The following is a 141,246-nucleotide window of genomic DNA, read 5'->3' on the forward strand; positions in this document are numbered from 1 at the left end:
TTAATTTTTGCTATTCAACTTTTGCCTTTCTGTTCTTATCTACAATTTGAATATTAGAGTTCAAAACTGAAACATAAGTAAAGAGGAAATACATCTAAATATATTTTTAGATAAGATAATTTACTTTTAAAACAGTTCCAATAGTAACAATGAAGAAAACCTCTTACATTATTGAGTGAGATATTCATGGAAATTTTGTACCTTACATGAGTACATTATCTATAATCCAAAATTTGTGTCAACTGAACAATCTCGCTTAGAAAAATATAAATATTGGTCATTTAAAGATAGGGTATTACTATTAAAAATTTCGAACTGGTACCCATGAGATATTTTTCCACAATTGATTTTCGTCAATTAAAAATCTCAAACTAGTACTCTGGCACAAATTTACCATCCGTCAAAATGTTACGTATCAACTCACGTGAATTTTTCACGCCGAAGCCACCATTCATAGTGTCAGAATCACCTTGCAGTCATCTTGAATGACTGATATTTCTAGAATCGCAAATACTTCCATAAAGAGAGAGAGGAGAGAGAGAGAGAGAGAGAGAGAGAGAGAGAATAGCATTCTATTCCATTCTTCTTCTGATCCGGACAGATATTTCTTTTTTTTTCTTTTGTTTGCAATAGAAATTTGTGTATATTTCGAGGAAGAGAGTGGGTATTGGTATGTCCTAAAGTATTTTTTTTTTGTCAGACTCCAGCCCTAATGTTCACACGGCCAAAAAGGACACCGGCTTAAGTGATTCTCGTTCCAATGACCCTGGATCTCTATGTCTCCGTAATATTGCATTTGGGTTCCAAGAGGGCCAGCTCGGCCGATCTTGCGAGGTACAGCCGTTTGCGTGAGCATTTGGTCGCAACGAGACGAGAATTAGTCTGTCTGATCAATTTGGCGGGAAATTGCTAACATGGACACCGGCCGCTCTACGTGGCATGACCGACGCTAACATGAATATTTTTTACAATATTTTTAACAAATATTCAAATATTTAATATTTTATTATTATGTTTTCTCTTTTCTTTGTTTTTCTTTTTCTTCTTCCTACGCCGGTTGTCGGGCCTCAGCAATGGCCGGCGAATGGCCACATGCAAGGACAAACCTCGCCGCCTTCATTGGGATTTGGCGAGGCTCAAGTTCGTCGGGACTCGACAATGTGGAACCTTGCCAAGCTTAGCAAAGGTGAGCCTCGCCTGAGGCTAGTGAGGCACAAGCTTGCCAAGGTAGGGCAAGGTGGAGCCTCATTGGCCTCGGCGAGCTCAACCTCGCCAGGGTTTGGTGAGCTTGAGCCTTGCTCGAGGCTAGCGAGGTTAGCCCTCTCTTGTGGTCGACCGTCTTCGATGCTCGGCAACCGGTGGAGGAAGAAGGAAACAAAAGAAATAAAAAGAAAGAGATAAAAGTATTTTTAAAAAAAATGTTAAATTGTCTACGTTAGCGTCGGTCGTGATATGTAAGATGACCAACATCCATGTTAGCAATTTCCAGCCAAATTGATCGGACGGACTAAATCGATAAATTTCAAAAGGCTTGGACTCAACTGGTACAATTGAAAGGTTTAGGACCGAATTGGTACAAGTACAATAGGTTTACGAATTTTTTGATAATTCTTCTCTCATGGGCAGGATTTTCTATCATCCATCCATCGAGGAACTGATTAATCATTTTGAGGGCACCATGCATCTTATCGCACCTAATACACAAAATGGCGTACCTCGTACACGTTCGCAAATCATTAGTGAACGACGGGAGATCGATCCAATAGATTATCGGTTGGGTCCCATCGTCGGGGATTCGTACAAGTGCACTCTTAGATCGAGCTGTATCTAAGTTGGCCATACTTTGTGGGGGACCTAGCAGATCTCAACTGACATTAGGCAAGAAGATTGACTCAGCACACTCAAATTCAATCCCCGCTCCCTGCAAAATCAAGCAAAATGGCTTTGTCCTCTCGCCATCAAATCCCAGAAGTGGGCTCACTCGATATATACCGTGTCGCAAACGGAAGAAAAGTGGACGTGTCCTCTTATGGTCCCCTCAATAGCTTGCCTTTACCAATCTTTAAAAGCCTCTCACTTCATCTTTGTTGTTGTAGGAATGTTGGGTCCATATCTTCATTTGGTTTTTGGAAGAGAAATGCTGGTGTTTATTTATTTTTATTTAAGAATTCAGCTCATGGCTTTCTTCTACTCTTTTTCTCGACTGTACGTTTTTTTTTTTTTCCGGACATTGTTTCGGCAAGGGTCAATCCCGAAATGCGAGGGTACCATTTCTTGGATATTATTGGTGTCGTGCTAAGCTCGAACCACATCGATATCGATGAAATTTTAACATGTTAATGATGTCTCGTCGGTATTTTGAGTTCTCAGAGATGGGGGGCGGGGGAGGGAAGGACAAATTTGCATAATTGACTGAGCTATGTAACTTGATTGCACCACAAGATTAGACTCATAGTCAAAAGATAATAAAGCAAACTCTCGTTATACTCAGTTATCTAGAAGTTTTTCTTCGTTAATTGTTCTTACTTTTCCGCCATTGCTGGTAATGGATTATATCTTCAATTCAAAGCTAAAAAGAACTATTAATCTCTAATGTTGTGAAAGGAGTGAAAATTAACCACGTGCGTGCACGAAAACTAGTTACCGGTAAAAGAAAACAGTGTATGTTCCATACGAGCGCCCAAAAAAAAAAAAAAAACAGTGAAAAAATAGTGAATTTGCATAGAACAACAAAATATTTTATTAATTATTTTTTATTAAGGATGATTGTCATCTAATACTAAAATGTGTTGTAGTGTGAGTGATTTTTGGTGTTACACTAATTCATTTTGTCTGTTATTGCTTTTCAATTCTGATTCACCTTATTAGTAATCTCACAAACTTTGCCCCACGGTTGATTAGATCGTTTGAAAGAGGTAGTTCTGAAGCGAAAATCTATTTGATAACACAACTTCTGAAGCGAAAATTCGTTTGGTTATGTAATTTTATTTTTCTACTTTCAAAATATTTTTATGTTCCAAAAGTAATTTTGGAGCCATTTAAAAAAGTAAAAAGAAAAATTACTTCTCTGTCAATGTTTTCAAATTTTTCATTTTTTTCTGGCCACACAATGTTTTCCATTGAAAGGCGAATAATTTACTGATCATGTTTACTTGTAGCAGGAGAGCATGTGACAGCTTATGAGGCATCGATTCTGAGCAACCTCTTCCGCTTGACAGAGCACATGCACTTCTCATTTATTAACATCTTTTTGAACGTCTCGAACTCAACCCTCTCTCCCTCTCTCTGCGGCCATTGTTTCTCTCAGCAGGCGACAAGAACGAGGGGAATGTCCGGTCAGATTTGTCATCGGAGGTTCGATTTCCCTTCTCTAACCTCGCACTGCGTTTTGGGGCACTTCCGATTGGTTCCTTCAAGATGTTTTGTCGACAATCACGTTGATTTGCTCGCTCCGTTTTGTTCTCTCTTGGAAGATGTTATTGCTAGATCTCTGTGTATGGTGAGTTAGCGCAAAAAGCTTTGGTTTTGACTGATTTCGAGAGATGGGATTCTTGATCTTTGCAGGGATTGAAGCCGCTTCGCCGCGTTTCTGCGGTTGTCGTTGGGAAAGTTCGCATTTTGGCTCTCTCTCTCTCTCTCTCTCTCTCTCTCTCTCTCTCTCTGTGGTACCTTTGCCATTGCCACTCTCTTGATTCAATGTGATAGTGTAGTCTTTCGCAATCATGTCGGGGTGTTTTGCTTGAAAGTCTCTTTCTTGGGGAGTGTCCACACCTAATTTCACTGTGGCATTCAGTTCGAGTCAGTTTAGACTTTGGAGCCCATTTGAGTCGCTTAATTTCCCCCAGCAAAGAGAACAAGATGTCGTCTTTGAATCCGAATGAGCCGTTGATCCAACAGTCCTCTTCTAGGAAGCTCCCTGATTTCAAGAAATCAGTGAAACTCAAGTACGTGAAGCTCGGATATCATTATCTCGTAACCCATGGAATGTACCTCTTTTTGACCCCTCTCATTGTTGTCATTGCTGCACAACTCTCCACATTCTCGATCCGGGATCTCTATGACCTTTGGGATCATCTGCGGTTCAATCTCATCTCGGTGATCCTATGTTCGACCCTTCTTGTGTTCCTGTCTACCCTTTACTTCCTCACACGCCCTCAACCTGTTTATCTAGTCGATTTCTCTTGTTATAAGCCGGACAGGGAAAGGAAATGCTCTAGGCAGATTTTCATGGAGAGATCGCAATTGACGGGTACATTCACTGAAGAGAATCTTGAGTTTCAAAGGAAGATTCTTGAGAGGTCGGGACTAGGGGAGTCAACTTATCTCCCAGAGGCTGTTATAAGAGTACCTCCGAACCCCTGTATGGCAGAAGCAAGAAAGGAGGCCGAGATGGTAATGTTTGGCGCGCTTGATCAACTGTTTGAGAAGACATCTTTGAAACCAAAAGACATTGGGATCCTCATTGTCAATTGTAGCTTGTTCAACCCAACCCCATCTCTATCTGCAATGGTCATCAATCATTACAAGTTGAGAGGGAATATCATCAGCTATAACCTTGGTGGAATGGGATGTAGCGCTGGTTTGATCTCGATTGATCTGGCCAAGGACCTCCTCCAAGTGCATCCAAATTCTTATGCCTTGGTCATCAGCATGGAGAACATTACTCTAAACTGGTACTTTGGAAATGAGAGATCAATGCTCGTGTCGAATTGCTTATTCAGGATGGGAGGAGCTGCAATTTTGCTATCCAACAAAAGATCCGACTGCTGGCGCTCCAAGTACAAATTGGTGCATACTGTTCGGACCCACAAAGGCGCAGACGATAAGTGCTTCTCTTGTGTAACTCAAAAGGAGGATCCTACAGGAAGGATCGGAGTTGCGCTATCCAAGGATTTGATGGCAGTGGCAGGAGACGCCCTCAAGACAAACATTACAACATTGGGTCCTCTTGTGTTGCCTATGTCGGAACAGTTGCTGTTCTTTGCGACTCTGGTTGGAAAGAAGCTTTTCAAGATGAAATTGAAGCCATACATCCCAGATTTCAAACTGGCTTTCGAGCATTTCTGTATTCATGCTGGAGGAAGAGCAGTGCTCGATGAACTAGAGAAGAATCTGCAGCTTTCAGATTGGCACATGGAACCTTCGAGAATGACCCTTAACCGGTTCGGCAACACATCGAGTAGCTCTCTTTGGTATGAACTCGCTTACAGTGAAGCCAAAGGAAGGATCAAGAAAGGGGACAGGACATGGCAGATAGCTTTCGGTTCGGGATTTAAGTGCAACAGCGCTGTTTGGAAGGCCCTTCGCACCGTGAATCCCGCGAAAGAGAAGAATCCATGGATGGACGAGATCCATCAGTTTCCAGTGGAAGTCCCAAAGGTCTCAGCCATCTAGAGTTCAAAAGGTAACTTGATTTGTTTCTAGCCTAGTGTAAGTTTGCTAATTTTCAGTAGTTAACTGGGAAAGAGTTTTGAGATGCGATTCTTTTAGCTTGATATTAGAGAGATGGAAGTAGACTATTGAACCCTCTGGACATTGGATGTTATAGCTAGAGCTGGGCTCCAAGGGAAATGTATGGTGGCTTAGGAGTTTGATTCTACTATCCGTTGTTCATTCCCTTTTAGTATCTCTTACCAATATGTATTTTGAACCTTCTATGGAATCCTGAATGGTTGACTGATCTTTAGGGCGTGAAATGTTTCTTTTCCTATCTATCTGATGGTCTTAAACTGGATTGTTGCCGACACGTGTCTCAAACCTTTGATATGCATTTCTGCTTGCATCAGAAGTAGCATATAACGAAAAAGACCAGATTCAACTTCACGAACCTTGGTCACCTTTGAATGATCATCGATTAGAGGTTGACTTCTCTGGGCATTTTACTAGCTTCGTGTAGTGCGATCTCTGCGTCTCTGTGTTCAATATGATCGTAGATGCTCACAGGAAACTTTCCTTCGCACATTGATCTCATCTGTTCGGGATACATGGGTATGTGAAAGGTGGGAGCATATACTCGGGATGCCTTTCCGGATGAAGAATTCGATCCGTAGGCTGTTTTTGACCAGCGGAGAGATGTTAATTGTCAAGTGGATTTTCATGTTCTGTTCTTTTTCTTGGAGACAGAACAGAGGCAACTTAGGATTTGATATCGTGTGTTGATTCATTATGCCCAGCTTCACTATCGGGGATCCCGAATCTTCAACGTCTGTCGAATGTTGAGTCTCGGCCCTTTACGGGAGGTTTTTAAGGCTGCGTTTGGTCGTCCGGATTTCTAGTCAATATAGGACTAGATATGATAGGATAAGAAATTTAGAGATTTTGTCATATCCTATCCATTATTTGATGAATTGTGGATTTAAAGTCGAATATTCCTATATTATATCATATCTATTATTTGATAGAAATTGTATATCAATGCAAAGGACATATATATGCCCCTAAGTAGTGCCCATGTGAACATATATACTTGAAAACATGCAAAGATAATTACACTTGCAAACCTCACTGGAAAAAGCAGAATAAAACTAGACTCACAAATCAATATATTTAAACTATTCTTTGCGTTATTTAACACATATTTCCACTTGACTGAAGTTTGTAGCCAAATCTAAAAACATATTAAGCTATTTCTAAGCATTTGGAGTTGTTAAGTAGGCCCATGGCAATCCACAAATACCACACTGCAAAATTACTATAAGTCAAATGGATGATCGTAGATAGCAAGCAAGTAATCTATTCGTCGTTACGCCTTTCGTGCGGGTCGGAACTTACCCGACAAGTTCTTTTTTAAATTGATTAAATTTTGTTGTGAGATAAAATATCATGACTTTACAAAATCGAGCCTATTTGGAGGAGGTAAGTAACCTCAAGTTTAGCTAGAATTCAAACATTACATAAAGAATATGCCTCAATAATGACAAACCAACACATATTACACATGTCTAATAACAATGGGAAAAAAAATACATCGTAAAATACAAGTCCTACAATAATAGGAAACAAATTATTTTTCTAAATAATGTCAAATCATGCAACTCCTTCCTAACCTGCACTTGCATGCCACTCATTCAACATTTGTATCGACAAATTTTGCCTCATGTTGTCCAATGATCGGACGGCTTGACAACATTAATTGTTCCCACATCTTCAATGGTGTTTGCAACTTCATCTCATTGTGCCTCAATTGGATCAATAGCAATTTCTCCTCTTACCAAGTTATGTATCACGCAACAAGCTATGATCATTCGACCTTGCGTTCTAATTGGATAGAAAGACGCACTCCCAAGAATAGCCTACGGTAACTTAAGTAGGCCGAAACATCTTTCTACGACATGTCTAGCTTGCCAACAAAGGTCAAGAGAGCTCTGAAACACATCATTCGTTGTTTGACTGTTTCATTTTTGTGCATAAATGGGGATCGAGGCCTACTTCACCCACCGTTAGAACATTCGCCTTGACGGTGGCGACGAAGCACCTGTTGCTCACCGGGCGAGCCGTAATGGCAGCCCCACAAGGTGCAAGTAGGGTAAGTCCGAGGCTGGCAATACATCTCAGCCCAGACTCATCCTTCGAGGAGCGACCGAGATTTTGCTGAGATCGGGGATAAACTGGAGAATCGAACCGGTGACTTTCGGCTTGCAAACCAAGTCTTTAATGGAGAAACGGGTCATGAGCTACGTGATCCCTTGCCTACGATCAAACACGAACTAATCAACCACCAGAGCAAGATTTTGATGGAGACATCGTAATTGTAAAAGGATTTCGGAATTCTTTAAACTTAGAGTACTCGACCTATCAACAAAATTCAATTTTAGGGTATGTCTGTTTCGGGCAAAAAACTTTCACTATAAAGGAAAATGTTTTCCATAAAATCATTTTCCTAACCTTAGGCATGCATATTTTCATAGATCGTGAATGATTTTTCATTAAACGATCATTTTCAGCAAATTAGATACGTGAAAGTTCAAAAAACTAATTTGCAAAAAATTCTTCCGCTCAAACAAACACAACCTGACTGATGCTTGTCGTCCTTTCTTCCTTTAAGTTATTTTTTTCCGGACTTTTTTCATCTTCCTTGGCCAAAAGTTGTATTGACAATACGAAGGCTTTAGTTTCTATACCAACACTTGAAGTTACCAATAAACCTTCAATTAGGGGCATTGGTTCTAACACCAATGTAATAGATGATACAGCTAACAACTATGTTTTTGGCAATATTCATACATTTTAGGGTGCGTAAGTGAAAATTTCATGGCAAATGAAAATACTCTCCATGGAAATCAATTTAAAAGAAAACGGTTAGTTTTCATTTTAGGTGGTTTAGGGAAAGTGATTTTCTTCTTGTCGAAAAGGCAAGGTCATTTTTCCTAGATTTAAGCTTGTCATTTTCACTTCATCGAAAATATTTTTCGTAGATCGATTAGGTTTCCGTCATCTAAATATCAAAAAGTCGGAAAACAATATCCCAAAACAGTTTTCCTTAAAATAAACAAACCCTAATATTAATGTGAGGAACGGAGTCGATTATAATAACATCACGTACACCCCCTTCAGTTGTTGCGACTCGAGTTAAAGTTGGCGGAGTATACTATAGTGAGTTGGGAATAAATATACATAATTTCGGCTTGTATGATGATTTCTTAGCATGTATCATGGCTTGCTATCGAAGTGTACAATATATGCCGGTGTCCGATTTGCTTTGCTTCCAAAGCATCATCTTGGTCGCTTCAAACCCTGCATGTAGATCACACAGCAATCACCAAAATTTCTCAAAACTGAGATTAAATCTACAAAGACAAAAATTTGAAAGCAAAAGTTATGAACAGTAGTCCGATCAAAGAAACTGGCTACTTACTGTACGAATTCGACGTTGACGGACGATGCGGAAGGATTCGCAATGGCCTGGAACGCGGTCTTGGACAGGACGAGGGTGGCGTGGTTTGACGAGGACCGGGAGACGGCGCTGAGTGCCCGGTCCACGACCCTGACCTGGATCAGCCGGGCAGGGTTGCAGGTCTTTGGCCGGTCGGCACTTATGCAGCGGATCCAATATTGCCTCCCGCAAGAGGCGCCGTTGTCCCAAATCCCTTCCCCGGCGGCCGCGAACAGGAAGCTCGAGGGAAACTGCAAAGGGTTGTACCCGAAGCAAGCGGTCGCTGCGATCATTTTACACACGACGAATCAATACATAAACAAAGATCCAATTTTCGTAACGTGGCCCGGATATAAACCAGAAATTAAGACCTGGTGCGATAACATATGTACTTACGCGTATATGGAGGATCGTAGTGACCGGCGGTGCCGACGTCCGCATGGGTTTGGCGCAACAATAGCACGGCGAGGACGAGGATTGATGAGAGACAGCGAGGGACGGCTAGTTGCAATCGCGACATTCTTGAGAGCCGACCTGCGGAGAGTCTGGAAAGATTGGCAATTTACTAAGAGTTCTAATTCTTTATGTTCCTGGAAATCTTCAAAGGAATTCGATGCAAAGACGAATCTAGTTCTCTTCTAATTTTCTTCGACGCCTGGTCTAGTCTCGCACCTGCTTGATTGATCGGGACATATATTCTCGCTTTCTAGCAACCTCGTCGCGTTCTAGAAATCTCAGCCGAAACCCTCGACGCGAAGCAAAGCCAAAGGACAGCACACGTTTCGCTTCGGTAATTCCGAAGATAGAAATTTCTTGTTCATACTATTGGGCTATGTATACACAGCTGCAAAGTAGTTTCACTCGCGGCTTAGTAATTGTTCCAGAAGAATACTCGCATACAAATAACTATACCTCTTCAAAGATATATTTAAGGAAAATTATCAAAAAAGTCCTAAATTTATTACAATTCTGTCAATTCAGTTGTAAATCCATTTTTTTTTTATTATCAAATGAGTCATAAACCTTTTGTATTTATGTCAATTCGGTCCATCCGGCCAACTTTGGCCGTCCGATTTTGGCCTTTCAGGATCGACGTGGATGCCGACCGGCGCCGACGTGGTAGTTTATAGCAATTTTTAAATTTAAAAAAATTTCTTTTTTTTTCTTCTCTTTCTTCCTCTAGCCGCGAACCCTCGCCGGCCACCGGAGAGGCCAAGCTCGCCCGGGGACGGCGAGGTCAACCTCGCCCTGTGATCGGCTAGAGAAGGAAGGAGAAAAAAAAAAAAGAAAAGAAAAATAAATAAATAAATAAAATATTATTAAAAATTATTCAAGTCACCGTCTATCGGTTAAAGTTGGTCAAATTGACTCAAGTGGCATAAATGCAAAAAGGTTTATGACTGAATTGGCAAAAAAAAAAAAATGATCTAGAACTGAATTGACATAATTACAATAAATTTATGACTCTGTTGATAACTTTTTCGGTATAGACATGCACGGATAGGGCAACGTACTTGCGGACAAACAACAAGAAATTTCGCTGCCTTTAAAGGACGGATATGATATTCCCATCTTGGCCTATCACTTTAGTTTGCTTGGTTTTGAGGCAGCGTGTTTGACGTTGATGATCGAACGATGACGATGGGACACACCACAGGAGGAGCACGAAGAACAAGCAAAGGGGTTTCGTCCGGAGAACGGCGTCGCGTGATGGTGAAGACGAGTAACGTTTGATGCGTGGCTTGTCAGGAAACGGAAAGGTTGGAGCTGTCAACTGGCCGATCGACCCCAGTTTTTTCCTCCGTGCTTTTCACCTCATCATCTCTATATTCTCAAGCCAAACTCTCAAGAAACCACTTCCTAAGTTACCGTCTATAGTTCGCGTGCATCGGGTAAGGCTTGACCCGTGACTCGACACTTGACAAGAGTGGCCTCCAAGGTTGTTTTGACGGGGGGAGAAATGCGAATTCGAATTAAGATTCCTGACCACACGATCGGATTGAAACAATTATCCTCTTTCTAACCAATTTAGTTTCACAAGAAGAAATTGGCATTATGGGTCTATTTTCGGAGGGAGAATCGATTTTTAATCGCTGTTAACGAACAAGAAGGGTAGGCTTGGACAGTCGGTGCTAGAAACCCTCCCGAAAGTTACCATAGGGGTTTCATGCCTCCTAAGAAATGTCATAATTCCAGTTCTAACCACTCAAGGTATAGGCTGTAGGACCACGAGAGATGGAAAAATTACTCGGTATTTTGGACTTGTGGACGTGATTTCGACATGATCCAATGGTACATGTGCAGCGCGCTAACGTATGATGAGAGTACAAGAAAAGCTCGAGATGGCAATAAGCGAGTCGTTTCGTCTGTTTATGGTTCACGAGGACAACTACCACAAATGACTCATGACACGCAATCATTGAGGAAAAGAAGGAATAACGATCCCGAGACTTGTCGATTAGGCCAAACTACTAAAAGGATCCCTCAAATTGGAGGGGAAAAGAATTATGGAGTGTCATTAGATGGCTTACCTGCTTGATTTTGGGAGATCTCTTCAAGTCTCCGAACTCGATCCCTTTTCGAAACCTCTTGACATACTTTGTGCGAGACCATGACTTCACACTTATATTGGTTCCCTGTTGGAATATGTCTCCTACAATTCCCTCGGATCCATACGAATGCCGTCCTTAATTATTTTGTTAATCGCCTTGGTTTTTTGACTAAAATAGATTAACAAGACGGGAACTAGGGTTTTTGTAGCCGAATCATCTTAAAATTCGCCGCGCTGCGAGGATAAATTTATTTTTCACAAGCACACATGTAATCTATCATATCACTCGCGTAAAATAAAGTCAATCATAGCACTTTAAAAGAGCAACGTTAGGGACGTGAAGACTCGTCTACGAAATTGGTTTATTAAGTAACGCGACGCTCTCTACAAGTCATTTAAATTGGATTAGTCTACGAGTCATTTAAATTGAATTAGACCTCTTCCCCACATGCGACATTAGATTCAGCTAACTACGTAGGCCAGCAAAATCAAAGCTGTATCAGGGGACCGAATTGCTCGCTAACAGTTAGATCAGCAAGCAAAGCATATCTTAGTCTTCCATATGGACAAAATCAAGGTCTCATTCCTGGCCGTTTAGTGATGGGTACATTGCCGTCTTCCATTCGCTTCCGGATAATAGTCCAATTCACGTCGAGATCAGTCGCTACAGTAACCAGGGAACTAGTCTCGGTTGATGTCTTGTTTCCTATGTTTCTATTTAAAGAGACGGGGTCGAATCGTTAGAGCGTTCCGACACTCGGCTTTAGCGGTGAATTCTCTTGCTAGAGAAATAAGTCGATGGTCAACGGTCCTAGTGGGAGGAACCGTGTCCCGAATGGATGTGTTACGCGTGTTACATGTTACGAATGTCACTCACATGAAAATTTTATTACTATCAGTGTATAGATTCTCGAGCATAGGTTTATGTTCAAGTTTGATGTGTAAATAAGGTGGAGCATCTAATGAAGTATGTCAGGATCTTGAGAAGAGTTACTCTTTAGAGAGTACAGTACGATGAAAGTAGTAAGTTGTGTTTAAGAGAAGTTATTATCTATCATTGACCTCTACAATTGAATCGGTCAGGGGAGAGGCGGTGGTTTATCCTGTGGCGAATGTCGGGTTTGAGTCGGCTTATCTCTAACTCATCAACTTGACATTTGTCTACTTATCTATCTCTCTTGACTCGAAATGCGAGTAGGTTTGAAAAAGGATCTTAGATCATCTAGGATTGAACCGAGAAGATTTGCAAAGGACAAGGTTTGATGATACCATGTAATAGTAAACCAATTATGGTGGAGTGGTCATATTAACGTCATGCTTACTGAAGCATCAATTCGCGCCCGCGGTAATTAATATTCACAAGCCAAAGGCTGCCTTGCCTCTCGCACCAGTGAAGCAACTTTGAGGTTCTAATTAAGTTATCTTCTTTTTCTACTTTTAACTTTCGATTTTTGTAAATTTTGAGGCGCTCACGTTTTGGCTTTTATTTGACAAGTCAAAATATTTGATTAATGGCTCATCGTGCCCAACACCGAAAAAAATATATATGTCATTATAATTTATAACCTTCCTTCACGAATTTAATCTGTTATTCTTATTATCAAGCTTCTTGAATTTCTCGAGGTTTAGGCTCCGTTTTTTTCATCGGAAATATTTAGAATGTATGAATTGGAAAACATTTAAAAAAGAAAAAGGGTTGCTCGGAGCACTTATGAAAAATGGATGAGCAAGAAATATTTTTATAGGCGATGCAAGCGATCATTTTTTGGAAAATGTGAATCTAAATCATCCATTCTCCGTGAAACAAATGGAGCCTCGTATAAAAAATTGAGGACGTCTTATCCAAAATTAGTACCATCCCTTCCAAGAATTCGATCCTAGATCTGGCGCAGTCATGCTCTCATCGTGTTAGACATCCAAGGAATTGAGGATCAATCGCTGTATAGTTAGAGGGCTAGAGGCCGTTTCTTTCCCAATTTTAGGCACCAAATCTCAATGTTTATAAACGCTAATGGAAGAAGGGAGGGACCGAAACGTAATAAATCTACGTACCTGGTGAATTCACCAGAGGGAGGAACGTACCAAATACGCCCAAGTTGAAGCCCTTTCCTGCAAACTGTTGAAACCCCCTTCTGCAAACTGTTGAGGCCCTTTCCTGCAAAATTTACTCGACAGATCGACGAGATCCGATCACGCTCGAAACACAGCGCTTCAACAATTGGGTGTTTTTACATACTGACAGGAACAGAGATTCTGAATCCCTATATATATATGTGTGGACGAGCGAAGGCCGCGCATGAGTTTATCGTCAGCCCACGCACGTTACGCGTTCCGTAACGTTTGGCAAAGTGTGAATCGTCTTTGGGTACGTTTTATTTTTCCTTCTTTCCCCCCTCTTCCTTAACTCTATCAAGCAACACCCCCGTCCTAAGCAAAAGAGACGTTGATTGTCGGCAAGACAAATGAACTGTGTTGGAATGTTAGGATTCTGTTAAGATATATATTAGGATTCTGCGTGTCTCTCGGAACCGTAGTCTTTGATTGCAATTGATATTGTAATATCACGTTAATATAAATAGCTGTTTTGTGAATTCTATAAATAGGCTCATGTATTGAAACTACAATTTTTTTTTCCGCTTTATTCTTATCTTGGTATCAGAGTAAATCGTTGGCGTCTATTCCTAATAAATGAAAAGCCCATGTTTTCTTCATGATGATCGCCACGACGCCCGCCTGAAATTCTCGTCGCTGCAAATTCCCGCCTCCATTCATCAACCTCGGCAAGAGTTCACTCGCTAGCTAATGCACCAGCAGCGCTCTCAGCGATTTTCTTTGATACCAAGATAAAAATAAAATAGAAAAAATGTAGTGGTGGCATTTCTATGTGTATTTTAATGTCTACACATGAGCCTATTTACAGGCTTTACAGAATAGGTCAGAATCCTAACGTTCTAACAAATTGCAATCCCTCATGAAGCGATCTTGTCTAGACCCTTCTAACCGAACATGACATTTGGGGAGGTTTGGCATTGATTTTGGCAAGTCGAATCGATCACATTCCTCGTTCCTAAGAAAAATAATTTAACCATCGGATCTGAGATACCCGAAAGGAAATTTCCAAGTTGGATTTTAGGTAGTTCAGAAAGACTCCATGTTCTTCGTTTAATATGGTCAGCACATGTCGAGTTCTCCACTCTAGGAGGTATGCCGGTATTAGGTAGCGACATATATCATGTGATGCATATTTCTTGTTGGCCTAAAATTTCTTTTAACTTGGGGATGCCATTGTTTTTATCAGATTTGAAATGTGAAAAGATGAAGAGAGATATTCCCGCGAATATTTGTATGGTTCATGGGATAATTCATGCGCAATCCCCCTTCACAATTTTCTACACTATGTTAATTGATTTTGGCACGAAATTCAGATAAAATAAAAATTACTTTAAAATTCTAAAATGAACGGGTGGTCGAAAAATTCTTAATTCCATCGAGTTCGAATAACACGCGCTTCCTAAGCTATGATCGTTTTGAAACTTCCGAATATCACCATGGTTTTTCCTTTCTTTCACGGATAAAGAAATTTTGTCATTTTTCGGATATTATTTATTTGGTTTAATACCACGAAAAATCTTAAACTGGTACACATGTGACAAATTTATCCCAAACTATCTTTTTAGCCATAAAAATTCTCAAACCGATAAATATGTGATAAATTTACTCCAAATTAGTATCCTTGTGACAAATTTATCTCCCGTTAATTTATGTTTAAATTTTACTATTAAATTGCCGAGTTTGATAACATGTGATATTTGACGGGTATATCTATTTGAGATTTTTATCCTATGTTTGTCGTAACATAAGTGTATCAATTTGAGATTTTTCGTGGTATTATCTCAATTTAATGAAAACGAATTAATGGTAAATGTGTCACAGTAGTACCAGTTTAGGATTTTTTATAGTCGAAAAATTTTTGGGATAAATTTGTCGCAAGTTTAGTATTTTGAGATTTTCGGTAGTCAAAAAAATAATTTAAGGTAAATTTATCGCAATGATACATTTTCGATTTTTTTGTGGTCAAAAAAATAATTTGAAGTAAATTGTGTATCAATTTGGATTTTTCGTGGTATTAACCTTATTTATTTCGTGTCATATGTTATTATTATATTAAAAATAAATTATTTTTCGTTAAGTATGATTAATAAGCGACAAATAAATTATTTTTAGTTAAGTATGATTACTAAGCGACAAACGATAAAACAAAAACAAAGGGAAAAAAAAAGACAAGGGGGAACATTTTCTCTCCAACTGTCCCGAGTCCGGACTCCGGATTCCCCAGCTATGCTCCATTCGTCTCTCTCTCTCTGATTCTTCTGCTCTCAAATTCAACTTCGTCTTCAAGTCTCGGAGAGTCGTGAATCCCCGATTCCTCGCCGTCCTCGCGCTCTTCAATCGCGGCGGCGTTCTGCAATGTTCCGGCTCCCGAGCTCCGAGCCCGTGCTCCATCAATGAGGCCGACCTCGTTCGTCGGGGGGGAAGTCCTTCTAGCTGGGGACGGCCGGCGACCGTGATTTTTCTCGCGGATGGCGACTGCTTCGGCTCGCTTCTCCGCGTTCGGAGCCCGGGGCAATCGCCATGAACGGCCCGCATTCTCGGGGTTCAGCAAGTTGGAGTCTTGGAGCTTTCACTTCCCGCCGAGTGCGGAGGTTTGCAAAATCCCTTCTGCTTCCGTCGCGACTCGCTCGAAGGTAACGGCGAGGACATTCCGCTCGTTTCAGTGGTTGTTTTGTGCGCGTGAAACGTTCGTTCGCTCGCTGAAAAGGCATTGATCTTGTAGTTGTATTCTTCTGTTTTCGGAGGTCATGTTGTCATGTGGACTGTTTGCCTACCTCGTGCAGTAATTACTCACCATTGAAAGAGCAAACTAACCCGTCTGGAAAAGTTATATACGGTAGTTGCATCTCTTGCTCATTGTTGGAAGTACATGTGTTGCGTGTTTGTGAAGTGGGGCTTGATGCACTGGGTGCCTACTGATCTGCATTAGCAGATTGGGCCAGTGCTAGTAGTTAATTATGGCTGATGTTGGGAAAAAAACACCATTTGAGCGATGTTCTTGTCCATGGTTTCTAGCAATCCATGGTTTCTGGCAAACACTTTATAGATTGTACAGCACTATTGCTCCTCTGCGTTGCCGCCTGACAGTGTTCATTCTCATTTTGACTATTTGTTCTTGATCCTCATCATATTTGTGAACTATTCACTGTGGATTTTTCAAAAAATGATAGAGCGAAAACTGTTCAACACTATACGTGTCTAGAATGATCTCGACAATTGTTACTGTGGGGTTTATGATTGTTGAGCTTTCTCGATGCAGAATGTTTCTAGTCAAATCAATTCTTTGCCCGATAGTGATGATTTCTTCTATGAGAAAGTAGCAACCCCCATGCTCGATAATATTGAGAGCCCTACCAATGTGAAGAACCTGTCTACAAAGGTTTGTTCATTTCCTCTATCTGGTTTACATGTGCTCCTGCTCAAGCTAATCTCACCTCTATCAACTAATAATTAGTTTGGCAGGAGCTGCGACAGTTAGCTGATGAAATCCGTTTAGAATTATCCTCAATATTAAGAAAAGCACAAAAACCTTCGAAGGCTAGTCTGGCAGTCGTTGAGCTGACAGTGGCAATACATCACGTTTTTCATGCTCCTGCGGACAAAATTTTGTGGGATGTTGGGGAACAAGTGAGTAATGGTTAGCAATCAACACATGTTTATGTGCTGTTCTGATCCTTAACATTATTGAGAACAATTGCACGATTGCACATTCAAAGTACTTGAATTGTTTATCCTGGTTACTTGGCAGACATATGCGCATAAAATGCTTACTGGAAGGAGATCCCTCATGAACACTTTGAGACAAAAGGGCGGTTTGTCTGGTTTCACTTCTCGATCTGAAAGCGAGTATGATCCTTTTGGTGCGGGACATGGATGCAGCAGCATTTCTGCAGGTTTAGGTAATGTCTCTCACAATCAATTCTCACGTGACATGTTGGTTCTATAACCTAGCTTTTGATCACATGCATGTAGGCACTCGTGCATGCTGTTCTATGTCCACTAATGAGAAGGAAGCTTAAGTGATACATTAAATCATTTTAGGCATGGCGGTTGCACGGGATATGAAGGGAAAACGTGAACGAATTATGACAGTCATAAGCAATGTAACTACAATGGCTGGCCAGGTGTACGAGGCAATGAGCAATGCAGGCTACTTGGACTCTGATATGATAGTTATCTTGAATGATAGTCGTCATTCTTTGCACCCAAAGGTTGAAGAGGGCCCGAAGAGATCTATCAATGCTCTCTCTAGTACTCTAAGTAAGCTCCAGTCAAGCAAATCTTTCCGGAAGTTTAGAGAAGTTGCCAAGGTATGCAGTTTATGTGGATAGAACTATTTTAATGGCAGCTTTTAGGTCATGAATAGGGACTTGAAATCTTTTACAGATTGACGATGCACATGTTAAACAACAAAAACATGTTGCGGACTTTGAGAAATAGCTAGATCATGATTCAATCGCTAAAATAGCATATCCTCCTCGCTCCTGACTATCGTTTGTTTGTCCTCACTATAGCTTGTTTATTGTAACGGAAATATGACACTTAAGCTACTTTTGTTGGATTTGGGATGTTAATCATAAAGGCTTCTTCTGTAGAAGTGAGCAACCTTTAAAGTTACCACACAACCCCCTTTATTTTTGTAGGGCATGATGGTAGATGGATAATTCCAGTAGTTTGTCGTTTTAGGGTCATCTTAGTAGTGCTTTAAGTTCCAAATTTAGTACCATTTGTGCTTAGAAGAGATCAATAGATTAGTGATTTTTACGAAGGATTTTGTCCTAAACGGAGCACAATGTCTGTAAGAATCATGGAGTTAACTCCAGTTAATAGAAAATGTTTTGATTAATGTCATTGTGGTGTTTATAGAGAATATCTCTCAAAAGTGTTTGCGATTAGGTGCTCTTCATCATAGTATAAGGGAATATGCTGTCATCCTAATTTTATATTTACAATTTGAAGTTTTGAATTATCATTTTATAAGACTCAAAGTAGAGTACAAGCCAAACTATTTCCTATTGAACTAGATTCTCGAGTTGTCGTCTCTTTAGTCTCTGTGAAGTGCAATGTAACAACTATGATAGAAGTCATGTAGGAGGGAAAGGGATAATTGCACTAGACGTCCGAAAGCTTGTTGCAAAAGTGTATTTGAGTCCTAAAACTTTCAATAAATGCAATCTAGTCCTAAAACTTGTCTAGTTGATGCAATCGAGTACCACTCTTAACTCTGTCTAACTTGAATGATGGAAAATGCTAATGCAGCATCATTTTCAAGGCACACAGCACTGATATGGTGACACTTTAGAGAAAGAGCTTCAAAAATTATATAGAAAAAGGCTTATAAAGGCTTGAAAATATAAAAGACAAAATTCGTGCTAAAAACAAACTGAAGTGTTGATTCCTGGGGTGGATTAAGGGGACAGTGCCGCCACACCCCACTTTTTTGGCTATGGCCAGCAAACTGTCTTGGCAGGGGCCAACAATCCTTGCCTGGCATAGGCAGGGGCCATTCGCCCTCATTGCAAGCAGGCAAGGGCTACAAGCCTGGCTTACTGGGCGTCACCGCTCGCTGCCACCACCTGTGGGTTGGTTTACCCTTCAGGCTGACAAGAGGCAGTGAGAATGCAAACATGACCGAGAACCTTGTTGATGTTGGGACTAATTTCTGAGGCGAAGTCTGTGGCGACCACACAAACTCAAACTATGTTGCTCTGGCGAGTGGATTCTTGAGAATGAATAGAAAGGAGTGGTTAAAGAAGAACAAAGCATTGAAGTCGCAGAAGTTGAGACCTTAATTTTGGATGGGTTAGCATGAGAGCTTGCAGAAATTGCATTCTGTGCAGAAATCAAGGATGCCATAGCCACAAGTTTTAGATTGTGCATTCCAAACCAAACCTGTTTAATTAAGGAGGAGAAGAAAACTCAGGAATGCGCTCATGCTTGAAGTGAAAAAGTGTTGTAGCTTTTTTACTATTGGCAAAAAGGAAAAAAAGATAAATGTTGTAGCTGGTGGAATGTTTAAGTTCCTTCTTTTTTCATGCGAGGGTTGGCTGAACTTTGCGCAGTGGCACCAATGCTGTGTGAGGGCTGCTGGCCCTCGCTGATGAAGTTGCCCCACTCTTTGAAACAACCCTCTCTCTGTGATGTCTTTGTATCCCGGTTCTGATTTATTCTTATTTTTTCTCTTTTTTTTTTGTTTTGTTTTACCTTTGGCTCTTTTTTTTTTTTGGCCCCACATCAACACTGTGTGTCTTGGAAATATGTTAGGAAAAACCAAGTCCACATTTTTCGTTACTCTAATTGGACGAAGCTAATGGAGATACCTTATCAATTCGACAAGTTTTAGGACTTGATTACATATTTTGAAAGTTTTAGGATTCAATTGCCTTTCCATGACAAGTTTTAAGACTTCTAGTGCACTTACTCGAAAGAGAAATGAAGAGAAACCCTAAAAAAACCTTGAATATTATTATTATTTAGTTTAAAAAGGAAAAACACTAAATTGTTGGTGCTTTTCCCTCTAACCAGATTTTTACTAGCGTTAACTGAGCCGGTAGTGTACAATAGTGTCAACCGTCCATGCCCTTATTTAACATGCAGTTTTCTTCTTTTTCCAGGGTGTTACTAAAAAAATTGGCAGGGGCATGCATGAATGGGCAGCCAAAGTCGATGAATTTGCTCGTGGTATGATGGGTCCACCCGGTTCGACTCTTTTTGAAGAGCTTGGCTTGTACTATATTGGCCCTGTTGATGGCCATAACATTGAGGACTTGGTTTGTGTTCTCCAAGAAGTGGCGTCACTTAATTCAATGGGTCCTGTTCTGATTCATGTTGTAACAGATGAAAATCAAGGGATTAAACGAAGTCAGCAGAGTGAGATTGGCGAGAATGTAGGTGAAGGTATGTCAGATATCATTAGGAATTCTGTGCTTTATGTTTTTCAGTTGAAAGCTCATTGACTTGTAAAGCAGCCAAACGCATCAACTAGCTCTCTTTGGTTAATATACGGTCTTGTGCTTCATGGTATAATTTCCCACATTTGTCTTTTGTGTAGCTGCATATTTTATTTAATGATTGTCGAGTTCCATTCATTCTCATGTAGTTTCCAACTAATTACATAAGGAGAAATGAATTCTAAACCCAGGGCCAGCATGAGGATTTTGCTTGAAATTTGAAATGTTTGCTGTTTGTATAGTTAGCTTGTCATTCCCTTTCATTTGATTCAATGCATATGTTCAAAAATCAGATTTTGGGCAGTAAAATGGCTGCCTGTGATGATTATTTTCATCACTCATGAGAGACAACCATACAAATCATTATAATGCTGATGAGCTGATAGTCAAATCTGCTTCTGTTTGGCTTTGACATGTGGTCCGGATGTCCCATGATGTCTATCTGACTTTTTTAGCCTATTATTACATATTTTTTGTTTAGTCATTCTCAGATTTTGCTTCATCCGAATCTAATTCTGTCCTATAGCCCTCTTAGTTTCTTACTCTCACCTATTACATAATTACGGTATTAGAATATGCAACTAGGATGAAGATGTGTAAGTTTTCCCCAAATGCTGCTGTCTTCCAACCAAAACACCAGAGCTGACTGCACCGTATTCTAATAGAAGAAAGTTCCCGTATGCTCTAACTGTCCTAGAGTGATGCTTAACATATGTGGTTTGTGTTCGTGGTGCTCTTCAGGTTCAAGCTGTTATGATTTGGTGGAATCTAATTATCAACCCAGGACATATAGTGATTGTTTTGTGGAGGCACTGGCTAGGAAGGCAGAGAGTGATAAAGATGTTGTGATGGTTCACGGGGGAGTGGAGGTGGAACCATCGCTTCAGTTGTTTCGCGAAAAGTTTCCCGACAAGTTTTTTGATGTGGGAATGGCTGAGCAACATGCGGTTACATTTTCAGCGGGTTTATCATGTGGAGGATTAAAGCCATTTTGTGTGATCCCATCTGCATTTCTTCAGAGAGCATTTGATCAGGTTCATACCTTTTCAGCTGTATATTTAAGGTCATGATAACTTTAGACAGATTTCCTTATCGATAATTTGTGGCCTTAGGTGGTCCATGATGTTGATCGGCAAAGAATTCCTGTCCGTTTTGTCATTACGAGTGCAGGCTTAGTAGGATCTAATGGCCCTGTGCAGTGTGGGGCTTTTGATATAACGTTCATGTCATGTTTGCCCAACATGATTGTCATGGCACCATCTGATGAAGATGAGTTAGTGGACATGGTAGAAACTGCTGCCATGGTTGATGATCGTCCAATTTGCTTCCGGTATCCACGGGGTGCAATTGTTCAGACAGACAAGTGTCTCAGTCCTGGGATCCCCATTGAGGTAATGCTTCAGCAGTGTTACTCCCAGGTGATATTGTTTTGAACGGTTGTATCTCCATTCTCTGAAACTGAGGAGTTTGCTTAAATTCCGAAAAGAAAAGGAAAATGTAAATGGTTCTAATTATTGTTACTTTAATGTTCTATGATGTGTTTCATACTTTTCCTTTGCTTCATGGAATTTCCTTGACCAATTTTCTCCGAAGGTTTTCCTTTTGACAGTAGGGAGGCAGAACACCACTTGCTGCTTGTTTTTAAGGAGATATAAAGTCCATACCTTCCTTGCTCGATTATCATTGTAATCCATTCTCATTAGAATTCCATTCCAGGATTCATTTTAATTGAATATCAGTTGTAGGTCTGGATATGTAAGATCTCAAGTCTATTTTCGAAATATGCAAACAAGAATCGAACTATTTGGTAAAATGCAAGTTGATCCGTGCCAGCTTACGGTGCATTATCTACGAATGCATACTTAGCAATAAATGGAATCATTTGCTTTCATATATAGCTTGAAGTGTTGTGTTGTCAAATTGTAGGGCTTTGGTTAAATTTCTGTATTTGCAGAACAGATAGGAAGAGGGAGAATTCTTGCAGAAGGTAAAGATGTTGCTTTACTTGGTTATGGGTCAATGGTTCAGAACTGCGTCAAAGCTTGGTCCCTTCTTTCAAAGCTCGGAATTGAGGTGACAGTTGCAGATGCAAGATTCTGCAAACCGCTTGACATAGGGTTACTTAGAGGGCTGTGCGAAAATCATGCCTTTCTGGTCACTGTTGAGGAAGGGTCCATTGGAGGTTTCGGGTCCCATGTTGCGCAGTTCATTGCACTTGATGGACGGCTTGATGGGAGAATAAAGGTACAGCATCATCCTCTCTATCATTCTGTATTTGTGATTGTGCCCTTGTCATGGTTCTTTTCTCGAGGAGAGACTGGCCCACCGTTCCTGTTGGCATCATCTTATTTTGGATTTCAAAGCTAGAATAAATGAAAATAACTACAAAAAGGGTGAATCATCTCGTTTTTATGAGTTCAATACCTGGTATAGGCCATAATTTGCACAAACATTCTATAGTTTTAGTAAGAGGGGATTTAAGAGGGGATTTTCACCTCCATTAGTTTGATGACTCCTATTGACCACAATACGCAAGACCATTATAAATATTGTGCAGTACCGATGCAGAAGGAACATTTATTGAATTGTGAGGTACTATCTGTAAGCTGTACTGATCAGGTTTGGTTCCTCCAGTGGCGGCCAATTGTTTTACCCGATGCCTACATAGAGCACGCGTCGCCAAATGAACAGCTTTCCCTCGCTGGTCTCACTGGGCATCACATTGCTGCGACCGTGTTGAGTCTCCTTGGCCGGACACGCGAAGCTCTCCTACTGATGTGCTAGGTTCCGGCTATTATTTCAGCCTGAGTTCTCTCAAAATGGCCTCGCACTGATGATACTCAGACCGATAAGCCAGATCTTGTAAGGTGCTCCTTATTCGCCAACTACAATTTGTCCAGAATGCTGTATTAAGTGGTGGCAAGCAGTACGTTGTATCGCCTGCATACAGAACTCATATCTGAGAAGCGTTTCCAGAGAATGTTTCTGCTAATTTGTCTCACATGCGAGAGCCAAATGAGTAGTGAACAAACATGTGGTCCCTCCGGTCTTTGAGACACCAAAAAGTAAGAAGTTCATTGGAATCGAAAAACCTTTCTGAAGATGACGAATTCGTCAAGAGACGGTACTGAACAACATTTTAATGGAGAAAACGATAGATCCGACAACGGCGGCGATGCCTATCCCGAGCCGAAGTTCAGCGGCCGACTATGGATGGCGAGCACATAAGATACGGCAACGCATTATTTGAGAATCACATTGCTAAGAGGGTGTTAAAACCTAGCCACATTGACGACCAAGCTCTCTTCGCCGGCTCTAATTGTCTTTTTATAGTGCACGTATAGCGCAGCAACGAGCTTGCGGCCATAAGTTTTTTTTTTTTTTTGATAATCCAGGATCCGCCAGCCGTAATCGGGTCAACTCACCACCACCCGAAGGGCGGCGAAGACCCTTTCCGACGCCGACTATACCGGGAGGGAGGCTAGCCTCGCAGCCCACCAGCAATGGCCCCCCACTTAAGTCCGAGAAACGCGTTGGGAGGGTTTTGAACCTTCGACCGCCTTACGCCTTAAGGCCAAAGAGCTCAAAACTCACCAAACGCGCCATGCCCGTGGTGGGTTTGCGGCCATAGTTCTCTATCAAAAGACTACCAAAATAGGAAGCCAAAGCACTTGATAGTTCATCGAGGAAGCATGCTCCCTATTCGTGCATCGTTTGGAGCCAACCGGCATTATCGGGACAGGAGCGGCGAAATTCGAGTCTAGATTCTGGAATTCTCTCGCGCGGTCTCCCGGCGTTCCGTTAGTGAAATTTAAGGCTGCGTTTGGTCGTCAGTATAAAACTCGGGATATGATATGTTTTATCCTATCCCGTGTTTGGTAGGTGTTCCGGATAGTATAATGTCGGATATAGGGGGATATAACCCGGATAAAAAAATCCTAGGGGAGGGGGTAGGATAAGGTCGGATAGGATTTCTCTTATCCATCATATAAAAGCTAACTTTCTTGTATCAATTGTTTCTATTTTCATTTTATTTATTTTTTTTGCAAAGAGGTTTGGAAATCTAATAAAATGTGTATATTTTCAATTTTTTTTTTTGTGTATGAGAACATTATTTTTATAGTAATAAGATCGGAATATTTCATGAGCATCACATAGGGCATATATGTCCTTTATATTGATATACAATTTCTACCAAATGCAGGATAGTATAGGATATGAGAATATCCAACTTTGAATCCGTAGTTCACCAAATGATGGATAGGATATGGCCAAATCCCTAGATTTCTTATCCTATCCTATCCAATCCTATCCCGACCAGAAATCCCGACGACCAAACGCAGCCTAAGGGAATTATAATATAAGCCAGAAATAATCCGGTTTAATCATACCCAATCCGAGCAGTGCCACGTCAGCAATCGGACCGGAGCCGTATCCGGGCCAGAAAAGCCCATGTGCAGCCGTTCCGAGGCCCACGAATCAACCCCGCATATGAGACGAGCACTCCGAAGATCCTTCCAGAAATCCATCGTCTTCACAGAGGGAACAGCTTGGGGAAACCGAGCGAGCTCGAAGATGTCTTCCTTCCTTCAGTCGCTTCTGGATCCGAAGAAGAACTGGTTCGCCGCTCAGCACATGAAATCCATCTCCAAGCGCCTCCGCCACTACGGTAGATCCCTCGATCCCTCGATCGCTTCCCCTTTCGTTTCGCATTTCGGCGTAATCGGAAATTATCAGTTCTTTCGTTTGCACATGGATTGATTTCGCTTTTTTCTTCTTTGTTCATTCTTATGATCGAATGCGGTTGTAATTGTTGATTGGCGTCCACTAGTCAAGCGGTCAACTACTCTGATAGTCTCCGGTGGCCTGTTCCATGTCTGACGAATTTTGTGTGAATTAGGGGCGGTTAATGTGCCGTCAGCTCAAGCTTCTGATTTGTTTTGGTCGAGTTCCGATGTTTTGATGCATTATGTGCTGCTGATACAATAGGGCTCCGGTATGATGATCTTTACGATCCTTATTACGATCTGGACGTGAAGGAGGCGCTCAATCGGCTGCCAAGGGAGATTGTGGATGCGCGGAACCAGCGCCTCAAGCGCGCAATGGACCTCTCCATGAAGCACGAGTACCTTCCTGAGAATCTTCAGGTATTGGCATTTGCAGATGGTTTGTCGTCATCCGGTGCTCGAAGCTTGTCTAAGTTTACAACTTGCTATGATGTCTTTAATCAGGCGCATCTTGAGCAATATTTTTTTTTTTTGTCTCCCATTGTGGTAGTTTGATTCAAACATTGTTGACAGTGAATGAGAGATTAAATCAATGATGACGAAATCAGGTTAGAATATGGAAAACTTGCAGAGGTGGCGCACATGCAAGCGTTTTGCGCTTCTTGAAAGTATCCTGTGTTGTTGGGTGTTGCTTGTTCACCGGCTGAAATTTGAGCAAGAGTTTTGTGTTTTGAGCAATTGCTTCTTAAATTGTATCGTCTTTTATGAAAAGAATTATATGGAGATCTTAATGTATCTCATTCTTACCCGTGCAGGCTATGCAAACTCCTTTCAGAAGCTACCTTCAGGAAATGCTTGCTCTTGTAAGTTTCTGTTACCAATAGGACAAGTATGTGTAGATTGCTTTGAATGCTGATCTGGCTCCATGCTTCGTTTGCATTGAGAGAGAACTTTTAAGCAGCCTCAGAGTCTCACTGGGCCTTTCACGAATCCTTGTTATTACTACATTAGCCTGTGTGATTGGAGTGGGTCTTTAGTTGTGTGAATTTACTAGTTCTCGTAGATTATATATGGAAATCAGACAATTTATCCAATGTGAAAGGGTGGAAAGCTTAAAAACAAGAAGTTATTTGTGGTGACAAGTTGCGGTATGCTTTTAAGGTAATTTCAATTGAGTACCATATAAATCTCAGGAATCAAGTAAGAGGCAATCCAAAGCACTAATAGGTGGCTCAATGTTTTGAATAATGGGAAGCATCCGTTTGGTGATCCTCAATATACTTGCAACTTTTTGACCAAAAATATATATGTATACTTGCAACTAAACATTCAATTGTTTAACTTTCTGTTGTGGAGAACTTAATTATTGTTGTTTTTCTAATCTTACCCTTAACATCTGGTCCTAACCCCCACTCTTAGAGAACTCTAAAAACGAGGGAAAATAAATATTTAAGACTTGTGCTATGCTAACAATCGTTTACTCCATTAAATCTATAATTAAAAGTAAAAGGATTATTTATCTTATGAACTCTTACATATTAGGATCTATGTATCTTTCTGAAGTTAGATGGTATGCTTTTCAGTACTTCTGGCTTTTGTAATGGCTTAGACATGAGTTACATATAAAACTTTTCTTTTAATCTTGTCAGCGTGATTGTGAAGTTCGATATGTCTATGACATGAAATGATCACTATTATTGATTTGAAGAGTGAACCTATGCTGTAAAAAAAAAAAAGATATGAAAGTGGCACATCACACTGGTGTTGTACAGTTTGTCTCACTAGCTATATAATATTATCGTCGAATGGAATAACTTTGTCTTGTCTCACTAGCTATATAATATTATCGTCAGATGGAATAACTTTGTGCCAGTTTTTAGGTCCTTGAGGTTATCTTCCAGTAGAATTAGTCAGCTGAGGCCCGTCTCATGTAACTTTGAATCTTTAACTCTTGCTTTGTAACTTGCTGAGTTTGGCAGTTGGTAGAAGTTTCGCATGTTTGTATGAATTGAACTCTGTTGTGACCCTTCTGTCCTCGGGTCGTGCCCTTTTGTCTGGTTCAATGAAATTACCTGCCAAATGATCTGTTAAAGTCATAGTTGAGATGATTCTTGGGAGCTGGTTTTCTCTGATTTGCTTGGTTTTAGATGATGGCAGCTAGTTATTTCTCAGTCTATACATGCACAAATCACTAAGAATCTCTTATGTGAGATTCGGCAGGTTAAGAAGGAGAAAGAAGAACGTGAAGCTTTGGGAGCATTGCCTCTTTACCAGCGCACAATTCCTTGAGCTCCTGGCCTTTTATGACTGGTGGTTTTAATCTCACGGGCCTCTTAACATGGTAGCCTATATTCTGGTGGAAATTTTCATTGCACTCTTCTATAAGGGTTTTCTTCATCCCAATTGCTTGTGCATTGCCAGACGGCAGTCACTATCCGGTTGTCATCTAGTTGAATCTGATGACTAAGTGACATCGACTTTTGTAATAAATTTATGTCTAGAATGTTGATGAGTACTAGATTAATTCTCTTGTCGTGCTTGTCTCTTTGCTATGGAATATAAAATCTTATTTGGTCCATTTCGTCCTTCAAGTTATCCATTGCTGTGTATCTTGCTTTCTGCAAGTTCACACCTTGTTTGGTTGGTTCACGATTCCTATATAAGTTTCAACAAACTGTCCATCGACATGATATCTGCTTATTGTCGTTCTTTGTGTCTCTATGGTTGCTAATTGGGAATGAAATTTAAGTTGGCTTCCGTTGGAATTTTGATACCTGGCTGGTCAAACCACAAAATAGTGTAATATTTTCTTCACATTGTTACGCTGAACTGTTTGGTGGGTATGATCCATATGAATCTGCTTTGAGTTAGGCCAGTTGGAAATTTGCGAGGGTGCGTGTGCCATTAAGGTAGAGATGCCTAAGAGTAGTACACTGATCAGCCGCATGACCAGTTCTGACCCAGTTTTTGGTTATTGTAGTAGGTCTGCATTAGATCATTGCATAGCAAAGGAAAGAAATGAAGTTTAGCTGAGGAAACTACAGCTAGATTCATGCTCGCCGCTACTTGGCGTCGTGGTCCTAATTTGGAGCAAAGGGCAAAGTGAAGCAGAGTGTTGCAAAGTTTAGCTCATGGAGAATTCGTGTAGTGTTACGCATCTGATAAAACTCTAGCGAGAACTCATGCCTGTTTAGCATTTCTCACTGTGATTTATGGCCAAGTTCCTCACCTTGGCGATACCTAGATTGAACTTGGGAGATTCTCAGTTGATAAGTTTGAGCTCGCTTATGAGGCCAAAAAGGCTCTTTCATGGCCGGCTGACGTAGGGGCCTTATGGACACTCGAGAGTGACGTCCCTATTGATGTTTCGAATGTTTGCAGCATGGAAAAAGTAAATAATTCGGTCATGCTCGCTCCATCATGCCCCTTGCTATATGGTTGGTCAACGAGGTACCTGAAATACCTGAATCACTGGTTGTTCGACGAGGCACCTGAATCACTGCACTGTTGGCGAGTTTGTCGCTGGAAGTAGCAGAGAAATGGTAAATGAGTACGCGAATTCCAACTGAGGTGGGTTGAAACCTGGCCCTGATCTCGTTAAGCTAATGACAGATAACTATGCCAAATCTTCCTATGCTTTAGTATCTTCGCATTGCGTACAATTCTGCAAAAGTCAGTGTACGAATGTCGAAGAGCAAAATACTTTGTTCTATATCATCCACGTCCCATTAAGTTCATCACGAAAGAAGAATCGGGGTGGGGAGGAATACGGAAAGGTAAGGTTAGGTCGGTGGATGGTAGTGATCTCTTCAAGTGTGCATGGCCAAGACTTGGCCATGTGATGAAACTGTGTCCTGCGCACTATCCCCCCCTACTCTTGATCCTCCAGGAGTGAGGAGATCAGATAAAAGAAGATACATCCAGAACCTGCACGTAAAAAACTAATTGAAAAAATCACAACTTCAAGATTACTGTCGAATCGATTTTTAAGTACTACTTTAGTAAGTTTTGATTCTGTTCAGTGAAACGACAGGATCCGCTCTTTCATGAGAAATTTATGATTTAGTTGCTTTAGCGAACTTTTTTCCTAAGTTCAAAAAAAGAAAAGAAAAAAAGAGTCTAGGGCTTGTGCAAGCTGCATGGGGAATTATTGGTGGGCACTTGCTGGTGCCAATCATATAAGCCAGCTTTGAATGGTTATGGAGGTAATGGGGTTGCTGCAATTATGTGTCATCTCCTCTTTGTCTCTCTTGCCCTGACTTCCATCTTCTGTGGATAGACAAAGGTCTGAAATCTAACTTATCATGATCTCTTTGCTCGCTCTGAATCAACCAGACGATTTGCAGAGGAAAAGAAGCGAGAACAAACTAAATGCTTGATCTTAGCAAAACCATCTGACCTCTATATTGCGCTTATCGGTGGCCAACAAGCTCGATTTGCGACCCGGTTCTAGGTCATAAGTAAGACTTCACTCTTTTCTTATATGCTAGCCAAAGATGTTTGTTTTCTTATAGGCTGTTTGGTATAGTTTTCTCCCAATGGCTTCGTCCGTGTGAAAGGGATGTCGCAACTTTTGAAAGCGTTTGGCAAACCCGTTATAGGCCCACCGAAGCTAAGCAGCTTATGCCAGCTTATACCTGCTTATACCAGCTTACAACGAGCCCAAGACAATTCATCTTTGGGGATTCAAGTGCATAATAGATCTAACAATCTAGGTGTTGAATCACAATGTTAATCTAGTGGGTGCATTCTTCTTATCATTCAAAAAATTGATCTCTCATTTCTTCATTAGCACTCATCCAAATGTGTCCAAGCAGCTCCTCTGGTGGGTTGAGATTTGTCTGTCGGGTAGGATGTCACTTTGCACGAGCAGCCTTGATGGTGACTTAGGCTTGCATTGAAACTGAAATTGTCACTTTTTCCAATCCAAATGAAAGAGCCCCTTCATAGGGACGAGTTAATGCAATGAAAGTTCTAAATCTCGTCAAAAAAAATTTAATCTAGAGTGCCTAAAATATTCTAAGGGTTAGTCACAAAACATGGGATCCATCAACTGCAGTTTGCACATAAGTTTTAGGGCTAATTGTTTTTTCAGTAAAAGTTTAGGTGTTAATTAAATCAATTGAAATGTTTAAGACTTGATTACAAGTTTAGAACAAGAATGAACCAAACTTTTTTTTGGCAATCCGTACGTGAGTTTGGAAATTGTGGTGCAATTTTTCCATTATTTCAAAGTCAGGGCATGCATCAATCATCTTCGACTCAATACGTGTGCGTTCATCCCATTCGTCAAATTCGACGTGTTATTCTTAATTAGACTTGCACGTTATAGGGTGTATTGAAATATCCCATGTCGCTTGACTATGGGACTTAAACTTTTGAGTTAGACTTTTTAACAGTGCCTAAAATGTACATGTACACGGAATTGGATCCAACATTTGAAGACAAGGGTTTGAGTCACCCTCAATCTCATAAGACAAGTTCATCAATGCAGTGGCAGTGTGTGCATGCATGCATGTGCATGGTCTCATTTTGATGGTCAATTCCGCTGTTCTTAAAAGATTTTGTCCCCGAGAAAAGAAGATATCAGCACCGATTGATTTGTCTCTTTTCAAGCTTGGAATTCCTCAAAATGCAATAAATAAATAAATAAATAAAACTCTGTGTCATATCAAACTCAAAGGCTTGACCCTTTACTCACCATTTCCATTTTCAGCAGACATTTCTCCCCATGCAGAGGAAGTTCCTTTGCACCAGTTCAAAGATTGAGCTACAAGAAGTATGAATTCATGCATGACTATGAGGGAACCTGTTTCTGTAGATAATCTTCAAAGTCTGAGCAGGAATCAATTCTTCAATATTCTGTACAATCTCTTTCTTCTTCTTCTTCTTCTTCTTCTTCAGTTCTTTTATATTTGATTACAACAAATAATTGTGATGTTGTAAAACAAAAGATTTGAACTGTAGAATATGTTACGACATCTTCGTATAAAATCACGATGATTTATTGTAGTGATGTATGGTGTATTGAGAGATGTCAATCCAAGCATTGGCCGATCAACTCTTGGATTGACATCTCCGGCCATGCAGCCAACATGTAAGTAAAGGATACTAGGCTCGCATGGTAACACTTCTGAAGCGGGAATCCATTTGATAACACAACTTTTGAAACGAAAATCCGTTTGGTTACATAATTTCATTTTTCTGCTTCTCAAGCAATTTTTTGTTTCAGAAGTTATTTTTGAGCAATTTTCAGAAGTACAAAAAAAAGTTGGATTGATTTAATAGTATGTACAATCTCTCTATTTTATTTCTTTTTGTTTCTTGCAGTTCTTTTATATTAGATTATAACAAATTATTGTAAAATCATAGATTTGAACTATATGGCGTGTTATCTCATTTTTGTATATAATTACAATGATCTATTGTAATGTTGTATGGTATGTGGAAAAAGCACTAAAGAAGTTTTAAACTTATTGCATTGATACCAATTCAGTTCTAAACTTTTTAATTTAACCAATGTAAGTCTAAACCTTTTACATTTGTGACAATTCGTCCATCGGATAATTTTTGGCCAAGAATTGCTGACATGGACGTTGACCATTTTACATGACACGGTCGGCGTTGACGTGAGCATTTTCAACATTATTTAATAATTTTTTGGTCTTTTCTTTCTTTATTATTATTATTATTTTTTTTTGGGTTTGAGGATCGGCAAAGGTCGCCGGCCACGGGCGAGGTCAAGACGCCCTCACTGGCACCGGGAAAGGGTGTTGCGACCCTCGCGCAGCAATGCCCCCACCGGATTTGGGTGTTGTGGCCTCACCCATATCAAGCGAGGGTCGCAACGCCCTCGCCTAGCCCAGATTTGGCAAGGGTGTCACGGTCCTCACTAGATATGGGTGAGGGTACCATAGCAAGGCTTGCAAACCCTCTCCTAGTGGCCAGTGAGGGGTGCCTAGTGATCCTTGCCGGCGTTAAGGCCATAAATGTAAAGAAAAAAAAAAGAAAAAAAAATTATTAAAAATATCCACATCGGCGTCAACTGTACCTAGTAAGACACCGGCATCCACATTAGCAATTTTCTGCTAACTAATAGCCAGATGGATTGAATTAATGCAAATGTAAAAGGTTAAGGACTAAATTGGCACTAATACAATGAGTTTAGAATTTTTTTTATACTTTTCCCTATCCTATATTGAGGAGTATCGTATACTAATTATGAATTCAACCCGTCAAAATTCTAATGATTTTTATTTGACTTAGTACCAACGTTTCTCAACGCCATAGATGAATAAAACTCCCTAGCTTATCAGATAATGTGTAATAATCTCTTGGGAGATAAACTGAAGATGTCAAGACGTACCGGTTAATTTTGAGGTAGATCGTAATGTTTCTATTCCCATGCCTCTTATTTAACTCTTCCTCCTTTGATTGGACTAATAGTGGGAGGATTATCACAAAAGTCCTAAACCTATTGTAATTGTGTCAATTCAGTCCTAAAACTTTTTTCAGTCCATTTCATTGGCTAGGGCGGATGTGAAATTTTTCAAATAATATTTTATCAATTTTGAGTTTTTACTATTTTTTCTTTTCTTTAGCTTTTTTTTTCCAACATTTGAGCCCGGTGAGGGTCGTCGATCAACCCTCACCTAGTCCGGGTGAGGGCTGTGACATCCTAGCCGAGGTCGAGAAGGGCCATTTTGCCCTCGCTTGGCCGGATCCGGTGAGGGCCTTGACATTCTCGCCAGAGCCCTAAGAGTTAGGGAAAAAACTAAAAAAAAAAAAAAGAAAAGGAAAAGAAAAAAGAGAGAAATTATAAAAAGTTATGAAAATATTATTGAAAAAAATACATGTCAGTCTTGGAAGTGCCATATTAGCACCAGCTGGCCAAATGAACTAAATTGACGTAAATGTAAAAGATTTATGACTAAATTGGCCAAAAAAACATTCTTTAAGACTGAATTAGTACAATTGCAATAGGTTTGTGACTTTTTTGGTAAATTTTCCGACTCAGTAGCATTAGAATTTGGGATCTTCTCATTTTTTTTTTTTTTTTGAATGAATGAACCTAAATTATCTAATGAATGATCTCTTTTAGGTCATATCACATAAACTGCAATGTGCCATGGCCTCAAGGGGTTCAAATTGGGTAATTAATAATTTGAGAGATGTCAATCCTAGCATTTGCTTATCAACTCTGGCCATGTAGCCAACATGTAAAGGATGCTAATGAACGTGGACCTAAAACTTAATCAGGCATTTCTTTTTGCTTTTGTGATAGCAAGGCAAAATCCTCTATGTGGGTGAAAAACCTTTTTTTCTTCATTTTCGAAAGATGAAAGGTATTAATGTTGCTCTCATGACTGTCGCGACCTAAAAAATCAGGTTTCTAGGTTAATGGATTATTGGGTTAATTAACTAACCTAGCTCGAGTTCTCCCGAACTCTACCAACTCGCAACTTATGGTTCAAATAATTAACAAGCAAAAGGATTTAACTTGGAATCGCCACTAATCAATTCATGGTAGGCTGATTAGACACATAAATAAAGTATCGGGAGAAATACTTTATTTTTACGAACCAGAAATTCATTGAATTCGGGAACTTGGTTACGCTAATATTTCTATTAACGCCCTTTCGGTACCTTTCATTTCAATGAAAATTATCTGAGTCGGCAACTTACAAGGATTGTGATTCAAAGTTCCAAAGGTGCAATTATTATTTTTTTATTTAAATGAATGATGCAATGCATGAATGTAATTGTGTTGTGAGAACACAATTATTCTAATGAGATGAAAAAGTGACGATTATTCTAATATGACATGAATGCATGATGGTTTTTTTATTTTATTTTAAAGTTTTTGAATCCTAATGACATGCAAAGCAACGTGAATTCTAACCTACATGTTATGCAAAAATGACATGAATTTAATCTAAATGACGTGTTATATTAGACTAGACTAATCTACTAATTTAAAATGAACGAGCCTTATTCTAAATGACGTATGAATGCGTCATGGCATCAATGACTTATCAAATTCATGACATAACATATAATACGACACGTAAAAAAATAATATGATGAAATGACATGTCCAACTATATGACATGTCAAACTTTGATGACGTGGCAAAATATATTACATGACTAATCAATGCGACATGAAAATGACATAATGGCTATGTGACTAGGTCTAAACAACGTGCATATGTAAAATGAATGTGTTCAATCTACCCGAATAGAATGTTTTAAACTATATGCAATTTACATGAATGAGATATTTTTGGTGTTTGGAATGGATTTTTTTATTTTTTATTTTTTATTTAACAAATCAAATCATGCATGATCATTTATGAAAATATCTTCCGATTCGAATTAGATAACAGATTGGATCGAGGAATCAAATCTGGTGGTTAAGATTAGATATCTCGATCCCCGTGCCATTGAGACAAATCTCGGGGTCGAGATTAGTCCGAATTTGCACGTTGTTGGTAGGGAATCGCCCTTTAATTCGAAACGGTTTTCTAATCTAAAAATATGCTTGAGGTATCAATAAAATTCAAATAGGCAATTATCACATACTGCTATATCAACAGATAAAAACTTGCCTAAGCAAAATATCATTCGAAATCCATATAAATTCAAACAAGAAACGAACTTGAGCAAATCGAATTTACCTAATCTGAAATATTTCAGATTTTGTTTCTTGTATTCGAATCTTCAATGGATCGAGGTGGCTTTCTGATCGTAATCAACGGAGAGGCGCACTACCAAGGCTCGAGATCGGCGGACAGCACCACCAATGAAACACGTCCAAAGAAGAGTCGTTTTGGACTTCAAACAGCGGTAAAAAGGCCCCTGGACAACAGCTGAACTTGTGCCTAAACAATCCCGAAATGACGAGCACTTTGCGCCGAATAATATAATTATCACTCTAAGCGATGCCCAAAAATCTGCACTGAACATTAGCCCAAAAACTGCACTGTTTCTGTGCCAAACAGCAGTAAAACTTCCCAGGACAGCAGCAAAATTTGTCTTTAAACAGTCGCATGAGCTTGCTCGAACAAACCTTCGAAGCCAGCCTTAAACAGCCACCAAATCTTGCGTGAACAACAACTGGGACAGCACTGGAAAGCGATGAAACAGTGCTGGAATGAAGATGAAACAATAAGCAGCAGTAACGAACTTTGATGGAGCTGTGACGCGTGACGGTGGGACAGCGGTGGACGTCGACGGGGTTATGTCGGGCGACAACAGAATAGCGATGGCAACAGCAGGTCGGCGAAAGAGAATTAGAGCGCGGGGGAGCTTGCGACAAAGGAGGATTAGCGCATTGATGAGCTTCGAACGGAGGAGGGTTTCGACCCTTGAGGGAAAACCTTCGAACTCCGTCCCAAACTCACGTCGTTTTTCTCCAAGTTTTCTAAGCCGTTCGTGTAGAATCCCCTCAAATGGCCTTTATTAAAATTTTGTGGCCTCTCCTGTTCAAGTGAGAATTGCTCCCTTTTATAGCCGACGAGCATGTGCGCTTTCTAAGCGGTGGGAGAATTGATTTTAAATAAAACAATCCCGTTGAAATCTCCAGTCTTGTTATTTTACCCACTTTTCAAACCACCAAATCAAGCCACAATCTTCTTTTTCGTTCCCCTACCGATGTGGATGCGTGAATATCTTTAACTGTATGGGCTCATCTTCTCTTTTGTTCGTACCCCTTTTTTTGTCCACACCCCTCAAAGGTCAAGTTCGTCCAACACCGGTCCGACTCAAATGTGAAATGTGAATGCAAGTTAACAATAATAAGAACAAATGAATTAAATGCAAGATGATTTAGTTATATTTTTTTGTAGGGACTAAAATTAATCCCTAGTTTTTATGCAAATTATTAAATAATCAAAATTTAGGTGTCAACAATGACATGTATAGACATATTTATTTTTATGCCTTTCTTCGAAGTCATTTCACCATATTTGACCAGCACATTGCACGGATTGACAAAATTTCCTTCTTTTTTCCTTTTGTGAAAAGATATCAAATAATTGGAACTCGATCCCTTTTTCTTTTTGTCGTCGTCGTCGTTATTATTATTATTATTATTATTATTATTATTATTATTATTATTATTGTGTGGAAGAGAGTGGGAAGCCGACAGGGTGTAATCCTTAAGGCACTCAAATCCACACAAAAACAATGACTTTCAAGCAAGATTTTGCATTGGTGTGGTATAGAATGAGCTTCAAAAGAGAGAGAAGGGAAAAGAGATGAAAAGATTATCAAAAAAGTTTTAAATCTATTGTCGTTGTGCCAATTCACATGTAATGAAGAAGCTGTGCTTCGGTGAATTCATTCCGCTAATTCGAGTGTGTGATGCTAGAAATGATTTAGGAAAACGATGAATTTCATTCTGATGTGTCTGTGGCTTATTCTGTTGATGGCAGATGAGGAGGTGACGTTCTCTGCTGAGTTAGGGACATGGCATTGTCGATTTCTAGGAGGCTGATACGTTTGCTCGGCCCGTTGGGCCAATGGAGGCATGTCGGTTCGGTTTCGGTCGCGAATGGTTCTTCTCACTGTCTTCATGGTGGGGGAATGTTCTGCTTTCCTTTTAATCTGTTTGACTACAGGGATTCTTGCTTTTGATTGTCCACTGAGATGGTTAATGCTTTTGTATTTTTTTCTTGATTGATTTGCAGGGCCTCGTTTCGCAAGAGAGCTTATCCAGTGTGGAGTTTTCTCGATCATTGAGTGTACGTTCATGTTCTACTTCTATGTGATAAATACATGAGGTGAATGTAAAAGACGGCCAATTCTGAGGTTGCTCCAGGATTTCACGCGATTTAATGCTTATGATGGTATTCTACTGATTCAAATCACAAATTAGGATGTTGCGAACTCTTTATTATTTACTTTGGTATGTGCTCTCGCCTTTGAAGCAGACTCGGCTTGTAGTACTTTGTACTGTCTAGAGTCCATAGCAATTGATTGATGAACATGAGATAAACCCATCCTTAGCTTTAACGCTTGACGTAGGGGTGTGTTTTATGTAACTGCATGTAGGATGGTTATTTTTTCTTTGGTCATCGATGGCTATCAACCTCAATACTGACTCCTAATGGTGAAGCTGACCTCCCTTCTGACTTATTGTCCGAGAAGAAAGTAATTGTGCCTGATCGCGAGATAGGTATGACTGGAACGGGCTTTACATTGTCTTTCTTGTAAAAGATACTGAGGATTAGAATGGTCATCTTTTCATGTGTCGGTAGCCCCTGGAAATGCAACTTGAAATGTAGAAATAGAAGCCATGAATTGCTTAAAAAACAAGGGAAAGCATGAATTGATCCAGAGGTTTGAAATGCATTGCAGAACTTATAACATTAGAAGAGCACTCAAGAAGATATTTCCTTGAATGTTTCGTGTCTAAAAAAAATAATAAGATTTTCAGGAGTATTGAGTGAATGTAGGATCTAGTACAGTGGCTTGTCAATAATATTTGCTTTCAATGGGGAGATGTCAGCATTCTGCTTATTTGCTGTTGTATTTTACTTATAAGATGTTCTTACAGGACTTTACCAAGACCTTGTCATTCCAGTAACAAACTTTCTTGGTGAAGATAAGGGCTTGATGGTCTTAGTTGGATATGTTTTTGATGTGCCTATTAGAAAAGATATTGTTCATCGTGTTGTGAGATGGCAGCTTGCAAAACGACAGCAGGTTTTGTACAACAATATTACGCACTTTGAAATCTGATGTTTGTATTTGATGTATATCTTTTCATATAGCTTCATGTGCTGAATAACACTTTGAATTTTATTTACTGCTCTGAGAAGCATCTAAAGTATTGTAGAAGAAACCATTGATAGACTACTATCTTTCCATTGAGTGGGTTATTTTATTTTCCCACCATTTTGGAATGCTGAATGTGATTATTGCTCTGAGAAACTTTCGTGGAAATTTTATAGTATGTTGATGGGTTCATCTACAGGTTACGCATTCAACTAAAAGAGGTCAGTGGGACAGGCAAAAAACCATGGTGACAGAAGGTCACTGGTCGAGCAAGGCATGGTAGTAGGCGTGGGCCTCAGGTTTGGTTATGTTTTGCTTAATTGCTATAGAGTTCCGTTTCTACTGAGATGTTCGTGTAAAATCTGACAAGCCAATTGGTGGATAACAGTTTAGAGGTGGTGCTACGATGCATGGCCCAAAGCCACGAAGCCATGCTATTAAGCTGAATAAAAAGGTTAAGCGCCTGGGGCTGAAGATAGCTCTCTCTGCATGTGCTGGGGAAGGAAAGGTGAATCTTTGTCACTGCTCTTGAATGTTCTACTTGTTGATTGTTCAATATGGTAATCCAGTGGTCAAGTTTGTCTTGACATGTAATGTCCTAGAGTCAGTTTCTTGCCTACTTCGTTATCCTTGTGCTCATGACCTCCTTTTTTTTGCAGAGCAGCATCTTTAGATTAGGGTGTGTTTTTATTGGATATGAACTTTTTGCTTTCCCTTCAAAATATTGAAAACCGAAAGATGGTTTTCAATGTCTGCAGTTAGGAAAAGATTCTAAACACGCACATATTAACATCTGTGGGTTTGAAAGGTTTTGGGCTTTCAGTTATTTGACATCAAGAAAAGTCAAATTCAAACACTAAAGAAAAAGAAAACGCAAGAGACATCCGAAACAGACCCAATCATTTGATTATTTTTTAACCATGTTGCTATTCAGCAACCTTTTGCTTTGGTAGTTGTCATGTTAACAATTTTACTTCTCTTCACTACCACTGTACCTCAAAATGATTCCATTCTATATGCAAATCTTCCTTTCTTTTCTCTATATAGCTGTAATTTGATCTAGTATTTCCTGGCTATTGATGAGTGCCAACTATTCAGCTTCTGGTATTTGAAGATATGGATATCCTGACTCACAAGACAAAGAACATTGTAAACTATGTCGAGCAAATGGAGAGCGCTAAAAAAGTTCTGCTTGTGGATGGCGGTCCCATTAACGAGAAGCTGAAATTGGCTACACAGAATCTACACTATGTCAATGTGTTACCCTCTATAGTAAGTTTACCTTCTGGTTATCAGATTTTGCATTGTTCAAATCAATTTCGGTAGGCTTGACATTATATACTAGACGTTCTCTTATTCTGTGTTTGGGAGGAACCTTTGGGAAGGCATGAAAGTGACGAGAATGGAGGTGGAGGAATGAATATGAGGGACAATAAATTGTGTTCCAGTACAGGGAGATTGAAGGGAGTGAAAACGGGGGCATTTTCCATTGGAAGGAGATGAAACGCAAGTTGTCAGAAAAGAAGTACACTTGCTGTGAAGTTCTATTTAGTGTGCATTTCTCACTCCATTTCTGGAGGGAGCAGGTCAATGTTCCCATTCAGATCAGCTCCCATTTTCTGTTCAAATCATTTTTCCTTTGGGATGCTCCATGAGGAAAGAGCATTGTGTCAGTCAGGAAGGAAGGTGTCTGTGTATATTTTATTTTATGATAGCTTCTAGTGATGGTTAGGAAAACACCAGTTTGTATTTAGGACAAATAGTCTCCCCTTGCAAGTCTAAACTGCCTGGTTCACCATTCCACAGCTCTAGGCATGTGAGTACTTTCTTATTTCAGAAGTTGTGTGATCGCTTATGGCCTGAGAATCTTACAGTATCACTCTATTGCATGATATCAGCTGTAGCACTTGGTAGTGAAGCTTTTGTTCGGCACATTATTACGTATTCTAATGGGGGTCGTTCGGTTTAGTAACTGTAATATGATCATATGTTTTTTTTTTGTAGGGCCTTAATGTATACAGCATCCTGCTACACGACACATTGGTGATGTCCCCGCAATGCAGTATATAGGGTTGTAGATGGGATGCATACTCCAATTAATCGCTGATGCCATTTTAATGTGATCTTTTTTCATGCGAAGAGTTTCCTTTGGAGGGCCAAATTTGATGTTTCGTCTTGGTATGTGCGCCAATATAAGCTTTCCCGCCTTAGCTTTTGAGTTCTTGTAATAATTATGTAACTTAGAGCTAGCAAATTTGTGTTTGGCACTATATGGAAGTTCAGGCCAAAAAAAAAAAAAAAAAAAAAACAGGTATTTTCCCTTGTGTTTGAGTATAATGAGCTGGAATGTGCTCTTGCAAATAACATTTCATGCGTAAATCAGTCGACAAATTGGTAGGGGGAACTTATTACTGATCCCAGCCCTCTGTCAAAACATTCCTTTTTTAGAGGCATCGTAAGAATGTATAGCATCAATGACATGCCTGATTTTGTTGTGATTTGTTCATGCAAAGGTAACAATGGCTTGGCTTGCGAGGATAACAGATGTTTTATCTAAGAACGAGACTGACTTATCTATCAATGTTTTCGAATGTTCGCATCATGCAACAAGTGAATTGTTCGATCATGCTCCCTCCACATGCTTCATGCGTCTTGATTCATGGCTGTACAACGAGGCACCCGAATCACTGCATTGTCGCCGAGTTTGTTACCAGAAGTGCAGAGAAATGGTAAAGGAGTGCGTGAAATCCAACTGAGGTGGGTAGGAATCGGGCCGTGACTTTCTTATGCATTCGACAGAGGGCTATGGCAAATCTTTCTATGCTTTAGTATCTTTGCCTCGTGTACAATTCTGCAAAAGTCCGTGTACGAATATCAATGAGCGAAATCATTTGTTCTATATCATCCACGTCCCTTAAGTTCGTAGTGAAAGAAGAGTGCGTGTGTGTGGTTGGGGTGGGGGGATGTTTTCAAACTTAAATTTTTCAATTGTATCAATTAAGTCTTAAAAACCTTTTCATAATTTGTCAATTTAGCTAATTTTGGCCGGAAATCATTGAAAAGTTTAAGTTTGAAAACATCCCTCCCCCCCTAAAAAAAAAAAACTCTCTTGATATCTCCAAGACTGAAGTGGATAATTTTATAGTAGTTTTAGCATTTTACTATTTTTTCCTTTGATTTTCTTTTTCTATTTATTTTGGCCAACGACCCCTGGACAGCCACTAGGCGAGCTCTCGCTTGCAACTGGCAAGATAGCCATGGCCTTGTCTAGGGCCATTGTTGTCTCGCCGATTGCGGGCGAGGACGCAAAGGCCCTTGCCAGAGCTAGATGAGGGTTACTTGGCCCGTGGCCGGTGACGCGACCCTTGCCAAATGCGAGCAAGGGTGTGAAGGCCCTCGTCCGGGGCCGTCACTAGCAAGGCAATTGTCACTTAGATTTGGTGCCCGTGTCACGTAGAATGGCTGGAGTCCATGTTAGTTGTTCCCGTTAAAAAATGGCTGGATGGACTAACATTGGTAAATAGCTAAAAAGTTTGTGAATAAATTGGCACAATTGAGAATTTTACAATTGAGTTGGCATAAGTGGAAAAACTTAGGATTTTTTTGTTACTTTTATCAAAAATTGTGTTGGGGGGAAGAAAATGGTAAAAAAGAAGGTTAATACAGAGGGAGGGTAAGGGAAGGTTGGTGGGCAGTAGTGATCTCTTCGTGTGCTTGGCCAAGTATTGGCCATGTAATGAAACATCGTGTCGTGCAGGCTGTCCCCCCATCTCTTGATCCTCCTGGAGTGAGCAGATCAGATAAAAGAAGATAGATCCAGAATCTGTAGAGGTCAAAAACTATAAAATGGCCACTGTCGAATCGATTTGTAAGCACTACTTTAGCAATTTTTGATATTGTTCATCGAAACGACTTGACCCCATATTTTTATGAAAAAGTGGTGATTCAACTGTGTAGATTAAAAAATCTCAAAGTTTGTGTAATTCTGTATAGAAGGCTTTAGTGAACTTTTCCAAACTTTTCGATCAAAACAAATCTTTTCCCCGTAGTTCCTACGAGATCACCCCAAGGACACCTTCAGCATTCATGGGTCGCGGACCGGCCACAGAATCCTATTCAGTAAGCGAAACATATTAGCTGTCCACTCTTAGGTTGAGCAACAAGGGCCAAAGAAGTTATTAGTGGGCACTTGCTGGTGCCAATCATATAGACCAGCTTTGAATGGTTATGGAGGTATGGGGTTGCTGCAATTATGTGTCATCTCCCTCTTTGTCCCTCTTGCCCTGACTTCTATCTTGTGTTGGATAGATCGAGTCTAGAAATCTAACTCATCTCGATCACTTTGCTCACTCTGAATCGACGAGATGATTTGCAGAGAAACGAAAGAGAGAACAAACGAAATGCTTCTCATTAGCAAAGACCATCTTATGCATATTGCCGCTTATCATGGCCAACAGCTCGACTTATAACCCCAATTCTTGTTCATCCGTGTAAGAGCGTGCCACTGAAGCACGATTCCATTACCCGAGGAGATCACCAAGAGGGAGCTCAAGTCCGAGCCCGTTAACATATCTAGCTAAACCCACCTTCACTCAAAGCTTTAGTCGATGAGTTATAGGCCAATTTGGATATGTTAATTGTTTCATACCATACCAATTCTCTGATGTAGAATTTTTCTAACACTGCTCACCCATGTATATCAACAAAAGTTACGGCGCCTCCAAAGCTAAGCAGCTTGCACCAGCATACGACGGGGCCCATGACTCTTCAAGAAAACGAACTACCATCCGTGACATTCATCTTTCGGGATTCAAATGCATAATAGATCTATCGACGAGGGTATCGAATCACCGTATTAATCTAGTTGGTGCATTCTTCTTATTGTTCCTGAAATCGTTTCTCATTTCTCCATTTGCACTCGTCCAAATGTGTCCAAGAAGCTCTTTAGAAGGTCCTCTTGTGGGGAGAGATTTGTCTGTCGGGTAGGATGTCATTTATCACTAGCAGCCTGGACAGTGACTCGTGCTTGCGTTGAAACTTAAAAGTGTTATCCTTTTCGAATCAAAATGGAAGAGCCCTTTCATGGGGACGAGTTAATGCAATGAAAGTCCTAAATCTTGCATCTAGAATGCAATCTAATTCTAAAATTTTTAATCGGTTTGATTAAGTCCCAAACATGGTAAAAAAAAAAAAAAATTTAGATCAAGTCCTCTTGATGAACAGTGACTAAAATTGCCTGCGTTTTATAAAACATGGGACAGTAAATTGTAGTGTTACATGTAAGTTTTGGGACTAATCGTATTTTCTAGTAAAAGTTTAGGAGATAATTAAACTAATGAAAATATTTAAGACTCGTTGCACTTTTTGCAAGAGGTTTATAATTAGAACGAATCAATTGAAAAGGGCAAAAGGACACTAGGGGTGGTAAAATTTATGTACGGTACTCACTTTGATGCCAATTTTTTTTTTTAAAACGGTTATTTCAATACCAACTCCCGTGAACTTCATCGAAAATCATACGTGGCGCCTATGTGGCTTGCTGAAGCATCCTAGTCAGCAAAAAATCAATAAAAAAATCCATGTAATAATAAAAAATAAAAAAACTAAAAAAAAGATTTTTAAAAAAAGTATCAATCATGGCCTTCGCCGCACACCAACGCCTGCTGGCGATGGTGAGCGGCGACGGCGAGCGGCGACGGCGAGCCCTCACCACTACAATTGCAAGTTTGCTTCTTCTTCTTCTTCTTCTACTTCTTTTTGTTTTCGATTTTTTAAGTTATTTTTTATTTACTTTTAATTTTTTAAAAAAAATTAACCTAATTTTTAGTTTAAAAGTCCACGTGGACTGAATTTTAAAAGAAAAATTGCCACATGGATTCCATGTGGATAGACTTTTTTTAAAAAAAAATTCATATAATATTAAGAATTTAATAAAAAAAAATGCCGGATGTACTATTTCTCCGAAATTGGCACTTAAGTAATCTTTTTTGGCTGGAATTGGCACTAAGTGATTGTTTTTTCTCCAAATTGGCACTTAGTGATTCAAAAAAAATATATTGACACTAAAATGAGTGTCACACACAAATATTGGCATTCCATATGTCCTTTTACCAATTGAAAAGTTTACGACTTGGTTGCGATCCGTACATAAGTTTAGAACTTGTGGCACAGTTTTTCCATTCTTTCATAATCATGCATACATCAATCATCTCCGACTCAACAAATATTAATTGAAAATCCTATGGTATGGTTTCTAGATATATACTGGATATGGTGCTATCTATCCAGTCAAATTTGTGGCCAAAACCCCAATTGGAACTTATGTAGCAGTTGCACTTTGTTTGCATCGTAGGATAGACTAGATTTAGAGGACTTGGAGGAATGAACGTTAATTATTTGTAGGTCCAAAGCTTTTTGACATCTCCCCCCCTTCGCCAATTCCCTCGATATTTCAAGATATTAAAGTATCTCACACTACTTAATTAGCTGATTTCTCTCCAACCATCAATTTAAGCATTTCGAATTAGACTTTCTAACATGGTACCAGAGCCGGCTTTTTCCTCAATTTATTTCGCGTGTGTCCATCCGGTTCGTTAAATTCGTCGCTTTGACTATGGGGTCTATTTACGCTTTATATACATGTGATCTCCCTTCATTCGTTAACTTAAATTTTGGGATTGAACTTTCCGACACATTTTAATAATTTTTCTCTTCTTAATTTTACTGGTTCTTATCTATGAATTATGTAAAACACACACACACACACACACAACATTAGCCAAACAACTCCTTTTGAAGACAAGGGTTTGAGTCACCCTCAATCTCATCAGAAGACAGTTCATCAATGCAGTGGCACTATCCGCATGCATGCATGTGCGTGGTCTCATTTTGATGGTTAATCCCACTGTTCTTAAAAGATTTTGTCCCCGAAAGAAGAAGAAATCGGCACCGATTGATTTGTCTCTTTCCAATCTTGGAATACCTCAAAATGCAATAAATAAATAAATAAAACTCTGTGTCATCTCAAACTCAAAGGCTCGACCTTTTACTCACCATTTCCATTTTCAGCAGACATTTCTCCCCACGCAGAGGAAGTCCCTTTGCACCAGTTCAAAGATTGAGCTACAAGGAGTATGAATTCACGCATGACCATGAGGGAACTTGTTTCTGCAGATAATCTTCAAAGTCTGAGCAGGAATCAATTCTTCAATATTCTATACAATCTCTTTCTTCTTCTTCTTCTTTTTTCAGTTCTTTTATATTTGATTAAGATAATCGAGATTAGAAATGTACGACATGTCACCGCATTTTTTTTTATATATAATTACGACGATTTATTGTAATTTTGTATGGTGTGTTGAGAGATGCCAATCCAAGCATTGGTTGATCGACCCTGGCCATGGAGCACCAACATGTAAGTAAAGGATGCTATTGTCATGGTCAAAACGTCAAAATCAGTACTTCCTGTTCCATCTGGAATTTGCATATACATGAACCTAAAACCCAATCATGCATTTTCTATTTCCCTTTCTGATATAACAAGGCAAAAACCCTCCATGTGGGTGAAAACCCTTTCTTTCTTTTTTTTCGAAAAAGAAAGGCTGTTCATCTAGCACATGGCATGGACCGACAAAACTTCCAATTTGACAAAGTTATCAAATAATTAGAACTTCTTCCCTTTTTAATCAGCATCATCATTAACATTATCATTCGCAGCATAGTATCTTTTGCGCAGCCGACAAGATGTAATCCTTAAAAGCAATCAAGAGCGGTGCTCCACGCAAAGACAAATTACTTTCAAGCAAAGATGTTGCGGCGTGGGAAGTGTTTTTAAATACCAGATGAGGACAATGAAAATTGGGAGGGGCAAGCCCCAATAACTCAAGTGTGCAGGAGACCTTGATTTCAGGGCCAAATGAAGGAGAAAAATGCAAAAAAAAAAAATTTAAAGTTAAAATAAGGAGGGGTAAATTGATGAGGCTGAGATTAGTGTTGGATTCAGCCCTAAGGCCTACATGCTCCGTTTCTTCTGAAGTTGGCCCATAAATGCAGTCCAATCATTCAATTTAGCCCTCGGATCTGTTCTTTCAATTTTTGTTTTTGTTTGTTAGGTCAGCTGCGATTTTCTTGCAGGCCCCAGCAATCCCTTCCCTTCCCTCCCCGCCCCCCCGGGGGGCCAACAAAGATTGAGTCCCACAGCCTTTGAGGGCCCACATTCCTCTTGATTCATTTCCCTGATAATTTCTCAGAAATTCATGCTCTCTAGTCGTTAAATTGTCGAATGTGAGCGTGGCTTGTTAGATTCGATTAGGGGGGTGAGTAAGGTTTTAGGATAGAGTCGGAAATCGAACAATGGAAAGGATGGGAACCCGAACCCGTCCGATTTCATGTTCGAGAGTATTCAAGGTAGGTTTCGGATTGTAAAAATTGGGGAACCGGTTCCGAAAGATAATTTTCAGGTTGTAAGAGGTGAAACCTTGTCCCGCTATATTCCATGGTGTCTGAAGATGAGTGTGTAATCTAGAACCACTAGTTTGAGTTTTCATTTCCGGCGATCTCTACGGTTGAGATTTTCACTTCGTTGATGTTTCATATTCTTTGTGTGTCTAAATATGAGTTGCGATCAATGTATTATGGTAGCAAATGATGGTCATTAGAAGTGATAATTTGCAATCATTCAATTAAAAATACTAGTGAAACTTGAGTAGATCTAGGAAATTGTGAAAGGGTAGGTTCCGTAAAAGTCGGTTCCAAGTTATAAAAATTAGGGAATCGACTCCCTCGGGTAGACTCCAAGTGAAACCTGGACCAAACCCTAGAACTACTTACCCCTAAATTCGATCATAACTCATCTTGCAAGACTACGTTTCGTTAGACTATTTTTTGGAAAACTTTTGGGTGAATTTCTAGCTTTAGGCTAAACGGTTTTTTCCGAAATACGAAAGTGTTTGGTAAATCCTAATTTAAAGTGCATTGAGCAGCAACTTTGGTTAAATATTGTTTGGAACAAACTACACCTTAAAAGGACTTTTGTTAAATTTTTTGTAAAAAAAACTAAAACCCCTCACCGACGTAGGGCTCAAGTCCCCATAGAGCCATATTTAGCATCGATAGCCCTTGTTTGAGCCTTGGTAGCGTCATCTGGGGTCATGTGATTCCAGGCAGCCTTGCTTGAGGTCATGCGCTAGATGTGGCCCGCCGGCGACATCGCGCCAATTGAGCATATTTTTTGAAAATTTGAAAGTTCAACGGGATAAAAATTGGAAGAAAAGGAAATTATTAGTATTTCAAAAAAGCTCAAAATTCAAAACTCTTACAAACCTCCATTGGGCTAAAGAACTTTAAAGGGCTTTAATTGTATTTTCAAAAAACTCTTCGCAAAATTTACCAAATACTGCTCGCATTTTCCCTAAACAACTGTAAGGCTCCGAGAGGGCTTTTTCCAAAGCCCAGTCAAACGGACAATACGTTCTGCATCTGCATATATGGAATCCTGGGTTCAACAACCTTTGAGAAAGCACATCATCAGTATTGTACCTCCTCTCATGTTAAAAAAATAAAAAACTAACCTAAGCTCATAATTAGAATCTCTAATCCATATTCCCCTCCCCTTCCTGCCGACCTTAACAAACAATAATCTTGTTATATTTATGTCTCGAGTTTAAATCATTTACGGATATATATTGATTTGTTAAATTGATTTGGAAAAATAAAATCTTTAACGAATCAAGGATTGGGACGCGTGGAAAACTTATGCAGATTTCCTTAGCCACTACAAGACAAAAGGGATTTCACTTATTTTGTTATATTTAAAATACATGGTCAGACTTTGAGAAGAAGTGTGACTCTTCTTTTTGTGGTCGTACAAAGAAAGCTTGTGGGTCCCAGCAGTAATTAGAGGAAAGTAAAAAGCAAGGGTTTTGTTTCCTTGGTTTTCTGATGCCTGCTATATCCGTACAAAAAGAAAAGGAGTCTTTTTGGAGAGACGAGCCGCACGAGGAAAAATAGTGACGAAGTTGCGCAGAGACACCTTCGTGACAAGGACGAGCAGAAGGAGACGCTCTTCTGATCGCGAGAAGAAGTATGAAGAGAGAAGATTTGTTCGTGAGTTTATTACATCCAATTAAGTTGTTTATTTATGAACACTTTGGATTTGGGTATAATCTAGGTATAAAAAACACGAGCGTATTGAGCGATTATAATTCCGATTCTCCGATTATAGTGGATTGTTCTTGCTGGCTCTCCCGTGGATGTAGGTACCGATATTCGGACCGAATCACGTAATCTCTGGTGTCCTTTATTGTTCATCGTTATTTCTCTGGGCTTTTCGCATTGATTTATTTGCAAGATCTTGGTTAGTTTCCGCACGTTATATTACAACAATTGGTATCGGAGCGGCGGGTTCGGATATTCTAGATTGTGATTTGGTGCTTTTGCTTGTCTGATTATTATCTGGATATCCCGTGATTGCAATTATATCCGGAGTGAATGCTGAAATTGAGAAGTTTAACGGGAGGAACAACTTTGGTTATGGAGCCTCAAGATGGAGGCATTATTGACAACTCAAGGTTTAGCAGAAGCATTGGAGGTCAAGACCGAGTTGCTCGAAACGATGATGGATGCTGAAAAAGAAGTGGTAATGAGGAAAGCTAGAAGTTTAATCCTGTTGAATTTGTCGGATGAAGTGTTAATAGAAGTAGGCGAGAAGAAGGATACCGCGACATTGTGGGCAAAACTTCAAGCGCTCTATGTAACGAAGAGTTTGAACAATCGCTTATATATGCTGAAGAGGATGTTTCGGTTCGGATATACTGAAGATACGTCTATCAGAACCCACCTAGATGAATTTAATAAACCGAGTTAGTTTCCGCACGTTATATTACAACAAATCTCACACTATTGTGTCAGTAACCCCATTCCCAATCCATTTCTTAATGATCATATTAATGTTGTTAATGCTCAGGAACTTTTAAGAGCACAAGCCCCATTTATTCCCTCTGCTCTGCACATGTTCACCCTCCAACATCCGAGATTCTCTGATTCTCTTTTCCGTACAAATTCCTCGGAAAAATGAAATGCGAAGGCATCATTTAAGAGTGATTGACGGATGCATCTTCAGACCAGAAGTTCGAAGGACGTGGAACACCCTCTAAGCAAAGATGCAACAGTGCCACATGTTCACTAATCAAAACCCGTGTGCATTAGCTCCATGACTATGACGCTTGGTGCCCTTTTGGTCATTTACCTAACAAGCAAGAGACCGCATTACGATTCATCCGCTTCATCTAATTACATACTCATTTCCTAACTGCTTAAACTTGACATGTTATTTTAGTTAGTACTACAACAAATATACAATTCTCGCTATTCTAGCACTCTCGCTTTCTATTATCTTGCCCGTTACTTTCGCTACCGTGCGCTTATTCTTTAGCTGTCCGTATGATGTTCGATACATGATATCATGTGCTTCGTACATATAGATTTTGTATAAATGCACCAAAAAGTGGTTTTTTTTTTTTTTTTTGCCCTTTCATTTGAACTTTCCGGCTTGACTTATCCTCACGAACTCTGTTAGTAATAGAGGGGACGGAAATTGTGCGGCTCAAGGTACAAAGGGTAACATAGATAATGGAATTTTAATATTGACTAATTCATTTTTATATGATGGGAAATCAGAAGAATACGTGTTATGTGTGCTTATGGGAATATTTAATTATAATAATAAGCATATTTTGAGCACTTGACATATGTTACGTCATTGATTGGAAAAAAAAAAGACATAAATACTTCGTTTGTTTCACGGAAAATATTTTCCCCAATTTCCGATGTATGAGGGGGGGGATGAGTGGTCAATAGAAAATATTTTCTAGTCAACAAAAAAAATCTTCTAAAACTAAGGAAAATGATTTCCTCATTTTGAAAAGAGGAAAATGTTTTTCTCATATTTTCTTCCTCCTTTCTTTCACACTTTTTTTTTTTTGAATTACTATTTTGTCATTATTTAATTATTTTTAATAATTCAAATTTTTTATATTTTAAATATTTTTATTTTCTTTTTATTTTTCTCTTTTCTCCTTCTTTGTTGCTCATTCTCCGCCTCTTCCTCCGCTAATAACGTATCTTGGCGACGGTGGCCGCCTATAGAGGCGAGCCCGAGGCTTAGCGACACAGGCCTTGGCGTCGCCGGCCTTGAGGGAGGCCAAGCTCGCTAGATCTACCGAGGCTAGGCTTGGCCTCGAGCGAGCGAGGCGGGTGAGCCTTAGCCTCGTCCAAGGCCGACAAGGCGAGTGTCGACGTCGCCGGCCTCAAGGAAGGCGTCGCCTTGTTGGATCTAGCTTGAGCGAGCAAGGCTCGCCTCGCCAGATCCAATGAAGCTCGATCTCGCTCGAGGTTGGCGAGGTCGAGCCGAGGCCGAGCCTAGCCTTAGGGCGATCGCCGGCCACCGCTGCGGCCACAAGAACCGTGAGAAGAAATTACATAAGGAAGGAAAAAATAAAGAGAAAAAAATAAAGAAAGCAATTAAAAAATAAAATAACTAAAAATAAAAAATATTTTTATATGAAAACATTAAATAATTTTTAAAAATAGAATTAGTTAATAAATTTTTTTAGGAAAATCATTCCCTTGACAAAAGACAGAAAATCGTTTTCTAATTCATTTTTAAGTATTAGTCAAACACTGAAAAATATTGTTATTTTATTGAAAAATGACTTTTCGAAATTTTTTTTCCGAAAACATAACATTTTCCGTGAAACAAATGGAACCAAAATAACTTTATTACTAATTTGGTTTAAAGACCACAAGAAACCTTAAACTAGTACACATGTGATAAATTTAGTCCAAACTAATTTTTTGACCACCAAAAGCACCAAATTGGTATAACAAATTTATCCTAAATTTGTTAACCACCAAAAATCCTAAACCGATATATTTGTGATAAATTTGACCTCTGTTAGTTTTTATTAAATTGGATTAATACCACAAAGAACCCCAAATTAGTACACATGTGACAAACGAAGGATAAAAACTCAAAAATGTCACGTGCTATCATACTCAGCAATTTGATGGAAAAGTTTAACGGAACTAACGAAAGGTAAATTTATTATATGTGTATTATTTTTGGGGTTTTTTGTGGCAAAAAAATTAGTTTGGAGTAAAGTGGTCACAAATGTATTAATTTAAAAATTTTCGTGATATTAATCCAACTATTGAAAAGGAGTACTTTTTCTTAAGTTCAGTAAACAAGGGGGAGATAGAAGTTTTACCGAAAATAACTTACTAATGAATTGTCTGCATGACGGACATGACTCCCAGGATTACTCCGAGCAGGAGAAACCGTATTTCGAACTCGAGATCCGTCGCAACGAAATCACACGTTTAATTACTAAGCTATTCACTAAGGACGAAAGGAAAGGGAAGTGTTAAGAAAAACACTTTGATATACACCATGTTTCCGTTTTTCGATAGTTCAAGCTTTCAAGAAAAATGACTACGGCATCTAATTTTAGTTCCGAGTGGGGAAGTGAGAGGTTCGAATCTCCATCTTCGAGGGAAGGAGAGATGCGTGAGGAGAAAGCAGGATTTCGCAACCTGTACATGGCACACAAGACACACAGTGTGCCTTTTATAATAGAATATGATACGATAATACCATACCCAAAAAAAAAAAAAACTTAATCCAAGAGGCAAATGACCGAATTAACCCCCCGACATCACCCAACATGGTAGTGCTTGAAACATGGTGTTCCTGCCACGCCTTGCAGCATCTCGAGGGGATGAAGCCATGTGATATTTAAAAGATCAACCCCCAAAAATAGGAACAATGAAATTTATTTAGGGTCGTGTCTTGGACCTACACCAGATAACATCCAAGGACTTTTAACTACAAGCAAAAAGATATAGCACAATTAGAGGGTCAAAATAGTAAATCATAGAGCCCTCTCGCATCGCCACATGCATATAAATAAGTCCCTTGCTCAATCTGCTTCTGCTCAAACTATATTCCTCTACATCAGGCTGAAAGCTCCTCTTCCTCCTCCTCCTCCTCCTCCTCCTCCTCCTTCTTTGGAAGCCGCAAGAAACGTTTGGCGATGAGAGGGTCGGTTTTAGTGGTGGTGGCGGTGCTGCTCTCCGCCACCTGCCGCCTCGGTTGTGCCTTCATCGACGGTAAGCTTCCGAAACTTTTTCTTTCTTTTTTAGTGAAGGGAAGTATCTTTTTCTCAATTCAAGCATTGAACTGTGGTTTGAAATTTAGTTAGCTGCCGAATACTTGACACTAACATGTACTGTCTGGCTTGAAAACTTAATAGCTTTAGTGGTCACTCATCAAGTAATTGTTTGATTAGCCAGTCTTCTATGTACAACTATACCCAGTTGCAGTTATGACAAATTGAAGATCTGGTTCATTATGTGCTGCGTTATCTGTAATCCTCAATCAGCATGCTTGTATTAACTCTCTCTTGGCTGGAATATGCTGGTATCATTCAACTCAAGAAGGATTTTCTCTGTCAAAGTAAATGATTTTGGTGAGAACCCAATTCTTAAATTAAGTAAAATTTTCCATAATCCCATGGATTGAATCCTGAATCTTGGATATCAATGCCTCTGAATCTGTTCTGGGATTAGTACACACACAATGGGGGCCACTGTTTAGCTGGCTTTTCAGGCTGGCAGAAGCTTCACATGGCCCTGAATTCAATAATTTTATGCCCACTTTACTCTTGGTACCTCCCAAAGGGCACTGCACAAGTTATCAGGATTTTACCAGAAGAAGCAAATAGGACTACTTCCTTTGTTTTTTTCTTTTTTGCCCCCGACATTTTTCTGAGAAAACGTATGAATTATGAGTCACAAGCACAGAGAGCCATTGCAACTTTTGCTTAAAATGAGGAGGCAAGAAGAAGCAATCGTAATGATACTCATACGGTCATTGGTCGTCACCTGCAATAAACTGTGCTGTACTTAAGCTGGGCATATGAAATGGTCCCCGAGCTAGTAATAAAGCTTATGCTAGGTCACAACTTATGCCCCATGTGCTGTGTCCTTCTTGTCCAATGAATAGAATTTTGGACATGGTTGTGGACGCGGTCAATCAATCATACGTTAAGACACGTCCCGATTCATGTTCCGGCGCAGGGCTAGTGCCGAACGGGAACTTCGAGCTCGGGCCCAAGCCCTCGGAGATGAAAGGCACGGTGGTGGTCGGTAAGTACGCGCTCCCCGAGTGGGAGATCTCGGGCTTCGTGGAGTACATCAAGGCAGGCCAGAAGCAGGGTGACATGCTGTTGGTTGTCCCCGAGGGCTCGTTCGCTGTGCGGCTCGGGAACGAGGCCTCGATCAAGCAGCGGCTCCGGGTGGTGAAGGGCATGTATTACTCAATCACGTTCAGCGCGGCCCGGACGTGCGCCCAGGAGGAGAGGCTCAACATATCGGTCGCGCCCGACTGGGGGGTGCTTCCGATGCAGACCCTGTACAGCAGCAACGGGTGGGACTCGTATGCCTGGGCATTCCAGGCTGAGCTTGATGTGGCTGAGATTGTGGTCCACAATCCAGGAGTCGAGGAGGACCCTGCTTGTGGTCCCTTGATCGATTCGGTAGCAATCAAGGCTCTCTATCCTCCTAGAGCAACTAATAGTGAGTTCTCTCATCTTTGATTCAAAGCTTAATTTGCTTTATAATACACTCCTACTTACCAAAAGCTTAGGCGTTTCACGGGGTCTGATCGATCCCGAGAACCACTTTCTACATTATCCCGAATTTGCAGAAATTTGAAATACTTCTGCATAATTATCAGTTCATCCATAATTCCATATGTGTTCCTTTTACACAATCAATGATTTTAGTGACTTCTTTTTATCCAGAGAACTTACTGAAGAACGGTGGCTTCGAAGAGGGTCCTTACATCTTCCCAAACACGTCCTGGGGAGTATTGATCCCTCCGAACATTGAGGATGACCACTCTCCCTTGCCTGGCTGGATGGTAGAATCCCTCAAAGCAGTCAAATACATCGACTCCGCCCACTTCTCTGTCCCTGGGGGCCAGAGAGCAGTCGAGCTCGTCGCCGGAAAAGAGAGCGCGATTGCTCAAGTAGCCAGGACCATCTCAGGGAAAGCCTACACCCTATTCTTCGCCGTCGGAGACGCGAGCAACTCGTGCGAGGGGTCGATGATCGTCGAGGCGTTTGCTGGGAGGGACACCATCAAGGTGCCCTATGAGTCCAAGGGCAAAGGCGGGTACAAGCGCGCCGTCCTCCGGTTCAAGGCTGAGTCCATGAGGACCAGGATCATGTTCTACAGCACGTTCTACACCATGAGGAGCGACGATTTCTCTTCTCTGTGTGGTCCGGTTGTCGACGACGTCGTCCTCTTGAGCGTCAGGAACCCTTAAGCTCATGTAAGAGTTCGATTTTCTGATGTGCTCCAGTGTAGGAGGATTTTATACTTTTGCAGTGTGGAGTGAGACGAGGGTCTTTCAGAAGTGTCAAGTTTCAACAAGGCTTATAAAACCCAAAACCAGAAAACTAAGAATTACATATGCCGTAATGCAAGGTTGATATGGTATATATTACTAGTAGGTTTACTTTGCCAAGCCTACATATTATTGATAAATCTGAAATAAAAGGTTCGTTTTAGTGGTCTCTTTCCTATATCTACCAAACAGCAAAATAACAATAAAACCGAGTTTTTGTAGACAGGAAGAAAGCGAGCGGAGTCGTCTTCCAATAAATTTGTTTAACCCAGCCAACAGATCACAAGAAAAAATTCTACAAACTTATTTGCGACCAATTTGGTCCATCACATAAAGAGAAGAAAGCTGGCTACTTTATACTAGGAATGTAGCACCGGCCATAGAATGCAGTTACACACAGGCACGCACAGAAGCACAAGCAGCTGCAGGAAGAAGATTGAAAGTAACAAAAGGGGGAGGCGACGAGATTAGGATTTACTTAATATGCGCTGGACCGGGCTCATGAGAACCCGACAAGTGGATGTGCGTTTGGTACACCCAGTGATAAGAACTACAACTCTAGGCCAATATAGAACAGACATTTGGGTTCAAGACTAAGTATTTAGGGGCTATAGGCAATGTTTGATACCTCAATCAGGCATTGGACATATCTAACACTTTGATAGGATTATGTACCATTGGTAAAACTAGCTGATTTGGACTTAAATATATAAAAATTCAATTAATGTATTCAGTAAAGAAGCGGTTATTTAATTTGGCAAGGGGAAAAAACATTTGACAAATTAAAATGTCATCTGTTAGTATTATGTTGCTAAAATCAATCAATACTATCAACAATTTCAAGTTTGGTAAGAATTAAGAAACTAACATTCGATTCTCGAACATTATCGCAGGAATCTTTATTTCCAGTTTCAGTACTATAAATCTTTGACACTATGAAATACCAAATTCATTTCTTGTGTTTCAACTTTATCATACAAGCCCGAGCTATTCAGCATTAGCATTTGTTACGTCCTGTAGCAATTGCATTCATACTTCTAAAAAGCTATATGAAAGAATCCTTAGGCGTTGCTCCAGTAGCTTAATATCTACATCTGCTCGGGTTTCCCTCATGGTTTCTACTTATTCAGTGAAGTCACATAGCTAACAAAACCCTAAAATTGCCATCTATCTAATGCCCCTTTATCTGCCTTGGGCACGCACAATAGAGAATATGGACAACTGAGGCGAACATTTGGATGAATGTAATAACTCAGAATACATCACCAGCACTGACTATTCATCAATTAAAGCTTCACAGGTCCAGAAATACCTTACATGACTGGCGCGGTTAAAGGTAAAATCTATCTCCAGTTACCAAAATGATTGCCCTCACTTAACCTGCCCAAGGCTGAAAAACAAGAAAAAAACAGTATGCCAAGTATCAATGATTCGGATTTGAAAGCAAAAAAAATATATGAAGACCGCAGCCGGATGTTCAGACTATAGTTGTGAGTCTCGGTGCTCCGATGTAAATCCAAAATTTCGCATTCGCAATCGAATGCATGTGCTCTAGGGCCTGAAATTGTGCGTCTGACTTCTAAGCTTATCAGCCGCAAGTGAATGACATTCTAGCTCACGGTATCCAGAAGAGATGGTTATCTTGTTCACTAGAAGAATAGGTTCATATCATTCTATTATCAGCGCACGTGTCTTTTCTCAGAACAGAACATAAACTTTGATTACTATTCCGACATATAAGTCAACCTTAATGGAGACAAAGGCCTGCTTATTTCCTTTGGCACATACCACCAACAAACAGCAACAAGCTTAGGGTTTCTCCAGCAGGTGGTAGTACTGAAGAAGAATAAAAGTTAAATACATAGTTAGGGTAGAGAATTTGTGAATTAGAGGAAACCAAGTAAAAAAACTTCTAAGATGCTCACTGGGTGAACTTCACTACTCAAACCTCCTCAAATGTGAAATTAGTTCACAATTGATGAAACATCAACATGCTGATATGCCTGAAACGGATTTAAGGGTAATAGATGGACTCCTTCAATCCACCTAGTAGTCAATATTGAACATATTCACTAGTACTAGTTTGATCTCAAGCAAAAATTTGACCACACATCCAATCATCAAATGCGAGAAAATCTGGACCAGATACAACGCGTATTTTCGTTGGTTACTATAAGAATTAAAACAAAGGAACTGCTACAAACAATTACAATAAGGCCGCTACCGTGCCACCTAAACATCCATGACACAATGAATTCATACATGCAATGTGTAACCATTCACTTCTTTCAAACGGGGATTCCATGTACTTCAGGTTCTGTGATCTAGTACTGAGTGCAGTAGTGACATCTTAATTTTCTAGAAGAGACATTTCAAATATAAATTGCATAAGAGCATTCACATTAAAAAATAGATCCTCCAAAAAAATAGTTCTAGCAATTATTAGCACACATCTTTGTGGTGCAAAAAGTTTTACCTGCATGGAATGAGGATATTATGAAAAAACCTATCTTTCTTTCGGCTTTTTGGCCCTTTTAACGAATAACTCTCAGAGGAAGAAAATCATTAGTGAAATAATCATGACCTCCATCACAGGAAACACTAGCATAATCATGGGCACCACCGCATCTAGGAAGGCCAACCAGCAAACAAATGGTGGCAGTTCTATTCACATTAACATTTATGTATAAAGAGGAAAGAAGTCCCAATGTCTTAACTTCATTCAATTGCCTGGATAAAATGTGTGATTCTGGGAAAGAGCTAAATAGCAATGACTTAACATCATTGTACTACTGAAAGGGTGAATTAATAGTCAATCACCAACATCTGCAGAATAATATATTATAACCAAAAGTCCCGTGGCACAGAAAGATTGTTATGCATGAGCATTTCGTAGAAGTTGATCAACCAAAAAAAAGATGATAGATTTAAAAAAAAGAACAGAATGTCAGACTCACACTTTCATGTGGTTGCTACATAATGCTGGCAAAAGCAACTCATGCCGCTGTTCAAACCTTGCTAATATTCTAATGACACAAACATGATCACAAAATGTGTCCCTTTGTATGTTGGATGGATCTACAATCTCATCAAGACTCTAGTTGGTGCATGAAGTGCAATGTATGCAATTTCTCTTACAGCCACAATGAGCTCTTTTGATGCTTCAACACTATCACCCTTAGATTTTCTCTGTTCTGTGAATTTCAATTTTCTCAATTCATTTTTCCATAATCCATGAGAGAAAGCGAGAGAGACAGAGAACCAAGTTGCATAACCAGTGCAAGTTCGTCATTCTTTTAAATCCTTAGCCAGCATGTCAAAAAATATTTATGAACTAACGGCTCAAAACATTTCAGTTGATTGAGATGGCTGCCATTGCCATCATTCACAGTGATGCAATGAAAATGCAGCTTATCCAAAGCAGTCATACACATAAATTATGACAATAAATGCTGTAATTTGCAATTACATCATTTAAGAGAACGCAGTTCAGCATTTGCAAATGACCTGATCCAGATCTCGGAATCTTCTTCAGGATACTCATCGTTGCAGAAAACAACAGGAGGGCAGACTGTTTCCACTCTTCACTGAAGTGATGGAGAGTAATGTATCAGAACATATCATTTAGAAAATTTGCAAATTTTGCCATGTATTCACTTTTTTCAGAAAAAATGCATTCAGACATTGCCCTATGGAACATGCCAAAAAAAATCTAACACAGCATCATTTTTGGACCTTTGGAAGCAAGGACCAGAAGGCTCCAACTTCAGCCCCGCATAATACAGGGCTTGTAGTGATGCTTCTCTTTCGAAGAAGGATGGAAGCAGATATTGCCCCATGGTCTGCCAGGAGAGACCAAACGCAGCACCATGTTTAAAGTTTTCGAAGCAAGGTATACTTGCCTCTAACTTCGACCCTGGAAAATACAGGGACATATATCAATAATATCCTCACATTTGGATTTCCAATGTTGCCATCAGGAAGATAGGGAAATCAGAAAGATTGCTGGTGCAAAATTTCAGAGCATAAACTAGCTCCATATATTGTATAATTCATGAAGTTCAATGAATGAGGCACCAGGACATGTTTGTCTCATCAGGAACCGAACCTATGTTCCAGTCACACGTACATACACAAACCTACTAAACAAACAATTTCCAAGATCCAATGTCTAATCAGGTCATATAAGACCCTTCTGCAATACAAGAAGAAAGTCGACAAAAGAGAGATTCTACAAACAATTTATCAATCAGTGCTATACATACAATCTAGCAAGAAATAGAAAGATCCATCACAAAGGCCCACAAAGAATATAGAGACTTGCTTTGTAGAGGTAATCAGAATAAGAACAATAGCATTCGCTTTTATTGCAGGAAAAACACATGCTTTTAAATACATATCCTCACCATATAGTCATTGCAGAGATATTAAAAAGAAGCATAGGAACATGTAATGTACTCTGCTTTCTTACAATTTCATGGTGCTATCTGCACAGGGATGTAAATCCAATAAAAGATAGACAAAAGTACCGAATCTGACCATCAGCTAATATGAAGACTTCTTCTGGAAGAAATTAAGTTCCTTAGCTCTATCAAATGTTCATCATTTGATATGTTAAGAGAAAGACGAAGATTCGTCAATAAGGCTTCTTGTTCCCAACTCATGGGTCCAGAAGCATACAATGCCACCAGAATGCTGCGATATGCATGCAACTCTAAACTATGAACTCTAGTTGCAACAGCCTCCTCATGAGGAAGGGGGAAAGTTACGTCTTGCTGATCATCACGTCCTCGAAATGATTCAGCGCTACTACAAAGGGTATCGGCATCTTGACTAGGCTCCCTCAAAGGTCGACTAGACAACCTATTGAAACAATCATCTACAACACTGCAACTACCGACAGAGCTTGCATCTGAATCGGAATCATTAGGTTCTAGATGATTGCCAAAGGAAGTATGCATGTTTCTTTCACCCAGAATTTCTTGTTGGTAGGCAACAGCATCTACCTTTTCCAATGGGGCACTCAAGAACACATTATCTTTGATTGTTGCTTTCCTTTTGCGACTGTGTCCAGCATTCACTCTTAGTTGAGACGAGCAATAAGGTGAGAGTCTTTTCACCCCCGACATTCTACAGGAAACAACATTAGAATCCTGGAATCGGCTTTTGTTGACAACTGGCAGACAACCATTCTCTATCAGCATGTTCATCTTTGGTTCCTCTTTGCACTGCAACCGAACTTTATTTCCTTTGAGTTTCATGATCAATGCACACACTACACAGGGGAACCTGAAAAGCCAACGAGGGAAACATATGATCATTCTTGTAGGTTATAAAAGCAACATAGAATGTGAAGGACAACAATTGACAAGTAATGCCAATGATAATGGTGAAAAGAAAAATATCAAAAATGTAAATCAACATGGTGCGACTTCTAATAGAGATCTTTTTCTTAGATAAAGGGAAAGCATTGACAAGTAATGCCAATGACAATGCTATAAAAAAACAAATATCCCAGATGTAAACCAACAGGATGCCACTTCTATTAGAGATCTTTTCAATGTAAAACTTCCTCATATGCAAAAGTTAATATCATTGTCAAAACCATCCTAAGCATAAGTCCTAAGGCATATGAATCAGAGGAACCCAATACAGAAAGCACGATCGAAAGCCACCGATCAAGAGACAACAAACAATCTTCCTTTAATGAAAGAAAATCTATGAATGAAAAATCCAAATAGATGCCTTCAGTCACAATCAGTGCACACAATCAATCATTGATTAGGTCCTTATCATATATCAAAATCAAAATTTTAAGCCTCGACTGATAAATGAATGCCCAGTAATCTAACAAAAAAAAAATCCAAAACATGGCATCAAACCATTACATAGTAAAGCACAGATACACAAAAAACTAGGCCAAATCCACAACAGAAAGGCGTCTCAAGGGAAGGGAAAAAAAAATCCAAAAGGTTGATAGCTCGACTTCCCCTCGATTCATCGTGCGATGAAGACCCCAAAATCTTCAATCGCAAAATTATGGTTCGCAAATTCACATCCAAAACGGAGTAATAGAGCAGCTACGGAATTCCAATAATTCCATAAAAATCAAAGAGATGACAAAAAATTCAACCGACCTTCAAACGAATGCAGCCCCAAGCCCTAATTTGGATTTCGGGTACGTGGTTAGGTTTCGCTTTCGATTTGGAGAGAGATTTGGGAGATTGCTGTTTGAAGAAGATGAAGGTAGACGATGGAATTGGGTTACCAGAAAAAATAAAATAAAGTAAGATAATTTTTCTTTATCTATTTATTTTTATGCGCAACAACAACAAAATCTTTCAAAAAAAAATTAAATAAAAAGGAAAAGAAAACCCCAATTTTGCAGTTTGAACCCTGCAAATACTTTATATTTCCCGAATTGGTACTTCAAAGAGGGTTAATTGTAATTTTCTCCCAATTTGGAAATCTATCTCACTTTAAAGAGACAATCTAAAACGATTCATTAAGTTTCCAGTCAATTCAAATTACTGCAAAAAAGACTTTAAAAAAAATGATAGAATTAATAGGCATAAATAGTGGAATTTATCTGGAATTTAGGTTAGGAAAAAATCAATGGAATAGTTGTTACATGTAGAACATTATTAGGCCAAATCACGATCTCTATTCATTCCATCTAGGTTATGAATTGTTACATGTGAAATGAAGATTTTCGTTTTGATTAAAAAAAAACTAGGTTATGTGGCTTCCTACAATAAGACGCCAAGGCATGCATGCCTTAAGAATTGACATTTGTACTTACCTTAACTGGAGCTGGTATTTTATGTAATAGCGTAACAAGCCAATCAAAGGGAGATGTATGACAAACGGGGTGCCGAATAGAAGGAGAGTCATAGCATATACACAATAGCGATTGATCAGTTATGCCATATTATCACTCTTACGTGGTGTAACAGTCACATAAAATACTTTTTGCAATAAGAGGCCAATTTCTAAATGCGCAATTAGATGCACGACATGTGATTTCATCCATCCATCTTCGTCCTTACTCACAAGCGCACCAGCCATTGGTTGTTCAAGACACGTTGCCAATAGATGCAAACCGCCATTTGTCACCAATCAAGTTGTCAATGCTAATTCAGCGCGCATACATACATACATACATACATACATACATACATACATACATACATACATACAGAATCTGGAGAGATAGAGAGACGAGCAGCAGGAGACGGAGACGTTGGTGGTTGTCGCAACGAAGTTGGCACCAACTTCGTGGGAGAGACTATGGGTAGAGGCAAAGCGGATGAGAGCTAAGGTTCTCTTGGATGAATCATGCTAGGCAAATCAAAATTGGTTTACTAAATTGATTTACCAAGTGATGTGTCCAGATCTGTTATTATTAGATATTGATGTGCCTTCTTCGCTTATTCGAAAAGCCAATTAGCATCACTATCCAAACTTGGTGAGCTAGTCTCACTAGGACCACTTTTTTTCTCCAACCAATGTTCCGATCAGTAGTTTACTAATGCGGGCATCATCCCGTTCATACAGCTAAATACCTATATCGGTGATGTCCACGCCTTGTATTCCACCGATCAAATGCTCGACCGAAAAAGAAAGTTTCCGCCAACCAAGGGCGTATAAAAGCATAGTCCGTCCGTCCGTCTCGGTAAAACCTCGTATTTACTTTTCTCGGAATGGCGTTAGTTTTCGAGACCTGCAAGTGTATTGCGACATCTATAATATGTCGGAACTTCCTTTCCTCCTTGTTTCCACAATGTTATCTTTTTACAACAGAACACTGAAGAATCTCCATTACATCTAGTTCTTACAGTTTGCCAACAAGTGAGTTTTCTATAAAAAGAATGGAGCTGTTACAAAAACAATGACTAAATTTCTCGCAATGAGTTGTTACCCTCCAAAGCTTCGTCCTTCGTCTCGAAGCTGGGGGACAACCTCCGGTTAGTGGAATAAAACCCGTCATTTCCAGCCTTTGGCATCAACATGAAAAGAAAGGAGCAATGATTTCCATAGCGAAATGTGGACGGTTTCCTAGACTTTCGCATGATGCTTAGATAATGTGTGAAAGTATGGTTCAAATCTTGCGGGTGTGTAGCAACTGTACAGAGTTTGAGATGAACTATGCGTGCAAGAAAGCGTCGACTCCGGTTGGAGGAGTGTCCATGGGAAATGGTTTGGGAGCAAGTTGCAACAAAGTTCCTATTCCTATGCAACCGTTAAAGAATGGCATCGGACCACAAATCCTGGTACCAAGGATAAGGAAAGCTACAGCAACACAGACAAATTTGCTGAACTGGATTATCTGAAGATCCAAAGACTTGAACATTGAACCAGCTAAGGATAATGAAGTGAATGTCAAACCACCTTGTTTTCTCTGTGACAGGTGACCGTCGGTAAAACAGCTCATGACAGGTATCTAGAGTCTCGACTGAAGCAAAATCTTCTGAGCAATATTTGACTACTCCAACTGCATGTTCTGATGATGGACAATTATAAGACCATAAAGAACTTCAGCAAATTGAAGCATCAAGAAACATACAAGTCGTACACTTGGGTGACTGATTCGACCAATACGGAAGTCTACTGCCCTATGCCTTTCATCGAAAATGAATAAAAAGTTACATACTAAAAACAAGGTAACAGCAAGTCACCATTTCTTTTTTGGCTTCGCATGATGAGGGCCTGCTTATTATTTCCACATCCAGTCTATGTTTACACGTGACTGGAATTACCTAAGCACCATTAAATGGTTCCACTAACAGAACTCAGAGAGAGGAAGCTTCTCGAACAATGTTAATCGTCACTGCTCAGATGAATCAGAACTTTTCACTCTGCAAAGAAGATCCCAGATTCCATCTAAAAATCCTTTTTCTCATGACATTTTACAACCTCAAGACAAGAATAATGCCATGTACTGATAAATGGCTCCCAATGATTGAAACCGGAATACTTGTGTTATCCTACTCTTTGGGGGTTACAGAGGAAGTTGCATCGTTTTCTTTCCTCTAAATGGGACATGACAAATTACAGAACCTATGCCGGCATGAAAAATGGCTAGGAAGTAAGATCTTCCGATGGCTTTTTTCAGCTGCTTGCTTTCATAAATTCAGAAGCCAAAAACTTGCAATGAATATGTCATGTTTTGAACACCCAATATCTTTGAAATGATGCTCTAGGTGTCATGATGGTTCAGTAAACAGATAGTGAAGCAAGGGTGCCACAACTGCAACACTCAAACTGTTTCCAAGGAGAGCATATCTGAAGCAGGAAGCATACATTAGCTTTCAAGGGCCAAAAAAAATAAAATAAATAAAAGACATTGAGTTTCAATATCCCGAGCCACAAAAGCAGATCTAAGATGGTTCATGAGCTAGTCATACTTCAGGGGAGATATAGATCAATAGATAGAACCTCAACAGTAGACAGCATCCAAAACTAGGAGATACATTTTCACTTGTGTTTTTAAAGATTATTCAGTTGAAAAAATACATCAAAACCTTGCAAATGATAGAGGAAGCAGGACGGAAATGTTGAGAGGTGCAACTTTTCTTAACTTTTAGCTAAGTCACAATTTATGGAGTCTGCAAGCATCGAGACCCGAACCAACAACCTTCTACTTGCTGAGCAACACATAACCACTTAGCTGCGTCCAATCTTCCATCATGGGAGGCAACTCATTATTAACAAACATGTTCTACCTCTTAGAAAAAAAAATCGTTCAATTTGACGCACAAAGTACTCAAATACATGATCTCCTGTCATAAAAAGAGAACTCTACGATCCTGGCTACACAAAGGGACATGTTAAAAATTAAAAACCAGCCTCTAACCTGTTAAACTGTGCACTGGTCATTCGCCCATATGGTCTTAGGTATGGTTTTTAAAACACTACCTGGGGCTGGGTTCTTCTATATGGTAACAAATTCCTTACATCGTCTAATGTAACTAACATCATTAAATGATTTAAGCAACTAAACCAAAAGTGAGCAGAAATGACACCAGCTATGTTGATGTGACAATCTAATTGATCGCATACACAATCTTGATAAAGCAAAAATTAGGGGGGAAGAGAGAGAGTGGGGATAAAGGAGGAAAGGTGACAGCATGAGCATCAGCCTTAGAGGCCTCCACCCCTGCTGACTCTTGTTGGTAGTTTGGCCCCTCTGTTTTTCTCTCTCTGTCTCTCTCCCCCTCCTTTTTTTCATTTTTATTGTCAATTTCCTACTGTTTGCTTGGGTGCTTCAACTAGATGCCATGTCAGCAGCACATCAATTAGTAAAAGCATGGCGAAAGAACTTGATTACCCAAAAGGATTTGATCAAAAACAGGTCGGTGACACAAAATTAAAACAATCAGAGGACCACGATTACACTAAACCCAAAAGAAAGGGGCGAAAAAAGGTAGCATAAGGATGATGCAATAGGTGGAACTTATGAACTCGCTGATTTCAAATTAGAAAGGCAGTGTTAAACTTCAAAGGAGCATGACTTGCTATTGTTAGCCTTTACATGACCACCAAACTATCTTGAGGGTGAAGCAACGCACACCTTTGCTTAAGATTGACGTGATCTGGAAAAACAAAATGCTCAGGGAAAGAGTGGAAATTTGCAACCTGATTGACATTTGGGAAAGAGAAGCAAAAGTATTAGCACCATTTGGAAAAAAAAAAAAAAAATTCTCACCAAACACAACGTCTTGGGAATATATAGATACCTCTCGAGGGGTAAAATATCTAAGGCACTGCTCCTTTAATGGGAATCCTTTGCCTTTCATTTCTGGCTGCATGTTAACCATTATGAAGTGTCACAGAAAGAAATTTCCACGTGCCGGATGTTTTAACTATGTAGGATAATCAGATAAAAACCACATCTCTAATGGCAAAACTACGAATCCTTCACAAACGAGTACTATAGACCATAGACATCTCAGTTTCAACTTGCTTTTGAATATGCACAAGGTTATGATTATTAAGCCTGGCAGCAAAAGATTAGTACATGAAACAGATTTATAACGTAGAAAATGCAGATATCAGACTCTAGTTAAGGGGGAAAATCGAGAGTTATTCAATCCTTGTGAGCATCAGGGTACCTAGAAATGCTAGACTAGCTAACAAGCAAATTAAAAGATGGACATTACCTAAAGCTCTAGCATGTGATGCAATTTGTTAAACATGCCTCTCCAAGTTTAAAGTTAGATTCTCACCTGAACAGTCGCCAAAAGAGACCCGGTACCCTTTACATATCGATAATAACTTTTTGTGAAACAGCAACACCGCCTCGAATCAGGATAAACAATGTCTATAGCCTGTTAAGGAATTTTTCAACGGATAGTGAATATGTTTGATGAGTAAATGACGGGAGACACCATTTCACAGGACAAACAATAAAAGAAGGAAAGCAAATAAGGATACCCATAGCACTGCCCCACCTCTCTATCAAACTTAACGGAACATGGTACAGGTCCAAACCAGTACTACTGAATCCATTTCTTTCATCATGACCCTTGGAAGAATCATTACATTCTCTAGAAACAATGTTTGCATTCTCAAAGCCATATTCAGCCGTTTTAGGGCCAGCAGGACTCTTGAATTCAAGAAAGTGCTCCACCGGCACGCAAGATTCCAGCAGCTTATCCCAGTTGTCTTGTGGTCTCAAACACTCAAAGGTAACTGGTTCACCATCGTGCACAAATAATGGGCTTGGACACCATATAAGCTTATCATTGAAGCATGGGCACCAGAAGGATGAGGGATTCCTTTTTGCCTGCAAGTCAGCGGACACAAGTTACATGCCTGAAGTGATAGAACATAAGAGATGTATGTGGACAATACTAAAGCAAACATTCATATGAAATGAACGTACATAGGTTGTCAGACTTATCGCAAAAAACTTATTGGCGAGGTGATATGACAATAATACAATTGTCAAGACAGAACTGGTAAAGTCAATGGTCGTTGCAACAAATTCATCGGAGCTCAATTAACTATAAATCAATGTTTTTAGAAGAAAAAGGCAATAGTTTTCTCAGCAAATTTGATCAAGAACTCAAAAATCAACATCCTGAAATTCAGCAGGAGTATCAGCCGTCAGGCAAAGAGAATCTAATTCAGAAAATGTTATCTCAAAGATAGTTAATGTTGTTTGTAACACCGATAGCAGAGGCAGAGAGAGGATGAGTACCAAGCAAAAGTACCGAGGCCTAGAATATGGCACCCCAAACTGCAGTGGACTCAAGATAAATTCTTGAGTAACAAAACCACTACTTTTCAATGTTTCAATCATTTTTGCATGAGTATCAGAAGTCTGCAAGAAAAAAAATCACAAATCAGCAAATCTTCTTGTTGGCTATGAATGAAGGAAAATGATAGATAAACAAACCTCAAATCCAACGACATTTTCCACAAATAACAATATAGGAGGCCGGGACAAGTGTGGTATGAGTTCAAGAATCCTGAGAAATGAAAAGGCTCGAGCATCACCAGATTGCTTTTGCAGACCTAATGACAACACATGATGAGAATTCTCCACCCAAAAAAAAAAAGCTAAAACCTGAAAAAGTAAACAACTGACCTTGTCGAGTATAGGGTTGGCAAGGAGGAGAAAGAAGCCATGCTTGTGCTTCATATCTGTCGAGATCAGCAGCAGTGAGACTTTGAATATTGCCCTATGGAGTACAAATAGAACACACATGAACATGGGTAAGTTCAAAAGGAAGCATGCAGAAGTATATGTAAGAGCTTGTACAATCATTTGAAGCCGTGACTTCCTGTCCTGTAGTCCTTCGAGTTATTTCAATAAAAAGCGCATCCTCTAAGATCTCAAGGAACAATCTCACATGAGTCGAGCACAGCTATGGAATTCTAATTCCTTAAAGGGCAAAAACCCATTGGGGGTACTGAAGCAACTTTTCTTATTTTGTAAAAAAATGGATATGCTATTAACAGACATACGCCATAAAAATAGCATTGATTTCACTACCTTTTCCAATTCATGCATCATTCAGGAAATTCTAAAAGCAATAATTGAAATCCCCAACGTCCATGAAGAATAGGAAACATGATGTTTGCGCAATGTCTGCATATTGTGTCTTTCCAAATTATCAAAAAAGGGGGTTTCTTCATAAAATGTGAGAATTAACAACTCATACTCTTGCCAGTTTCAAAAGAGTTGATGGAAAAAGTTGCTGCCTATCAGTGAAAAACTGACATAACCAGTGAACTCAGATCCTCATCGACACTGATATGTTGCACTCACCTGCTTATCGCTGAAAACACACATTTCTAGAAAGAATTTATTTCCCATGAATCCGTCATCAAGCAACCACCAAGCAAATTTCCCCCATCACCACTAGTCAGAACACACATACCTCGAATTCCCACACAGGGTTACTATTAGCTTCTAAGACGTGTAACTTCAAATGCCAGACAAACCAGCAGACTCTAGTAAACCGCACAGAGGGTTACTTCGGTGAATCCACAACAACCAATGAACCACAATCGACAAGGAAATAAGAAAGAAAGAAGGAAAGAAAGAAAGAAAGAAAGAAAGAAAGAAAGAAAGAAAGGACCTGGTAAGGACGATGACCGAAGTTGTGCTCGTAAACGTCGTTGGCTACGTCGTTGATGTCGAACGCTTCCACTACTTGCGCGTTCACGCCCGCCTTGACCAGCGAATACCTCTAAAGCAGCAACAAACCAATCGATACATACACGGAAAAAGCGCGCGCGCAACGATTCAGTGCAGAAAAAATTAGGGTTTTCTGGATAGAGGGGTACCATGCCACCGACTCCGCTGTAGAATTCGAGGACTCGCCATTGATCTTTGCCCTCCATTGTTTTGCTGCTGCTCTGCTTCGAACTTGCTCTGTATATCAGACGAAGAGAATTTTCCTTGAATTTATTTTGCAGGGAAACTAACCAAAAGAAAACAACAAATGCTCCGACCAAAACAGAAAATAAAAAAAAACAACAACAACGACAACAAATGCCAATTAGAAAAAATGAAGAATTGTTTTTTGAATTTCAAGAAAGTAATTTATAAAATTCTAAAATATTATCACAAAGTCAAAAAAATAAGGAAAAAATCAAAATGTTTTTAATACTTACCACATAAAAATGAACTTTGGTAGTTCTGGATAAAATTTAGGATATAATAAGTTTTGCACTATTTGGTATTTGGTGCACGAGATAAAGTTGGATATAAGATAGATATAATCCGGATAAAATTACCTCATGATGAAGGTGGGATAAAAGTGGATAGCCTGTGATGTGAAAGTATTTAGTATTTATATTTATCACATGTTCTATGTATATTATTATGAAAGGGGAAAAAAGAAATAAAAGAATCATAAAAAGAGGTAAATAATAAGAAATGAAATAGGCAAGAGAATCGTGAGGGATTCTTACCATTTTCGTGTGTATAATTTGTAGGTTCATTTACACTATGTTGGACTTTATTACTAGGGTTCATATTATATCATATCTAGTTCTATCTTGACTAAAAATCCAAACTCTTGCTCTAAAGATTCTTGTGTAAATCTCTGAGCAAAATGGAAGTGTCGAGTTTTTCTTTCATGTTGGTATATTTTCATATATAACATAAATGGAGCGGTCGGTCGGTCACCGACCATTCACTCGATGCATATATAATACAAATCAAACGATATGATCCATCATTTTTTGGAAAATATTTTCCAAGTAATATCATTTTCCTATCTTGGTGCCCACAAGCTAACTTTTTTGTGTGTGTAAAAAGCTACCATCTGCATGGATGGTTAGCATTTATGGCCAATAGTCAACTTTTTTCATATGATATTAGTCAATTATAAAGCGTTGGGAAAATTTCAAAAAAGGGCCCGAAGTAGCCTCGTTTTCTCAAATAAGGGCCTAGAGTAAACATCGTTTCAAATGAGGGCCTAAAGTGCTCAAATTATTTCAAAAAAGGGCCTATTCAAAGGGTATTTTTGTCTTTTAATCTTTTTGCCTTTTCTTTTTTCTTTTTCTTTTTTTGTCTCCTTTCCTCCCCTCCCGTTCATCATCTCCCCGAGCAACTTTTTCAGGGAATGTTACCGAAAGATCGCATCGCTCGTTGCCCACCGCCATCGCCACCGACTCCCCAAGCTCGCCACTCCTTTGACCTCCCGCCCGGCACCCATCTTCCCCCTCGGCCCAGCAGCCCACTCCTCTTCCTCCTCCCGCCGCCGGGCTCCCGCCGTTGACGAAGAGCTGCTCTACAAAGCTCTCTCGGTCTCTCGCAATCAATGCATTAATTTCTCTCTCTCTCTCTCTCTCTCTCTCTCTCTCTCTCTCTCTCTCTCCATTGTCTTCTTCTTCATCGGCTTTACTCTCCTCCAGAATTGCTCACATCTTCCTCTCATTACTCTCCTTAGATCATCACCTCCATAAAAATGCTTCGTCTGGACTCTTCGCCGCTGTCCTCCTCGGCTCGATCCGCCCACCAAATCCATCTCCAGTCCCCCAATCCCAACCCCTAAACCACCGATAGAATCTCAATCTTTCTCATCATCCGTGGCACCTTCCCTCTCGTCACGCCCACTCTTCGCAACGTTTTACCCCGAGGAGCCGCCGAGAGCACGAGAATGTCGTGGTCGTCGTCCCGCTCGTCACCATCGTGATGCCATTGGCTAGCATCTCGATGGCTGCGAAGGAGGAGGAAGTCGTCATGTGCTCCGGCGTGGTTCCGCCGAGCAACCGCATGGACAGGATCTCCATCATGGACTTCGGCAGCGCTGGCGACAAGCGGACGCCGAACACCAAGGCGTTCGGGGAGGCCGTGTACTAGATTCGGCACTCGCACCGAACCGGCGGCATGCTACCGTACGTGCCTTCGGGGGCGCACTTGACGGAGAGCTTCAACCTCACGAGCCATGTGATGCTTTACTTGGCCAAAGGCGCTATCATGTGTCATCAAAGCCACTCGAGTAAATTCTACTCTTTGGTACGAGCGAAGGCCGACGGAGAGGAGCGGGCCACCGGGCCGAGGGGGAAGATGGGTGCCGAGCGGGAGGTCAAAGGAGTTGAGCTTGGGGAGTCGGTGGCGGTGGCAGTATGCAACGAGCAATGCAGGTCTTTCAATGACATAGAGGACGTGCTAGGGGAGATGATGAACAGGAGGGGAGGGAAAAAAAATAAAAAACAGAAAAGAAAAAGGCAGAAAGATTAAAAGACAAAAATGCCTTTCAAGTAGGCCTTTTTTTGAAATAATTTGAGCACTTCAGGCCCTTATTTGAAAAAACGATACCACTTTGGGCCTTTTTTTGAAATTTTCCCTAAAACGTTGGTCACGTGACTCGCGGGTCGATTCGTGAGCGGATCTGACTAGATAGATGCGCGCCACGTCACCCGCCGACATGGCGCTTTAATGCTGCTGGACATCTTCTCTGAAAACTAGGTGGAAACTTCACTTGTTTGACGTTGAAGAAGGGCCTCCGATCAAATGGATGTGTCGACCTCTTCTTCCTTTCGTCATGCTTGGGTTTGCTAGTAGTATTCAACTATCACGACCCGAACCCCGCGAGCTCGTCGACATCCCACCTGGCCACGCTTATGTATAGTCTTCCAGGATCTAAAGGCCAACAAATTCATGTGGAAGCAAAAACGAATCCCCGTACAGAAACAATTAACATCACGATGACTTGGGACGGTAAAAACAAACTTATATACATATCCACATGTTCTATACAATTTTCCAAACCTACGGCTTCGGAGGCCACTGTGCAAGCCTATGACCACTAAAACAAAAGGATTACGTGGTCGAAGCTTACCGCACAACCCAAAATACAACACCCTACAACACTAACTAAGAGGACAACTATCCTAATCCTCGCCCTCGCTATCTCAAGTGGCTACTCAGCATCCGAAGGCTCCACAACTTCTCCCGGCATCTCGATCTCCGGGTCGGATCATTTCGGCGGAGGGTCCGAAAAGCAACGAACCCACGACGGGGTGAGATAAAATCTCGTAGGGAAAATCTCTAACCCTAGATCAGGTCGCTAATGCCTCCGGACACATTTTCATTGAAAAATTTCCGACAATCCCTCTTTCTTACCTAAAAATTCACAATTAAAATCCAGAAAAATTTCATTCTTTTTCCGAAAATTCTCACACCTTCTCCAATATTCTACATTACTCACGTTTCGGCGTTCCACGCCTCGGTCTTACAATAACATATTCTACATGCTCCGGGGCCCGTGTTTAACGCATCAGGCCATAATACAAATATCCACATTACTCCGAAAATATCCACGTTACTCCGAGAATATTCCACGCTACTCCGGAATATTCCACGTTGCTCCAGAAATATTCCACATTACTCTAGAATATTTCATGTTACTCCAAAATATTCCACGTTACTCCAAGATATTCCACGTTACTCCGGAATATTCCACGTTACTACACCGCCATCAAATAAGTTCATAACATTGAGCCTCGGATCTTTATGGAACATGGCTCTATATATATACTAGGGTCTCAGACACAAAGAAATACGACCCATAAATCTCGATCTCGGACAGATAGGAACACGACCGGATTAAGTCTCGGACAATTAGTTGAACACGACTCACTTTGGTCTCGGACGACTTAATTGAACATGACTTTCATACTTTCTCGGTCTCGGACAATCAGACGAATACGGCTCACTTTGGTTTCAGACGACTTGATTGAATACGACCCTCACATTTTCTCGGTCTCAAACAATCGGACGAATACGGCTCACTTTGGCCTCAGACGACTTGATTGAATATGACCCTCACATTTTCTCGGTCTCGGATAATCGGACGAATGCGGCTCACTTTGGCCTCAAACGACTTGATTAAATACGACCCTCACATTTTCTCAGAATAGTTCGGGACCACGTGATTCACTCACGTTAGAGAATTAATAATTCGGGATCACCCGATTAATTCACACTAATCCAAAGATTAATCCAGACTACCCGATCATTTAATATTACCATAGTATCCAATCAACGCCATGCGACCATATTATGATAACGTAGCAATATATGAATAACGTGCAATTAAAATTATACTAACGTGGGAATTTATCATGGCCGTACAATAATAATTTTCTAACGTATAATTAATTTACGACTATAGTACTAAACTATAGTAATCATGCCACATTTAATTAGCACCATGGCATAACAACATTGTCACATAAAAGTAACTCTAGTTAATATATAAACTAACAATGGTTCAAAATTAACTAGAGTCAAATACTAACCTAACCACGATTAAATAATAGCATAAAGTAACCATAGTTGGACATAAAGTAACTAGAGTTTAGTAAAGTAACCATGGTCAAACTTTGACCAAACAACTATCCTCTTGCATTTACTATTCATTTCAAGAACAAGCTTCTCTCTCCTCCATTTCTGCAAATTTCGGCCAGCACCATTTCAACCTCAAATCCACCAATTTCTTCATCCAAATTTCACAAATTTATAGTCTCTTAGCAACCTAACCACTTAATTTAGGTTTAGAAATAATCCTACCTCAAAAACTCGTAAAAACCTCCGTTGAACGGTTGCGAAAAGCTCGAACCAAGCAGCGATTCTGGCGGTCCTTACAAGGCCGGCGACTCGTCAACAATCTAGCAATTTCAAGCGGTCCAAGTGACTCCGGTGAGAGCTCGAAGAATTTTCGGCAATGGAGGGAGAGAGAGAGAGAGAATTCGGCCAAGTGAGGGAGAGGGAGAGAAAAGTGAGCTAGAGAGAGAGTGGGTTCTTGAAAATAATGAGGAGGAAGAAGACCAAATAATAAACAATATAAGTTAAGAATAATTAATTAGGTCCACAAAGTTAAGAGGGAAAAAAAATAATTTCCTCCCCACAAGACTAGTCAATCTCGGCCAAAAGGGAAAATGACCAAAATACCCTTCGGTCCAAGTGAAAAATGGGGTATTTTTCGAGGGCAAATGGGTCCTTTCCCATATCCAGTTCAAATCTACTTTTCCCGAACCTCTTTGGGGCGAACCGCGAAGGAATTGCACCCAGCATGAGAAAATGTCTAAAATTTTTATTCATTAAAACCCTTGAAGGTCCGACGTCAAATTATGAAGCTTGATTCGCGATCAATCTCGATCAATAGAATTTTCAGCGTATCTCGGACTAACGGGCAGCTTTTAGGAGTTACGCGTATCGACCCGTGATTAAAATCACGTTTAAGAATTTCTCGAGCCATGGCGACTTTGGTTGTCATTCAATTGCGATGGTCAATTACTAGTCCCGATGGACACGATCGTTAGAAAATAATTTAGGGACGTTCGGAACCCATACGAGGTCAAACGGAATCACCCGTGATCCAAGCGTAGGGTATTATCCAAATTGTTCCTTGATTATTCTAGGATCGGCCTATATTGGTCTAGAATATTTCCTCGACAATTTTCATGGCCAAAGAGTCAATCCAGGATCAAGTTCTTAGGTCAACGTACTTGATTTTCCTCGTTAGCCATTCCCATTTGGTTAGTCTGCTCGAGAGGGATCAACTCCGAGTGAGATTAGATTGAAATACATCAATGAGATATTTCATTCATTCATAGCTTCGAAAGTGGGTCGGAATTCGGGATGTCACATCAACCACTAACTTGGGCTGATTGGGGAGGGTTGCCGAACCATTCGGAGACGTTCTCAAGGGCGTTCAATGATGCCGGGGAGGATCCATCCACGAGCGGACCATCCACCGACCAAACTAAGTTTTGACTTTCCTCAACCTGATTTCTGCATCGATAAGCTGACAGAAAATGCGCGACGGCATTTTTCTAGCTCTTCGATGTCCATGACGGATGCTAGCGCCTAGCGGAGAATATCTCATGAAGGATGACTCGTGCTACGTTAAGAAAGTCGGCCATGAGGGCCTCGACGTTTTGCCCCGGTGAAAGGCGAAATCTTTTTCCGTCGTGCTATTCTTTCCATGGTGGCCCTAGATATGCTCTTACTCCACCGGCGTCAACTGTATCATCCAAAGCGACTTTCAGTATGACTGGGGGAGAATCATTGGGGACTACTTACTGGCTAAGGTTGTCCGGCAAAAAATCTCAAGATGACAGTCATCGGCTAGATTCTGGTTATTGGTAATTTTGACGCGGGCGGAACATGCTCTAGTTGAGGCAAAGGAGGACAACACTATCACCTCCGATCATGTCAATAGAGTGAGCAACCGGTGGTTAGACCTGTCAAAATGGGCCGTTAGCCCATTTTTTAACCCTTATATGATGGACTGAATTGTTATGTGAATTAATATTCAACATATGGATTTAAATTTGTTATATGGTTCATAAATATGTAGTAAATGGATCATAAATGTGTTTACAATTTACTTAGACTCAACCTACCAATATGACTCTCTTTCGTTCTTTCTTTCTCTCACTTGATTTTGCACCTACTCACTTCGCACTCTTACCTCAATTGGGATGTGTGTTTTCCTATATCAAATTAAATATGAAATATTTTAGGAATATGGATTGGATCGGATATATATTGATATGAGTAGCTGTATTTGCATTACAATAAAATGTGTCATCAACTAGTTAAATTAATCCATTTGGTTCTGACTGTTTATAACCTGACCCACACATTTGACGTGTCTACCGATGGCATTGAAATTTTATTTTTCTTTCAAGCTGTATTCGTTTTAAGTGCTTTATAGGGTACATTTGTTTGTGTTTTTAAGATGAAAAGATGTGTTTCTATCAGTCTCTTCAGTGCAGTGTTTCCAATTATTAGGTTATTTCTTATGAGAGGTATCTAAATCTGAGCTTTGTACCATGTTTGCCATTGTTTCCTGCAGTTATCCCTACATGGGATTCCCTATTTAAAAGAAAAATAACCAATGAAGCGTGAATAATTCATCACTATTGACATTCCCCGTAAAAAAATAATCAGAAACTTGAAAGTTTATGGCTTGACTAGCTGGACCAGCAACAGATGATGCGCTCCGTCGCATCGTTATAAGCAGAGACACACAATGCCAATGGCTTCCTAAAATTCAACTACATTGCTGAGGGATCATCTATCCATCCATACATAAGTTCCAAAACTCTCTTCCCTCCCAGCACTTCCGGTGGGAAGAACAGAAATCACATAGAACAATGCATCAGATCCCGTTTCGGAGATTGCTAGGACATTCAATTCCCCCGTAGATTTGCGCCTAAAAGAAACAGGCGAGCAAGTACTCCATCGTCTGCAACTTCCATCGGTCGAAGTAGAAGGTCTTGAAGGCTATTGCAACTGCCCATACCCATACAGTTCAATGAAGCTTCTGCTGCCCAAATCAAAGCAGATCCAATATACACAACCTGTTATAATCAAATTGTGCCGGGTATTTCAGGCCTACCTTTAGTTAATTTACAACAAACGCATTACAATCTCGGAACCATAATGAACAAGCCGGCGAATCGCAGAATCTTAAACTACAAGTCATGAGTCAAGACCACATCCTCAAATCAAAAAAGGATGCTACTGGGATTTTCTGGCTGCACCTTTCTCAACAGCTTCCAGATGAGCACAAGTAATGGCCTCTCATGAGTGCTCGGTTTTGTCTATCAAACCAGATATGAGCCAATAGCCAGTATCTGGTAGATTGGAGACAAACATGTACATAATCACTTCTCGCATTTCAGTATCATCATGGACTCCAGCTCCTCTCCTCCCCAAGAAGACTGGCTGCGAGATTCGCACATAACCTCCATGTAGTAACACAACACTCCGCAAAATATAGGGTGCAGGACCTGGTTATGGAAGCTGAGAGCGCTATCTTGCCAAAAGTGAATTGGGACAGAATTGAATCGAGAGGTACTCAAATTTTTTATCTTTGCGATGGGCAGCATCGCTAGCAACTTTTAAGCATATCAGACCAAAAGAGACTCAAAGCAGCATAACCTCTTAAATGCGTTTCATCCAAGTTGATCCCAATTCTAAGATAAACATATTATCTTCATTTCACATCTCTAGGTCAATTGACACAGCAGTGAGTTATGAGATCAATGAACAAGTGACAAAAATGCCCAGAGGAACTGAACTTTCTAAGGTCCAGCCAAACAAAAGGAAGATCTCAACTTTCTGAACTAACAATAGTTGTATATGTTGTCAAAAAAGAATCGGTTGAGATAACTCATCACGGCTCCACTAAAAAGGACACTAGCTAATAACGTTTCTAGACTTTCATCACTTTACCAGTAATCCCGGCAAGAGCATACCCCATCTTTAATATGGTGAAACCTCTTGGCATCTCGCATGATGAACTCTCTGCCCACTAACTTCGACATAATCTTCAGCGCGTTGTGGCAATCCCCACAAACACGTAAATTCTTAATGACCCGGATAGATGATCTGGCTGGACTGCTGAGTAGACCATAAGATATTGCAAGTCTCTCGCTGTGAGCTAGAAGGGCATCCTCCTTGCTTTCTTGGTCAACATCGTGCAAGACAAATCGAGTCTCCGGAACATAACCAGCCTCTTTCATAAGTCCCCTTAGTCCCCTTAGCTGAGTGTATATTCTGTCTGTCTCGGGATGAGACATATCACCTGCTCGATATTCATGGACCGTGCTCCTCGCCTCTAAGAGATTTTTCTTTGCCATTTTTTTCTTCTCTTCCTCCTTAGCAATGTCAGAAGCTGTCACTGGTACTTGACCTGACCTTGACTGTTCATTCAAGCGTGAGGGATCTAACTGCTCAACAAGCTCAGCGCAGCGATCACCAAGTTCTGTGTGCCCATGAATTCTACAAAGATTCATTAAGGTCTCCCAGATTCCCACACTAGGCTCCAACGGCATTTTCTCTACAAATTCCATTGCCTCATCCAGATGCCCCGTTCTTCCCAACATGTCTACCACACTTACATAGTGCTCCATAGATGGGACAATGCCATATTCCTTGCTCATTGATTCAAGATGCAACATTCCCTCATGAATATCGCCCACTGCAGCACAAGCAGAGAAAACAGCAATGAACATTTGTCCATCAGGTTTAAGCCCTGCTCCTTTGAATTGAGTGAACAGGTCAATGGCATCCTCTCCAAGGCCATTCTTTGCAAGCCATGTGATCATGATGTCCCACGTTGACAAATTACGCTCAGACATTTTGTCGAACACGGCAAATGCATCGTTCATGGAACCGCATCGACCATACATCTCCAAGATCCGGTTATAGGTGAAGACATTGAGAGGGGCCATTGATCTCATGACATGTTCGTGAACTGTTCTTGCTTCTTCTAGAGCTTTATTTTCACCACACTGGTGCATCAGCTGTACATAACGAGGAAAATCAATGACAACACACTTACTAACCAACAACTTCAAAATTTCCACAGCTTCCTTCACTTTTCCCTCTCTGCAGAAACCATCAAACTCTTCGAGGGAACCAATGTAAGATGGACCTTCAGAAGCTCCATCCAATGCTTGTCCAGGCCTGGAATCACCAGGCATCTGAGGAGTGACCATCGAATCATTACTATCATCTGAGTTCACCCGATGCTGTCCCATAGAAAAGTTTTGAGGGTACTGTCTGACACCTGGATTTTGGGGGGACACCGTTTGTTGACCGTTTTGAAAGCTGCCACCTATCCCCATATTAAAGCCAAAATTTTCCTGATGTTGCCCCATCATTTGTGTGTTCAAAGGGTTTTGGGAATAGGATCCACTCGGGTTTGGCCTCACTTGCGTGTATCCCTCTCCATAAGAAGAAGCTCCGACAGTAGATGCATTTCCTCGCTGACCATAAAACATATTCGGATTCCGCTCAAACCCCTGCACAGTACCTGAAGAGTTGTCCACATTCACATTTTGTGGAGACTGTCCTACATACTGACCCTGGTAATAACCTGCATTCAGACTCCGATTCTGCTGAGATTCGATCGGTTTCTGCCCCCAACCGCCCGAGCCATTGCCATAACTGCCCGTGTTCGTATTCTCCACCACCCGCTTGTTCCCATATTCACCCCCATAACTCCCATACATTCCCCTATTCCAATTCGCCTGAGATTCACCATAATACGGCCTATTGTGCTCGTTAAAGCTCCTACTTTGCACAATCGAGCCATCCACTCTCCCGGGAATCCCATTAGGGTTTAAGCTCCCCAGAGCAGCATCAGCAAAATTCCGGCCTTTCTCGCGAACCCCATTTGGGTTCTGTTCAGACTCGGGCATATACTCGTTGTTGAAACCATTGGCCGCGCCAAAATCGTAGCTTTCGGCGGCGGAACTGATGAGCCTCGACGGGTTCAGCGTCCAGATGGAATCTGAGGAGGTTAGCGAAGAGCGTACCTTGGGAAGAGAGGCGAGAGAATTGATTGCCAGGACCGTCGCCCTCTTCGTACACATCTGATCTCGGCAAAGGGTATCGGGAAAGAATTCGAATGCCTCAGTTGCGAGGATCAGAGGCCCTGAGCAGGACGGAGGAGGAACCGCCGGGAGCGAGAATGAAGAGCTGAATGCTGGCGCTGGTGGGTACAGTGCCAGTGCCCTTCTTAAACCCTATCGAGCTATATGCAGAACTTCTAAGGCAAAAAGAAATAACAAGAAATGGGGAATGAAAAGGAAAATACATAGATTTTGAACCTCCAAATTATTATTATTATTATTTTGCTGTGGTAGCATTTCCGTAGACCTATCAAATAAGTGGGTTGAGTCATAAATGATTCGACTCAAATTGACCTCTTAACCTGTTTATTACTCATGTATTCGTAATGCAATGTTTTGATTCGTACCCAACTTAACACATATTGCTAATACATTTTCATATTTGTTGCAATCTAAGAAAATTTGTCTCATATAAATTTTTAAAAAAATTATATTGTTAAAACACTTCCATGTTCCATCCAATACAAAATTAGTGGACAGCTTTTACTTTTTTATTTTTAAAATGAGGATTTCATGGCCACCGTTGGACTTTGTAAAAAAAAATTAAAAAAATTAAAAAAATTGTAAAGAAGTGCGGAAAATTTTAAAAATAAAAAATTACACAAATCTTGTTAATTGTTGGATCTCTTAAACGGGTTAAGTCCACGATAAAAGTGAAAGGGTAGATGTCTCTTAAATTAGGTTCATAATGGACCAATTTATTACTCACTTATTTCGTTATCTTTATTTTGTAGACACATTATGCTAGTATGCTAAACTTGTTATGACCCATTTAAATCCTTATTGGTTATTATTTTCGTTCATACCATTTGTGAGAGGTCTGCGTAATATGAAAAATGGTTATTAATATCACAAAAAACCCCAAACCGGTACATCTATGTTAATTTTATCCAAAATTATTTTTTTGATCCGCAAAAAATCACAAATTAGTACACTTGTGACAAATTTACTCCAAACTATTTTTTTGACCGCGTAAAACTTCAACTAGTACATCTATTACAAATTTACCCCAAACTATTTTTTGAACATAAAAAATCATAACCTGGTATACATGTGACAAATTTACCCTAAACTGGTATACCCGTAACAAATTGACCCTAAATTGATACACCCATGACAAATTTACCTTCCATTAGTTTCCATTAAATTGATTTAATACCCGAAAAATTTCAAATTGATACTCATGTGACAAACAAAAGGTACAAACCCAAATGGATACACATACACCCATCAATTGCAACGTGTCATCTAACTTAGCAATTTGATGGTAAAATTTAATGGAAACTAACAGAGAGTAAATTTATCACGGATGTACAGGTTTGGGATAAATTTATCACAACTATACCAATTTGAAGTTTTTGGTGGTCAAAAAATAATTTGGGGTAAATTTATTACAGATGTACCAGTTTAGAGTTTTTTATGATAAAAAAAATAGTTTCGGGTAAATTTATCACAAGTGTACCAGTTTGGGATTTTTCATGGTATTAACCTTATGAAAAATTGTAATGTCAATAATTGATTGGCGAAAACAATTATACAACAATTAGATTGAACGAGTTCAAAAAAAACTCTAGAATTAATTCTTACCTAAATTTATCTCTAAATCCTTTCATTTGGTTTGTTAAAAAAAAAATTCTAAAGCATCTACTTTTACAAAAGCATATAATCTTTTTACTTAACCTTGGTCGCCATATATGTGGTAAAGATTGGTTAATATGCCGTATTGTGTGTGGTCACTGAATTTTAGTCTACCTTCCCAAACGCAATGACCGAACTATCATTTTTTTTACCGAAAAAAAAAAGGCTTTCATTTTAACTTCAATTTCGTATACTATCAACAATTTCAATTGAACTCTCGGGAAATCCTTGGATAGTCTGTTCATATTGCAAAAAATTCTTGCATGCGAACTCATGGAGCTAACATTAACGGTGAGCATGGTTTGTGGTAGAATCGAGAACCAAACCGATGTGAATCGGTTCGGCTCCGGGTTCTAGGGTATATAGAGTAGGTTCAAAGTGCCAAAAATTAGGGAACAGTGCCGACGAGCAGGTTCCAAGTGTCTTGGAACCCGAAATAACTTTTTTGTGTTTTTCTTGTTCTATGTCCTCGCATGATCATATGATATTCCATGTCATCCGATAATGAGTGTGAAATCTAGAATCACTAGTCTCGGCTTCTATTTTCGGAGATATTCATGACTTGTAATATTTTACATTGTCAATGTTTCATATTTTTTTGTGTCTAAAAATTAATTATACTCAGTGAATTGTCACAGAAATGGTGATTATCAAATGTGATGAAGCACTACAATTGTTCAATTATGAATATAGGTGGAACACGGGCAGACTCCTGAAACCCGTGATATGATATACAAGATAGGTTTAGAGTTTCAAAATTGGAGAATCGATTCCAATAAATAAGTTTTAGGTGGAATTTGAACCGACTTTGGAATCGTTCACCCCTTAGCTAGTATGGGTTCGAATTGGAGAGACGTTGGACTTGAACTTTCAGAAATATAAAATATGAAATGATAAGAGAGTGGTCCGAAACCGTTTTAGGAGATGGTCCAAAGGCGAGCGTTATGTGGTCCGAAACCGTTTTAGGAGATGGTCCCGCACCATTGTCAATGTTCATCGGTGTCGAGCTACCCAATTTCTACTTTGGAGAGGGCCGTCCCCGGCAACTCGGGTAAGCAATTCCAAGGTCAGTTCAAGTTACATTTAGAATCTAGAATTTATCGGTTGGAATCAGTTCTCTAACTTTTAGAACATGAAACCTACCATGCATATTTTACAACCTATTCTACATATCCTGTCTTGTCACAGATTTTTGGATCGGTTCTAGGAGTTGAGAAAACCTCGTAATTATTTTAAAGTTGACAAAATGATCCATATTTTGCCAAATCTGATTGATGTGCAGAAATACTCTTTTACAGATTGTCCTAAATACAATCAAATGTTGAAGAATGAACTGGACTATATAGGATTTGATTATACGACTCAAGCTCGGACGTTGACGTATGACAAGCTCAGACTTTGAACAGTGTTCCAGAAGCAATCTCCAAATTCATTTATGAAGCCTATCCCGTATGCTTTAGAATGTGGAGCCGAACCGACTCCCATCAGTCCGGCTCTTTGATTTTCGATTCTACTCTAGAACCATACTTTTCCCTACTGACAACAACGGCTTGATGCGGGTGATGTAACCTTCACCCGTTAGCAACAAGACTAGCAACTCTTTTTGAGGTTTACAGCGGCATGGTGCCACCAAACCAGGGTGAGAGTCGCATGACCTTGCCATGAGCCAACATGGCCTACGCGACCCTCTCCTGTGGTCATTGAGAGTCATTGATCTCTCTCTCTCTCTCTCTCTCTCTCGGCGTTTTTCGTTTAGTTTGCATATATCTTTCTTGAAGCACAGAGCAAATGCGACGCCTCAAGGACACCTCCCCGGGTTTCGACGTCCGTCTATCATGGGCATACGAAATCATAGGTTTTATCCAGAAATCTAACTGAACTCGATCGAAACGAATCGGAGTTTCTTCGATCACTAAAATTGAAGCGCAATGATCGAAAGGAACGGGAGCTGAGTTCAATGGGGATGTCACGTCCCACCTCTCGCCTTCACCGCAACTTTTTGGAGTCCCATGTGTGCATCATCACGTGGTCGTTTCTTTCCTTCCTCCATTGGAATGAGAATCGCCCGACATTGTCTTTACGCTTCGTCGCAGCGTACATACATCCAAATCGTTCTCCCAACAACGCGAGCAAGTTTCCATTTCCTAGGAAGCATCGGTACATCGCCTAGGAAAGTCCACCCAAAGTTGGAACTCATTAGCAGCGAAGTGGCCAAGGACAAGGCTTAGAGAAGAAGACTTGTTGGAGTAGACAACTAATCGTGAGAATCAAACTCTCATTTGCCATCTTATTTAAGTTTTGAGGACTTTGATTACACATTGTCCGATCACGGTTCTTGTCCTAGCGTGGGGAGGGAAAAGATGGGCTCAGGTCCCGTGCCGTTTGTCCTCCCTCCGGGCCTCGCCCCCGACCCTGCGAGCCCCGGATGGATGAACAAAGCCGACAACGCGTGGCAGCTGACGGCGGCCACCCTGGTCGGGCTGCAGAGCGTGCCGGGGCTCATGATGCTGTACGGGGGCGGGGTGAAGAAGAAGTGGGCAGTGAACTCGGCGTTCATGGCCTTCTACGCCTTCGCCTGCGTCCTCGTCTGCTGGGTCCTGTGGGGCTACCAGATGTCTTTCGGCGAGAAGCTGCTCCCGTTCTGGGGCAGGATCGACGTCTCCCTCGAGCAGAAGTTCCTGCTGCAGCAGGCGTTCGCGGGGAAGCTGCCGAACGCGACGATGGTGTACTTCCAGTTCGTCTTCGCGGCGATCACGCTGATCCTCATCGCGGGGGCCTTGCTGGGGAGGATGAATTTCAAGGCCTGGATGATCTTCGTGCCGCTTTGGCTGACGTTTTCCTACACGTTCGGGGCGTACAGCATCTGGTACCCTACCGGATTCCTCGCTAAGAAGGGGCTAATGGACTATTCCGGTGGCTACGTCATTCATCTGTCTTCTGGAGTGGCTGGTTTTACTGCGGCATATTGGGTAAGTGGAATGCTTTGCAAAGTCGCAGGCCTCATTCGAAGGAAAAAAAATGTCAAAAATGTCAGGAATTTACTGCATCGATGTCAATTCAGTCCTAAAAAATAAAAATAAAAAATTATTCACTTCAGCGATGGCCGTGCCACGTAGGACGATCGGCGTTCATGTCATCGATTTCCGCCAAAATTGAAGGGATGGACTCAATTGACACAAATGCAAAATGTTTAGGACTAAATTGATACAATTAAAAGGTTTAAGACTGAATTGGTACGAATGTAACAAGTTTAGGACTCTTACGACACTTCTCTTGCAGAAAAAGGAAGACGTTTCAATAGGTTAAGATAACATCGCTGTTGCTGATGCAATTGATCTTAAAATTGATCTTTCTAAATCCTATTAGAAGGTCTGAAGAGTCGCGGTATATTTGATCGATTCTTCTTTGCACGCAGGTTGGGCCGCGGCTGAGCAAAGATAGAGAGAGATTTCCTCCGAACAACATCCTGCTCATGTTGGCCGGGGCGGGGCTCCTGTGGATGGGATGGACCGGGTTCAACGGAGGCGACCCTTACGAGGTCAACGTCGACGCCTCGCTCGCCGTTATCAACACCCACATTTGCACGGCCACGAGCTTGCTCACTTGGCTCGTGCTCGATCTCGTCTTCTTTGGCAAGCCCTCTGTGATTGGTGCCGTCCAAGGAATGATCACCGGCCTGGTCTGCATCACCCCGGCTGCCGGTAAATTTCACTGACCAAATTCATTCTTTTTAAGTGTGCGTCGTGACGAAACTCGAAAAGTTTAGGAAAAAGGGCGGATCCGAAAACAACGGTTGTGTAGGCGACGAATCTAAATCTAGTTGCGCAATTTAGAAGACATGCGGTGTGATTTTTCATGCATGTCGAGCTAGGTATAATCTAATCCCTAGCCAATAAAGGAAATGCTTTGTTTACAGTACTATCGGGGCTTGTACAATTTTAACCGTAGATCCACAAATAATCACCGTATGTTTTGCATAAAGTACTTATTGATTGAGAGATCGTGTCATCAGAAATAACCGAAAGTACTATTAAACTGTCAAGCTAGCAGCTTCTAATTAATAATACACTTTTTTTTTGTTTTTTCGGTCTGAACTAATAATACACTTTACTTTGCCTTTTAATTCAGGTTTGGTCCAAGGTTGGGCAGCTATAATAATGGGGGCCTGCTCTGGCTCAATCCCGTGGTTCACCATGATGGTGGTCCACAAGAAATTCGAGCTGCTCCAGAAGGTCGACGACACGATGGCCGTCTTTCACACCCACGCCGTCGCCGGTAGCCTCGGCGGGATCCTCACGGGGCTCTTCGCCGAGCCGAAGTTGAACCACCTCTTCTACACCACCGACAACGAGAAGTACATAGGACTCTTCTACGGGTTCAAGACGGGGAGGGTCCAAGCCGGGTTCACGCAAATCGGGGTCCAGCTGCTCGGGATCCTCTTCATCGTCATCCTCAACGTGACGGTGACCAGCCTGATCTGCCTCGCGGTGCAGTACCTCGTGCCGCTGAGGATGTCGGAGGAGGAGATGGAGGTCGGCGACGAGGCGGTCCATGGGGAGGAGGCGTACTCCCTGTGGGACGACGAGGAGCCGGTCGGCGCCGTGCGGGGGGAAGGATCGACCCCCAGCGCTATAGAGATGACGATGACGAAGAGGAAAGGAGAGGGTCGAGCCGGGGTGGTGTAGAAAAAGAGCAGAGTTAATTTTAGTTTCGAGGATAAAGATAAGAGGCCCACGAATAAGGGGAATATGCTTTGTGTGGGTGTTCCTACTTGGTTTTTTCCTTTCCCGCTTTTTTTTTTTTCTGATTCTATCTTATTTTTATTTTACATGCTATTATGTATGTCGTATGCTGTATGCAGATTGTGAAATCCTGATTCCTCGTTCACACACCCCCCTCCCCCCATCCCTTGAAAAGGTGGGGAATCAAATTTCTCGGCGGGCCTTGCCTTAGCGGAACCTTTGCCCTTTCTCTCTCTCTCTCTCTCATTGAACGATATCGTGTTGGGTGAGTTTGCTCCTCCTCATGTGGAATCGGGGTTTAAAACTTGTTAGGAGTATCGAAGGAGTAAAAGCCAAAATGCACTAGACCGATGCAAGGAGAGTGCACCCATAAGATCGCCCACTAATCGAGGTACCCGAAAGCTGACAAAACGCTCGTATGAACAACTTATCAAAAATGAAAAGCCTTGATGTCTATGTATCTAGTAACCTCCACTAAAAAAAGACTCAAGTTAAGAAAATAATCTTTCCTTAATTTGATCGAGTACTTGAGGCTTTTTTTGCTCCGCACGGCTTATACAGACAACAAAATTTGTAAGATGATTCGGCCATTCAAAGTCTACTCTCTAGTGATCACTTCACTAGTGCCATAGGATTATATCACTAGTAACTAATACCGGAATAATAAGTGTCATAATCTTTGTACGGCGTGGACTTAAGTGCCGTAACATCATCAGCCAATGTGTGAAAGGAAGATGAAAGGGAAAGAATAGAAGAAGAGAGAGAAAAGGAAAAAAAAAATGCCTTCCATGAAAATGCCCACATCATTTAGGCCATATTTGAGATTGACGGACTACTTGAGGCCCTTATTTGAGACAATATCTACTTTAAATCATTTTTTTTTTCAAAAAATGACCCAACCCGAGACCCTTATTTGGAATTTTCCCTCGAATCTTGTGTATATTTTCCTTATTTGACAAACATTCATAATTTAATAGGGGTGAGCATGGTTCCGGGGTAGAACCGAGAACCCAGAACCGGAACCTGTAGAATCCGGTCTGGTTCAAGGTTCCAATGTATGCAGGGTAGGTTCTAGGTTCCAAAAATTGAGAAACCTGTTCCAACGGGTAGGTTCCGGGTTCCACTATATAGAACCTGGAACTTGGAACCTGGACCCTAGATTCTAAAATAAATTTTTATATTTTTCTTGGTATATGTTTTTGCACGATCATACAATGTTCTATGGCATCCGATGATGAATGTATGATTTGGAGCCAAACAAATTTTTAGATTTCGTGTTCCAATGGATTGGTTTCGGGTTTTAAATATAACATGTACAGAGTCTAAAATCACTCACTTTTACTTTCTCTTAGATGTTATAGCGTTCACTCTTATTTTGCTTAATTAAAAATGAAAAAATAAAAGAAATTGATAGGTTATCGGGTACCCTAGAACCGACCCTAGAACTTGTGACGGGGTAGGTTCCGGGTTCCAAGGTATGATGGGTAGGTTCCGGGTTCCAAAAAATAAGGAACATGTTCCGACGGGTAGGTTCCAAGTTCCAAGTGGAACCCGTAAGGAACCCGGAATCGTTCACCCCTATAATTTAAGAAGATACACAAATGACTAGTTAAATTGCATTCATAATGAGTTCTGAGTTACATGCTGCGAATTAACTCAAAAGGTCTGCACGAGGTGTCAATGAAATTTAGTCCTAGATGATGAGTGACCCACTAAATATCTTGCAAAATTTGAAGTTCACAATAATTGTTTCTCCAAATTAGTGCAATCGTATATGAGGCTCCCTAAATAGATTTTTGTTCTTTCTCTTCGTCAATTAACAAAAAAAAAAAACTAGTTGGCTCCAAAAGTCTACATATTTTATGAACATGCATCAAGTCCTAATCACACGAGAATTAAATTAACATGTATGACCTAAGTCACTACATGATAAATGATAGTGCAATCTTAAGTCCTTACGGGCAAGATGATATAGTTTTTTATTACAAAAATGATGATTTCTATTTGCGTGATGTGTCAAACACAGAACCTAAGTCAATTAGCACATATGAACGCCATGAAAACTAACCATGAGTCATTTCTATAATGCAAGCCATACAAGATGCTATCTCTTATGTTTTGTATTTAGCAAAAACAGCAAATTTAAATCCTAGGGCTCTGCGTGTGCCCTAGTGAACTAGCCATTAAATTATTATATGACATGATTAAATGATGCAATCTAACTAATTTTTCGTATTTATGCTATATAAACTATATGCAATGCCGGTAATGCCATCTATATGACAAATAAAAAATAGTAATTCATGAAATTCTAAATGACATACATTATGCAACATGCATGCTGTGAAGCAAATTAACTTGAATCTACATGAAATCTAAATGAAACATAAATTACATTTTTACTTGATAAAAAAGCTATGGATAATCATAAATCTATATGAATTGTATGATTTACCTGCATTGCTCTAAATATCAAAGCCCTAAAGTATGAATTGTCAATGTGTCCCTAACATGATATATGTACGCGTGACAATTGATGAATTTCATAAAGCATAAAAATATGTCATTCACAAGATTCATTAATGTAATTGGAAGACATATTATTCCAAGCAAGCAAAATTTATTTAACCCGTCACGTGTTATAAATCATAGCATGAATCTCGCATGTGGAATGAGACGATGTTAGGGATCCCACTTTAGAGCCCAAACGTGGGATACCTAATGTCTTAACTAATGCAATCTCACAATTAAGCAACCTAAGATTGCATCCTCTTTATTACCACGACTGCTAGCACAGAGTTAGCTAATGCTTATTTCTTAGATATCGCCATTGCTTCTTCTTCTTCAGGAAAAGAAGTTCACGACCTATGGGCCTTCTAGGATAGAGTAATAGACGAATTTCACATGAAATCATACAAACATTTTCTTATCTAGGATATCAAGTAAACCAAACAACGTTAAAGAACGGTGGCCGAGACTTGCAAGGACTAGCGGCGACGACAAAAGGGCCAGTGAAGGCCGCGAAACTTGCTGGGTTGTAGCCGGGGAACTTCTGGAAGCGACCGCAACGGGTTCACAGGGAAATCCAAGCACAACCAAGAGGGATGATATGAAGTAAGTGAGGCACGAGTAAGAATCTGCAGGAGGTTGCCGAGCCGGAGGTGCAAGCGGCCCCAAAGTGGATTGGTGATCACCCAAGGTAACCTGCAATGAAAGATTCGGGGTGAGGCGGAAGCCAGACTAAAACGACGGCGGGTTGAGCAAGAACAAGGGCTGGTTGAACAACAGCGATGATGCAGCAGGGCAGTGCGTAGTGGCTCTGTTGGGAAGGACATTCTGAATGGGAAGAAATAGAATCAGACTTTGAAGCGTGATAATACTCTATTTAGTTAATTGTTTGCCCTACAACGTTGCTAATGATTCTTGGCAAAAATCCTCCAGGATACAGTAAAGTCTCACAATGAGAATATCATATAGCAATTTCGATACTTCTCCAAAAACTCTCAAAGGGAAATAATTGGATACAATAGCTGTATATCAATTGAAAGAAACGAAAATGGTAGTTCAAGTGAAGTCAAGCATTAAACAAAAAACATTGAATACATAATATGGAACACCTTTGTCGGCAGACATGTTATTCTGAAAGGAACACGACTTTTTATGCCCGAAAACAATACAACTTTTCATTCCTAAAAACTGTAAATTCAGATACCACTCTTCGTATCCGAAAAAAACTGTAAATTCGGACACAACTCTTCATGTCTGAAAATTGGTATGCCTAAAAAAATTGCAATCTTTGAAAGATTGTAAGAGCGCAATAATCAGACACCCGCACGCATGTATTTTAGAGTCCAGCTCACTTAGCTCATTGTCTTCATTCATAAGACCAGAGGTCAAGCGACGGACGGCCTAAGAAAGCCTGGAGAGGATCGGACACGGCAGCACCACATGAAGTCATACTGGGAAGCCTGCTGGAGAGTCACCGGGAGCTTGCCTGCTGGGCCAAATGAGACTGAGGACTAGAACTGCTACTGTGTGATTGTTGGAGGCTGTCCAAACCGCCAGGACCGCCCAAGACTTGCGAGGCTGGTAGCGATGAAAAAAGGGCAAGTGAAGGCAGCGGAACTTGCTGGGCTGCAGCCAGGGAACTTCCAGGAGCGGCGGCAAGGAGTTTGCAAGTAATTCTGGGCACGGTAATTAGGCGTGGCCCAGAATTTGCAGGAGATTGTCGAGGCGAAGGTGCAATCAACGCCAAAATGGACTGGTGATCGCCTGAAGAAACCTGCAATGATAGATTTGAGGTGAGATGGAGAGCAGGACTGAAGCAATGGTGGGCTGAGCAACAACATGGCATAGATGAGCTACAGCAGTGATGCGGCAAGGTAGTGCGTGGTGGCTGGTCAAGCGATGGAAAGCCCAAGAAACACCAGAGGACCGAGCATAGCAGCACAGTCTGCTCTGCTGGAGAGTCACCGAGAGCTTGCCTGCTGGGCCAAAATGTCACCGTACGGGACTGAGGTCTGAAACTGCTACTGTGCAATTGCTGGAGGCTGACCAAACCAAACGGGACCGGAATGTCATGGAGGTAGACATTCACTGATACACTTGGGGGAAGCTGCAGGAGCGGCTGGAGACAGTGGAGAGCGACCTGGCGATGCGTATGTACGGGACATTGGGACTTCCTTCTGGTACACCTATGAGGGATATTGGTCCTTCCAAACATCTCAAGTTTATCGATCACAGCACTCGCTCCTATGGGAAATTTCTAAACAGATTCTGTCAATCTCAAGCTAAGCAACAGTATGTTGGTGCCAATGAAGGAAAAATCCCCGCTTATGTCTAGTCCATAGGAGTGACACAGGAAGATCATATGGCTTGCATGTGGTAGTCCTAGAATGCAAAGAAATGCAATATGTATCTTAAATATAAATGATCCTCTTATGTGATAAAATGACTAAATAAAATTAATATCACTTCACAACCCATAGAAGAAACTGAAACTATCCAGGTTTTCAACCCAGGCTCTACCAACCCGTTTACTCATTAGGTTTTGTATAATATTTCCGTTAGTATTAGGATTAGTATTGTCACCATCAGTTCGATTTTTTGCTTGTCGGTGCTTGACAAGTACACCAACAAATAGGCTGTTGACAGTGCTTGACCATTTCATTCAAAGAACAGTACTTCAAGTAATAACAGATTCGGCCAGTTCGTTGTACACCACAAACTGTAGTGCGTTGTAGAAAGAATCCTGTCCATTTGCATTTATATGCTGGGCGTACAGAGCTTTCAAGTAAAACACTATCAGAAATATGCAATCTAAGTACTTGTTTACGTACTCCTTGATGTTGCTCTCCATGTGGTTGATGTGAAAGTTACTAATCTCCCACTCCAAGGAGTTGCCATTTCTGCCCCCAAAGCAGTACAAAGCATCCCACTCACCCAGACAAATTGTCAGCTCTTCAACCACCAACAAAGTGAAGTTAACTCTGGTCTCTACTCTATTGTAATATATAAAGAACTACGGAAGGGCCTAAGAATACAATTGAGTTCAAACACTGAAATGGTAAGATCAACTAATCACGATGTGATTCCATGTACGAAATACAGATTCCCTTTATATGTTAGTGTCCTATCCTCAGCTCGCAGGCACCATAGATGGCCTTGCAATTCCAAGACCTCTTTCATTCCTGCTGTTTCCCACACAAACTTGAAAAGTCCAAGAACCTTGTGTAAATGTTTTACCCCATTCCAGACCATATCTTCCTCATCTGTTGTCAAAATCCTTCCCACATGCAAACAACATTTGCTACCTTCACCGTGTCCCCAAATCCCACCGGAGAGGTCTATCTCCAAGTCCCTGACATATCCATAGAGATAATACAAAAGAAGAGTAAACAAGCATGGGGATGAGTATCCTAGTGTCTTGGTAAGTTTCTTTTGCACTAGACTTTCCTGGTGTCGAGCATCTTTATACCCAATACATCTGTCAACTACCACATCCCTGATTTGAGACAGGCCTTCCTTCATTGCCTCAAGCTTCTTTAACTGTAAAAGCAATTCTTCCTCATATTTTATACATCTAATAAGGTCATCAAACATCTCAAGGACATCTTCCCACTTTCTTGAGGCAGAGGAGTCGGCCTTTGCAGCTGGTGAAACACGCATCCATGAAGAGGAGTCGGGATTAAAGGAACTGGAATTTTCTTCCAAGAAATTTAGGCAAAGAGAAACGATCTGCAGACCCATCTTAGTGGCATGTCTTGGGCATTGGCCATTCAAAATGTCCAACTCGTATTTCAATCCATTTAGCAACTCCTCGAGTGTAGCAGTCCATATCTGGTGCTGTGTCACCAGCGGGCATACTGTGACACGCACTGATTTCCTTTGCTGAGCGGAAATTTTAAGGATGTCGCTTATCTTGGTCAGGGAATTTATGACCATGGGCTCTCTTTCACTCACATTACTGAAACAAACATGGGGTGCAGACTTTGCATCCGCTGAAGATGCTGGAATACTCCTCTTCAGTGTCTGCTGGATCGATGGAGACCCAATAAACGCTCTAGCAAGCGATTTAAAAGTATGCACTTTATGTTCCATAAGATCGTCAATGACAATTGAACCATCTTTAACATTTATGAGCCGTCCGTCGACCGAATCCAGGTCCTTTAAGCAGTCACTCAATTTTATCATTTGGCGAAATGCCTTCTCATACCATCTAGCAGGCAAAGTAACCCCACGGGCTTCACCAAAACTATGATAAAGCATCACATTCCAGCACATGAATCCGTTTCTCCAGGTGTCAAGATGCTTTCCCCAGCAGAGGCTATTCCACAGATGTATGCGGGCCATTTGTAGCTACCTCTTACAACTCCTATCGATCCTCAAATTTTTCACCAGCTGGATTCTCAATTTAATCTTCAAGAAACCCCGCTCAAAGCAGAGACTTCAGTCGGGCAAGCGATCGAACAGGTGGGGGCTGTGGCCAGTGGCCACGCACTAAAAACATTCCATCTTTCCCATGACCACATTTAGTTGTGGGAATGACAGTGTAGAGAATCTTGTCGCGGGCTTGCAAATTTCAGGCACTGGGCGACAACAGAACCAGAAAATCGCCATGACCACCATTACTGAGAAGAACGGCGGAAATCCACGAGACAACTCTGTTCGAGCAAAGAAGAGGCAGCCCTCTTGATCCTGCTTATTCCATATGAAATCAGAACAACAAATTGACAGTTCTCTCAAAACAGTGGAACTGAAGAGATTTGTAATCAACGTGGGGGCGCGAGCTTGGGCATCGACTTTGTCGGGCTTGAGTTTGCCCAAAATGTAAGCGCTTGCTTTAGAACGAAGTAGCCATATTTTTTAGGGCTAAGTTCTCGACCAAACTGTGTTTTTCTGTCTAAAAAAAAAATTCAAAAATTTTCGGTCCGAGCCCTAAATCTGTCCCGAATATTTTTTTAATTAAAAAAATATAAACTTTAACTTCAATCCCAAATCTGTAATGTATTTTTTTAATCTAAGATAAAAAAAAAAGATCCCCTGCTTTCAATCAAGCCTAAAATCTAACCCGATCAATCTTTGTCCAAAAATCACCATTAATTGTCCGACGTGGCATTTTCATGTCGGTTAGAAATCCACGTTAGCAAGGTAAAGTGGAAAATTGTCTCCAAAACATAATCTTTCTTTAATATGAAAATTAGGAAAATTAGCGATGACTAACGGCGATTTTTTGACGAAGTTCTAACTAGGGCGTGTTTAGAACTAGAGTTAAAATTAGTGATTTTTTTAAAAAGAAATTGGGACAGATTTGGACTGGGCCTAAAGTCGGGGTTTTTGTTTAGATTAAAGGAAGTTCAGAGCAAATTTAGGACCGCACCTAAAGCTGGGGGGATTTTAAACAAATTAGGCCCAGTTCTTGGTTTTAAGTAAAATGATTAAAGGGTAACGTGGCTCAATATTTAATCCGGTGTCCTTAAACTTTTTAGGAATCAACACTTTAAGACTTTAAGCTTTAGGGATCATTAATGATTAAACGTTTTCATTACTGATGGCTGAAGATGTCTTAAGGAAAGCTTAACGGGTTCTGTAAGTGTAAATCACGCTTGAAGGTAAAGAGTCTATAAATTGCATGTCATGACATGACCCCGTTTGGAGATGTCTAGGGTTCTCCCCAACAACGTATTTGTTGTTAATTTCTTACTTTCTCCTGAATTGGAAACGTGCGTTTTTTTAAAGCAGATGTGATGCTGCATGGTAGACCTGCTTGGTAGCACGATGTGATGCTGCATGGTCCGGGACCCCGCCACGCCGTACTCCGTCATCGCCCAGATGCTGCATTCCTCTGGGTTCCATTCGCCGAAAGAAAGCAGAGCCAGCGAACCTCGTGATACCGAGAGCGTCGCTTGGCCTCTCGGATCCAGAGAGATTTGTCGATTGGGGCAGCTCGATGACTTCTCCGAATGATTCCTCCTTCATATTGAAAGCCACAATTGAGTTGTAATCCATCTCTGCTGCAGGAGCCGCGAGCCGGTGGGCAGAACCGTTAACAAATGCCCGCGAATTGCCACGGACCATCCAAGTGAAATTGGGCCTGCTCGGGCTCTTCCATGTGTCCCTAGGTACGCTATAAACCTCGACATGCCATGGTCTTATCAGACAATAAGCTTCTCTCGCATCATCATGCGAGTAAGCAATCCTCACGACCTTATAGTCCCCGTCATTTGACTCGTAGCCGAAACCATGGACGAGATATTGCTTGCAGCATGCTAAATTGGAGCCCTGCACTAGAGATTCGGTGCAAACGTGCCAACGGTGGCATCGGCCGCACCCCTCGTTGCCGAGAGCCTTGATTTCACCCGTGAACGGGGCTCCACAGGATAACATGCATGTAAATGTTAGAATTATTGCTAGGATGCAGTGGAGGAAAAGAAAAATCTCGAACTTACGTTGGGTTAAAGGAAGGCAATCTGATTCTTCATCCACACAATACATGATTTTTGTTCCGGATTCTATCCCAAACACGGCCAGACGATAAGAGTAAATCGTAATTAACTCGCCTTTAAAACACCGGCAGCCATTTTGTCCATATGAGGTAGACATGGCCAAATGAACCGTGGGCCTGGAACCGGCCCAGAACCGGCCCGTTGACCGGGCCCACGGTTCCAACCCGTTTTAAAAAAAAAAAAAAAAAAAGAAGGAGGCCCAGGGGAAAAGAGCCGTTGGGCCTAAGAACCGGCGGTTCCGAACCGGCCCGGAACCGGCCACGTCTAAATGGAGGGATCACGCGGTAGCGGCACGTGACAAATCAAGACGACAACGCATGAGAATTTTCAAATTCAGATGCATAGTTGGCGGCGAGGCGCCACGTGGACAATGTGGATTGGTCACACCACGTCGGCAGCGTGAACGTTATGCAAAGCACTTCCTCGAAAGGAGAGCTCGGTTTTTTTGGTTCGTCACAGCTCGAGAATGTGAATGACATCAATCCAATTTCAGTAGGTTGAATTTACTACGCTTTTCTCAGAGATGTGCCGTCTAGAAGTAGAACGTCGAGGGAACTCCAATTAATTGATCGTCGCACCACTTTTAGTCCCTCGTGTCAGAAATAATCAATTTTAGGTGCGAAATTCATACAGGATGAAAAGATTAATCGTGCTAAAACATAGGAGTGTCAATAGTTTAGTTTGTTTCGGCTTTTCAACAAAAACGAACTGGAGTGACCCATTGGTGTGCAAGCTTGAACTGAACCGAATTTATCCTTGAATTGAATATGAATTGAACAAAAAATTCAGTTCGGCTCGGTTTTCGGTTTTTCTTTTTAACTTTGATTTTGATTTTTCCCTTTTCTTTCTATTCTTTTTTTTCTTTCTTTCTTATTTAAAAAACATTGTTTTGAAGATTTTCTGTAGGATTTAGTTAACCGAACCGAACTTAGCCAAAATAATCGAATAGCAAAAAAAGAATGGTTATTTTTCAACTACTTGAATCGAAAACCGTACCGACCCAAAATACACGAAATTTTCAATTCAGTTCGGTTTAGTTAGCTGTTCGGTTCGGTTTTCTAGTTCGGTTTTGACACCCCTAATAAAACACAATCAATCGTTATGAAGGTTAATGATTCCATCAACATTACTTCTCATCCTTAAAGTTACAGAAAAAAAAGCGAAAAATTACTAAAAAAATTTCTAAAACTTATTGCACTTGTACTAATTCAGTTATAAACTTTTTAATTGTGCCAGTTGATAATTAAATCTTTTCAAGTGTTGCCAATTAAGTTTTTCTAATCAAATTTGGCCAGAAATCACTAATGTAAATGTCGATCGTTCCACGTGGCATGGGTGATGTCGACATGGACACTTTTTAATATTTATTTATATTTTATATTTGTTCTTTACTTTTCTTTATTTTTTTTCTCCTTTTCCCCTAGACTTAGGGCTCGCGAGGGTTGGCGGGATCGCCGGCCGACCCTTGCACCGGGCAAGGTCATCGCGGCCTTCATCACCCTTAAGTACATAGAAAAAAGAAGAAGTAAAGAAAACAAAAAAAAATTATATATAATTTGAAAAATTATTGAAAAATTATTGAAAAATTATTTAACAATGTCCACAACCAGCTGTGCCATGTCGATTTCCAGTCAAAATTGGCTGGATAAATTCAATTGGCAAAACGTGAAAATATTTAGGATTTAATCGGCACAATTGAAAGATTTAAGATTGAATTTAGCACAAATGTAAAAAGTTTAAGACTTTCTGTTCAAAAGAAAGCATGCTGCGATGATCATATTGACATGCTTCTCACCATGAAAGCAAATCGAACATAAATGAAGGATTGCGTATGAGGGCATCAATGTACTCTTTTTTTATGGCTAGGAATTCAGGTACAGCGAAGCTATATGACCAATTCTTTTACATGCAAACATATTCCCATTTTTTCAAAAGGAAATCCAAGATTATTCTTGTTCCTATAAAATCCTCGTATATGTGAATACGAATCTATCTTTCTTTTTCTCCGTAATCAATCTTCTCATTTTCGGTCAACATCTTCTAGAATCTTTTTTGACCGAATATATTTCTATGTAAAAATAGAACATTTTGCCAAAGTCTTCTTTGATAATAATTTTCAGTGCGTCCTACGGTTATTCAAATATCCTTTCATGCATTATGTTAAATATCAAGGAAAATTAATTTTGGCTTCAAAAGATGCGCCTCTTTTCATAAATAAATGGAAATATTACATTGTTAATTTATGACAATATCATTACCAAACTCCTAAACCATGCCTACTTTACACCAATGCCCATAACTTTTGTCATACTTGTACAAATTTAAAGTATTAGTAAGGAAAAAAAAAGTTTGGAATATTGATGTTGTAGTGGATAAAATTTTGTGTTTTAGATTGTGGACGGAGGGTTTTTTTTTTTTTGTTCACATCGGTACAGTTTGGAGGTTTGATGATACAAATAAAAAGTTTGGGATCTTACTGTTTGTGCATTCGGTTCGATTTTTCCAAAGCCCTTTAAGTCCTCAATGTCCCTTGGACAAATAAAAAAGAAGTTTGGCAACTTTTTTGGAGAGTTTTCGGGATATTCAATTGCATCTCCAAGGGCCCATAAAGGCTTTTCCGGCGAGGTGCAATAACCAAATTTAGCCTTGTGGCCGCTAAGTCCTTGCCAATTTTGAGTTTTTTTTTTTTAACAAAAAGGAAAAAATGCTTTCTAAAGTATGATTTGTTCAAACACTATTTAATCCAAAATTGTTTCTCAATGCACTTTAAAGTTAGAATTTACCAAACACTAATTACATTTCAAAAAATCCTTTTAACCTAAAGCTTCATTTGTTTAACAGAAAACAACTTTTAGGAAAGTTTTTTCTGAATTTTCTAGCTTTTGGTTCACAAAAAATGAATTAATCAAGAAAAATATTTTTCGTTAATGAAAAAAAAAAGACACTTTCAATACCAAGCTGCGTTATATCCCTTTCAATTCGTCTATAGTGCCTTTTCATAGAATCCCTATTTTATTTTAAAATCCTTATTTTCTCCATTGATATATCCAAGTTATCTTGCCTTTTTCTTTTTTAGTCTCATGTCGAACTTTGGATAGTTTTTTTGTTACGAACTATACCGGTTTTCAAGACTGGAGCCATCAACCACTCAGCCATCTCTCCAAAAGTCCGCGTGCCTTTGAGACCCCCCATGGACAAGTTCCTTTTCTTTTCCTAGGAACACATACAATATTTGTCACTACAAAAAGGATAATGGCAACCTCCAATTAGCTACTTCATTTATGAATTTCATAGTAATAGAAATACATGTCCCACAGAAATAGAATTTGTAACTTGCTATCCTCTTACCTAGTAGGCAAAGATTTATCTCCACGGAAAGGATGATTCATTCATATCAACAAGAGAGTACAATTCATTGCCGGAATCCATGTTGTATATTTGTTGGGATGCATGGGGGTGTATGGGAGAACCGTGGTTCGCCCATGTGCGCGGTCGCGGCCCCATTACCCACATGTGTTAACTTGGTAGTTGTCATTATTGAACGTGATAAAATGTTATCAAGTTGTTTTTCTTAAGATTAGTTCTTCATCAGACGCTCTTTTCCTTAATGAGAAGAACATAGAACAAACAATAAAAACAACAATGAACTCTCCTAATGGGCAAACGGACAAAGGACTCTCTCGAGGGTTGCATCGGCGATATTTAATCTGTGAAAACAATGTACATCCAACATGTGATGTACTTCTCCAATGAATGATTCGAGTAAGGTCTTGGGGCCATTATTTCCGTGTAATCCTCTACATATGTATTGGGAATGGTTTCCTTAATTGGTATCGGAACAAGCGGTTCTTGTTTCTTGATGTTTTATTAAGTTTGTAGTTGAATTAGCGTGAAAAATTCATTTGCTCGAGCATACTGGTCACGAGCATTCAACAACTTTATGCTTAACAAAAATTATTTTCGAACACAAAATCATAACGGCTCAGCAACTCGAGAATTTTGAGTAGTTGGTCATTGCCGGGAGAGCTCGCATGCACCGCATGCGCCATGGTGACACCGAGCCCTTCAGAACAGCGGCAAAACGTCTCTTTTTCGTGAAACACCTTTAGGTGAAAGTTGATTTAGAGTATACCATCCAATTGTATTGATGAGACGAGCATTTCAAGGGGTGGCTCATCGCCGGAGGAGACCGGACGATGGTGTACGCTTCCACACGCGTCGGTGACGCATGGTGCACGTAGGCCTTAGGCGCCACGTGTGCCGCATGTGCCTACAAATCGTCGGTAATTGCTACCGACATCAACGAGCATTACCCGGACTCAATTCCGGCCCGACCCAAAATTTTGACCTTGATTTGAAACCCAACCTGTTGACCATTAAAAAAAAAAGCATCTTGTTGGGGCTCGTTCGGGCCCATATGAGCTCCATTTGGAGCATACAAGGTATCGTTGTATTCGTCTTGAAATTATCTTCATTTGGTATATATTTTGTATATGTTTGATGATTTTAAAGTTATGAAAATACGTATGAAATGTAGTGTGCACATATTTTGGGGATTTATTGAATGATTTTCAAACTATATTTCTTTATTTTTGAAATACAAAATATATCATACATATGGATAACTACATAGAAATTGTGTAGAGCATGATTTGTTGATAGCATGTATAAAGTTTAACGTACTTTCTATTTGCATCTTGTATTATGAAATTTGACTACAATTTGATGCATGAATTACTGGTATTCTAGTTCAAATCATGCTATGCCATACAAGATATATGGTTCATTATATGATTTATGATCTTTATCCAAATGGGAGCATAATGGAGCATGATTACAAAGTGTATGATCTCTAATTTGGCGAACAAGTCGTAAAAGCATTCCCCAACGACATTTTTGAGATTGAAGGGGGAGCTTTCATGGTCACTCCACAAGAAGAGGATGAGCCAAGAAATGTAAATGAGGCTCTGACTTGCCCCGATAAGGAAAAATGGATATAATCAATGGAAGGAGAGTTGGAGTCAATGGTATCAAACCAAGTCTGGGAATTGGGTAATCTTTCGACATGTCGCAAAGCCATGGGGAACAAGTAGGTTCTAAAAATGAAACATAAAGGCGATAGCTCGATTGAAAGATATATGGCTCGCCTTATTACGAAAGAGTATAATCAACATAAAGAAATTGATTATGAAGTCTCCCATGGTGAGATTTACCTCAATTCGACTTATTCTAGTAATAGTGACTAGTACGGATATTGAATTATATCAAATGGACTTAAAGACCGCTTTTCTCAATGGAGAATAAGACTAAGAAATTTAATGGAACAACCCATTAAGTTTGTCATATAAGGCCAAGAACAAAATTTATGTCGACTATTAAGATCGATATAGGGCATTAAGCAATCTTCAAGACAATGATATATACGTTTTCATAATGCCGTAGTGGCATATGATTTTGCAAAGATTGATAAAGATCATTGTGTATATGTAAAATGATCGAAAGAACAATTTGTGATCTTATCATTATATGTTAATAATACTAATTGCCGAAAGCTATATAGAGTTTGTCGGTACAATTGAGAACTAGTTATGTGCCAATTTTGAAATGAACAATATGGGTGAAGTTGCATATATTTTTCGAATTAAGATTTCAAGAGATCGTTTAAAGAGATCATGATCTCTTTTACAAGATACTTATATAGATAAAATTCTTAAGTAATTTCGCATGCAAGATTATAAACCTATAGATACTTCTATTGCAAGAGGTGAATGTCTTTGCCACAAAATGTGTCATGAGACTCCACAAGCAAATGAACAAATGGAAAGTGTTTCATATTCTAGTGTCGTTGGAAGTTTAATGTGCGCTATGATGTATACAAAACCTAATACTTGTTATGCAATTGGAATGGTTAGTAGATACCCATCCGACCTAGGTCAAGCACATTTATTGCAGTAAAAAGAATCTTGAGATATTTGAAGGGTATTGCCGATTTTTTGCTTAGTTATCAAGGTAGATATATGTTCTTTGAAAGGTATACTGATGTCAATTGAGGAAGAGATTTAGATGAGAGAAATTCTACCTTTGGATTCGCGTTCTTACTTAACAATAGCGTCGTATCATGGAGTAATAAGAAGTAAACATGTATAACCTTATCCAGGATGGAAGGTAATCTCGTGGAGTTATCAGCAGTAGTATAAAATGGTGTTTTGTCTTAAGAGGTGTTTGGATCAGTTAGGTGTTGCTAAGAATGCTGCATGTTTAATTATTGGTTAATTGTGATAGCCAAGCATTAATAGTTTACACTAAGGATCCATTGTAATACCAAACATATAGACTCGAAATATAATTTTGTGAAGGACACGATTGTACGAAAAGATGTAAACATACATTACATAAATACAGATAGAATGATAACAGATCCTATGACGAAATCAATTCCTAAAGATATTTTTCCTTGGTCATGTGTAGACAAATGGGTTAGTTCCCTACATTGAAATCTCTAGTAGTGTATAGAAGTTGGAGTACTAGATATTTAATTTTCTCAAAGTTCACAACTAATATTTGTTATTGCTATTGATACCTATGAGTTTGTATGACATTTATGTATATTAATAATTAGTGCATTAAATTGAGAAGGTATGTCGGACGGATAAGAGATTAGCCCACTCATACGGGTAATCGCTTCTATTTATTGTGTGATAAATAGAGATAAGACAATTTTAAGCTCATTATCTAGGTGATAATTAAGAGCTCGAGCTTAAAATATACATGTCATTTTAACAGAGTGTTAAGATGATGTTATATTATTTATTATGTCCAAAAGTGAAAGAGCCCATATATTTCACTTTATATGTTTTATTGCTAGATGTGAGTTCTAATGGATTCTTTCAAAGATAGTAGATTGGTGAACTCAAGTTGGAAATTAGACATGTCCGAAATATCATTTATACAATATTAAGTGAAAAGACATACTCTCCATAGAAAAATAGAGAATACCCTAATACGTATTTCATACTATGTATGCATGAGACGATTAACAAGAGTTAGCCAAAGTTTTGATCTCAACTTTTAAGTCGTGTGAGACTCTCGAGGATAAAAGTTCCTCAAATTTAGTCCCCTCATACACTTACTTATTCTCAAGATTTCTATTCAGTGATTGCTATCTTAGGATGTTGCCAATGGTCATGAGATTGGTTCAGTCTAATGGGACGTTACTAGAAGAGCGAGTTAAACCGAGATTGAGAGGTTTAAGGGAAGAGGAAGATCACTTTTCTTTGATGTCACCTTCTATATTTATGTTCACAAGTTGACCAATTGTAATTATTTGAGTTTAATCATGATTGTGAATACAATGCACACAGAATACTTAAAGAGATTAAGAGAGATATAATGTAAATATGACTGATTGATCTAAGGTACCGCATCTTGGATTTACTCTGAATTAACGAGTTCATTGAGCTGCTATATACTACCAATGAAAATATGGCAACGAGCTTTCATACTTTGTTAATTGCACGGATTATTTGTTGCTATGAACTTTGCAAAGAGAAGAGAGTTGTGGATAGCCTATCATGGACGAGTGGAGGATGTTGGGATGTATGGAAGTGTATGGGAGAATCGTAGCCCGCCCATGTAGGTTACCACAGCCCCATTACCCACATGTGTTAATCGTCAAATAGTAATTGTTATTTTTGAACATGATAAAATGTTATCACGTTGTTTTTCTTAATGCTAGTTCTTCATCGGATGCTCTTTTCCTCAGTGAGAATAACATAGAACAAATAGTAACAACGACGACAAACTCTCCCGATCGTCAAATGGACGAAGGGCTCTTTCGAGGGTTGCATCGGCGACATTTAATCTATGAAAACAAGGTACATCCGTCATGTGAGGTACTTATTCGATTAGCAATTCAAGCAAGATCTTAGGCTCATTATTTCTATATAATCCATTGCTTATGTGTTGGGATTAGTTCCCTTCAATATTTATATTTGAAAGAAAGAGGTTGGTCTACTTGCTTCTCTCATGATACAACTCTCTTCCCATGAGCACCCTTTCTTCTTGGGCCACAAAAACAAAAGTGATTTCCTTATTTTCCCACATCTTCTATCCCTTCACATTCCTTTTCTTTTAAATTATATATTTTCCTTTTTTTCTTTTCTTTCCTTTTCTTTCCTTCTTCCTTGACCAGTGTTGACCACGTCGGCGATTGCGGATCGGCCACATACGCATGCTCGAGGCTCACCACATTGACAAGCTCAAGCTTGTTTGTGATTGTCGCTGGGCAATCATGGTGCAGGATAAGGAAAAAAGAAAGACAAAAAAATAAAATAAAATAAAACAAAATAAAATAAATAAAATATGAAGTAGAAATTTTTATTTTTTTTGAATTTACAAAAATTATTCATGTTAGCATCGGTTGTACCATGTAGGATGTTCGACGTCTATATTATCAATTTTCGGCCAAATGATGATGTGGAAAATTAAACTAGATTTTCCTCATGAAACCATCAAAAATATTTTCCAGTTTATTTTTTAGGTCTCAACCGAAAAACTAGAAAATATTGTCATTTTAATGACTTCTCAATAAAATATATTTTTTAAAATGTCACATTTTTTGCACGGAGCCTAAATGCCTTTGCATTTTTTCAAAAGCTTTTACTAAAAGTCGAACCAAACGCATCCATAATTTACTATTTTCAGCGGTAGTCTCTCATAAACGAACCCATCGCACTTTTATTAGTGAAAATATTTCTATTGTTAATAATATTCACTTTATGAGATTACCAAAGTTAGGAGCTCACAGGGCCCAGACATGAAATTACCAAAGTACCCAACTCAGAAGGCCCGGACGAACGCGACAAGCTCATCATCCACAGGGACAGCGTCGTAAATTCACGTTTGCGGTAAGAAGGTACTAGGGTCTTGCAGCCTTAGGTTTATCTCTCTCTCTCTCTCTCTCAGAGGCCCGCGGTCGTCACTTGGTAGCTGCTCTTCGTCCTCTCTCAACTCGTGGCTCAGCGTTCCTCTCAGGTTGGACTCGTTAGGGTTTTTATCTCTCGTCCTCTCTCGCGTGCTGTTTCAAGTCTTTCGGATTCTGTCTCGATCGCCGCGCTCCCGTTGCCGTGCTGCTTCGATCCCAAAACCCTATCCCGGTTTCCGTTCTCAGTTCTCACCGGTCGGTTTAAGCAGTTTAGCTTTTGCTGATGTTTAGCTAGGATTTAAGCTCTGATATGTGCGCGATGATCGTTGATTATCCGGTTTCAAGTCTTTCTTTTCGGTTGAGTGGGCATTCGGGCATCGCTGTAATGTTGAGGCTCGGCAATCTCGGTGTATACTTGAACGTGCAGTCTTGCACTTGATGTGTAGAGCTAGGGGGTTCATCAAGGGCGCGAAGTGGTTGACTGATTAGGTGAAGGTTGCTGTTGCTCTCGATGGGGTTTGAAAATTTGTTGATTTACTTTAGTGGTTAATGATTGGTGCGAGGTTAAATTTGGGTTGCCATATTTCCAGCTTGGGACATGAGGGGTAACCACTCCTGGGTGTTTGTCTTGATGTGCCTGTAATGAGAAGCTGAGTGGATGGTTTAACCTGGGGATTATATTTTGTTGGCTCCTGAGATGGGTTCTTCAGCTCGGGGGTCGCAATCTGCATTTTGCTTTGTGATTTTTGCTTGTGATGAAGACAACTTGTCTAGTTTGTATTGAGTAGATCCGGTAAGACTTATAGTACCTATGCGGTGTGAGTGCATCTAAGAGGTGAGCCGTTGAGCCATCACCCGTTCCTCGAATCAAATGATGAGACAAGTAAATCAGCCATGAACAGGCAGATTTGCTTATCTTGTGCTGAATTTCCTTTTGTTAGGGAAGGGGCCTTTCTTGCTGGTTTTACACCCTGTAATTGAGCCATAACTACTTGAGAATAGGTAGCTAACTTGATTAAGAATCTATCTGCATTTCTTTGATTTTCATTGCTTTTCTTTTTTGTCCTTTACACAATTTGTTCGATTGATATCTAGCATGCAGTTTGATGCTCAGAAGCATTTGAGCCGCATTATTTGCCTAAAATATTTTGGTGCAGTAAATTTATCAAACCCTCAACCAAGAGGGGATTATGGCATGTCTTCTGTTCTCTTTTCTATTATGAAACGTCACCCTAGCATTTTACTATTCCATTAGGTTCCTGGTTGTGCTCGGTTGAGCTGTTTTCGAGTTGGAGTCGATGATGAAGAAGAAGGATCCTTTGGTTTTTATGGATGTCTCCATTGATGGGGACCCTGCTGAAAGAATGGTTTTTGAGGTACTTATTTGTGAATGCGAGTCGTAATTTTTTAACATCTGTATGCCCTCAGTGATTGCATTTCGTTTGAAATTTGATGCGAATTCTTCACAATCCTTATCTGTCGACTGGTTTTCTTGTGAATCCGGTTCGACAGCTTTTTCCTGATGTTGCTCCAAGCACGGCAGAAAATTTCCGAGCACTCTGTACTGGAGAAAAGGGAATTGGCCAGAAGACAGGGAGGCCACTGCACTATAAGGGGTCTTTTTTCCATCGGATCATTAGAGGCTCCATGGCTCAGGTTTGTTTGTTTGTTCGTGTAAGAGCTTTGTTCTAGAGCAAGTTTGGCCTTTGTTATGGCTGTGTAAGGCTAAATAGGTCCTTTTGGTCAGTTACCTTTCTTTATGCTGTAGGATACAGGGCTGATGCTCACGACTGCTTTTCTTGTGATATAGTTTTAAGGTTGTACTTACCATGTTGTCCACTCTCTGATCTTTTCTTTGCTTAACATTCGACATACATTCATTGATTATTATCCTTCTTGCCGTTGGCTTTTCATTGATGCGTTGTATTTCTTTTTCTTTTTTCTTTTGCAGGGTGGTGATTTTCACAAAAGAGATGGTAAGAATCTTATTTATGGCTATCTACTTTGTCTGTTTGCTTTAATTTCACTCGTCTTCCATGGGTGCTTTTGAGGCCTAAACTTTGGTTTTGCTTGTTACATGGGAATTTATTGAGGTTCTTTTCTTTTTGTCTTTGGTGTCTGTTATGTGCTTCTCATTGATCAAGATGGACAACACTACAAATTGCTACAGGTGAATAGGCCAATGGCCATTATATGTGATTATGTGCAGATAAGCTACCCGTCTATTTAGTAGTTAGTTTGGGTGAGTCTAGTACATGTTGCTACACATTCATAGCACTGTTGCGTGCTTGAAAGCTATGTTGTGTCTGAATTTCGACCGAAGAAGCTGTTGGGTTTTGAAGCAACACCAGCCTAAATGTTTTCGAGTGTTGATTATATATATATTTTTTGTGTTTGTTGGGGATGCATAACTTGAAAGTGTTTCTTATAGGGCCTAGTTATGATGCTCTTTTGTGTCGTCAGATTTCAATATTATCTGTCGTTTCTTTCTAATTTGTTTTTTCGGTGAATGTTTAGATGCTATCTGATATTTGCATCCAGATTATGAATAGATGAATTACTGGCTTTTGTGTTTATACAACTCTTTCAGGGCCTGCAATGAGTCTGATATAATTGGAATGTGTATTCTAAATTAAACTTGAGGTGAGTTGATGGTTATTGATGATTATGAAATGTCAAATGATAACGATAAAGGATGTTTGGTGCTCTTAGTTTCAGATTTGAAAATGGGGAACGGTCATTAGTTTGTTGGCGACAATGAATTCAAATGGCTTGGGGTGCTAGCATTCTGTTTCGGTTATGATAATTAATTGTAGCACGTTCTCTCTATAATTATCAGCTTGACTGAGGTAGTGGCTGGGTATATAAATTGGAGAACATCGCAGTTCCAAAAGCACATGCAGATGTTATTGTGCTAATATAGTTATGAAAATTTGTTTGCAGCATTATTTTGTTTGCTACTGCTACAATCGTCTAGATATAGAATACCTGTTACGCCACAATCTTTTGTGGTGGAAAACCGAATGGCTTCAGTTATATAAAAAAAAAAGTGATGATGGAGATTCTCTTCTAGTGCCCTGTTATAGGTTCTCATGGCTTGACCAATATTATTGCTGGGTTGTGCTGTTTCCTTTCATTTAAAAGATTGATTGGGAGTGCTTTGCAGTTGGATGAAGTGATAATTTGGTTGACCACTGTCAATATTGTATGTTTGCACTTCATGTTGTCCTACAGTTCTCAATGTTTTAAATTTGACGTTTGTGTGTTTGAATGGTAAATTATGTATATCCTCATTGTGTCCTACATTCTTTTTTTGGCAAATTGGTTAGCTGTTCAACAAGCCATCTTTGATCTTCAATTCTTGGTTAAGTGATCTATGATAGAGGATTTCTCTGAAAATATTGTACTCTACATATTTGTGGATAATGCTCAGTTATGAGATTTCCTTTTGGGCGCAAAACTTCATCGTGCTTCTTGGACATTGCCTAAAGATGTGATTTTTTTATCTTGTTTTACAGGAACCAGTGGAGAAAGCATTTATGGGGAGAAGTTTCCAGGTCAGACCGTTGAACTTGCTTGTTGTCCATGTAACACTGGAATGACATGCTGTCTAAAGTTGCCATTCTTGCTTTAATTTCCCCCTTTTGTATGGATTTGAAATTTTCTGTCACAATTACTTGAAAACTTGTTGATCTTTTAAAAAAGGTGAGAGATTTTTCATTGGTTTTGCCCACCTCATTAGCCTTTTATAGCGTCTTCACTTGTGTGGAGCATTTTGAGGGAAGAATAATGGGGGTTCAAGCTCTTCAACAATGTCGTTTGCTTTGGAGCACAAGTATTCGCTCCAAACTATTGGTTGTTGAATAAAAGTATACTTGTGGCTATTCATCTTAATGTCATCAATTAAAATTGTTCTTTAATGATTTAATTCTAGTTAGAAATCGCTCTCATTATTGGGATTTAACTCCCTGAATTGAATCTCTTGCTATTCTAGAACGACTCAAATAGTGCTCTTTTGAGGAGATATGATTAAAGGCCAACCTATTTACATTTTGTATGTGGAAACTTAGATGTGTTCTGGTGCAGCTTGGTTTGGCAATTTGTGTCAAAACACATGCGTTGGCTACATTTCTCATAGCTGGATAATGAAATGTTCCTGAACAATTTTACCACATTTTGGGATTAATAATTCCATCTGGAACATGATTCTGATGTCAAGTTGACTATTTAATGTAGTTCTTTATGCCATAAGTGGAACCATACTCATACTAAATGTGATCTAGAAATTTGGTTGCAGTTTAATCCGTCTATTTTTCCTTTCTCCCATTGATGAACTTATGGTGTTTTCTGCTGGTCGTAAGATTTACTGTATTAGTAGTTTTCTGAATGTTTGCTAGATCACTCTTCTGGTTGTTTAACATGTAACATGTAGCCAATTTCTGGGAAACTGTGTCCTATGAGTCTGCAAGGTAGGAAATGAAAGCTTAGGTAGAAATTGAGACTGTTGCAACAGACAGCTTGAAACTTTCTCATCTCTCACCTTTGCTCATAGTTTGGTACTGATCATGCTGGTTTCACCTAGGCGTGTTATTCATTTATTTGTTGGGACTCATCATGCAAATCTTCTTAGATCAATTAGTGTAGTTTTCCTTTTTGCTGCCATCAGTAAGAGAACACCGCGGACGTGTCTTAAATCTATGTGCATGCTTTTTTGGAGTGGTCTGAATGGTCGTTTAGTTCGTTTTGGCTGACTGGTTTGATCAACTGGCTTTATTACTGGTGACAATTGCTTCACTAAATTTCTTCAGATGAGTCCCCTCGGTTGAAGCATGATGGACCTGGTCTTCTTTCTATGTTAGTTGCTGATCGTGAAGCTTTAGGTTCTCAATTCCTTATTACCTTCAAGGCTGATCATCATCTTGACAGGTCTGTCTAAAGGTTCTAGCTGTGTCTTGGGGCTTAGCCCAAGATTATTCCTCAGTCATTTAATATTTTGGTGTACTTGACAGGAAGTCAGTGGTCTTTGGAAAGCTTGTGCAAGGGCTTGAAGTATTGAAAAGAATTGAAAATGTAGGTGATGATGAAGGCAGGCCGCCCCCTGTTACTGTGAAAATAATTAGCTGTGGCGAATATTCAGAAGGTAGGGATTCAAGAATTCTAACATGAATCAGTCTAAGTTGAGGATTTTATCTATATATGATGAAGTCAATCTAAGTTCTTTTGTCATGTTTTTATGTTTCATTTGTGGGTTTTCTGCATAGATAAAAAAAGAGCGAATAAGTTGAAAATGGGCAAGGACACAGCTTCTGAGGCCAACAGTCATGAACCACGGAGAAAGAGTAGACGCAAGAAATCTTCCAGAGATAGAAGGAAGAAAAGAAGAAGATATTCATCTTCATCGGAGAGTTCAACGGATATTGATTCGGAGTCATCTGAAACCGAGAGTGAGTCTGACTCATATGATTCTTCATCATCTTATGTTAGCTCCTCAAGTGACGACAGGCGTAAAAGGAGAAAGAGATCTTCCAAAAGGGAGAAGTCTAAACGTGGTAAAAGAAGGGATAGACGGCGTGACAGAAAACGAAAGAGACGGGATAAGAGATCTAAACGCAGATCCAGAAGGTTGGGCACTCGATTATCTTGGTCAGGTTTTTTTACTTGCATGGATAATTGACTTCATAGTGGACCATTTTTTCGGTGGAACTTTGGTCACAGGGGACAGCATGCTCCTGTGCTTCCAAGAAGCAACATTAGAACATACTTAGTTTTAGAGGTTCCTGTTGGAGCTGTTAATTTGCTTCCTTTTAATCTGCCTTTCTCAGATTCAGTTGATAATCTTCACTTAAGTTCATGATATGTATCCTTTTGGAGCAGTTACTCATCTTTTGTTGCGTGATGACCCTAGATCTACTTCACTGTACTCTCGGTATTGTTGACCCACTTCACCTGACAGTAGGCTGATACTTTCCCTTTGTTAGGGCTATGAATAGTTCATCAGACACTGAAAGTGAAATTGAGAGTCAAAGTAACTCTCAAGATGATAGTCTGGATGCTCCTGGGAAAGATCGAAAAAAGAAAGATCCTTCTCAAAACTCTGGTAAGTTCTTATGTTGTGTAGTTTCACATGCATGAATGTCATTTCAGTGAGATTGAGATGCTATATCACTTTTTATGTTGGGTGATTAGTCTGATTCATAATTGGAATTTTGTTGTTGGTATTGCTGTAAAAGCCTACTTGATGATTTGTGGAGTACTTGCTCTTTTAAATTTGCACATGCTCATCATCAGTGATGTCAATCTCATGAGGTCCAATATTGAAACTTCTTTTGTCTTTCTGGAAGGAATTAAAATTCTCCTGGCTGCCTTCCGGTTTTTTCCAAGAAAGGGGAACAGTGTGCATGGGTGCCTTTGATTGTGATTTCTACACTGCATGTATATGGTTGGGCATACCCAGTTGGCTGGAAATGGCTTTCTTCTTATGAATTGCGATACTTTAATAAACTACAGCGAGTTGGCTTTTGATATTACAGGTGCAGTTGTATAGTTAGAAAGCGAGACTTTGTTATGCAGTTATATAATGAATCAAAGTGCATGTGCGGCAGTATGTGGCATATTATTTTTTTATTCTTTTTTTCTCTTACTTTTTGGAGATTATGCAGGTGGTGGTCTATCTCCTGAGTCCATCCAAAGAGAAGAAGGTTCCAATCATCACAAAGCGAGGGACAGTGCAAAATTGCATGGAAATGAAGCAGATGAATCCCTAAAAGAGAATGGAGATCGGCGAAGTAATGGTATTGAAGACGATGCTCGCTCCAGCGGGAGTCCAGATAGACGACCTGATGTAGTTGATGATCATCCAGGAAAATCCAGGTATTCTTGACACACCTGTTGCTTTTTTAATGGTTTATAGTTCTTCTAGAGTCTGGGAATTCATCATATGTGAAAACTGGTGGAGCAGGAGCAGGAGCAGGAGCATGAGTCCTAGCAGTATTAGTCCCCGCAGGAATATGAGCAAGAGCCCTGATGCAAGTCCAAAGAGGGTTATTAACAGGAGTCCAAGCGTGCCTAGTAAGAGCCCTAGCCCTCGTGGTGGGTCAGGCAGAAGCAGGAGCATAAGTAGAAGCCCTGTTAGAAGTGGTAGCAGCAGGAGCCCAGCTAGGACTAGCAGCCTGAGCCCAGCACGAAGTGTCAGCAGGAGCCCAGTCAGGGGCAGAATTGTTAGAAGCGGCAGCAGAAGCCCTGTGAGAGCTCGTTCTCATAGGAGCATCAGCAGGAGTTCTGTAAGGTCCATTTCTCGTAGGAGTCCAAGCCAGAGTCCTCCAACAGCAACAAGAAAAGTGAGGAATAGTAGTCCTGCGAGAGCTTCACGAAGCGCAAGCCGGAGTCCTGTTAAGTCTTCTCGAAGAAGCATGAGCAGAAGCTCAGGGAGGGCTCCTTCAAGAAGAAGTGGCAGGAGCCCTGTCAGAGCACCAAGTAGGAGTGGCCGTCGCAGCTATTCTCGTAGTCGTAGCCCCCCTTTGCGTCGTGCAGCTAGATCTCCACCGTCTGTTCGTCGAAGGAGTTATTCTCGAAGCGCTTCCCCTGATGGTTCTCCCAAGCGTATTAAAAGGGGGCGAGGTTTCAGTGAGCGGTACTCTTATGCTCGTCGATACAGGACTCCATCTCCTGATCGTTCTCCGGTGAGGCCCTACCGTTACGGTGGCAGAGGTGACCGTGATAGGTAAGTCACATTCCCTTGATGCTTCACCTCATTTTTTAAATGTTTTTAGCTTAGAGCGGATTTTACTTTGTCTGAACACGTCTTCGGTTCCTTCTAGGTATCCGAGCTACCGGAGGTACTCCCCAAGGCGTTACAGAAGTCCTCCTAGAGGAAGAACTCCTCCCAGGTGATGTGCACCAAACCTTTGTTAGAACCCAAAACCTTTTACATCTCTACTCTCAAGCCCAGCCTCAGAATTATCGCGAGATGGAAATAAGAAGAGTTTCTTTTTTCGAAAAGTTCTCAATCAAGCCAGGCTAACATACATTGGAAGCTGGCTAGGACCTTCCTTGGTTCTGATCTGTTTAAAAACTTCTGTGGGATATAATGACACAAATGCCCATTATTTCTTGTTAACGATCTACTTTTTGGACCTTCAGGTACAGAAGCAGATGGAGTCCTCCTGGTTCACGTAGCCCTCGTTTTCGGAACCGTCGATATAGTCCAAGTCGTAGCCCTATTCGCGATCGTTCCCCAGTTGAGGTGTCTAAATCTCGTTCTTCCCCTCGCGATGAGAGGCGGAAATCATCTTCTAGGAGTCCAAGCCGGTCAGCGTCAAGGTCTTCACGGGATTCAACTCCTCCTAGGCGTGCAAGCAAAGACAGATCCCGGTCATCATCCAGGAGCCCAGACGGAAAGGGTCTGGTAAATTATGAGGATGGTTCTCCAGATTCTAGTTGAAGATGAACCTGTAATATGGGTGGTTATGACTTGGAACTTGAGCTATATCTCATATCTGTGTGCGAGGGTCTTTGCTAATGTAGTTTATATGGCCTATTGAATTTAGGCAGTGCTCTGTTGTTGGAACCAGTATTTGCATTCTGAAGTTTTGAACTATAGTTCTTAGTTTTGTGGGCTTCTGATGTTCGGTATGGCGAATGTTGTGAGCATACTACAAGGGATATTGTCAGCCAAACTAAATTTGTAGTGACTTTATAGGTACTTAATTGTTCACCCAAAAGTTCAAAATGTCATTCTGGTGCATGCGTGGCTTGCAATAGATGTCGGTTGGGGTCGGAAATTTCCGACTGTCAGAATGGGGCATGTATGGTTTGGCTTGCTCGTTCTCTTGCATCGTGAGCTCTCAACGCATCTCATCTCGAAGCTGGTTTTCACCTTTGCTTTGTGATTTACATGTAGTTGGCTTTACTCCATTTGTGTTTGAGTTTTACATAAGCTTCTCTCAATGTTGCTTGAGATAGACCAGTAGTTACGCTCGATACAAGTTATTTGTCTGGGAGAGCCGTTTCTCCTCTCCTCTTTTTTGCACTTTTTATTTTATTTTACATGTCAATAGAGTTCCCGAAGGACTCAATTCGTCTGTTATGCAATGACTCTTTATGGGACGACCGAGTCAATCGACTCTTGATGGCCGGACTAGAGTACAAGCTGCGGACGGCTGTTTGTAGGACCAAGCTTTGGAGCGTTGACTAGACATGGGTTACCGTCTGCCTCTCAAATGTTTGTCCACATTGATGAATGCGTTCAAAGGGCATTGGTGCTTTGTTCATGCTTTGTTACACCGAAGCACGGAGATACTTCCAAAGCTATTACATCTTGTAACTATCTCCACCTTACTCAATCATCATCTAAGTTTGTAGCAGAAGTCTCACCTTTCTTATATCACCCTCTGAGAGCCGCGCCCCTTTTCTCTTCCCTACAACTTTGTCGCCTCCGAGAAGACGCAACATGTTAACTGCTCGGATCCGCGACACCATCTCCGAGTGCATCTCCCAAGCTCAGTCAGGCTCTGACGAAGCCAAGGAGAGAGCCCTTCAAACGCTCGCTTCGATCACCAGAGTCAGCCCTCTAAACCGGAGCTCGCTTGCTCAAGCAGATGGAGCGATCCCTGCTTTCCTCAGGCTCACCGAGTCCAACTCAACCGTTCTTCAAGCCCTGTCGCTCTCCATCCTTTTCAACCTCTCCCTCAACCCGGACCTCAAGCGACCCCTAGCAGACATGGAGACCATGCACCATCTCAACTCCATTATCCTGTCTCCGGGCTCCCCTGAATCCAGCAGGCTAGCTGCCTCCCTCATTTGCAGCCTCGCCATGCTCGACAAGAACAAGGCCAAATTTGGGGTCGCAGGTACCATCCAAGCATTAATCAAGGCGATCTCAGGGCCACCTAAAGTGGCCTCGCACCACTTGCTGAGCTCACTGGCTGAGCTCGTGCAGTTCCACGGCAATTGCACCCTGGCTGTCCGATCGGGTGCAGTACCGATGCTCCTCGGGTTGGTGGCGACCGCTGAGGGCGAGGACTTGGCAGGGACCTCCTTGGCCATCTTGTGCCTCCTAGCCCGGTTCGACGAAGGACTGAACGCTTTGATACGGACGGATAAGATCGTCACCTCAATGATGAACGTGCTGAAAGGGAGGTGCATGTTGAGCAAGGAAGGCGCGGCCGAGATCCTTGTCCGGCTCTTCGACGAGAGCGACGGGTGCACTCGAGAGGCTCTGAGATTGCCGGAGTTCTCAACTGTTCTGGCTGATCTTTCGGTTCGAGGGTCGGCGAGGGCGCGGGAGAAGGCCGGCTTCTTGATGAGGAAACTGATGGAGGCTTACTCTTACGCTGATGGGAACGAGTTGCCCCTCCAATGGTAACTGTGGTTTGCTTTATCCAGGGCCTGCCTAGCGACTTTATCAATCAGTTTGTTCATTTGATTTCAGCTTTTTTTATTTTATTTTTTATTCTGGTCGATTGTACGAGAATTGATGTTTATGATTTCGATTTTGTGATGATGATGGCTAAGGAGGGATTACTGATTACAAGTTATGCATCATTTTAGCGCTCAGTGTGCCAATAAAGGGAAGATTATCTTGCATCGGTAATTCCATATAGACGACCATGAATTTCGAATATTGATAGTACAAAAAAAAATGGTAAAACAATTGCTTATAAAAAAAAATTGTTAAATAAGTTGTAAATCCAATCGACATGACAGCCATCGCTTCTTAGGAGCCATGGTGTGACCTCATGGCCGCATATTTCATTTGTGAAATATTTAGCCGAAAGGATTATTTTGGCAAATTGCCAAAATCATCACAAGATTTATGATTAAACCCTCACAATTGAAAGGTTAAGAATTAAAGTGATAAATTGTGAAAAGGTTGAGGACTAAAAAGTTTAAGACTACATGGGCATCCGTACAACAGGTTAGGGCTTTTTAGATAATTTTTCCGACATTTGTGACATCAGTAAGATATTGTTGTAGGAAAAAAACCGAAGAAGGACGGGGTAAATGAAGTTCATGCGGTTAATCGACGGTCACAAAACATATCTTGCCAAATTGGGACGACGTAAACTCGATCAACTCACCCCGAAATTTTTTGAAATTCTCGTTATATGAAATGCAAATTCAAATTACTAAAAGGAAAAAAAAAAGGTTAAAAGTTGGAGATAAAACTCCCAAAAGGCTACGGGACAAGAACACCAAGTGTCGTAACTTTCGTACAACGCTCACTTGAGTGTCATAACTTTTTTTTTTGAGACCATTTAAGTGCCACAACTTCTGAAAAACATTCATTTGAATGCAATAACTCTAATCGACCACTTAAGTACGAAAAATTTTAAACAAACGTTCACGTAAGTGTTGGAAATCTGATGCGGGATAGCACTTGTATGAATATTTTTAAAAAAGTTATGACACTCAAGTGATCGATTGAAAATTTATACGACACTTTAGTGATCTTCAAAAAAGCTATGGCACTCAAGTGAGTATAGTACATAAGTTACGCCACTCACGTGATCGAAAAAAAGGTTATGATACTGAAGTGAGCATCACGAAAGTTATGATACTTGTAATGTCCTTTTCCCAAAAGGCTACCTAAGCAGCTGCTTAATAGAAATCGATTGCAAGTCTCAAAATAGTTTATGAGTTATACACCTTTGTATATTTGACATAAAATTAACGTCGAATTGGGAGTTCCGAAGAAATAATTTCTAGGTTTAGCAATTCATTTCAACGACATTAAACAATGTTTAGTCATCATTTCTGATTTCATTATCCTTTGTTCTATAAAAGTAATCTCCACCCGTCCAATAATAGGTCAATCCAGTTGCAAGGTAAAAAGTTTGTATTACCGGCATATCTTCAATTATTAACAACTTTCTAGGCGTTCCAATAAATCAACGACGTTTGCTTCCACAATGTATTAACGTGTTGAAGTTATCAAATTTGATATGAAATTATTAATCTTAATTTGAGGGAGTTACCGGTCTTTTGTGATATTTTTTTGGTAAGGAGAAATTTTTTTGGTAAGGATCTTTTGTGATATAATTACCACTAGTTTGAGAATACTGTTATTTAACAATGTTGATTGTATTGTTAAGGAATTGCCACGGGCTCCAATGACATACCAATTCGATCCAAGTTACCATTTCTTCCTTGATATCAGCAATTTTGGAAAAAGAACAGAATGAGTGCCATAACTTTCATACGACGTTCACTTAAGTATTATAATTTTTTTTTCCGCTGACTTAAGTGCTATATTGAAGTAAAATCGATTATTAAAGTGTCATTTCTAACAAATGAATATTTTATTTGACTTTTCATCGGACATGGAATATTTTAAAATAAACAAAAGTGCAACGTGGATTTTGTTTTTGTTATTTTATTCTTATTTTGAGTTTTTTAATTTTTCTTTTCCTTATTTTTATCTTTTTTTCTTTGTGTAGGCAAGGGTCACCGGTGATCCTCTCCGGTCGTGACGGCCTTGGCCATAGTGGGTAGGGCTGTGAATCCCTTGCCCGAGATCTTGACAACCGCATCGGCCATCGGTGTAGGCCTTCGTGGCCCCACAGACCGAGAGCAAGGCCAAGACCTTCACGTCCTCGCTCGCGGTTGGCTGGGCTAAGAAGCCCTTGCCTAGGGCCTTCGCGGCCTCGCCAGATTTGCGCGAGGCAACGAATGCCCTTGCCGATGCCTTTTTGGTCATCGAGGGTTGCTAATGACCCTCGTTGGCTAGAAAAGAAAAAGAAAAAGAAAAATGGAAAAAATTAAATATTAACCACGTTAGATTTTCGGTGAGGCAAATTGCCGATGACACTTAAGTGATTGATTTTTTAAATTTGTGGCATTTAAGTGAGCGAAAAAATGTTATAACATTCAAGTGAGCGCTGTACGAAAGTTATGACACTCATACTGTTCTTATCCCCAACAACTTTACATGAAATACTTAGCGGCCTTTTCCTTGAATGAAGTTACCAAATAGTTTTTGATTACCCAGTTTTATTCGAATTACTTACTAATGTCATTTAGTCAATGGCAATCATTGTAACCAATTCATATTGTCCATGTGGTGTGCCTCACAACCAACTATGCATTTGAATTCGAAAATTCGCTCACACCATTGTCATGGTTAGGCACTCGACACCGCCACATGCTACCTTGGGCGCACAAATTAAATACCTTCTCGTGTTTTAAAGTAATTAAGATTTAATTACAAGTTGCTCTTATCGATCGGCCATATTTGAGATAGAATCAGGAACAAAATCATGTGTTATGTAGATGGAAAATTAGATTTTTCTCTGAATATGAGAGGCCAAGCGACGCTCTTGGTATCATGCGGTGCATTAGCTCTGATTACTTCTGGCGAATGGAACCAAGAGGAATGCCGCATTTGGGCGATCAAGGAGTACGGCATGGCCGAGCCGTGGACCATGCAGCATCACATTGTGCTACCGAATGGGTCGCCCATCTGAGCAGCGTGGGGACTTAGTAGCCATGGCAAGATTTTGCTTCGCATGGCTGATGAGAAGTTGTCGTGCTGTGATGTGGAGGAGATGCAGAGATCATTGAGGTTGGAATTCAGGGTGGCGGCCCCCTGAGTCATCTTTTGATGTCATTGATTTGGGAGGAGCAGATCCCACTCTCAGCAACCAGGTGGGTCGAGGTTCACCATTGACCATACTCAACCTCCAATAAAGAATTGGGTTTGATACATTCACAGAAAAACTACATGTGCTTTTTCATAAAAAAAAGTTCTTTTGTAATTTTGATGTCGTGCTCTTTGTATTATATTCCCTAAGGTAGTTATCGTCCAAGTTCGGCACCTATCCACTAAAGATTGGTAAGAATTATTTTGACTCATAAATTTAGGAATAACGACACAAATGATTTCAGAACTTTGACCCAATGTGTAATTTTCTAACCTTTTAATTGGCTCAACGTGGTCCCTGAACTATATGTAAATGCGCAAAGTAGTCCTTGAAGTTTTAATTTGTTCAATATGGTATATGGACTTTTAGTACTTGTTACACTAAGTCCCTGAACTATATGAACATGTTCAATGTTGTTCTTCCATTAATTCACGTTCGGTGATAACACTAAACATTTTCATACAGCTCAAGGACTATGTTGGACATGTATCAAAAGTCTTGGATCATATTAAACAAATTAAAAGTTCAGGAACTACACCGCACATTGAGTTATAGTTCGGGGACCTTATCATACAAATTAAAAGTTCAGAAATTACATTGCACATTTAGCAAAACACATGGGCTATTTGTGTCATTTTACTATAAAATTATGTACTGTTTTGTGTCATATAGAAATAGTTGATGGTGCAAATTTAAAAAAAAATTCCTTATATATATATATATATATATATATATATATAGTGAATGTCACAGGAAATAATGCAATTTATTTCCTATGGATGGTCAAATTCTAAGCTTAGGCTCTATTTATTTTACAAAAAAATGGATGATTCGAAAAATATTTTTTGAGAAATGATTGTTTGAAATAATTAGTCTGTGGAAAAAGTTTTAATTGTCAATATTTTTCGTTCATGTATTTTTATAATCGATACAAGCCATCATTTTTGAAAAAATATTTTTTAATTAATCCATTTTTCGCGAAATAAATGGGGCCTTAACATGAATATATTATACTTGTTTTTGTCCACACCGGGAATTTTTTTTACGATCTATAGAAATTTGCTCTTTTGCCATCAAACTTTGTACTTCCTTGTATTGTCCATTTCAACGCTTGTCGCTTTTTCATTCGACAATAAACTAATTCCATCCGCTTATTAACGGCCGCATAGACGAAAAAATTAGTGATAAAAGCCACCTTCGACTTGTCTGTCGCTAAAAGCATACAAAGCTAATGGAAGAACTAGCGTGGAGGACTCCAGCAAGTTTGAAAACTCAAATGCACAAAGTAAAAATTTTGAAGGCTCAAGATCTGAATTGATACAAGTTTTAGGAATCCTTCTATAATTATTATTGTGTGTTCATGTGCTCTGTAGATGAGCTCAACAAATCTAATTTATTGGCATCTTGAATGAGAGCCCGCTAAACAATTTCCCAATTTTTTATATGATAGATCTTAATAATGAAAGAAAATAATTAATAAACCATTTTTAAAATAAAAAGTAAAAAAAAAAATTATTAAAAGACGTGTACAGTGAAAATTGATTTTCCTTACCAAACGATAGAAAATATTTTTTCGCTATTTTTCAGCTTTTATCTAAATACCGAAAAATATGGTCATTTTTCTTAAAAATGGCTAATATATTCCAAAAACTTCATATTTTTCGCGAAACAAGCAGATCCTAAAACACAAAGTCTTTCCTCAATGTGATTTGTTAAAGTGGGCTCATGAGTTACATAGATGAGTTCTTAACACTAACGGACAAAATCGTACTTCTATATAGTCTATATGAGCAATTTGCAAACATTTTGGCTAAAAACACTCCTTTATAAATGAAATGACTCGTATGCCCTATCTACTTTCTCTCCCTTTTATCCTTCTCAGTTTTCTCTTATCATTATGGACAGTTTTTGGATATTTCTCAGGAACTCGTCTTCGAAATATTAACAGATGACATTTTCGTTTGTTTGAGAATTTAAGTAGTGTAAGGTAAATAGTTGACTAGATTTTCTTCAGTCTTATCTTGGTTTATTGCTAGAAAGGAATTGTGAGATAATTGTCCAAAAAATCCTAAACTAATTGTACGGCAACCAATTTACTCCTAAACCTTTCAATTGTGTCAATTTAGTTCTAAATCTTTTGATAGTACCAATTTAGTTCTAAGCCTTTTGAATATATTTCAATTTAATCTTAAACCGTTTGTTTGGATAATTTGCTAGAGGGAATACATTTGACAAATCGTCAAAAGGGTTTATGCTTCAATTGACAAATTATCAAGAGGTTTAGGACTAAATCGACACAATTAAAATATTTAGGACTAAATTGACAAATTGTCAAAAGACTTAGGACTAAATTGGCACCATGAAAAAGTTTAGGACTAATTGACCGCCGTATAATAGGTTTAAGACTTTTTGGATAATTTTCTCAAAAAACTATTGGTTAGATATCAGAAATTTATCCTCTTGGGGTTCATTGAATGCCCCATTTGTTTCGCGAAAAATAAATGATTTGGAAATATTTTTCCTATAAATGATCGTTTTTATCCCTTATAGTAATTAGTCAATGAAAGATATTTTTATTATTGATAACAATTAATGTCTAAATATTTTCATGGACAATGAAATATTTTTCAATCATGCATTTTTTGAATGAAATAGGCGAACATTTTTGAATTTCAAAAAGTTTATCTTCTCGAAAACAAACAGAGCCAAAGTGTTACGTGTTTTTATTATTATTATAAGCAAATAAAGTTCACGGAGGAACTAGACTATTTTTTTTTATCTTCTTGTTCAATCTTTTGTTAATGTGGTGAGAGTAATGACACACTTATCCTCCTATTTGAAATTACCAATATTTATTTAATTATAAACAGCTTCGTAAGCGTTCCAACAAATTGCCCATATTTATATGGGGAAATTTCAAATAAGGACTCGAAATGCACTTATTTTCTCAAATAAGGACCCAAAGTAATTATTATTTCAAATAAGAATCTAAAGTAGCACAACAGGTTTCAACTAAGGGCCCGAAGTGGCCATTCAGTCTCAAAAAAGGGGTTTGGCATAAAGGGCATTTTCGTCATTTCTCTGTTTGGATTTTTTTTTATTTTTTTTCCTTTTTCTTATTTTTTTAAAAAATTAAAAAGAAGAAGAGATAACCGGTGTTATTCTTGCTAAAATAAAGAAATTGATGCAAATCTTGCACCACAGGTTCTGCAATCAGCCCAGCGTTACGCAATTCAAATGTCGAACGCCAAAAAGAAAAGCAAAAGAATCCCGTGTTTCTGGGATGAATCAATCTTTCCCGTCATGAGTTGTGGATGATGATGATGATTCTTAGTGAGAGACGGTGGTTTCGAAGTAGTGAATCCAGTCGAGCTCTAGAGCGAAACGTGGGGAGCTCTCCTTCTGCTTCTTCATCTTCTTCTGCTCTGTGTCGCTTTTGCTTTCCGTCCTTAGGACATTGGGTGCTCTTTCGCCGGCCCTCGCCCAGGACCGTACCCTCGCCCCGCCCCCTGCCGCCCGAATGACGAAAACGCCCTTGAGACCATGCCCTTTTTTGAGACTCTATAATCACTTAAGACCCTTATTTGAAATAAGATTCACCTCAAGTCCTTTTTTAAGACAATGAGGGCACTTCGGACTCTCGGTTGAAACAATGTCTACTTCGGACTTTTATTTGAGAAAACGAAGGTACTTCGAGCCTTTATTTGGAATTTTCTCTATTTATGTTCACAAAACTCACCGCAATATTATATCTACAGCAATTTATTATGGCAATTTCCAGAAAAACTTCTCTCGCCACCAGAAGAATAGATTAATCCAATTGCATAAGGAAAAATTGTGATCCAACTGTGTTATTGTATTGAGAGTTGAGGAAGAGTTGAGGAATTGTCACCCATGCATGTTTGGCTATCAAAAAGTCTTAAACCTTTTGCACTTTCGTCAATTCAATCTTAATTTTTTTTTAAATTTTATCAATTGAATCTTAAACATTTTCATGTATACCAATTGAACTCAATTTGGGACAGAAATCTCTGATGTGGATGTTGGCCGTCCTACGTGGCACGGCCGAAGCCGATGTGGATAACTTTTTTGGATACTTCATATTTTAATATTTTATTTATTTATTTTTTCTTAATGTGGCCAGTGAGGCCCAAGCTAGGCAAGGGCATCGTGGCACTGCTAAGGGATTTGACTATTGCTTGGATCTGGGCGAGGACCCAATGCCCTCTTCAGACCAAGCGACGGTCATTGGCCCTCAATTGTGGCCGGCGATCTTCGGCCACAATTATGGAAAATGATATAGAAAATAAGAATAAAACAATAGAAAGACATCAAAATATTATAAAAAATTATCCACATTAGAGTCAGCTGTGTCACGTGGGACGGACATGATTCATGTAAGCAATCTTTAATCAAAATTGGATGTATGGATTCAATTGACAAAACGTGAAAATGTTTTGGACTCAATTGACAAAATTAAAATGTTGAGGACTGAATCGACAAAAGTGAAATAGGTTTAAGACTCTTTGCACAATTTTCCCATGCATACTCCTATATGAAATTACCAATATGTACTAAAATATTAACAACTGAGTTAGCACGTCAATATATTATCGAGATTATTTCCCCAGAATATCAATGTATTGAAGTTACCAACTTTCATATGAAATTACTAACTTTACCATGTTACCAACTTGTTTGAGATTACCAATGTTATTTTAGCCACTTCTAATGTTACCAATATTGATTACGTAGTTTCAGATATACCAAATTACCTAATAACATGCCAATTCTATTGAAATTAGCAACTATTTTTTTATTTTTCCGGCATATCAAAGTGTTGAAGTTACCATTTCTCATACCAATCTACTGAATTTATCATCTTACTGGCTAGTTTGAGATTACCAGTTTTTATTTTAGCCATTTACCATGTTACCAACATCCATCACGTGGTTTTGGAATTGCCAAATTCCCTAATAACATGCCAATTCTACTGTATTACCAACTATTCTGACGCGTTGAAGTTACCAACTCTCATAGCATATTACTAACTTTATCATGTTACCGAGTAGTTTGAGATTACTAATTTTTGTTTTAGCCACTTATCATGTTATGAACTACGTCGTTCGGGAATTGCCAAATTTTCTAATAACATGCCAATTATTGAAATTACCAACTTCTTTATTTCCTCAGCATATCAACGTGTTAAAGTTACCAACTCCCATAAAAATTACTAACTTTATCATCTCACCGACTAGTTTGAGATTACCAATTTTTATTTTTGCCACTTATCATGTTACCAATATTGATTAAATTGTTTCGGAATTGCTAAATTCTCTAATAACATGCCAATTCTATTGAAATTACCAACTATTTTGTTTCCGGCATATCAACGTGTTGAATTTACTGACTCTCATACGATATTACCAACTTTATCATGTTACAAATTAGTTTGAGATTACCAAGTTTCGTTTGAGCCACTTATCATGTTACCAATATTCACCGACTAGTTTGAGATTACCAATTTTTGTTTTAGCCACTTATCATGTTACCAGCATTGATTATGTTGTTTCGGAATTACCAAATTCTCTAATAACATTCCAATTCTATTGAAATTACCAACTATTTTATTTCCGACATACCAACGTGTTGAAGTTACCAACTCTCATATGATATTACTAACTTTATCATGCTGGAAATTAGCTTGAGATTACCAAGTTTCGTTTTAGCCACTTATCATGTTACCAATACTGATTACGGCATTTCGGATTTACCAAATTCTCTAGTAACTGACAATTCTATTGAAATTACTAACTATTTTATTTCCCCAGCATATTAACGTGTTAAAGTTACCTACTCACCAAATTCTCTAATAACATTCCAATTCTAATGAAATAACCAACTATATTGTTTCCGACATATCAATGTATTGAAGTTACCAACTCTCATACGATATTACTAACTTCATCATGCTGCAGATTAGTTTGAGATTACCAGGTTTCGTTTTAACCACTTATCATGTTACCAATATTGACTATGATGTTTCGAATTTACCAAATTCTCTAGTAAAATACCAATTCTATTGAAATTACTAAATATTTTATTTCCCCAGCATATTAACGTGTTAAAGTTACCTATTCTCACATGAAATTACTAACTTTTTCATGTTACCAACTAGTTTGAAATTGCCCGATTTTTGTTTTAGCCACTGATCATGTTGCCAACATTCATTACGTCGTTTTGGAATTACCAAATTCTCTAATAACATGCCAATTCTATTGAAATTACCAACTATTTTTTTTGTATTACTCTTTATTTGAAGTGCTTACCAACTTTCTTGATGAAGTTACTTACTAATTTTTGTTACCTACTCTTGCTCAAACCACTTACTAATGCTTATTTGATCGATGTCATTTATATTCTTGAGCTGTGATGAATCAAAATGTATTGTTCTCCTTTCGATAAAGTATTTTACGTATTATCAGCATGACCGATGTGGTGTGACCAATCCACATTGTCTACATGTTGCGCCTCACAACCAACTACGCATTAGAATTTGAAAATTTTCGCACGTCATCATGTTAAATATTATGGGGCATTGCCATGTGACACCTCCGACGCATAAAGTACCTTCTCCTCTTTTAAAGACGACTTAGTTACAAGTTTCTCTCATTAACGAGACGTATTTGGGATAAAATCAGGAACAAAATCATGGATTGTGTAGATGGAGAATCAGATTGCCTTCCTTTGAGACAATCTAAGTTTGAGATTTTTCTTTTCTTCCACGGTATCCTATTTTTTTTTTTTTTGTTGGTAAGGTAAGGTATATATTGACTAATCAAAAGCGCTACAAACAAACCATATACAACCCTCGTACCTGTAGAAACACGGACATGTGTCATCGGGTGCAAAGATGTATAGGCAAAAACCAAAAGATAGCTATACAAAAAACAACACTGGTCGAACCAGAGAAACAACCTACACAAACAACTAGATACCGGCAAAAATATAACCGAAACCGAAAGGCCAACATAGTAGCCAAAACCCAGCAAAAAGATACTGGACAATAACTTAAGACACCACCGACCGGTCCATGAAGATGGAAGCAGCAATACCCCACTTCGACCGAATACACCTATTGCGCGGATTGTCCTCAATGCAGCCAAAGGTGAGACCTTTATCCCTTACTACCTTTAGTAGATGTTTGATGATACCCGGTATAACCAACGTCTTCTGTCTAAAAATGATGTTGTTTCTTGCCGTCCAAATGAGATGACAAAGTGCTCCGAGAGAGAACCTTGCAACGCGGTGAGGGAAAGAACGACCACCCAATCGAGGGACAATCCAACACAAAAAATCCTGCCATGGCTGGTTGACCCACGATATATTACATTTAGAAGCCCAAAATAATGCAAGTGAGGATGTAACAGAACATGCAAAAAATAGATGGTCAATGGAATCTGGTGTAAGATGGCAAAAGGCACATAAGCCTTCAGAGATTCTGTGATGCCCGAGCAGCATAACTTGCGTCGGTAGTCGATTACGAGTTGCAAGCCATAATATAAAGGCATGTCTCGGTGTAATGGCTTTATCCCGGATAAACGAATTCCAAAACACCTTTTGACCCCGTGGTCTAATAGCTTCCCAGGCCGCCGAAACAGAGAAAGAACCCAAGGATTTACCTAGCCAAATCATGTTGTCCTCTCTATCTTCAATAAATAGTGGGGCAGTTACACCCAAAGTTGTGATTGTTTCCGGAACAGGGGATGGCTGCCAAGAGGATGTGAAGAAGGCTCGTACAGATGCATTGCGAGGAACACCAGAACTGAATATGTCTCTATTGGTAAATAACCCGTATAGCGGGCCACGATCATGCCACAGATCAAACCAAAAGGAGGTGTATAATCCATTTCCGATTCTCCATTTAAAGTGCATATAAGACTCAGCTCGCATATCCAGCAGCTTTTTCCATGACCAAGAAGAGACCGTGGGTTTAGAGACAACCCAAAAATTCTTGTTCTTTAAAAATGTGGAGTGTATTCATTTGCACCATAACGATTCTTTGTCATTAAACAAGGTCTAGATATGCTTTAGAGCAGCAGCCTTATTACAATCAAGAAGTCTACGAATGCCCAATCCCCCTTCCTCTTTTGGGAGACAAATGTCAGCCCAAGCAACTCTTGCCCCACCTATTCCTAGATCCGGACCCTTCCATAGAAATTGCCTCATAATAAGTTCAATTCGGGAGAGAACAGATTTAGGAAGGTTAAAAACCCTCGCCCAAAAGACATGAATGGCATGTAAAACTGATTTAATAAGTTGCAACCGGCCAGCAAAAGAGAGAAAGCGTTGGGACCAAGAACGAGCTCTAGCCGTTATAGTGTTAACCAAAGTAACACAATCCGCCTTACTCGGACGAGAGGATATAATTGGTACTCCAAGGTATCAGAATGGTAGCATACCTTCATGGAAGCCAAACAAAAGCCGAATGCTATCAAGGAGGTCCATGCTTCCACCCGACAAAAACAGTTCACTTTTTGCAGCATTAGGCATTAAACCAGACCAGTCGGAGAAGATGTCCAAAGCCTCCTTAAGCAAGGTAGTGGAGGCTAAATTTGCCTCAGAGAATCACGGTATCCTATTTGTATCCATGTTTTTCCTTATTCAGTAATTTTTCTTAATTTTTTGGCCATCTTATGCTTATTTAACTAACGGCTACATCAGTCGCCACAAACATATATCAAGCTTTTGCTTCACCAAAGTCTCGCAAATTTTCTCACAAGTTCTGTCTAATTGCAAGATCAGTGAGTGTGACTGACAGTGCTTCTTGCTCTTGTTCTCTTTAATTCCTAGCAATCTGTCTCCCGGTCCACAGTACCATGGCATTGCTCTCCGGTGTCTTTCCATCGATTGTTATGGTCGAAATCCTCGCTTGCTTACCAGCCCGGTCTCCCGTCCAGTTCCGTTGTGTCTCCAAGTCGTGGCGTTCGCTGTTGTCTGAGCCGTACTTCATGATGATGTGGTTGAATCGCAGCGCGACTTCCCTCCTGGTGGTCCCGTTGGGATTGGGAAATCGTCATCAATGCTCTTTAGTGTTTGAAAGCGTGGCCATCGGGAGGGGCAGCATTATCTGTGGTCGGCTCATCCGGTGATGGCTCTCTAGTTTGCTTGACCGGGCTTTCTTCCGTACGCCGTTATGCGAACAAGCAAGCCGTTTTCCTGTGGAGCCCGTTCACTGATGAAGTCAAGGCCCTTGGCAACGAGAGTTACATCTTTTGCCTTCGTTCGCCCCTTTGCTCCCAATCTCTAATGCAGGGCTACAATTCGAGATGCTGCAATAAATACCTTGTCCACGGTTTTGGCTATGAGCCAAATGCCTGGGACTGCAAGGTGGTGAGAATTACTTACTCGCGTGGCTTTGCGAGGCCCGCTGATTCTCCGATAAGACCTTGGCTTGTTGAGGTTTATAGCGTAGGCAAGGACACTTGGACGAGCCTGGGCAGGCCCAATTTCACGTGGATGATTCATGGCAATTCGCGGGCATTTGTTAATGGGTCCACGCATTGGCTCGCAGCGCCTACAAAGGATGCACCTTACGACTCAATTGTGGCCTTTCATATGGAGAAGGAATCATTTGGAGAAGTCATCCAGCTGCCCCAACTGGAAAACCTCTCGCAATTCTCTCTGAATCCGAGAGGTAAAGCGACGCTCTCGGTGTCATTCGGTTCGCTGGCATTGATTGCTTTCAGTTTATGGAACCGAGAGGAAAGTGGCATTTGGGTGATGGAGGAGCACGGCGTGGCCAACACCTGGACCAAGCAGCATCACATTGTGCTACCGATCGGGTCGACGGTCCAAGCAGCCTTGGGACTACCCAAGCATGGCAAGATTTTGCTTCGCACGGTTGATGAGAAGTTGGTGTGTTGTGATGTGGAGGATGCGCAGATCAGTGAGATTGGAATCCAGGGAGGCCACCCTGAGTCATCTTTTGATGTCATTGAGTTTCAAGCAGTATAGTACCTATTGCCTTTCATAAAAAATTGGTAATTCCCAAACTAGTTGGTAATATGATCAGTGATATTGGACAATTTTCCCGTTTCAATTGGTAGAATACCTTTCACCGATCTTTGGGTTTTTGTTAAACGATTTCAATGGCGATTGGGATGAGAATTAAATTGTGCAAGAACGATCAAGAACAATAAAATTTAAGAAAAGGAATGCAATACCGGAAATTGGAGAACCAAAACATAATTTTTTCTTGCAGCAATTATACATGGCTTTATAAACTACAGAGCATAACTGCTCATAAGCAGTTAATTTTCTATTGACGATTACAATCATATGTCCCTAATTTTAGGTCTCATCATCGTACGTCGACCTTATCCAAAGGAGGCGCGCCACCGGACTCAACTATCGATTGACATCTTTTATCTTTAGTCAATTTCTTCCTTCTACATCTTTTTTCTTTCCCTCTTGTCCAACACATAGCCAAATCCGTTAAAAATAATTGTCCACCCATCGCCTTCGTATGTCGACAATTGTGTACCTCCGTCGTCAATAATCATTACAATTGTTGATAATTACTTTCGTTTTCCATGTCTCGCCAATAACCGAATCGAAGTTAACATGGAGCTCTTCACAAATTCAAATGGGTGTCGTGTCAATTCTAAAGATCTAGTCATTTTTGTTGTAAACATATGTCTCTTGAGGGATTACAGAACTTAATTCTCTTGTACATTTGAAAAGGTAGGAATGATGATCACTGATGGCTCGGTTGGATGTGCACTTCGCCGACACCTTGGTTATCGGTGACCTGGCTATAGTTCTCTCAGACGAACGTCTGCGAACCTGTAGAGAAGAAACATCGGGCAAAAAGAATTACTACTATCAATCAGACACATCCTTTAGCTTTCTCACACAACTTATTTCGTTTACGGTAGACAATTTCAAGTAAACAAATCGTATTACACGAAAGAAAATGAAGAAAGTGCTTCTAAAACCGCGAATCAAGACCCGATGAGCTAGACGCTTCGCAACCCAACTACTCTATTTTGGTTTCAGGGAACAGCTCTCATCCTCATTGGATTCTGAGGGCCATCTGGTACCATAATTGGTGCCCTGTGGCGGAGCCGACAAAGGAGAAGAAAGAGAGAAGGAGAGAAAGAAGATGAAAAGTAATAGAGAATGAAAAAGGAACAATTAAGCAAAACGTGTCGATTTACTTAAAACTATTCATTTGACACGTCTACCTTGCCATATAGGACGACCAGTAATGGCTTGACCCTGCCTTCGCATTTTTAGGTTGAAAATGAGCTTGAAGGGCTATATTGGGATAATGTATTACATTTGTTCAATTGAAAAATTTAAGACTGAAATGTCATTCATAAAACACGTTCAAGACCGATTGGGTAATTTTTGTTGAACTTTTAATTGGTGATATCTTTGACGACTTCATGATTCTTGTTCTCCTTCGGGAAAAAACGTATCCTGATCCGATGGAGCCCAAGAACCGAAGTAGCTGGGCATGGTTGGGTGATCAGCCAGCGTGTTAGTCCAGCATTCGATCGCCCACTTGGCCGGGTGCCCCGCCTGTTGCCTGGATGACCAATTATGCTACCGGTCATCCGGCCGGTGTTCGGCCTATTCTGGTCGTCTAGGCGGACACCCGATAGTCACATGGAATTGAGATAAGGTTTGCGTTTCTAGGGTTGATATAAGGTCTTTACTTGTATGATCACTACATGAAACATTAGTATTTGCAATTGTGTTTGGAGCAAGAATTGAGATAGAGAATTACAATGGGAGGAACAATTTTAGATGATGGAGTATTAAGATGCGTGCCCAGTGAACAATCAAGGGTTTGACGAAGGCATTGTTTGGCAAGGATAAATTTTCCCAAAAGGTTGATAGAGGCTGATAACGTAGAGTTAATGGAGAGGCATAAGGACACATCAAGTGCCAATATTTGTGTTCAACGCTCACTTTGGTTCCAATATATTTTTTTTTGGATCACTTAAGTGCCAAATCGGAGAAAAAACGATCACTTTAGTGCCAATGGCGAGAAATTTTGGCGATCTCACAGGAGTTGACACTTAAATAATCATATATTTTTATTTTAAAAAATTGAAACTTAAGTGATCAAAACAAAAATATTGGCACCAAAGTGAGTGCCGTATGCAAATATTGACACTTGAGGTGTCTTTTTGCCTAATGGAGAAAACAAATGATATATGATCATATTGAATCAGTTGGATGACGTATTGATTGACAATGCCGAAACCAATCACTCTCGTAACCAAGATCTTAGACATCTCATATGAAAATGTTAAGAGAAGTTTCAGCCACATCATACAGATTTATCCAACTTTGTACTCCATGTATCACCAAGACAACATTAATGAGGAGAATAGGACATCTTTGTCAGAAAAGAAACGACTGCGCTAACCATAGTAAGGACAATCAAACTATCTGCAAAGTTACATGCAATGCTGAGATAAGTCTTCTAAACATCTCCGATCTTGACCAAAATTAGGAATCTTTATCCAACCATAATTGCCAGGTGAATCCACAGATTAATTACTATGGATGTCAGTCGCCTATATGAACAACTGCCAAAATGGTTTTGCATCGATGCTTCCCTCCTCGTCCTCCTCCACCTCCTCGATTCAAAAACTACACGACGATCTATCCTATCTAACCAGCTGCAATGGTCCAAGAGCATGAAAAAGGATGAATATATTTGTCATCACTGCTTTCCCTTAAGTCTATGTTAGTACGCCCGCTTTCATCCCCTTCATTGCGACATCGGCCACGTTGTCCATCTTGGCATCCATATCTTTGTTGGGAGAAATCGACTGTGGAGCACTCAACAAGCACTCACAAAGAAATTTTGTTCACACAAGGAAGAGGAGACAAAAGGTGGCTTTTCAATATACTGTATTTACAATCGATTCACCCACATAGAAATGGTTACAAGACACCCCTATTTATAGGTTTAAAACTCGACTCTTGATCTACACTAGATACATGAACAGTCATGATGTATATACATAGCATTTACTACGCATCGAAATACAAAAAGACTCTTGAAACGCTCAACTAATAAAGATAGGTCTCGGTACATGCACAAGCTAGTACATGCGTCTTGGAAGTTGATATACATGAATTTGGTTTAATTTCTAACACTCCCTCTTAAACCAAATTCTCTTCCGTCGATCATTCCAAGTAAACTTCTGAATTTCCGAAACACTTCGTTCTTGAGAGGTTTCGTAAAAATATCTGCGACTTGATCACCGGTCTTCACGTGCACAACTTCGATTTGTTTGTCGCTGACTTGCTCTCGAATAAAATGATATCGAACATCGATATGTTTGCTCCTCTCATGAAAAACTGGATTCTTTGCCAAAGCAATGGCAGAAACATTATCAACAAAAATTTCCGTTGCATCCTTTTGCTCCATTTGGATTTCTTTTAGCAACTTTCTCAACCATATTGCATGACACACACACACGATGATGCAGCAACATACTCCGCTTCACATGTTGACAGAGTAACACCGGATTGCTTCTTTGATGACCATGTAAAAGCAGTTTCACCCAAATAAAATACAAAACCCGTAGTGCTCTTTCGGTCATCGACATCTCCCTCATAGTCACTATCTGAATAACCTCTGAGTTGAAATAGTTCAGACTGATAATAATACAAGCCAAGAGATATAGTACCTTTGATGTAACGAAGTATCCTCTTCGCTGCTTTAAGATGAGATGTCTTCGGATTCTCCATATATCGACTCACAATTCCGACACCGTACATGATATCCGGTCCGGTACAGGTCAAATACTTCAAGCTTCCAATCAAGCTTCTATAATATGTCGAATCAACATCGACACCTTCATCAAACTTCGACAGTTTTGCACCACAATCCATCGGAGTATTAACCGAAGTGCAATTTTTCATGTTGAATTTCTCAAGGATATTTTCAGCATATCCTTTCTGGGAAATAAAAATCCCATCTGCATTTTGCTTTACTTCGATACCCAGAAAATAATTCATGAGACCATTATCTGTCATCTCAAACTCTTTCACCATCAACGCTTTAAAAATGTCGATCAATCCGGAATTATTTCCTGTGAAGACAAGATCATCAACGTATAAACATGCCAATAAAACATCACCTTTCTCGTACTTCAAGTAGAGAGCATGTTCGTACGGACATTGTTCGAAGCCATTCGCCTTGAAATAAGCATTGATTACGGAGTTCCAAGCTCTTGGAGCTTGCTTGAGCCCATACAAGGCTTTCTTCAATCTCATCACTTTGTCTTCATGATCTTTCACAACAAACCCAAGTGGTTGTTTGACATAAATTTCTTCTTCAAGAACACCATTCGGGAAAGCCGATTTGACATCCATTTGATATATGGGCCATTGATTTTGAGCTGCAATGGAAATCATTAGTCGGATGGTTTCCATTCGGATGACAGGTGCAAACACCTCGTCATAATCAATCCCAGCTTTCTGCTTGTAGCCCTTTGCGACTAGTCCGGCCTTATAACGAGTGACTTCTCCTTTCTCATTCTTCTTGGCCTTATACACCCACTTGACATCGATCGCCTTTTTGTCCTTCGGAAGATCTGCGAGTTCCCATGTTTGATTCTTTTCGATGGCTTCTATTTCTTCATCCATGACTTTTCTCCATTTTTCTTCTTTAGCAGCTTCATCGAAAATAAGTGGTTCACAATCTGCGAGAAGACATATAAGATGGAGTTCTTCGGTGGTTTCATAAAGTTCGGATAATCTTCTTGATCTTGGTGCTATCGGTTCATCAACACCATTTGAAAAAGTTGACGATAATGAACTTGGACTTGAAAATGATGTTGGAAAGGAAGATGAAGGATTCGATGAGTTGTCTTCTATTTCGACAGAATCACGCCCCATTTCGACGTAATCACTACGAGCGGATTCGACGACTTGTCGATTGTCTTCCCACAAAGCATCTTCATCGAACTTCATATCTCTGCTTACATATACTTTCAAAGTAACAGGATCAAACAATTTGTAAGCTTTCGATGAGGAATCATACCCGATAAAAATAAGCTTCTTGCTCTTGTCTTCTAGCTTCGATCTTTTCTGGTCGGGTATGTGAGCATAAGCAATGCTCCCGAAAATTCTCAAGTGAGAAACCGTAGGTTTTCTCCCGGTCCATGCTTCTTCAGGAGTAACACCATCGAGTCCTTGCGTGGGACATCGATTTTGCAGATAAATTGCACATCCGACAGCTTCAGCCCAAAGCTCCTTTGACAAATTTTTGCTTTTCAACATACTACGAACCATGTCCAGAATGGTTCTGTTCTTTCGCTCAGCTACACCATTTTGTTGGGGGGAGTACGGCGCCGTCAAGAAACGTCGAATACCATGGTAATCACAGAATTGATTGAATTCTCCAGAAGTAAATTCTCCTCCACGGTCGGTTCTTAAAGACTTGATAAAATAACCACTCTCCTTTTCAACCATTTTCTTGAAGTGCTTAAACGTATCAAACACTTCCGATTTTTCTTTCAAGAAAAACATCCAAGTCTTTGGAGTAAAATCATCAATAAACGTAACAAAGTATCGATGATTACCGTGTGATTGAGGAGTGATCGGACCACATACATCGGAATGAATCAACTCCAGTGGCTTCTTCGCTCGATACTTCGACTCCTTTGGAAAGCTGGTTCTGGAATGCTTGCCAATAACACACCCTTCACATAATTGATTGGGATGATCAATATGCGGTAAGCCATATACCATCTTCTTGCGAGAAAGCATATTGAGTCCGCCGAAATTGAGATGGCCGAACTTCAAGTGCCATAGCCACGAAGGATTGTCTACACATGCTTGAAGGCATGTAGACATTTCATCTTTGATGTTCAAAGTGAACATCCTATTCTTCGACATCTTTACATTCGCAATCAACTTATTATTGCGATCTCTCAACATAAGACATAGATTTTTCATTTGGACAGTAAATGCTTTCTCAAGAAGATGTCCCAAACTCAAAATATTGCTCGACATCTTCGGTATATAATACACGTTAGTAATAAACCGACGTGTTCCATTCCTCGGATGAATTAGAATCGTACCTTTCCCTTCGACAAGAATTTTGGAATTATCACCGAACGAGACTTTTCCTTTTACTATCTCATCCATTTCGACGAATATCTCCTTTCGATCGCACATGTGGTTACTTGCTCCAGTGTCCAAGTACCACGTATCATTTTTTTCATCAGCATTTTCTTTAAATGCCAGCATAAGAACTTGATCACCATCATTCACCAAGTTCGCCTTTTCATCTGCTCCACTACTTTCTTTATACCAACAGTCAGAAGCATAATGACCCAGTTTATTGCAATGATAACAACGGATTTTAGATTTATCATACCGTTGACCTCTCGAATTTCTCCCTCTTCCACGAACAGAACTTTGATTTTGGTAGCCACCTTCTTTGCGAGCAAATTCCCCTCTGCTTCATCCACGACCTCTTCCATGAAAGTGACCATGACCTCGACCTCGATCTTAATTAGTGCTTTGGGCTTGCACAGGTTCTCGTCTTTGTTCCTTCTCATCTCGGATCGACAATCGAGTTTGGAGTACTTCCTCCACCGGTTCATGCTTATTTCTTTTTAGTCTTTCTTCATGGGCTTGTAACGAACCCATGAGCTCATCGACCGTCATAGAATCAACATCTTTTGATTCCTCGATAGCGACGATGATGTGGTCGAACTTCTTATCCAATGACCGCAGGATTTTTTCGACAACACGAACATCAGGATCATCTTCGCCATTCCTTTTCATCTGATTCACAATAGCTAAAACTCTTGTGAAATAATCAGAAATCGACTCAGATTCTTTCATACGAATTACCTCGAATTCGCCTCTCAAAGTTTGAAGACGAATCTTCTTTACTTTCTCAACACCTTGGTGCGTGGTTTGAAGAATCTCCCATGCCTCCTTGGATGTAGTAGCATTTGAGACTTTTTCAAACATGGAATCATCCAAGGCTTGAAAGATGATTGACAACGTGAGTTGATCTTTCGAACGAGTCTTCTCCAACGCATTCCTCCGAGTTTGAGTCAACGCAACATCTTCATCCGGCTCATCATAGCCATTGTTGACGAGATCCCACACACTATGAGCACCGAGTATGGCTTTCATTCTAGAAGCCCACTTGCCATGGTTTTCTTTGGTGAGGACTGGATACTGAAAAGGAAGGTTGCTTGTTGATGCCATAATCACGAAACCGTGAAGCTCTGATAGCAATTTGTTGGGAGAAATCGACTGTGGAGCACTCAACAAGCACTCACAAAGAAATTTTGTTCACACAAGGAAGATGAGACAAAATGTGGCTTTTCAATATACTGTATTCACAATCGATTCACCCACATAGAAATGGTTCCAAGACACCCCTATTTATAGGTTTAAAACTCGACTCTTGATCTACACTAGATACATGAACAGTCATGATGTATATACATAGCATTTACTACGCATCGAAATACAAAAAGACTCTTGAAACGCTCAACTAATAAAGATAGGTCTCGGTACATGCACAAGCTAGTACATGCGTCTTGGAAGTTGATATACATGAATTTGGTTTAATTTCTAACAATGTCGTCCATCAGTTGTTCCGCCATTTTCTGTGAGTTCTTTTTCCTCAGGCTTTCCAGTATCAGCAAAACAAGTGCTCCTTAATTGAGTCAACAGTCCCCTGCTTTTCTCCGCCCTGAACTTGTGTTACCACTTTAAAAGCTCCAAAGGTGTGAATGGAGGATCGAGCTCCCGGCATCCAATAGGAGCATTTGCACCTTCTTGACCTGTATGTAAGTGAGTGCAGACCTGATGAGAGAACCAGAACATTTCTCTCTTGGAATCGTCCATAGTTTACCTGGATTCGGATGCTTCTGAAACGCAATCTTGAAGCCAGAGACTTGGACAAGAGGAGCAACGGTGACACCACAATCCTCACTGCAATCTTCTATCACTTCAACCATATCGTAGCTGTGTATTACCTCATTCGGGGTAAGCTCATTCCCTCTACAAAATGCCTCAAGGTGGTTACTTTCCTTCTCTGCTCGTTGGTTCTTCGTGCTCCATTTCTGTCTAAGTCGACTCACACTTTCATGACACATAAAACAGGAACAGTCATTAACCCTTGCAAAATCCCAACAGAGCCAAGGTATAACTCGAAAAGCTTAGCGATGCATTAAATATCTCAAAGACGACCAACACTCACTCTCACAAAAGCTAAAAAAAAGGATCCAATCGGACTTTGGGATGAAAACTCAGGCGTACCTAAAATTAAGGAGAGTAAGTTCCCACTTGAAGCATCATTCACCTGAATCGCATTGAACCTGCTGAGGAGGATAATTAGATACGCAAGGCCTTGATGTGTGATGATGAATCTTGTAGAGCGCATTTCGTCTATTGTTGCCCGTAGTTGCATGTTTCCTCGTATCTCAAATTATAGAACAAAGACGAAGGTGACGCATTTGACAAAGCAAAGAGCAACTGCGATCTGATTCAGTTTGAGCAAGCGTGTCAGAGAGAGAGCTTTCTGTTCGAACCCAAGGTTCCGGAGGATGGATAATGACCCCTTTGGTGGACTGGACATGACGGAGTAATTTTTAAATTTTTACAATCCGGAGGATATATGGAAGCTTTCCAATTCCATTTTATTCTGTATAGGAAGTGGTCTTCTGGTTGGAACAAGTTAACTTTGAATGAGGTAATACAAAACTACGCTACGGTTGAGGTATGGAAGATTACAGCATGGATTGTGATGCTACCCTTGCGCCACTCATCCAAGTCTGTGGCTTCAAGACTGTTTCAAAACCATCCTGGTCCAAGTAAATTATGGGCAATCCAAGAGAGGAAATGCTCCGATCCCCTCATCTGGTCCCCGCTCACTTGCTTACAGGTCAAGAATGGGCAAATGCTCCTATGCGATGCCGGGAGCTTGATCCTGCATCCACATCTTTGGAACTTCTTCAAGTAGTAACACAAGTTCAGGGAGGAAAAATGCAAGGTATTGCTGATACATCAAGCAGCATTTGTTTGCTGATACCGGAAAGTCAAAAGAAAAAGAACTCACAGAATGGCAAAACAACCGGCGGAGTAGAAATGGATGTCGAGAAGGACACCGTGATCAATGTTGCGATGAAGGGGATGAAAGCGGAGGTGGTATACAATCATAGACTCAATGGAAAGCAGTGACAACAAATTTAATCATCCTTTTTCATGCTTTTGGATGACTGCTGCTGGTAAGATCGGATAGACTGACATGTTGTTCTTGAATTGAGGAGGAGGAAGATAAGGAGGAGGGGGGAAGCACCAAGACGGCTGTTCAAATAGCCATCTGATATCCAAAGTTAGTAGTTAATCTGCTGATTGGGCTGGTAATCATGGGTGGCTAAAGATTCTTAATTTTGGTCTCGGTCCGAGATCTTCAGAGAACCAATCTCGGCAACTTTACAGACTGTTTGATTTTCTTCACTAGGAATGGCGCTTTAGTTGCTTTTTTGGCGAAGATTTTTTGTTCTCCTCATTAACGTTGTCTTAGTGGTACATGGATTACAAAGTTGGCCAAATCCACATAGCATGGGATGAAACGTTTCTTTACATTTTTCTATCACTTGTATAAAATCTTCATTTTGAGCATGATTGGTGTACCCACTACTTTGTGAAAAAATGAATGGCGTATTACATTGCCTTCATAAATGTTTGTTCTTTTCTTTGTTGGAGTTGGCGAATACTTCGCAGACCCTTGTTTCTCACACCGGGTACGCTCACGTGAGCTTAGGGAAACCGAAGTGTTACTCAACGACATATGACCTCTACGCGCGGGATGCGAGGGTTCGGGGGCAGCGCCCCCGACACGGGTGTCCCGCTGCCCGGTCAGCGGGCGGGGGTTCGAGGGCAGCGCCTCCCGACGGGGGTTCCACCGATCGGTCGGCGGACGGCTGCCCCGCTCGCCGGTGAGCGGGCGGGGGTTCGGGGGCAGCGCCCCCGAAACCTCTACGGGTTTGGGCTTTTATTTAAGCTGGCCTGTATGGTGGAATTAAGAGATTTTAGGTTTTTTAGCTCCTTTTTGGGCATATATATTTTGTTCGGTTTTATCATTGTATTGAGTTGAATTGGCTGTAAACCGAAAAAATATAGTGAAATCTCTTTGCAGGACGTAGCCCTAATTTTGGGGTAAACCTGGGTAATCTCATGCGTTTTTCCAATTTTTCTCGATTCTCCGTGTGATCGTCTGATTCGGTTCCGATAAATCCCTTCATTCTTAGCCTTCCACAGATCGTGCCATTGCCTTGTGCACGTAATGTATGTATTTACATGTATGGGGTGGCCGACAATAATCAAGTAATCTGTTGAGACTGTACTAACCATTATATTACGTTTTGGTGTTCCTGGCAATAGAAATCGATACTTCCATGTTTCATGTTTTGGCCTGAGTAGCCTCGAGGCGACAAGCAGTACCTACATGTGCTTTGCAACCAACAAATAGATACACTTTTACATGTGCACCCAAATAATTGAATTGGCTGAGACTGACATCTGATTGGAGTAAGGTCAAAATCAATTTCAACTAGTGATTTTCTATTTGGCTCTGCTAAGAAATGCAACTAAATATTTGTGAACGATATTGAAAGTTGGGAAGCTTAAACTATTTGTCGGTAATAAATTCGAAGGACGGTTGTTGGCTCAATCCCATGTGGTAATTTAATGGGAGAAAAATTTGTGATGAGTTGTACTAATTTAGACTGAGAATCTCTAAAAAGAATTGGTTAGCGAAAAAGGGTACTAACCAAGCCCAATAAAAATTGGAAAGTTAGTCAAAAAGTAGAAAAATCGAGAAAAACAATCAAACTATTATAAGGAGCTTAAATTAAAATTTGTAACCCAACAAGCTGGTAATTTAATACGACAAGAGTTGACAAATTATTCTAATTTAGATTGGTAACCCCACTTATCATGTTATCAATACGGATTATGAGGTCCCGAATTTACCAAATTCTTTAATAACATTCCAATTCTATTGAAGTTGCTAACTATTTTATTTACCCAGCATATCAACGTGTTGAAGTTATCCAATCTCATACGAAATTACTAACTTTTTAATGGTACCGACTAGTTTAAAATTACCGATTTTTGTTTTAGCCACTGATCATGCTGCCAACATTGATTACGTCATTTAGGAATTACAAATTCCCTAATAACATGCCAATTCTATTGAAATTGCCAACTATTTTATTTCCTCGGCATATCAATGTGTTGAAGTTACCAACTCTCATATGACATTACTAGCTTTATCATTTTACTGGTTAGTTTGAGATTACCAATAAGTTTCGTTTTAGCCACTTATCATGTTACCAATATTGATTGCAACGTTTCGGATTTACCAAATTTCCTAATAACATTTCAATTCTATCGAAATTACTAACTATTTTATTTCCCCAGCATATCAACATGTTGAAGTTACCAACTCTCATACAAAATTACTAACTTTTTTATGTTACTTACTGGTTTGAAATTACCGATTTTTGTTTTAGCCACTGATCATGTTGCCAACATTGATCACGTCGTCTCAGAATTACCATATTCTCTAATAACATGCCATTTCTAGTAAAATTACAAACTATTTTATGGTATTACTCTTTATTTGAAGTGCTTGCCAAATTTCTTGATGAAGTTTCTAACTAATTTTTGTTACCCACTCTTGCTCTAACCACGTAGTAGTGCTTATTTGATTGATGGCATTCATATTCTTGTGCTGTGATGAATCAAAAGGTAATGCGAGGAGAACATTTTACATATTGTTTACATGACAGACGTGGTGTAACCAATCCACATTATCCACGTGTTGTGCCTTGCAACCACCTATGCATTAGAATTTGAAAATTCTCACATGTCATTGTGTTCATACATGGCATTGCCAAGCCATACCTCCGGCGCACAAAGTACCTTCTCATCTTTTGAAGGTGACTTAATTACAAAGCCATGGATCGTGTAGGTGGAGAATCAGATTGCCTTCCTCTTTTTTTTTTTGGGTCAGACAGATTGCCTTCCTTTGAACCAACCTTAGTTCGAGATTTTTCTCTTCTTTGACAGTATCCTAAGGGCGCACATGATAACCATTTTATTTCTTAAATCAATTTCTGGCTACAAAATAGTTTTTCTATTTCTAGTTTCTGGATGAGTTTTTGAGTAAAAAAATGCGTTTAATAAAGACATAAAATTTATGTTCCTAGAATAGAAGTTTGTTTGATAACGGTTGAAAATTTCTACTTCCGGAATATTATTAACACAATATCTTATATGAAAAATTTCTACTTCATTTTTATTTTTTAAAATTTCTTTTAAAAAATACTTTTTATTATTAGAAAATATTATTTAATATTTAAAAATAAAAAATATTATTTAATTTTTACTCCGGCGGCGGCAGTGGTTGCTGCTTCTGGCGGTGCTCGGCAACAACCGGTGGTGGTTGCGGTGGCCGATAGTGGGTGGCAATGGACTGTAGAGGTTAGTGGTGGGCAATAATGGGTCAACGGTTGGCAGCGGCAACAAGCGGTTGGTGGCGGCCGACGGTGTAGCAAGGGGCGACGGCTGGCATGGGTAGTGGCGTTTGGAGGTGGGTGGCAAGCGGTGGTTGGCGACCTGCGACAGGCTATGGGTGGTGGAGGGCGGTGGTCAACGGCTGGCAACGGCTAGAGGTTATCGCAGTGGAGGGTAGTGGTTGGCAGCGAGGGGCGCTTGGAGGTGGACAACAGCAGCCGGTGGTAGCGATGGCAGTGGATGTGGTGGCGGGCGGCAGTGGTTGTTGCGGCAATCGACGGCTAGCGGCGGTGGTCGACGATGGTCGGCGGTGGGTGGGGGGTGGCCGGCAGAGGTCGGGGGGGTTCACATTTGGCGGCAATGGATGATAACCGACAAAAGAAGGGTGACGGAGAGTGTGTAACGAGGACTTGAGAAAAAACGAAGGACTTTGGTAGGTTCTTTCTTATTTCTACTTCTGGAATAAGGAATTATAATTTTTAGCTTCTCATTTTTCTTTCAAATCTATTTCTAAAGCAGAAATTTGTTTTAGAAACGGAAAAGTAGAATTGCGTTACCAAACGAATTTTTGTTCCAAACCTGTTCTGGAAACATGTTTGGAATAGATATCGAGAAATAGAATGGTTGTCATACTTGCCCTAATTATATCCATGTTTTTCCTTATTCAGTGATTTTTCTTAATTTATTTGGCCATCATTTGCTTATTTAACTAATGGCTATATCAATCACCACAAACGCAAATCAAGCTTTTGCTTTACCAAAGTCTCGCAAATTTGCTCCCAAGTTTTGTCTAATTGCAGGATCATGCTTCTTGCTCTTGTCCTCTTAAATTCCAAGCAATCCGTCTCCGGTCCATGAGTACCATGACTTCGCTCTAAGGCATTTTTCCAGCCGTTGTTATGGTTGAAAACGTCGCTTGTTTGCTAGCCAGGTCCCTCATCCGGAGCCAGGTCTCTCGTCCGGTTCTAGTGCGTCTCTAGGTCGTGGTGTTCGCTCTTATCCAAGCCGTACTTTGTGACGATGTGGATGAATCGCAGTGGGACTTCCCTCCTCGTGGTCCTGTTGGAATGGGGAAATCTGGGATAAGTACATCATGAATGCCATAACTTGTGTACGGCGTTCACTTGAGTGCCATAACTTTCAAAACGTTCACTTATGTGCTATAATTTTGAAAAATCGTTCACTTGAGTGCCACGTCGGAGCAAAATCGCTCACTTGAGTGCTACAAGAACTTTTCTAGCGTGCCATGTCAGCTTTCTAGCATGCCACGTCATCTTTCCGGCATGCCATGTTAGCTTTCCGACATCCACATCAACATGACACTCAAGTGAACAATTTTTGAAAGTTATGACACTTAAATGAATATTTTGAAAGTTATGGTACTCAAGTGAATGCCGTACAAAAGTTATGGTACTTCCAGTGTACTTTTCTCCATGTGTTTGTTTTTTACCTAGGACAGGATAAAGTGGGATATAAGGGCGACGTGTGATAAAAGGGGATATGATTTTTTCTATTCATGATATAAAAATTAGTTTTCTGAATAACAAATTTCTCAAATAATAATAAAATAATAATTAAACTTGAATAAAAAAGAAACTCAAAATAACAAAAAAATAATTTCCAATAATTTTTTTTATATTTAATTTCTTTCTACTTTATAATATATAGTTAATATATATACCTAGTATCTAAATCGCTACGTATTTTAAGTATAATACTATAGTTTATCATTTAATAAAAATTTCTTTGAGAAGGAATAAAAAATAATGATAAACATAGATTCAAAATTAAAAATAAGTAAAACAAAAAAGAACAAAAGAATCTAGATTTTAAGT

The 141,246-nt window shown here is 40.0% G+C and overlaps 13 protein-coding genes and 1 pseudogene across 41 annotated transcripts; 9 read left to right on the forward strand and 5 right to left on the reverse strand.

The window, feature by feature from the left end:
* Positions 1-3,236: 3,236 nt before the first annotated feature.
* Positions 3,237-6,257, forward strand: LOC115743534 (3-ketoacyl-CoA synthase 11-like). Of its 3 annotated transcripts, none has more exons than XM_048277019.1 (3): positions 3,237-3,354; positions 3,565-5,404; positions 6,000-6,257. In XM_048277019.1, exon 2 carries the CDS (start codon positions 3,859-3,861, stop codon positions 5,392-5,394), a length of 1,536 nt encoding a protein of 511 aa, XP_048132976.1. In that variant the 5' UTR covers positions 3,237-3,354; positions 3,565-3,858; the 3' UTR covers positions 5,395-5,404; positions 6,000-6,257. The 3 variants fall into 3 exon arrangements, with proteins under 3 accessions (XP_048132976.1, XP_048132977.1, XP_030534223.1); XM_048277020.1 differs by lacking the exon at positions 6,000-6,257 and adding an exon at positions 5,897-5,914; XM_030678363.2 differs by lacking the exon at positions 6,000-6,257 and having other exon boundaries at positions 3,565-5,704.
* A 2,266-nt stretch (positions 6,258-8,523) lies between these two features.
* LOC115743472 (EG45-like domain containing protein) lies at positions 8,524-13,552 on the reverse strand. 3 transcript variants are annotated; one of them, XM_030678261.2, is made up of 4 exons: positions 13,476-13,552; positions 9,269-9,406; positions 8,855-9,155; positions 8,524-8,733 (listed from the first exon to the last, which is right to left on the reverse strand). In XM_030678261.2, the coding sequence occupies exons 2-4, from the start codon at positions 9,390-9,392 to the stop codon at positions 8,727-8,729; spliced, it is 432 nt and encodes a 143-aa protein (XP_030534121.1). In that variant the 5' UTR covers positions 9,393-9,406; positions 13,476-13,552; the 3' UTR covers positions 8,524-8,726. The 3 variants fall into 3 exon arrangements, with proteins under 3 accessions (XP_030534121.1, XP_048132980.1, XP_048132979.1); XM_048277023.1 differs by having other exon boundaries at positions 9,269-9,401; positions 13,476-13,527; XM_048277022.1 differs by lacking the exon at positions 13,476-13,552 and adding an exon at positions 9,545-9,697.
* A 2,227-nt stretch (positions 13,553-15,779) lies between these two features.
* Positions 15,780-23,516, forward strand: LOC115743469 (probable 1-deoxy-D-xylulose-5-phosphate synthase, chloroplastic). 7 transcript variants are annotated; one of them, XM_030678257.1, is made up of 10 exons: positions 15,780-16,168; positions 16,795-16,914; positions 16,998-17,162; positions 17,284-17,434; positions 17,577-17,845; positions 20,150-20,432; positions 21,227-21,519; positions 21,598-21,876; positions 22,445-22,729; positions 23,054-23,516. In XM_030678257.1, exons 1-10 carry the CDS (start codon positions 16,004-16,006, stop codon positions 23,267-23,269), a joined length of 2,226 nt encoding a protein of 741 aa, XP_030534117.1. In that variant the 5' UTR covers positions 15,780-16,003; the 3' UTR covers positions 23,270-23,516. The 7 variants fall into 7 exon arrangements, with proteins under 7 accessions (XP_030534117.1, XP_030534118.1, XP_048132973.1 ...); XM_030678258.1 differs by having other exon boundaries at positions 23,120-23,516; XM_048277016.1 differs by having other exon boundaries at positions 17,010-17,162.
* A 1,477-nt stretch (positions 23,517-24,993) lies between these two features.
* LOC115743473 (cytochrome b-c1 complex subunit 7-2, mitochondrial) lies at positions 24,994-27,790 on the forward strand. 2 transcript variants are annotated; one of them, XM_030678263.2, is made up of 5 exons: positions 24,994-25,154; positions 25,475-25,632; positions 26,028-26,075; positions 27,433-27,507; positions 27,540-27,790. In XM_030678263.2, exons 1-4 carry the CDS (start codon positions 25,061-25,063, stop codon positions 27,499-27,501), a joined length of 369 nt encoding a protein of 122 aa, XP_030534123.1. In that variant the 5' UTR covers positions 24,994-25,060; the 3' UTR covers positions 27,502-27,507; positions 27,540-27,790. The 2 variants fall into 2 exon arrangements, with proteins under 2 accessions (XP_030534123.1, XP_030534122.1); XM_030678262.2 differs by having other exon boundaries at positions 27,433-27,790.
* An 8,893-nt stretch (positions 27,791-36,683) lies between these two features.
* LOC115743471 lies at positions 36,684-40,101 on the forward strand (annotated as a pseudogene).
* Positions 40,102-49,342: 9,241 nt separating this feature from the next.
* LOC115743451 lies at positions 49,343-60,723 on the reverse strand. 8 transcript variants are annotated; one of them, XR_007198057.1, is made up of 6 exons: positions 60,600-60,723; positions 59,469-59,751; positions 58,198-58,378; positions 57,970-58,049; positions 56,649-57,126; positions 49,343-49,354 (listed from the first exon to the last, which is right to left on the reverse strand). XR_007198057.1 is itself a non-coding variant. In XM_030678226.2 (2 exons), the coding sequence occupies exon 2, from the start codon at positions 59,721-59,723 to the stop codon at positions 59,004-59,006; it is 720 nt and encodes a 239-aa protein (XP_030534086.1). In that variant the 5' UTR covers positions 59,724-59,751; positions 60,600-60,723; the 3' UTR covers positions 58,347-59,003. The 8 variants fall into 8 exon arrangements, 1 of the variants encoding a protein (XP_030534086.1); XR_007198054.1 differs by lacking the exon at positions 49,343-49,354 and adding an exon at positions 54,691-54,884 and having other exon boundaries at positions 55,780-57,126; XR_004015691.2 differs by lacking the exons at positions 49,343-49,354; positions 56,649-57,126 and adding an exon at positions 55,747-56,298.
* Positions 51,973-54,628, forward strand: LOC115743450. The gene is made up of 3 exons (XM_030678225.2): positions 51,973-52,160; positions 53,130-53,627; positions 53,855-54,628. The coding sequence occupies exons 1-3, from the start codon at positions 52,085-52,087 to the stop codon at positions 54,379-54,381; spliced, it is 1,101 nt and encodes a 366-aa protein (XP_030534085.1). The 5' UTR covers positions 51,973-52,084; the 3' UTR covers positions 54,382-54,628.
* A 2,536-nt stretch (positions 60,724-63,259) lies between the features above and the next one.
* LOC115743449 (tRNA (cytosine(38)-C(5))-methyltransferase 2) lies at positions 63,260-68,366 on the reverse strand. 2 transcript variants are annotated; one of them, XM_030678222.2, is made up of 11 exons: positions 68,263-68,366; positions 68,055-68,165; positions 67,229-67,297; positions 67,058-67,117; positions 66,866-66,984; positions 66,668-66,790; positions 65,899-66,250; positions 65,691-65,785; positions 65,202-65,267; positions 65,036-65,100; positions 63,260-63,747 (listed from the first exon to the last, which is right to left on the reverse strand). In XM_030678222.2, the coding sequence occupies exons 1-11, from the start codon at positions 68,300-68,302 to the stop codon at positions 63,669-63,671; spliced, it is 1,179 nt and encodes a 392-aa protein (XP_030534082.1). In that variant the 5' UTR covers positions 68,303-68,366; the 3' UTR covers positions 63,260-63,668. The 2 variants fall into 2 exon arrangements, with proteins under 2 accessions (XP_030534082.1, XP_030534083.1); XM_030678223.2 differs by lacking the exon at positions 67,229-67,297 and having other exon boundaries at positions 67,058-67,151.
* Positions 68,367-76,425: 8,059 nt separating this feature from the next.
* Positions 76,426-79,109, reverse strand: LOC115743541 (pentatricopeptide repeat-containing protein At4g32450, mitochondrial). Its single transcript, XM_030678369.1, has one exon. The coding sequence runs from the start codon at positions 78,826-78,828 to the stop codon at positions 76,678-76,680; it is 2,151 nt and encodes a 716-aa protein (XP_030534229.1). The 5' UTR covers positions 78,829-79,109; the 3' UTR covers positions 76,426-76,677.
* Positions 79,110-82,703: 3,594 nt separating this feature from the next.
* LOC115743466 (ammonium transporter 2 member 5-like) lies at positions 82,704-85,268 on the forward strand. Its single transcript, XM_030678254.2, has 3 exons — positions 82,704-83,474; positions 83,921-84,206; positions 84,634-85,268. Exons 1-3 carry the CDS (start codon positions 82,866-82,868, stop codon positions 85,188-85,190), a joined length of 1,452 nt encoding a protein of 483 aa, XP_030534114.2. The 5' UTR covers positions 82,704-82,865; the 3' UTR covers positions 85,191-85,268.
* A 5,018-nt stretch (positions 85,269-90,286) lies between these two features.
* Positions 90,287-92,197, reverse strand: LOC115743441. Its single transcript, XM_030678212.2, has one exon. It carries the CDS (start codon positions 92,097-92,099, stop codon positions 90,828-90,830), a length of 1,272 nt encoding a protein of 423 aa, XP_030534072.1. The 5' UTR covers positions 92,100-92,197; the 3' UTR covers positions 90,287-90,827.
* Positions 92,198-103,123: 10,926 nt separating this feature from the next.
* LOC115743458 (peptidyl-prolyl cis-trans isomerase CYP95) lies at positions 103,124-111,916 on the forward strand. Of its 10 annotated transcripts, none has more exons than XM_030678241.2 (13): positions 103,124-103,285; positions 104,431-104,551; positions 104,688-104,831; positions 105,127-105,151; positions 106,694-106,732; positions 107,984-108,101; positions 108,185-108,315; positions 108,437-108,797; positions 109,154-109,272; positions 109,835-110,046; positions 110,123-110,895; positions 110,993-111,061; positions 111,315-111,916. In XM_030678241.2, exons 2-13 carry the CDS (start codon positions 104,474-104,476, stop codon positions 111,613-111,615), a joined length of 2,370 nt encoding a protein of 789 aa, XP_030534101.1. In that variant the 5' UTR covers positions 103,124-103,285; positions 104,431-104,473; the 3' UTR covers positions 111,616-111,916. The 10 variants fall into 10 exon arrangements, with proteins under 10 accessions (XP_030534101.1, XP_030534103.1, XP_030534104.1 ...); XM_030678243.2 differs by having other exon boundaries at positions 109,835-110,045; positions 110,134-110,895; XM_030678244.2 differs by having other exon boundaries at positions 109,835-110,045; positions 110,140-110,895.
* A 707-nt stretch (positions 111,917-112,623) lies between these two features.
* On the forward strand, positions 112,624-113,538 carry LOC115743467 (protein spotted leaf 11-like). Its single transcript, XM_030678255.1, has one exon. The coding sequence runs from the start codon at positions 112,624-112,626 to the stop codon at positions 113,536-113,538; it is 915 nt and encodes a 304-aa protein (XP_030534115.1).
* A 12,156-nt stretch (positions 113,539-125,694) lies between these two features.
* On the forward strand, positions 125,695-126,832 carry LOC115743468 (F-box protein At3g07870-like). The gene is made up of 2 exons (XM_030678256.1): positions 125,695-125,865; positions 126,131-126,832. Exons 1-2 carry the CDS (start codon positions 125,695-125,697, stop codon positions 126,830-126,832), a joined length of 873 nt encoding a protein of 290 aa, XP_030534116.1.
* The last annotated feature ends 14,414 nt before the right edge of the window (positions 126,833-141,246 follow it).

The sequence above is a fragment of the Rhodamnia argentea genome, chromosome 4 (genome assembly GCF_020921035.1).
Source record: "Rhodamnia argentea isolate NSW1041297 chromosome 4, ASM2092103v1, whole genome shotgun sequence".
Classification (NCBI taxonomy): Eukaryota; Viridiplantae; Streptophyta; class Magnoliopsida; order Myrtales; family Myrtaceae; genus Rhodamnia; species Rhodamnia argentea.

Coding starts and splice junctions, on each gene's coding strand:
- LOC115743534 (XM_048277019.1), top strand. CDS start 3,859: ATGTCGTCTTTGAATCCGAATGAGCCGTTGATCCAACAGTCCTCTTCT.
- LOC115743472 (XM_030678261.2), bottom strand. CDS start 9,392: ATGTCGCGATTGCAACTAGCCGTCCCTCGCTGTCTCTCATCAATCCTC. Junction 9,156..9,268: donor CTACGATCCTCCATATACGC/GTAAGTACATAT, acceptor AAATGATCGCAG/CGACCGCTTGCTTCGGGTAC.
- LOC115743469 (XM_030678257.1), top strand. CDS start 16,004: ATGGCGACTGCTTCGGCTCGCTTCTCCGCGTTCGGAGCCCGGGGCAAT. Junction 16,169..16,794: donor CCGTCGCGACTCGCTCGAAG/GTAACGGCGAGG, acceptor TTCTCGATGCAG/AATGTTTCTAGTCAAATCAA. Junction 17,163..17,283: donor TGTGGGATGTTGGGGAACAA/GTGAGTAATGGT, acceptor GTTACTTGGCAG/ACATATGCGCATAAAATGCT.
- LOC115743473 (XM_030678262.2), top strand. CDS start 25,061: ATGTCTTCCTTCCTTCAGTCGCTTCTGGATCCGAAGAAGAACTGGTTC. Junction 25,155..25,474: donor CAAGCGCCTCCGCCACTACG/GTAGATCCCTCG, acceptor CTGATACAATAG/GGCTCCGGTATGATGATCTT. Junction 25,633..26,027: donor ACCTTCCTGAGAATCTTCAG/GTATTGGCATTT, acceptor TTACCCGTGCAG/GCTATGCAAACTCCTTTCAG.
- LOC115743450 (XM_030678225.2), top strand. CDS start 52,085: ATGAGAGGGTCGGTTTTAGTGGTGGTGGCGGTGCTGCTCTCCGCCACC. Junction 52,161..53,129: donor CGGTTGTGCCTTCATCGACG/GTAAGCTTCCGA, acceptor GTTCCGGCGCAG/GGCTAGTGCCGAACGGGAAC. Junction 53,628..53,854: donor TCCTCCTAGAGCAACTAATA/GTGAGTTCTCTC, acceptor CTTTTTATCCAG/AGAACTTACTGAAGAACGGT.
- LOC115743451 (XM_030678226.2), bottom strand. CDS start 59,723: ATGAAACTCAAAGGAAATAAAGTTCGGTTGCAGTGCAAAGAGGAACCA.
- LOC115743449 (XM_030678222.2), bottom strand. CDS start 68,302: ATGGCGAGTCCTCGAATTCTACAGCGGAGTCGGTGGCATG. Junction 68,166..68,262: donor ACAGCGGAGTCGGTGGCATG/GTACCCCTCTAT, acceptor TTGCTGCTTTAG/AGGTATTCGCTGGTCAAGGC. Junction 65,101..65,201: donor GATATTTTACCCCTCGAGAG/GTATCTATATAT, acceptor AATGTCAATCAG/GTTGCAAATTTCCACTCTTT.
- LOC115743541 (XM_030678369.1), bottom strand. CDS start 78,828: ATGTGTACGAAGAGGGCGACGGTCCTGGCAATCAATTCTCTCGCCTCT.
- LOC115743466 (XM_030678254.2), top strand. CDS start 82,866: ATGGGCTCAGGTCCCGTGCCGTTTGTCCTCCCTCCGGGCCTCGCCCCC. Junction 83,475..83,920: donor GTTTTACTGCGGCATATTGG/GTAAGTGGAATG, acceptor CTTTGCACGCAG/GTTGGGCCGCGGCTGAGCAA. Junction 84,207..84,633: donor CTGCATCACCCCGGCTGCCG/GTAAATTTCACT, acceptor CTTTTAATTCAG/GTTTGGTCCAAGGTTGGGCA.
- LOC115743441 (XM_030678212.2), bottom strand. CDS start 92,099: ATGGCCCGCATACATCTGTGGAATAGCCTCTGCTGGGGAAAGCATCTT.
- LOC115743458 (XM_030678241.2), top strand. CDS start 104,474: ATGATGAAGAAGAAGGATCCTTTGGTTTTTATGGATGTCTCCATTGAT. Junction 110,047..110,122: donor ATCATCCAGGAAAATCCAGG/TATTCTTGACAC, acceptor ATATGTGAAAAC/TGGTGGAGCAGGAGCAGGAG. Junction 110,896..110,992: donor GGCAGAGGTGACCGTGATAG/GTAAGTCACATT, acceptor GGTTCCTTCTAG/GTATCCGAGCTACCGGAGGT.
- LOC115743467 (XM_030678255.1), top strand. CDS start 112,624: ATGTTAACTGCTCGGATCCGCGACACCATCTCCGAGTGCATCTCCCAA.
- LOC115743468 (XM_030678256.1), top strand. CDS start 125,695: ATGGCATTGCTCTCCGGTGTCTTTCCATCGATTGTTATGGTCGAAATC. Junction 125,866..126,130: donor GCAGCGCGACTTCCCTCCTG/GTGGTCCCGTTG, acceptor TCTCTAATGCAG/GGCTACAATTCGAGATGCTG.